We start from the raw sequence: 144,179 nt of genomic DNA, 5'->3' as shown, positions 1-144,179 counted from the left end.
AAAATTTTTTGTATTTTAAATGAGCACAACAAGAATGAAATGATTTTCCATGAATATTTATTTCCTCTTAGCTGTTTAATTTTCCACTTAGTGCATATTTTATATTTGTATATCCTAGTAAAAGAGTCCATGTTTGTACTTTATAAATAAATACAGACACATATTCTGAGAGCATGTGTTCACATCTGTTTTACGGATAAGGGTGCGTCATCCAATTATATACTGCTGGGCTAAAGGACAGAACTTTTGGAGTGAGGCAACAAAAACCAATGAAAAGGTTGGACATGGAAAAAAGTGTAACAGGTCATCAAAAAAGGGTGATCCCCAATGTAGGTCACAGGACAGTCGTGAGTTTGTCCAGATCCAAAGTCTTATACTGACTTCTGTGTAGTACTTTTGTCCTAAAGCAAAGTCCATGACATTTTTGATAAAAAGCCATAAAGGTTTCAGCAAAGTCCTTAAAGTTTTTTTTTTTTTTTTAAATTTCTACATTGTCTCCAATGCTTAGAAAATAAACTGCTACAAAGGTTATGGCAAAATAACTCTTTCCTATGACTGAGAGTTGTAAAGCATCTCAGAAACATATTCACCTCAACATTAAACTCTTGAATAATCAAATTTCATACAAAATCAATTAATTGGTAACTTCGCTGAAGCTGGCCTCTAATGAGTCCATCTCCTAACCAGTGAGTCTCCCTTCTGGACACAGTGATCTCACATTCAGCTATTCTTTTATTTACTTCTTTCAAAAAAAAGTAAAAATATGCATTTTGTAGGAAATGACTGAAGGATTTCAACTACAAAGTGCTCCGTCCTATGGCAATTGATTATTTTAAAAGTTTAGGAGATTTTTATAACTTCTGTTCCAACGTAATACAGAAGCATCCTTCAGAGGGTTATCTTTAAGATCACAGAAGCTAAGAGATTTCAATTTCAAAGTGAGTATGATCCACTTTCTGTTCATTTTTAGCACTTCCAGGCAAACTCTCTGATGGGCTCGTCATTTGTTTAATGTTTTTCATTCTTCCAGTTGCTTTGGGAATCAATTCCAGATCACAGAGGAGAGAAAACCTCTTTCCTTCCTCCCATCTCAAGCTCACCTTCCCAGACAAGATTTTTATCTGCATTAAATAGGTGCACTGACCCAGGACTAGCAAACCTACCCATTACAGTAGCCTCTGTGCTGCTCAGTGGAGCATGGGAAAGGCTCGTAATGCCTGACTAAAGCCATCAGGAAAGGCTGAGCTTATTCTAAAGGATTCAGGGGCAGAGTGACCCTACAAGCCGTTCTTGTGAGTCTGTGTCACTTTATTACCATGAATATTTTCCTTCGGCTCTTGCTCCCAATGCAGGGAATCATGGGAATTTGAACAGGGCTCACACGAAGAGTGGCACAATCTCTGTGCTGGGATGGAGAGAGAAACGTAGAAAGTGCTGCAGGTGTTTCTTCCAGGACGTATCACAGTTGTACTTGCTTTACAGATAGTGTTTTGAATTGAACCACAGAGCAAAGGATTTGGTCAGATAATCTCACAAAAGCGGTGAGAGCCAACCTGAACATTGATGGGGTTCTTCCACGTTATCTGATTTCATCCTCACAGATCAGAGAAACTCAATTAGGTAGTATTTCCCCACTTCATAGACCAGGGAAGGAAATTTCTGAAAGGTTAATTGGTGTGCTGAATGGCCACATAATAAAGTGCCAGGCTCAGTCCCACATCTGGCTCCTAACTCCTTTTTAGTTCTTCTACATTATGCGGTCCCTTCTGAATGGATTATTACATCGATAGTGTTACTGTTATTAATTCTGCCCAAGTAATGAATAAAAGACAGATCAGACATATAGGATATTGGCATTTATCTCCAGGTTATTATCATCCATAATGGAAAAATGTTCAGAAGTTTTTGCTAATCATAATTTTTGGTAAAACAACTTTGCTTCATATATTGTTTCTTCACTATATTTTTCATTAAATATTTTTCTTCTTTGGCTATGACAATCTTTAAGATTGATTTTCTCTGCCGAAGTCCTAACTCTTTCTTCTAACCGACAGTCACTATGGAAACAGTCACACAACATGTGGTACTTCTTTAAATGCAGTTACTCACAAGTTACAATAAATTGATACAGAGTTTATTTATTTACGTGAATATTTAGTTGATAAAATAACACAGTTGTGCTGGCTTTTAAAATATCTCATAGCACTGTGGTGATGGCTATAGAAAGTGCCAACCCTCCCTGCATCCTGGGATTAAGAAATGACATGTTGTGAATGTAGAGCACCTTGCTCCAAGCCAGTTGTAAATATTTATTAATTCCATAGCAAAATATTTTTAGTTGGTTTACGCACACCATGCATCAAATCATACCCCCATCCCAGTTCACGTCACACATCAAAAGCCCAATGCGATAAATACTTGCTACTTTGCAGATCTGATATAATCTCAGAATTTAATGTTTCACCTGTGTAAAAGGCACTCTTAAATCAGATTCTATGACCCAGACAACTGTCCACAACTCTGGCACCTCATCTCTAGTTTCCTGGTGGAAATGTCCAACTGGATGTCTCCCTGGCCCCTCCATTTCCACATGTCTAAAACCAAACTCATTTCTTTCCCCCTCAGTTAAAGTCCTTTGAGAATTTCCTTATTTAAATATCCAGTCTGATCATCCTTTTAGTTACTCGGGTTTTGACCTCCATCATGCTTTAGCCGTGTTTTCCTTCTTCTATAAATTAGTCTGAGTTTGTGCTACTGTTTCCATAACCAGTGCTCTCCTCAGCACCTTGCTGGGACTACACTGTAGTGCCTCAACACATCTTTCTTGTCCTCTCTCTCCTCCTTCTCCCTGACTTCCTAACTACTCCAGCATTGATCTCTCTCCATCAACATTTTGCATAGACCCCCTCACCTCAAAAATGTGCATTTTGTGTGAAACCAAACCTCGGTGGACCACCATGTAAAAGGTCTTACAGCTTTCAACTCTCACTCCTGCATCCTCATTGCTCTTCAACGTGATGGGAACTGAACCAAAACTCTTTGTCCACATACTATGCTCATTGGCATTCTGATTCTTCTTATTTATTTATTTATTTATTTGACAGAGAGAGAGAGATCACAAGTAGATGGAGAGGCAGGCAGAGAGAGAGAGAGAGAAGCAGGCTCCCCACTGAGCAGAGAGCCTGATGCGGGACTCGATCCCAGGACCCCGAGATCGTGACCCGAGCCGAAGGCAGCGGCTCAACCCACTGAGCCACCCAGGCGCCCCGGCATTCTGATTCTTATGACTTGCACATTGAGAGCACTGAACTTTTTGTTGTTTGTAATGAGTAATGACAGGCCAACCATGTGTCCCAAAGACTTCTATGGCTCTTTGGAGGGAAAATAAATAATACACAGAAATAGTCTAAAGAAAGAAAAAGAAATATTGTAAACATTAGTCTTCTTATATCTGTGTTATATCGCTATTGGAGCAGCTTTTGCTTGAAATAAGAAAGTATAGATTTTTATATTAGTTTTAATTTGTAAAGCTTGACAATCTCAAACAACTCATCTACATCTCTTTGAGTATTCTGCTTGAGTCTGTATAGATTTCCAAAATTAAAATTAAAATTCCAAAGCACATACCCTCCCCAATGTCCATAATCCTGGTGATTCACAGACCGGTACCCCTGGGGATAAAAATATATGTTTATAAAAAATAAAAAATTTTTAAAAAATTAAAATTCCATGTTTTCCCATAAAAGACCCTTTTTAGTCATGTTCAGGTCAACAATCATTTTTAAAGTTTTGATTTAGAAATTAGAGAGAGATCCAGCTAATATTGTCAATCCAACCAACAGACTGCGTGAACATACAGCTGGCCTCATGTCCATCATTTTAAGCAATTATTGGCAGGTTTATTTAAGTAGGGTTTTTTTGCCTTCAGCCATTATAAAAGTAAAACAGAGACCAATAGTCTGGCATATAAATCTTGCAAATGAAGGATTCTTAACTGAGAGTGACTCTGGAAGGTTCTCACATCTTCCGGACTATCTGCTGTCAGGGGCCCAAAGAGAAAATCTCCATGTCTCTTTGGTGACCACATACAGTCTTTTAATTAGCACAGTGTTCTTGCATTTCAGCCATCTTAAAAAACTGCATGTCCATGATTCTGAAATCATTTTGTCTTTCCCAGAGAGAGAGAAAGATGAAACAGAAATCTGTTTCATCTTTCATTCCTGAAAGATGAAACAGATCCCGGTGCTTGTGTATTATTAGGAAGCTAGTAGGAAAAATAGCCTCCTATAAGGACTGTAAACTTATTTTGGGGAAGAAAAAGCAAGTGTGTATTGAGATGAAATGATGCCTCTGACAGTTTTATCTTATGTTTCTTAAACCTAAGATATAATGAAAACTCAGGTAAACGGATTTGTAATGATGAGAGAAAATGAAACAGCAATGTAGGTGAGTAAGTATTGAGTTTCTTTTCAAGTAATTTACCTTTAGACTGTCAAAGAAAATATTAGCTAATAGACTTGGTGGCCAACCTGTGGTGTAGAAGGAGCTAAGGTCAGAGTTAGATTCTATTTGGGTCTGAAGAAAAACCTGGCAAAGATCATAGTTTCCACTCCCACAACCAGTTCGTCAACTCTTTTGTGTTACAAGGTGTATGATGAAGAAAAGACTGGTTACTTACTCCAAAAAAAAAAAAAACCCTTAAATACCAAAACACATGCCTTACAATGGTTGTTTGTTGCAAAAAACTTTCTGAAAAACAAAGCAGAATAGAAAAAAATCACAATCACACATTGAACCAACAACACATACAGACTGTTTCAGTAGAGTGACCAGAAGCCATCTTACCAAAATACCAACATTTTTAGTATTTTTTTCAACATTTTTAGTATTTTGATGATTAGTGTTAGTCAACATTCAGTCATCACACTTCACATATAAATAGCCAGTCTGGGTTACTAATATATAAAATCAACCTACATCTTTTATTTTATTTGAGGAGGTTTTGACAGTAAAAGTGGTCATGGCAAATAGGAAGAACAGAGGTCTTAGATAATCTCAGATACAGGTTTTAGTTCCAGTCCTGCCCTCCAAGTCCTATCACTTCACCTGAAAGCATAGAAAAATGGCACTTTATAAATGATCATTTTACAAATATATATTTGACATATGTAGATAATATATGTGTAATACAACAATATTTAAGATAATGAAAGTACTTATATGTTCTGTGTTAATCTAATATAATGTATTATGTACTAACATAAATACATGTATATTTAAAATTTATGTAAAATATATATATTATGTAATAGTATATGTATAATTAAAGCACTCTTCTATAACCCCATACACATTACAAACCATGTATGTATAATAGAAGAGTACTACAGTTATTATTTCTACTGAGAACTTTATGATTAAAAGCTTCTCAATCTTAATAAAAAGCAATTATTAGACTAAAGGCAACTTTAATGCTGCTTGCGAGTTATGTAATTTGCTTTAGATAAAGCCATTGATGAGATGATCTCTCTTTCTGTTCTGTTTTTGACGTTGTTTACAGTATCTGGCTTGACTTTCATGCTATTATACTAGGTAAGCATTAATTTTCCACTGAAACAGATTACCAACAAGTACACACATACAAATAGTTCACTGAGGAGGATGGAACCAGTGCTTAAGTTCTTTTTCTGGGAGTAACAGAGCTTTTCTCATTACTACAAATGCATGACTGAAAGAACAACATCGCAAGCACAGACGTTCCATACATCCTCTCATCAAACAGCCCCATCACTTCCTCAGTACGTTTTTCTGTTCAGCATTATTGATTTTTCCAACAATTGAGTTTGTTTGCAATAACCTGAACCGGGACATACCCTTCCATTAATTATAAAAAATGTATGACTATTAGCTTGTGGAAGCAATAGCACTCCCTGTGCACTTTCCAGTGCAAACTCAGGGTGATGTTTTGTTTGACTCCTATTGTTTCTTTTTTGCCTTGGAACAGCATTCCTAAGTCTGATACAAAAAAATAAAAAATCTTAAAACCTTTTAAATAGCCCATTCCAGGAAAAAAAAAAAAAGACCTACCAAGATCAGCTGTGAATGGATATGAAACTAGCATTTTAGAATAAAAATCTGTGCCATTACTCTCTCTATACTTCTAAGCCTTTTACAGTTGTTTTTTTTTCTACTCTAATCCACATGGAAAGCAAATACCTTAATTATCTTCTTTGTTGTAACTATGGAATTTAGAAAATAGTCCTTGATTCATATTTATATTCTCTAGGTAATTATCACTATGAAATCATGTTGCGCTAAGAAGCTAGAAAAAGTGTATATGTGATTTGCTGTTTAGTTTTTCACTGTTTCTGGTCAGGCTGCTTGAATTAACCAACGCAGATTTTTTTTTTAATTCAGCAAAGCTTAATCACCTATGTAATTTCAATTATATAATAATGAAAGCTGCTTTACCTCCACATGTTCACAGGGCTCTATTTTTGCTGCAGAGTGATTAAAAATGACTTACTTTTCTTAAGTTTTGAAATCTGACAGTATTCCTTGAATGAAATAACTTATGATGGAAATAAATTTGAAAATGAGGACAACAGGGTGCAAACAGATGCAAGAGAATAAATGTAAAATGCAAGTTGGGATTACCTGCTGGAAACCAGCATGCCTGTAAAAACACAGATCAGAAGGTGTTGGGGAAATCTCTCATAGGGGAAGGAAGCCAGAAATCACCACATTAGCATTACCATAAGGTATGATTCTATTTCTGTAATATCAACATGAGAGCATCACGACTCCACTACTCACCTGAAGGACACTAAACAGATAATGGTCTTGAATCCATTTCTTTTGGAAAACCTTCACAGCAGAGAGTACATATCTGACGTTGTATTCTTGGCTGAACAAAACTCCTCATGATAGAGAGGGTGCTATCATGAAGCAACAAAAAGGCTACCTGCTGAGACTAAATTAATTTCTCCAAGTTCCGTTTCCTCAGAGTCCTCTCATTCTCTCAAAATCATTGACCGAAAGGAGATTCCACAAGTGACATCTGACAGCAAGTATGTTATTAGTTGGATTATAGTGCCTCTGTGAGAATGAGTAGCAGGGACAGAAGTGAACTGTCTTTATCTTCTGGGATTTTTAAATGGTTTTGGTCTTCACTAGTGTTACCACAGGGCCATACCTAAAAGTTGACTTCTGATGAGAAATGCAAACCCTATGTAAAATGTATGCCTGTGATGGAAATGTCTCTGCTCTTTGCCATGCCACCTTGGGTTTAGGTCACCATCAGATTACTTTCGTTCTCTGGGTGTAAAGCTATCACATTCTCCATGGATTCTTCCTATGAACACACTATCATTATTATGATGCACATTATTTTTGGACATCAAAATTCCTAGTCTGTTCTTTTATATCACATTAGCTCAATGTCAAAGGACAAATTTATCTTTCTTGATTTACTTTCCCTCTTTTTATAGTGTGAGTTTCCTAGGTTAAAAAAAATAATAATGGTAGCATACTTTGGTACTTGTACAACTAAGTAGCAGTATATAAATTTCCAAATTGCATACTGTTAAAATTCTATTCTTCAAATCCTAATAATTTTCTAGGAAATTATAATAATAACATATTTTTAAGGAATTTTTGTTCAGTGCAGAGAGAACTTTGAAATATTCATGCATTAGCAAAACATTACCATTTAGAGAAATAATTTTTTATAATAATAAAAAAGAACTTAGAAATTTGATAATAAGCCTAATTTGATGAATCTTTTGTAGTGAGTCATCATTTCTTTGCAGTAAAAAGAATATTTCTCTGCACACGTGGAGCAAAAGAATCCAAAACCTGTGATGAAAAGAAGCTAATGGGTTACTAAAAATGCTCCCTGCTTCTTTGAAGTTTTATAGGATATTTGACAATACCTTGAATGCTTCTTCATGAACATTTAATAGCAGAGAGTACAAGAGAAAGCTTATTATTTATCAATCATAATACTCTTTTTCAAGTAAATAGCAATAAGTTATCAGGTTGTTTTTGTTCACAGATATAGCCAAAGCACCTTAGCACTGCATGGAACATAGTAGGCCCTCAGTAAATAATTGTTGACATAGCCATAGCATTAGACGCCATCCACAAAGGCTGAAATGAATTGAGGTGATTCAGGATGGAAGCTGCTGACTAATCAAGCACATATTGTTGGCCTTAATTATGTGGCTGTTCCAGATTTGAAAGGGGATGAAGGGACTCAAACAGCTTGATGCTCTGACCACAGAGCTCCTCGGATGGCCATGGGCTTTTTGCTCTTACTCCATTGTGGATTTTTAGAGCAGAGACCATCTAATTGGACATGGAGCAGATATTATAAATATGTTGCTTTCATGAGTGCAAACATTTTATGTAGTAATAACGTTTCATACCAATTAAGTGGAAATTTCAAATACTGTGCCAGTGAAATTTAAAGTACTGTTATTCCATTGGCTTGTCCATGAAGTCATGAGTAATGTATATTTATTTACCTAGAGAGTTCTTATTGAACACAGTGAGCTGTTTATTATTTATTTCCCCTGTGCAGTGTAAAAACTCATTAGGAAGATTCACAAACTAAGAGTGGAGTCACTCTGAAATGACTTCATTTCAACACAAATTCCATGTAAAAAGATTTTTCATAAGCCATCTTTCTCCCATGGAGTTTAGGTTATCTTTAGGAAGTGGAAATGAATAGATAAAGGGACACATGGGTGGCTCAGTCATTTAAGGATCTGCCTTCGGCTCATGCCAACTCATTCTCTCAAATAAATAAATAAAATCTTTAATAACCAAAAAAAAAAAAAGAAAAAAGAAATTAATAAATAAAAAATACAGGAACACTTTGGTTTTCCTAATAATGTCTTAAGCACTTCTACAAAGTTATTACTTTTTATATCACTTTTTGAAAGTGGAAATAGTGGCTTTAAGAAAAAGGTAGTAAATTAAATTAATTCTCAAGCTATTCTGTATGATATAGAAGACATTGAAAGAGTAAATGTGTCTAGTTACTTATTATAAGCATTCCTGTCCGTATTTGACTTCTTTGGCAAATTTGTCACCTTACAAAAGAAATGAGACCATTTCAGACTATAGTACTACAGAGCTTTTTGAGTTGGTTTTTGGGGGGTTTCTTTTGTTTGTTTGGTTGGTTGGTTGGTTTGGTTTTGGCCAATCTTAAGAGACTCCATGAATATTTTACTGTCCGATTTTACAATTTAACATATCAAGACATGATTACTAAAGACTGATGATGATCCTTGTCTCTGCTACCTTTCTGATTTTATTACTGCCACGCACTCTTGGGAAGTGCAAGAAACAAAGTGTCATTTCCTTTCAAAATTATCTTTTTTTATCTTAGAGAAGTTGTTGCTACTTTCCATCCAAGGTGAAACCCCTCTTATCCATGTTTCTGCTTTAGGAAAAGCTGTGGGGCTGGCACCTGGGTGGCTTAGTTGGTTAAATGTCTGATTCTTGATTTCAGTTCAGGTCATGATCTCAGGGTCCTGGGATCAAGCCCCATGTCTGATTGTGCTCAGCAGGGAGTCTGCTTGGGGATTTTTCTCTCTCCCTCTGCCCCTGTCTCACATGTGCTTTCTCTTTAAAAAAAAAAAAGCTGAGTAACGTAAGAATATGACACATCAAGAAGCAGATTGTGAGTGTTTTAGAGATAAGGTGTTTCATATTTGCATCATATGTCCTCCTCCCCATTTTTTTTTTTTTTTTTTTTTTTTTTGGCCAGGAAGCAAGGCTATGGCTTTATATCCAAATGTTTGGGAAACAAGTAACTGAGAATAAATAGTAATAATAATAGGTTGCATCTCAAAAGATATTTGAATTCTATATGTTAAAATACGGATGACTAGGATAAAATTTTGAGAAAAATTATTCACATCCTCATTTCTCAGTTATTACAAATAATTATCAGTGGTCACACTAAGAAATAAAAGAGTATGAGCCTCAAAACGGTTACATTTTTTGCACTAAAGACTGTACCATATTTCACTAAGTCAATTGTCTTTCTCTCATTGGGTATTGATAACAGCTAAATTTGTAATGACACGTGACACTTATATTTTTGCTACAAATAAGTGAAGTTCATTTTTTGTGAACCATTGAATTTACTTTTTTTTTTTTTTTACCAAACAGAATCTATTTAAATTTATTCCTAGAATTACATCACCCTAAAGCATTGGCAGTCTGATTATTTGTCATTTTTCGTAAGGAAGAAGGATGAAATTAGAGCCACAGACTAGCTTAGATAGTTATGGTCTTGAAACCGAAGCATATGTGAATGTCATTTATCTCATATGACTCGGCAAGAAAAAGCAAAAGAAAAGCTGTCCAGAATAGGTCACTAGCATCATAGGTATGCTTAGATTCAGTTTTCAAACTAGGACTTTGAACCAGCAGAAAGTCCTGTGTTCATTGAAAAGTAAAAGAATTGAAGTAACTACTCAACTGTAATCTCTATTTTTTGCTATATGCAAAGTCACACAATTCATTCTAAAAATCATAGTTATCTATGTGTGTGTGTGTATGTATACATATATATATTTTTAAGAAATAGAAGATAGGGCGTCTGGGAGGCTCAGTTGATTAGATGACTGCCTTCAGCTCAGGTCATGATCCCGGAATCCCGGCTCCACGGGGAGTCTGCTTCTCCCTCTGACCTTCTCTTTGTTCATGCTCTCTCTTGCTGTCTCTCTCTCAAACAAATAAATAAAAGCTTTAAAAAAAAAAAGAAATAGAAGATAAATATGTGGATCATGTCAGGGCACACAAGAATTTAAAACTAGATTCTAGTTAATATTTCAACAAACACTAATTAAAAACCTACTATGTAGTCAGAAACTCCTAAGACTGTTATAATCAAATTAGACATAATCCCCTCTAAAGTATTTCAGTCTGTTCAGGAGATAGGCATTAAATAAATTATCAGGCTTTTATTAAAATAAAATAGATGGTTATCATTACTCAATTTTTCATATTCTGTCCAAAAAAATGGAAAAACTATAAGGGTAAATATGTTCCAGAATATGTTAGGGTTTCATCCTCTGTAATGAAATTTACCATGATAACTGAGGATGAAAATATATTTCAAAATAATGTAAAAATAATACATACTTTGAAATAAAAGCCTTCTAACTAGTGATTTTATTTTTGGTCATGTAGCTTTAAAAATATGGAATATGAATCTAAATGTATGTGTATAAGCTTGTTCCATAGATCTAAAATATTTTTATGTGCTTTTATTGTAAATAAGCATTACTGGAATTGGATATCAAAAATGTTATGATATTAAAACTTGCTAAATATTAGAAGTTTACCTGAGGGAAGTCATTAAATCTGCTTCTCTAAAATAAGATTCTCATTCACTGGGGCTCCTTTGGGAATATTTGAAGGAGAGTGAATGAATGTTTATGTTTCCTTTGAATGTTAAATCAACCTTTCCCTGACTAACTTTGGTCCATTCACACTTGAGAGATTATTTTACATCTCTAGATAGTTTACATTAATTGCAGTTGCTCCACCAATTGGTTTAGCAAAATACAGAGGACACTGAATAAAATTTGCCACTCTAAATATGAAACATTGATGCCATCTTTAATCTGTTCCTATGTAAAGAAACTGAAAATCAAACAGCTTTACCTAGTGACCTGAAACACATTAGTTAGGGTATACAATCAAATCTATCAACAGGTCCAATATATTTTCCCTTAAGCAGCACTATATATTTTCCCTTAGCAGCACTGATCTAGATAGAGCCTGCAAGTTTGGGAGTTCATAAAATGAGACCCTCTAGAAAGAAAGGTACATTGTCTAAAATTGAAATGTGTGTTTTGTGACATAGTTGAGTAGATGGACGGTTAACTGAAAATCAAGTAATTTGGGGTAAATTGATTTAATCTTCCTAACACATTCAGACAAAAGTAATTCGTGAGTAAAATCATGGGGATCATGAAAGTTATTTTAATTCTCAGTCAAGAACACATAGAATCATTTTGACACCATTAATACCTCATTCAAGCAGGTGTTTCTCAGAGGCACTCACTTCATTGTTTATTTGCCATCATTCCTAATAAACATGTAGTTGAGTTTATGTCATCTGAAAATAATTAGCATGCCCTACAGAGACATGGGAAACTGATCTAGGCATGCACCCGCCCAATGTTTAATGACTTTAATCCATCTCAGTGACTTGCCTTTCTCTTCAAATAACCAGTTTGGGATATAATTTACTAAAATCAACTTTTGCAGTATTATTTCAAAAAAGGATAGCCGTTTGTGTGACAAGCTATAATATTTAGCTACCGAAAGGCCTACTACCATATTTCTCTCCCACTGAGAACTATTTGTTATCTAATGTCACTTATAGATTACATGTAAATCAAATTATTATTTCCGGCTCTACATGGTGCAATGCTGATTAAAAACTTGTCAAGCTATCAGAAGAATAAGGCCATTTCCCAGCATGGAATGATGCTATTTATTCTAGGCCCAATGATTGGTACCAGAACCAATGCCTAATAATAATATCCTTGACCAGGGGTGGAAAGAATCATTTAAAATGATCACTCTTATCACAATCCTAAGGCATGCACATTTCTCACACTGAAATAATTGTGCAACTTTAAGGAAATGTGTAAGAAGGTAGCTAAACTCGCTGAACTCACTGAAGTCAACAGACACTGTACAGTTCTCATCACTTAATGGTTTCTTGAAAGCATTTAACAGTGTTCACCACATTCTCTTAAACTGTTCTGCTTCTTGGGGTGCCTGAGTGGCTCAGTGTGTTAAGCCTCTACCTTCGGCTCAGGTCATGATCTCAGGGTCCTGGGATCGAGCCCCACATCAGGCTCTCTGCTCAGCAGGGACCTGCTTCCCCCTCTCTCTCTGCCTGCTTCTCTGCCTACTTGTGACCTCTGTCTGACAAATAAGTAAATAAAATCTTTAAAAAAAAAAACTGTTCTGCTTCTTGCCTCTCATCCTCTCTTAATTCTCCAACTTTTTCTTTATTCCTTCTTAGTCTTCTTCGGGGTCCTCTGTAATCTGCTCATCTGGTAAATGCTGTTGATTGCAGTGATTTGGGTTACATTCTCTGTCATTTCACTTACTACCCTGGAAAATTGTATGCCTTTATATGTTTACTGCTCCCCATTCATTCTCCAGGAAAGAGCTCTTTCCAGACCTCCAGGCCCATATATCAACAGACCATGAGATATCTCCCACTGATAACTCACACTCAACCTGGATAAAGTAATCTCATTATCTTCCACCCAAACTGGCTTTTCCAAATATGTGGCTCCAAAATTCATGCAGTCACATGGCACAATTCCCAGGAATCATCATAGACCATCTTGTCCTCACTCACATTCTCATTCATTAAAATCTGGCAAGCCAACCTCTCAAATACTGCTCAGTTGTCTTCTAAGTTTTTTTCCCGTGCTCAAGTTTGTGTTCCCATCAGCTGTCTATCATCACTATCCCAAAACACTCCCTGCCTGCCTTCTTTTACATCTCTAATCCTGGCTTCCACAGTATGTTTTTGAAAACACTTAACTGATTTTGTTATTTCTAGCCTTCAGTAATAATACCCTGCCTGAAGTCCAACCTCATTTGCATGGCATGAGTAGCTTCGTGGTCAGATCTTGGTCTCCCTTGCAAGCCTCACTTCTTAGCCTGAACACCTTTGTGCTCTAGGATTGAACAACTATAGTAGAGTACTAAAACATATAGCCAGATTGTTCATAGTTGTGTCTCACTGTGTGTTGTGTGTTTTACACATTTTTTTCTGCTTATAAAATTCACTATATTAGTTTTCTATCGCTACGCAGCAAATCACCATGAACTCTGTGGTTTAAAACAACATGCATTTATTTTCTCACAATTTCTGTAGATTAGGAATCCAGATGAGCCCTTGCTGGGTCCCCTGCTTCAGGGTATCTTGAAAGCTACAATCAGTCTGTCAGTCAGGAGTAGGGTCTCATCTGAAGAGTCAAGTGGGGAAGGATCTGCTTCCAAGCTCAATTGTGGTTGTAGCAGAATTTAATTCCTTGAGGCTCAGATTCTAACTGGCTGTTGCCTGGAGACCTCCCTCAGTTCCTTGGCTCATAGGCCTGCTTCTAATCTACTCCTTCAGAAATATAGCAGCTGCTTTATTCCAGCCAAGAGGAAGGGGGCCCCAATCTTATGTAACCTAGTCACAGATGTGACATCCTATCACCTTTGCCAAATCCCATTGGAAAGAAACCAGTCACTAGGTTCAGTCCACACGGAAGGGAGGAGATTACACAAAGACACAAAGATCAGGGCTTATTAGGAGCTTTAGTGTCAGATGCTGCCTACCATCTCCTCCAGCCCCAATTTCCTCCACTCCCATCCACCTAACAATACCTATGCAAATTTGTGGAGTCTCATCTCAGTTATCAAGACTTCAGTTCTTCAGTGAAGATTTCCCTGACCAACCTACCCCAAAGCTGATTACTGTCTTCTTTTTCTCCCACTGTACCAGTAACATCATTCTTCAATTATTTGTTTACATCCTTTCTCCTTCACCAGGACTTTGAGAAAAGAATGATAACTAATTTTTCCAGTGTCTGGTAGGTTGTCAGTCTAAAGAAAATGTTTATTAAATGTCAAATAATAAATATATAAAAAAATGAAACTACAAATATTAAGTACATGAAATTATCTGAAAACATAGTATCCCCTGGAGATACTTAACATCAAACAATCTAACATCTGAGCATTGCATTCACTTTAGTTAGGATACAAAAGGCAATCTTCTGTAAGTGAGAGATTTGTCTGTCTCTATTATTTTTTAGCTACTTCAAATGAGAGACAAGTATAAAATGAAATGCTATGTTGCTAATACAGTGTAGTGGTTAAGATCATAGGCTTCAGCGTCAGACTGTGCGGAATTCTAACTCTGCTATTTGCTGTCTGCATGGCCTTCGGCAAGTTACTTAACCTCTCTGTGCATTGACTTAGTACTCTGTAAAATGGGGATAGTAATCATACATAGATCATAGGACTGCTACAAATACAAAATGATCCAGGGGAAGCAATTAAGAGAAATCTGTCATATACTGGACCCTAAGTTAGTATCAGTCATTACCATTTCCTACCGTCCTAACGTGGAAAGATGTCCATGGAACATAAGTAAGTTAAAAAACCAAGTTGGAGAAAGTATGTCAGGCCTTAATTACCTTTTGTTTGTTTGTTTTTTAAAGTATATATACTTAGTTCATGTATATGTTGGTATGTAGGAAAAATTAGAAAGGATACCTATTGGATTTTTAACATGATTATTTTCAGCAGTTGGAGGAAGGGGGAAATGTGGTTACCTTTATTTGTTATTTTGTGGACTACTGTATCATTTGGATTGTGTTAAGTAAGTATATATTACTCTTATAAACTGTACAGGCTAAATTGTTTCTGCCAAAAATATATCTTGAAATCCTAGTCCTCAGTACCTCAGAGTGTGACCTTATTTAGAAATAGGGTCATTGCAGATATAATTAGTTAAGGTGAGATTACACTGGAGTGGGATGAACCCTTAACCCATTATTACTATTGTCCTTAAAATACCCAGATAAAATGCCATGTGATGATGGAGGCAGAGATTGGAGTTATGCAGGGACAAACCAACTAATGCCAGGGATTGCTGGCAAGACACCAGAAACTAGGAGGAGGTGAGAAAAACTCTCCTACAGGTTTCAGAGGGAGGATGGCTCTACCAATGCCTTGATTTTGAATGTCTAGCCTCCAGAACTCTGAGACAATACATTTCTATTATTTTAAATCACCCAGTTTGTGGTACTTTGTTATAAGCAGCCCTAGTAAATTAATATATAACTAATATAAAATAATATTTTTTAAATATAAGCAAAATGCTAAAAGACAAGCAGTGGCATAGCTGGTAAGGTTGTATTGCCTTGGTGAGGTTTAAGCTACAGGTTCATTTGACTCCAACCCTCTCCATCCATGGCAATAGAATTATTCTTCTCAGAATCACAACCAAGTCTTTGTTAAGTGGTTCATATACTGGTGGGAAGTACTAAGAAATCTGGGAGTTATTTCTTCCTGTTTTGTTCCTTCATGAGCCTTCTTCTATTCAATTCCCTATATTTCAAGTCCTATCATGAGGGCAGATCACCCAAAGGCTAAGCAACATTTGACTGGCTGCTGAGACAGCATAGACCAAATCCTAAAGAGAAATTATCAAATTATTTTCCTATATTTTGTAATTCAAATGATACATATTTTTAAAAGATGGCTTTTTTTTAAAAAGTCAATTCATTTCTAGCCAATCTTTCAACTGTTTAAAATATTACAGCAATAAAATCAATGAACAGAGATATATTTTCCTGACTACGAAGTTATTAAATGGATAGTCAATTAGAAATACACCAAAATGTATGTTCATAATTTTTAAATACCATAACTCCCATAAAATGGCCAAATTGTTCGGTATCAGTGTTTGTGGGTAAAGCTAGAGCTTCTGAAGAAATGTTTCTTTAATGATGAACTTTTCCATTTTGAAGTTGTTTTCTTATATTAGGAGGAAGAAGAGGATCAGAAATAGCTGTTTTTTCTTTTCTCAACATGAGTAATCGTGCAAGATAACAGAAAGGAATGAGAAAACAATTAATAAAATAAGTGGTAGAAGAAATGGAACTAAGAACCCCAAAGAGTGGATCACGTATTATTAGGTCTTTTCTTTGCCTATCACTTTCTCAAATATCTAGAGCTATTCATCATGTACACTTTCCCACCAAGGATGAAGGAATTGCTGAAAATTTATTTCTTTTAAGATTTTATTTATTGGGGTGCCCAGGTGGCTCAGTTGGTTGAGCAGCTGCCTTCAGCTTGGGTCATGATTCCAGGGTCCTGGGATCGAGCCCCACATCAGGCTCCCTGCTCAGCAGAGAGCCTGCTTCTCTCTCTCCCCCTCTTCCTGACACTCTGCTTACTTGTGCTCTCTCTCTAACTCTCTGTCAAATAAATAAAATATTTAAATAAAATAAAATAAAATAAAGATTTTATTTATTTATTGGTGAGAGAGAGAGAGAGAGCAAGTACAAGCAAGAGGAGCAACAGGCAGAGGGAGAAGCAGGCTCCCCACCCAGCAAGGAGCCCGATGTGTGACTCAGTCCCAGGACTCTGGGTTCAGAATCTGAGCCAAAGGCAGACACTTAACCAACCGAGCCACCCAGGCATCCCAAGTAGTTGCTGAAAATTTAAATTTAATTTCATCACTATTTCTTTTTCTCTGGTAGGATTAATTGTGTTCTTAAGACATTTCCAAATGAATGCAAGTTGTTTAAGTTTAGCACTGTCCAAAGATTTACCTGTCCTCCAGTTTAAAAAATTATAAAGAATATATGTAAATTCTGTTACAAAATATGGCTTTAAAAAAGGGAAGAGAAGGGAAGAAGAGGGAGGGAAGGAGAGAGTGAGGAAGGAAGAAACTGAAAATAGAAATATAAATCTCTCATTCATTTGCACAATGTGAAATATTCCCTATTAGATTACAGAAAAACAAACTGTCCTGAAGTAGTTATCATCACTTATATTTTTATTGAAGTGTAGTTGGCATACAGTATTATATTAGTCTCTGGTATATAACACAGTGATTTGACACTTATGTACTTTAGGAAATGCTTATCAAAATGAGTCTAGCTATCACCTGTCACCATATAAAGTTGCTATAATTTTATTGACTGTAGTTACTATTACTTATTAAAAGAGCAAACCAACAGTGTTTTCCTCTGGTGATAATGCAAAGGTTAAACTGTCTTAGAATTACCTGTGCCTTGGAAATGTATTCTGGGGTAAATAGGCACAAAGTGTCCATCTTTGAGTTATTTTAACAACTAAACCCTAGAAACCAAAGATAAACCCAAAGGACAGTAAAGAAATATAATTGCATTGGACACTAATGTCATGAAGAGTTAATTAGGCTTCAGTGGGTCATAACTTATTTTGAGAATGTGGCATTTCAGAAAACCACCTAGCTTGCTTCATATTACTTTCAGACACTAAAGGTGTAATTGTTGTCATTATCATTTTAATCAGAGCTGCAATTTAATGATAATATATGTGGTTGTTGTAAGGTCTTTTAAGCTGTTGGGGATTTCAATATATGACATATAACCTGAAAAAATAATTGTGACATTTCATAAGGTTTAATATTACCCTTCTCAGGTAATGATAATACTGCCTTTGGAAATGGTTATTATTGACAGAACATATGCTCAAATGGCTCACATAGGTGTCTTGTACTGCATCGTATTTGGGTTTTTTGGAGGTCACTTGGGATTATCTAATTAGACCAACATTGCCACTATATTGACTTGGTATGCAGTGTATGATTGGGATATTGCAAAATACTGAAAGAAGAAAAAAAAAAAAACACCGGCAGTAGTTCCTACTTGAAAAACAATATAATTACTACAAGTCATGGCAGAAATAGTATTTTATTAACTGTATGTCTTGATTTCCTTGATTGCAAATGCTGGGTACCATATTAGGCACACAGCTTGAGATATATGTAGTGCAATGAATAGAAGAGCTTATTTCCCTAAAATATAAAAGGAATGAGGAATACTTTTTTGATTATGACATTTAAATATTTTCAAAAAGGGTTATTTTCCACCCAGCAGTAGAATACTTGATATGTAATTACAAAAGAGGCTATGCCAAAATCATAGCTAGACTCTTAATATTGAGCACAATAGTCTTTATACAATGTTTGATAGGAAATCTATCATTTCCCTAGGGGTAATAGGCCAGTTCTTTTACCACTGGAACAACTTATATGCCTCTGTTTTTAGATTTCCAGTTAGCCACACTTGCTACATCTTGAAAATGGGCAAAGCATTAATTTCCCCGACAAAGACTTTCTGGACTGCCTTCACTCTTAGCACTTGGGGTGACTTGCAGCTTGCAGGCCTGGCATCCCCTCTGAAACTAGGAAGGAAGGTCCTGAGTGTCACCATGCAGTAGTGGCTCTTACCTGGGCTGCGGATTAGAATCACAGTGACGGGGTACTCACGCTGCCTTCTCGGTTCTTCTGATTCGGTTGGTCTGGATCTGGGATCAGGACATTTTTTTAAAGATTTTATTTATTTATTTGACAGAGACACAGTGAGAGAGGGAACACAAGCAGGCGGAGTGGGAGAGGGAGAAGCAGACTCCCTGCTGAGCAGGGAGCCCCATGCGGGGCCCGATCCCAGGACCCTGGGATCATGACCTGAGCCTAATGCAGACACTCAATGACAGCCACCCAGGAGCCCCATGGGACTTTTTTTTTTTTTTAAATAAAACTTCCAGGTGATTCTAACCTGCAGTCAGATCACTAGTGATTATCAGATTACTTGTCAAAATACAGTCTGCTTCATATGAGTGGATTGTGCCACTTTCAGGATGCCAGTTAGGTTCTTACAGTATGGTTTTGCAAGAAGTTACCATTGAGGGAAACTAGGTAAAAGAAACATGGAATGGAATCCCTTGTATTATTTCTTCCAACTGCTTGTGAATCTACAAGTCAAAGTAAAAAGTCTAACTCTGTAAAAGTCTACCGGGGAACTCCATTAAACTCACCTGTGACTTAAAAATGCAGAAACAGGGACCCAGCTGAGCAGAGTATCTGTCATTGGATCCTAGAATCTATATTTCACAAGCTCTCCAAGTGATTTCACAGAAATTGAGAAAACACTAATTTAGGGTCCTCCATGGTTAGAATTTGAGGCATCCTGGGCACCTGGCCAGTCCTAGGTAGGGGCAGTTAGAAAAATGCATTCCAAGTGCCTTTCCTTGTTCAGTATTCCCCTGCTATTCCTCCTTCACTTGTCCAGAAAAAGGTGCGGGCAGACTTTGTATACCAAGGTGTGATTATCATACTAAAGTCAACTAATATAAAAAAATAATACATAGTGATGATTCATCCTTTCCACAAAAGCACTTATTATGTGCCAAATAAATAGGACTTGAGGCACACTGCATTTAAGACCAAGAGTGAATTGAGGCCTGCGCAGGTCCTAACCTGTCTGTGGTTTGGGGTTGCTATCCGCCTCATAAAGTAAAGTAGAGGGTTTGTCTTCCGGGAAGGCAAGGTTGTCTTCTCCTTTGACAAAGCCTCCAACATGGTTGGTTTGGGCATCTTCCAGGAAAAGGGAGGGAGGGAGTGAGGCCTCCTGAGTCTGCGTTTCCAGCTGAGATAGATAGAGAAGACAGTGCTTATGACCAGAAAGTCGAGAGTAGGGTGTAGTTACCCCCTAGACTCAGTACTGTTAACCCAGCCTGGGCTTCATGACAGTCGTAGAAGTGGAATCCTTAACAATAAAATGACAATAATACAGTTTTTAAAAGTGAGAGTGAGAATATTTATAAACCAATGACCTCAGGTGTCATGATGAACTATACGTGTGTTTCTTTTTTTTTTTAATTTTGTTTATTTATTTGACAGACAGAGATCACAAGTAGGCAGAGAGGCAGGCAGAGAGAGAGAGAGGAGGAAGCAGGCTCCCTGCTGAGCAGAGAGCCCGATGTGGGACTCGATCCCAGGACCCCGAGATCATGACCTGAGCCGAAGGCAGAGGCTTTAACCCACCCAGGCACCACCACCCCCTTTTTTTAAAGGAGTATTTTTTTAAAGATTTTATTTATTTGACAGAGACAGACACAGCAGAGGGAGAAGGAGAAGCAGGCTTCCTGCTGAGCAGGGAACCAGATGCAGGGCTCGATCCCAGGACCCTGAGATCATGACTTGAGCCAAAGGCAGACACTTAATGTCTGAGCCACCCAGACACCCCATATACATGTGTTTCTTATTCAGTCCTTATAATAACCCTGGCGTGTAGCTGCCTTCATTCAGCGCACTCTACAGAAAATACTGAGACGAAGCTGCATATATATACATATATATGGGCATTAATATATGTGTGTGTGTGTGTGTGTGTGTGTGTGTATATATATATATGTATATATATATATATATGCATTGCTAGTGCTCGTTTCAGCAGCACATATACTATATGCATTGCTAATAAGTAATGGGTCTCGAATGAAAACTCACAGTCTGAAATTGAAATCGGTGGTTGTTCTGTGTCATAAAATATATGCAACATTGGCCATTCTAACCATTTGAAAGTACAGAGTTTGGTGGCATTAAGTGCAACTTCCCAAACTGAAACTCTGTGCCTGTTAAACAAATCAGAGGCTGTTGGTGTTAGGGTCTGTTATCAAAGGAACGAGACTGAGACAAGGCGAAAGTTATTTAAAGCTTTATTTTATGACAAGTATTAGAAGTTAGACTGATCGGCCAGGGGAATGAGACTGAGACTAGGTGAAAGCTATGCAAAGCTCTATTCTAGGCCAAGCATTAGAAGTCAGATTGACCTGCCACGGCCGCCTCCAAAGAGAGCGACCCCTCCCAGCCTCACAGACTAACTTTATAGAGTAAAAGCCTGGCCACACATAGGTGGCCAATGAGACTGTAACATTGCATAGTCATGTTAGGCCACATGCAGGTGGCCAATTGAATTACAATTTACCCTTTAGTAGCTGTTTGAACTAACCTATTACTCTGGTCAGAACTGGCGCTCAAGTTTGGCGCGCAAAAGGCAGGGTATACATTTTTTGGTGGTTAGGGAGATAGTATGTGTGCTTTACTGATTGGATGTTTCCATCTGGCCTGACTCATCCTTGTATTCTGGGCTCTGTTATTAGGAACTGGCCGACCATATTTTACTGGTTTCCCAGACTTGCTTCTAAGTAAGTTTCCCCGGGGTGGGGGAGGGGGCAGGGTCAGTTTAAGTTTTACTGCACAAACAACAAAATGGCTTTTTTAGCCAAGATGGAGTCACTCTGGCTAAATAGGCCCTTACAGTTGGTGTTAGGCAACTTTTTCCCTAAAAATCTCTCTGTAGGTAGAATTTCAGATGAAAGGTGAAGACCATTTATGTGATAAGCCCCTTGCAAGCCTTTCCCAAATCAGGCCACATAAACAAGCCTCTGTGTGTCAGGCCAGCCTTGATTTGGCTTCATTCTTATTGACTCTAAAAGAAATAATTATCAACATTATTGTGTATTGATCAAAAACCCAGCTGTAGAACCAGGCTGTCCCATTTGAAAGCCAAGAGAGCCACTTGTTAGCTGAGCAATTCTGGGTAAATCATTTAACCTCTCTGTGCTCCAGTTATGTCCCATTTGTGAAATAGGCATACTGATGGTGCCAAATGAAAATTTTATTTTGAGGATAAAATAATTAATGCATGTGAAACTCTTAGGACATGGCCCAGTACCACACAAGTCTCACTGCCTGTGCCACCTACTCCCAGCCAAAAGTTTGTTATTATTTCCCAAGATGTCAATTTTATGTATTTAATTTCATGTACATAATTTTCTCATATCTGTTTCACTGATGGCTAATCTTCTAGTTCAGTAGTAAACACAATATCTAACAACCTGAATTTATTTTTGTTATAACTGTTTCCCCCCAAATTACAGTAATACATTCTCAGATGTGGGTATCAAGTGGTTTGACTTAGGAAGTTCGTCAGGCATTCAATGTAATCCCCAGAAAAAGAGTAGCATTCCCTGTCTATAATATTTGAGCACAAAAGAAATTGCTTTCACAAAGACTTGTTTGTGTTTTTCTTCCACTTGATTAGCAAATATACTGCTGATGGGAAATCAATGAGCAATCTAAATATATAATTAATTAGAGGAACAAATTGAAATTGACCGAATCTGTTACCAAGCTTTGAAAACAATGACTTTTCAAGTGGTCAAAACAATTACTTGGAATTTAGGCTTGCATTTAAATGCAAGTCAGCATGCATTGGAGATACAAAAGGGAAACCAGGCTCCCATGATATTATAAATGCTAACCCTGCTCCTTCAAGCAAACTGAAGTCTCCTTCTATTGTCACGAGCTGTCTTCGAGGACAAATAGTTTGGTATTTTATAAAAGGAAAGAAAAACTTATCAAAAACATTTCCATGAAATGTATGTGTTTTGAAAAATTACTCCTTGAATTCGAGTAAAAAAACTCTTCAGAAGCCAAACTCTTGAGATGATTCATCTGCACAAAAGAAAAATACTATTCATAAGCATATTTGAAGATATGTCATTGAAAATCAAAGATGATTTTAAAAATAAGCCTCAAATGGCCAAAAAAAGAAGAGAAAAAAATCTATAAAGTTGGAGATGATTAAATTTGGAAATTAATATCCCTTTGTTATTATATTGTAATATAGTGGTAAACAAAACAAAGGAAGAGTTTTCTCTGATTTTCTCACTATCTAGGAAAATGAAGCGTGTATGAAGCTTAGTAACTGATAAGGATTTTGCTTTGATGGTAATTATGAAACAGAGAGAGCAGGGGTTTCACTTCCAGATAAAGATGAACAATGAAGGTCAATTTCTGACCTGCCTTTTTGGGTATTCAGTGCCAGCACAATTTAATTGAGATCAGGTAATTGCTCAGAAGGCTACGCAGAACACATTATCATCCTTCAGTGTCACTCCTGCACACCTAGTTATCCTGATGTTTGTCAAAAACTGTCACAAGGGAGTGCATCTCACTGAGAAAAATAACCTGTATGTCATTGCTCAGCTTCAAGACCAAACCCTAAAGGGATGAGAAAAAGATTCTTTGAAAAGCAAAACCCTCTTTTCTCTGAACTGCCTTAATTGGTCCATCACAGTAATGTAAGAGAACATTTTAATAAAATAAATTATTTACCAGAGGTTGGTGATCTTTGTCCTTTCAGCTTTTCTGTGGTGATTTCAAATGTCCCTCTTACCCTCTCTTGGCATTGAAGATTATATTAGTCTTGAATATCATTTGTACCATATTATGAATTATGCAAATAAAAGATGTAAATATTGTTTTAAGGACTACAGTACTCTGAATTTTATTTTTATTGCACGAATCCATCTTTTCTGTGATTTTCCCATTGAAATAGAGAAGCAGAAAATTGGAAATTAATTGTGATAGTATTTATATATTTTTAAATAAAAGATGACTGAACTTAGAATAGTCTAATGTAATCAAAATAAAAGCACTCATAATAGCAGTGATCTCTATATATAAATGAAATTCATGTGATTTATAATATCAAATGTTGCTTGAGTTGACACTGTTAAATTTTAATTGCCACTGTTAAAAAAAAATTTAAACCAAGTAAATTTGAAAACTTAATTGGCTTTATTTAATGATTCATGAATCAGGCAGCATCCCATCTAGCAAGAACAGGGGAAAGGTTTTTTTTAGGAAGGAGGGTAGGATGAGAAAAGGTTTGTTCCAGGCAAAGTCCCATTTCCTTAGGCTCAAGAGCAGGGGTTTTATCATGCAGATTACCTCATCTTCCTTTGTGGGAGGGAGAGAGTCCATGTGACAGATTAGTGATGGGAAAATTCCTGAGTCACCTGTTAAGACCTTACTGGGAGAGGTTCAAACTGTAACAGTATTCAGTGTTAAACCCAGGTTTGGGGCCTTGGCCTAAGTGACACCATTTTGGTTTTCTTTTTAACACCACCTATGATTTCTGACCTCTGTCTATTGATATGAGGACTAAAAGGACAATAGTAAGTTTCTAGTCTACTCAGCCCAGACAGAATTATACAAAAAATTAACGTGTGCTACATTGAAATCCGTCTCAGTACACGGTATCAAGAGAATTTATCATTTTGTAAAATGAAAGCAGTATCAAAAAAGCCACCATTTTCATTTCTTCAGAATAGTAGTAGATAATACTATATATTGTAAACTTGACACAAACATTGGAATAAAAATGGAGAAATAAGTTTACTACTATATAAAGCATTATTAATTCTCAATAGAAATACATACATTTATTTTTCAAGTTTTTAATTTAATTTCCAGTTAGTTACCATAGTGTAATATTAGTTTCAGGTGTACAATTTAAGGATTCAGAGGTTCCATCCATCCCCCGATGCTCATCACAAATGCACTCCTTAATCCTCATCTCCTGGTTCAGCCATCACCCCACTTCCTCCCCTCTGGTAGCCATTAGTTGGGAAATACAGAAATTTCTTAGTATGTGTCCTTAGTCAGTACATGACAAAAGGAAATAGAAAACTGAAAGTAGTCCTACTGTTAGCATCGAGTCCTGTTCCCTGGCCTCGGTTCTTTAGTTCCACCAAGAAAGAATTTAGGGCCAAATTCTTAAGCAACCATTTAATAGCGGTCAAAGCAAAAGTATACTTTCAAGGCAGGAGAGCAGGCTGGCCAAGAGGTAGCAAGTGCGCTGGGGGTCAGGGTTCCCTTGTTTTTTAGACTTGCATGGCTTCTGGGTCATAAGTAGGGCGGTCTGTGGCTGAGGTTGCCTCCAGTCATCTAAGGGGCTCTTCCTAACAGTCAGGAGGGGGAATTCTTAGCCCTACGTAGTGGAAACTGTCATGGAAGCCATCCCCCACAAGGGGGATATTAACCACTAGGTTAAATATATTACAAAGAAGCTACTGGTTACTTTAAGGCAGGGATTATAGGGAGGGGCGCCTTTGTGTTTGTTCCTTGGGGAAAACCCCGGGCTGTTTGCATTCCAGAGGTGGTTGGCAATTTCCTCTTTTTTTTTTTTTAAGATTTTATTTATTTATTTGGCAGACGGAGATCACAAGTAGGCAGAGAAGCAGGCAGAGGAAGAGGAGGAAGCAGGCTCTCCCCTGAGCAGAGAGCCCAATGTGGGGCTCGATCCCAGGACCCTGGGATCATGACCTGAGCTGAAGGCAGAGGCTTAACCCGCTGAGCCACCCAGGCGCCCCCAATTTCCTCTTTTTTAACAGTAATGTAGTCTCCTTGTTTGCTCACATCTAGCTAACTTCCCACTCTATCATTGCAATCAAAATGATTGAGTTACGTAAATTATAGCTTTAAAATATAGAGGTCCTCAATGCCTGTTATGAATGAGGTTAAAAAAAAAAGCAAATTAAAATGTAAACGTTGGTAGTATCAAAACATTCTTTGCATGATTTTTTTTCACATTTTTTTAAAAGATTTTATTTATTTGAGAGACAGAGATCACAAGAAGGCAGAGAGGCAGGCAGAGAGAGAGGGGGAAGCAGGCTCCCCTCTGAGCAGAGAGCCTGATGCGGGGCTCGATCCCAGAACCACGGAATCATGACCTGAGCTGAAGGCAGCAGCTTTACCCACTGAGCCACCCAGGGGCCCCGATTTTTTTCACATTTGAAGATTCGGGGGTTTTCACTGACATTCCCAAGTTTTGGAGAGAAACTTGTGCCTGCATGTACTGTGCCACAGACTTAAAACACCAAGGTTACTTTTAAAAGTGCTTAACAGGGATGCCTGGGTGGCTCAACTGGTTAGACGACTGCCTTAGGCTCAGGTCATGATCCCAGAGTCCCAGGATTGAGTCCTGCATCAGGCTTCCAGCTCCACGGGGAGTCTGCTTCTCCCTCTGACCTTCTCCTCGCTCATGTTCTCTCTCACTGTCTCTCTCTCAAATAAATAAATAAAATCTTTTTTTTTTTTAAGTGCTTAACATCTTCAACTGGTGCTTGCATTTTTGTATTTGGTGAATGATAAGACTTGGAGGTAGCTGGGGCAGAGAATTGGATATGCAGAGAATAGCTTCATCTTGGTCTGAGAGTAATGGGCACCCAAGTAGTTGTAAGAAGGACCCTCATGGGCCATTGTCTGCCTGTCTTCTAGGAAAGAGAATTTCCAGCTCGCAGTAAGGTGGAAATTGTAAGATTCAGTGACTCTGGTGATGTGCCACTTTTCTTGATACGAATTGTTGATATCAAGAGACCATTTTGTGGATCCCTCTAAAGGAAGAGCAGCAGTAAGGTAGAGGGTCTCCCAGTCTTCAGCATGAGCTACAGCTGGAGGACCCAAAAAGGGAGGTTGGAAGCACCAGAGCCACATTTTTGGTTTTTTTTTCTTGACTAGATTTTTTTTAATGCATTTTCTTTTTGATTTTTTCTTGACTAGATTTTTTTAATGCATTTTCTTTGTCCAAGTCACATGGTATTCCATGGCGGGGTGGGGGGACCCGGCAAGTGTATGTTGGCAGGCAGGCTCCTGCTCTGGGCTGAACCAGGTAGTAAGGGCACACAGTTATTTCGCACACAGAGGCCCACACCATGAGGGAGTCTGTTTCACAGTCTTTTTGCCATCAGTAAGTGGATTTGCTTTCCCTGCCCATGAGCTCATGCCTGTGAACAGAACTCAGAACTCACAGCCTGCTGTAGAGTGAGATACTAAAGTAGGACAAGAGCTTCTACTGGAAAGCTCACTGCACGTATCAACTGGAACCTAATGAAAATTACCATTGCCATAAATGAGGCCTCTGCTTGTTCGAGTGGCAGGGAAGAGAGAAAAAATCACCCTTTGTGTTTCCTTTGCTTCATGTAGTGGGTTCTGTGCTACATTCATTAAATTCTTTGTTCTCAAGTGGGATAAAACAGGCAAGTGAAAGAAGAGTTTTCTTCCTTGGCTTCATAGTGGTTTTCCTTTTTAAACAGGTACAACAGCTTTCAATTGCTTTTCAGTGTGAAGTCCCTAACTCCGGTTAGTGCTTGCTTATCAATAGCTCCTTAATTGTCATCCCCAGTTATTTACATGTGAATGTAGAGGCTGTATTCTCCCAGCTACTAGGCCACTAGAGCATTGCCACTACTATAATTTATAATATGACTAATCAAAATGAATTCGCTCCCCATAATATTCCATGTGCTATTTGTGGGGAAGTTATTAAAATATTCAACAGTAAACTTGAATGCAAAGTAATAACCATACCTTTTTTTTAAAGATTTTATTTATTTATTTGACAGAGAGAAATCACAAGTAGACAGAGAGGCAGGCAGAGAGAGAGAGAGGGAAGCGGGCTCCCTGCTGAGCAGAGAGCCCGATGCGGGACTCGATCCCAGGACCCTGAGATCATGACCTGAGCGGAAGGCAGCGGCCTAACCCACTGAGCCACACAGGCGCCCCATAACCATACATTTTTAATTACATGTTTAATATCCATTTGGCTAATATAGAAATATTCTGAAAATCGCTTAGGCTGAGCATAATGGGTTTTGTGTGTGTGTGTTTAGTAATACCCAGAGGCATCTTTCTGCATGGACTTAGCATATGCACTGCCCCTGAGATATAACTGTTTAATAGCAGACACATAGTGTGTTCCTGTGATACTTCACGTAGCAGCAACTATGATCAATAGGAGTGTATTTTGCTCACTGTGGGCATATTCATCTTCACATATTCATATACTATATAATTATATAATATATAATGATTATTCGTATAATGATTATTCATACAATCACATATTCATATTCATATATGATTTTTTTTAAACCAATTTGGAATCAAGTGAATGTTTCATTTTGTCTGTTATGCCTATGTGTCCCTTTTCCACTTTTCATTGCCTTCTGCCATTGATTTCTCTAGCCAGAATGTCCCTTGAGAAGAAATTAATGCAAGCTTTGAAAGAGTCCCATGTTTCCACCAACATTTTTGGGAAAATTTCAAGCTTCCAAAAGTCGAAAGACTAGTACAGTGAACATCACCCAGAATCAATTGCTAACTTTTGTGCTCTCTTTCTCTCTCTGCCCCTGCCTCTCTGTCTCACTCTCTCCCTCACTTCCTCTCTCTCTCTCTTTTAGCCATAATTCCATAGGACATTTCTTCCTACTCATTTGGAAGGTGTTTCAATTTCTATGTAGCAAGCTATTCTCTTAGCCCTTAATAATGCTGTTAATTAAGGTATCCTAGTAGGCAGGGAAGTATGAAATGTTATTAGTATTCCAAAGGAAATTATGATCTAAATGGTGAAAGGAAATGGAAACATGGGGAAAATCAATATAACAATTGAATAAAGTTTGAAGTAAAGAGGTAGCATATGTTACAAGACAGTTTAGCGTTAATTGCTAACTAAATGATATAGGAAATCAGCCATTATCTGAAATTTATATAAGTCTTGATTTTTATGAGGATAATACACTACCACTTGTCCAAAATGGACAGGACTTAATGTTGACTGTAGTAATAATCATTTACATAAGTGTATGTGTAATTTCAAGGACAATAAGATAATGATGGCTCATAAATATGCATATTTGTCATTGATCAAAACTATGCCCATAAACTTCTTGTGTCTGATCTTTTAAACTATGTGCAACATTGAAATAATTAAGAAGGGAATTGAGGCAAATAACACTGCTTTTGAAACACATCTTTGCTTGGTTCTTCAGCTTGAATTAAATCATTACAAATGTGACAAATCTCTCTGCTCAGTTTATTCTGTTTAATAGTTATAAATTTTAAAAGCCTCCATTATATTTATCAAGCCTTCCATGCTTCCATTCAGTGTTTTTAAAAATTCTATTTTTCTACTTCATGACCCCAGCTAAATAGTATACAATGTTTAACTATAACTCTTTACAAATTACACTTATTTCTTTATATTATTATGACAAGTTTTATGATAGATCTTTTAGAATTCAATAACCTAGAAATGAAAAATTACTTTTGATATGGTGATTGTAACTTCATGAATCTTCTGTTTAATAAGCTTTTCCAAATGCATTTTAAGCTGAAAGAAAATTGCTGCATATAACCTAAAACTGCTCATAGAAATACTTTTTATTTTGCCTCTTCAAACAAAACTGAACATACAATGAGCTCTGTTCTCTTTGTAGTGCACAGTGCACAGCTCCAGGCTGTAGTGTTGGCCCAGTGCCCTCCCCTTTTTAGCTACACCATTAGTATTGACTGTCTAAGAGATCGCACACTTGATGCTGGTGATCAGTGAGATGCATAAAAGTGTGTGGAAGGCCTGCTGGGCCATTGTGCATGCCTACTACCTTACCAGAGAAATGGTGATTTTTAAATCAACTATATGTAGAATATAAAATGTTCTCTGTCTTTGTATGTCTGCTTCTGTTTCATGATCATGTTTTCCTCATGACACATGTTCATTTTGTTTCCTCCTAGACCCAAGAGAAAAGTTATATTGTATTTCATTCACTCTCTTTTTTACCCTTTCTTTTTAGCGTATACTTCTTATTTGTGTTATTTTATTGACACTCATGTAGAGCACTTAGTATGGTAAAGGCGCTTTAAGTGTTTTATGAACACTGGTTACTCTGAAGGACAACATGAGCAAGATTTCATACACAGATTTCATTCAGTTGTGAATTCAGTAGTTAGTTTGAATTTTAGGAGGTGTTTCTGTTTATAGACCACTTCACAGGACCATGGCTGCGAGGACCCGCACCATCTATTGTAGTACCATGTCCAATATGGCCTCCTGCTGATCTATGTGCCAGCTCAATGAAAAGAAACCCACTCTACTTTGGCAGTCACTCACTATTCCCCCATACCTGCAGTCACTAATCTGCTTTCTGTCTCTATGGACATTTCATCTAAATGGAATCATACAATATTTGGCCTTTGGTGTTTGGCCTCCTCATTCAAAATAATATTTTCAGGGTTCATCCACCCATATGGTAGTATGTGTCAGTACTTGATCACTTCTGATCGCTGAATAATATTTCATTGTATGGCTATCCCACATTTTCTATATCTAATTGATAGACACTTGGGTTTTTTTCTTCTTTTTGGTTGCCCTGAAAAATGCTGCTATGAGCATTCATGTACATCTTTTGGTGTGGACACATGTTTTCAATTTTCTTGGTTATACACGGTGAGTGGAATTACTGGGTCATATTTTTGAGGAACTGCAAAACTATTTTTCAAAGTGGTTACACATTTTACTTTCCCAATCAAGGTACTTTCCTATTTTGACTGATAAAATTTAAATATATAAAGCACATAAAGAGATTTTTCACTTCAAGTTACAGCTATAATATTTGGCTATATTTGGAAGTGGATATTTAGTATTTAACAATAAAACTCAGTAACATGCCTCTTTGTGTGACTGACATTATTATGCTGCATGACAACCCTACAATCACTGGTGAATGACAATTTGAGGGATTCCAGAAATAAAAATGATGGAGGCCTATGGACATTCAGCCTTCCAAAACCCAATATGAAACCAAATAGTAGATTTTGGTCCACTGCTGAGGTTAAAGCTGAAATTTGGTGCATTTCCCTTTCTTCCTGCCTTTCTCCATTCCCATATCAAAATAAAACAAAATGCTTTCTTCCCATTTGTTTTTCAGTGTAAGGAACAAATGATATGAGAAAGCTAAAGTACATACCACATAAGGAAACCTTATAGGAGACACCTTTTGTCAAATATAAAACTGTATAGCAGATTACATATTGAATGCTCACTATATGCTGGACACTGTTGTAAGTGATTTACCTGATGAACCTAAGCCTATGAGATAGGTACTATTGTTCTCCACACAGCACAAATGAACAAGTGAGGGCATATAAGTGTCAGAGTTAATAAGTGACAGAACTAAAAATAAAAAACTCAAGGGGCGCTTGGATGGCTCAGTGGGTTAAAGCCTCTGCCTTTGGCTCAGGTCATGATCCCAGGGTCCTGGGATCGAGTCCTGTGTCGGGCTCCTTACTTGGCAGGGAGCCTGCTTCCCTCTCTGCCTCGGCCTGCCTCTCTGCCTGCTTGGGCTCACTCGCTCTCTCGTTCTCTCTCTCTCTCTCTCTGACAAATAAAATAAATAAATAAAATCTTAAAAAAAATAAATAAACCCTGTCATTGACAACATATCTGCACATGAAATCAGTTAAGGCTTTGCAGTAGATAAGATGCTTGGTAGGACTTCTCTGTTGTTTGAATTCCCATTACAGGAGGGAAAGTGTAAGAAAAATAAAGCAAATATCTCTTTTCACACCTGCTCTTCAGGAGTTTGGGTTCATGTTTGGAAAATCATAAGAAACTATAATGGTTTGAATAAATAGTAGAGAGCAAACCACTTTAACCTGTGCTATTTATCTCTCTGCTTCTACCATCAACTCTAACTCTATCTTTAACAGAAAAGTGCAGCACACCACTTTTGACTCAGACAGTGTCGCAGTACTGTTTTGTTCTGTCCCTGAGAAGAAATTTCAACCCTGCCTTTCAAAATGTAAAATTAATTCATTGTCAATTTGATTATGTAATTATGAAGAGATAGTTACAGTGTGACAGAATCTGATGAGACGGGATCTGTTCATTTATAAAGGGGATACATGTTCAAATTATGCGTTAATGGTTGTATCACCCTTACAAACCACTTATGACTTTTCTTTGTGTTTCTGTATGTGCCAGGGTTTCTTTCTTCTCACCTTTTAATTTGAAGTTCTGAGGTCTATGGTGAGAGTCAATGTGCAGGAAAGCCCTTAACTTCATTGCTGTGGTTTATACTGAATTCAAACAAACAGTATTGGTTTATTTGTTTTATTTGAAGTTCAGATTTGATATGGTATTTTTGTACAAGACAGTGGGTAGAAGTTAATTTCTATTGTTCATTGGAGTGAAGGGTAGAAAGAAAGAGGTTGGTACTAAAAGCAAGTGCTAATTAGTTTCCTCTCCTCTTGCTTTCGCCCTTGATAGGTAGGCACCTTCCACTTTTCGTTTCCAGCACCGTCATAGAGAGAAGGCAATACTCTTCTCCATTTGTTGGGAATCCCTGTGGATCATTGTTATTATCATTTCCTCATCGATTCCTTTAAAGGATCCTGCAGTGGGGTGCCTGGGTGGCACAATCCATTGGGCATCTGACTCTTGATTTCGACTCAGGTGATGATCTCTGAATCGTGGGATCAAGTGCATAGGCTTGTGCTGAGTGTGGAATCTGCTTGAGTTTCTCTATCCCTCTCCTTCCACACATCCCTCTGCCTGTGCTCTCTCTCTCTCTAAAAAAATATAAACTAAATAAATCTTTAAAAAGTATCTAGCTCAGCAGGGAGTCTGCTTAAAGATTCTCTCCCTCTACTCCTTCCCCCACCCTGCACTCTCTAAAAAAATAATAAATCTTTTTTTAAAAAGTAAATAAGGGAGCCTGCAGAGTAGCTTTACCCCTGATTATCCATTTAATTCCTTTTCTAGGTTTTAATCAATTGTGTAGAAAAGACAGTAGATAATATTACAAGGGGAAAACTTTTTTTTTCCAGCTCAGAATGTTGGAATTTGAAGTAATCCTAGTGGAGGAAGATGCTAGTAAATATACAATTAACTCCAAACCTGCAACTTCAATGAAATTGTGATGACATATTCCAAGGCTACTTAATGTGATGAGTTTCATCCCAAATGTTTGTCCCTAAGTAACTGTTTCCTTTCTGAGTTGGCTGTCTACATGCAGCCAGAGATGGCACTATGGACAAAGACTCTTCAACCTTGTTTTCACTGCTTTGTTTTTCTTCATTCCAAGCAGTACCCTGGCCTTTCATTACTCATTCAAGAACTGGGTTACTGAACCACCATTGCTTCTCTTTCTCTGCACCCACATATTTCTGTAGTTCAGATATTTGCCTTTGAGTTTAGTAGTGAGGATCTTTTATCTATCACTGTGTGGTAGCTTTAGCATAATTGCATTTAGATTTAGGGATTAAAGTTTATAACTTAATTAAGAAACCAACTATATAAAAAAGAGTTTAATTTAAATTTAATATTTTGATTCAGCATAGCTTGACTCATATGTGTTCTTGTTAAATTGTCTCTCATTGAATTCATCCTTGTCATTGCCTTGGACATCAGTGCTTTTTTAGAGGTGCAAGCTATAGCAAATAACAATGCAGACGTGACTTCTTTCAGAGCTAATCTACATAAAGTGTTAAAAGCTACTGATTACATAGTCATCTTGGCAGTTCATCTGGGTTAATAAATGTGTGTATGTGTGTGTGTGTGTGTGTGTGTGCCTTCCTATGTGTCTTCCTATGCTAAGGCCTGGACAAATAATGTAATTAAAAATAAGCCTATAAGGCCTGAGCTAAAATGATAAAGTAGATGAGGTAGAAGAAGACATACTTGTATCTCCTCATTTTTATAATCCATGAATACACAATACTGTGTACACATATAGAACACAATACACACACACACACATATATATATATATACATATATACATATACAGTACCTCTAACAGTCTAGTAATATGTCTTCATATTTGAGAACCCCCTGTTTATGGGAGTCCTTCGGTAGTATGTTTTTTCTTTTCATTCCTTCTGCCTTCTTCTCTCCCTCCATTTCTGCTTCTTCGCCTCTCCCTCTCTCTCCTTTCCTCCCTTCCTTTCTGTCTCTTTAAATAACAATAAAAGAATGGCTTAGTTAGGTAAATAATTGCTAATCTTTTTAGGAAAAATAGGCTTTTTAAAGGTGATTTGATCTAAGAAAGAACTGTGCTTGCAGGGCTGCTAGGGACTGATCTGTGCATATAAAATAATTATTAGCAGTGAAGATTTTCCATTTGTCAGTATGTTCACAACATCAGAAATAGGAACATATACAGTGTCTCTCTCAAAGAACAGTTTAGGGAGCTTGGTGAACTTTGTATTTAATTAGACAAAGAAGTGATTACAACTTACTGTGACAAAAGTATATCACATCAACAAGTTATACAACTTAAACTCACACAACGCTGTGTCAGATCTCAATAAAGCTGGGAATAGGAGGGCACATATTACAATGGAGCACTGAGTGTGGTGCATAAACAATGAATTTTGGAACTTTAAAAAATTTTAATTTAATTTTTTTAAAAAGAAGTGATTGGGGCACCTGGGTGGCTCAGTGGGTTAAAGCCTCTGCCTTCGGCTCAGGTCATGATCCCAGGGTCCTGGGATCGAGCCCCGCATCGGGCTCTCTGCTCAACAGGGAGCCTGCTTCCTCCTCTCTCTGCTTGCCTCTCTGCCAACTTGTGATCTCTGCCTGTCCAATAAATAATAAATAAAACCTTTAAAAAAAAAAGAAGTGATTGACACTTGAAAGACTTAAATAAGTCTCTCTCATAAACAATGTTAAATAATAATAAACAGTTAAGAATATACACAAGCATCATGGTAAGGATTCAAATGCTTATTCTTCTCTCCTTCTAGATATAATTTTAATTTATAAGGTTTTAGTGAATGTAATTTTTTATATCTAAAAATTTCCCCATATGCAAAGAATGGTTCATTGTAAATTTTGGTGTCAGTAATTTTGAACTAGAAATGCACTCCTACAGAAATAATGTGGTTGAAACTTCCCCACCAAGTACTAGTGAGGTATCTGTGTTGGGAAGACATGGAGACTGTGTTAGGAGTCAACAGTCTGACTTCACACTTTGATGTGTTTTTAAATTGGATCTTCATTAACATTTGCCTTTGAAATAACCTGTTTCCATTATTTTAAGATGTTTGAAAATTAGTATTGTAATTCATGGTTGAATTTCCAGCTAAGCATACTTTTGTTGCACTATAACAATGTGCCTTTTCAATGAAAATAATAGCCAGTCACAGAAAGACAAAGAAATGCTACATGATTCTACTCATGTGGGGTATCTCTAGTCAACATCATACAATCACAGAATAGAATGGATCCGCAATGTGATTGCACTTAGGGATAGCCTTTAAGGAAGTCAAGTTAAATAAGGTCATAAAGGCGGGGCCCTCATCAGATAGAACTAGTGTCCTTTAAGAAGAGGAAGAGACATCAGATATCTCTTCCTGCGTACACACACACAGGAAAGGCACACAAAAGGAGGGAAGGTAGCTGTCTGCAAGCCAGAAGAGGGCTCCTCACCAGAATCTCACCCTGACCCGCACCTTGATATTGGACTTCCAGCCCCCAGAACTGTAATAAAACAAATTTCTGCTGCTTAAGCAGTGGAATGTTATTTGCTAGGGACTGGGGGGAGCAGTGGGGAGTCACTAATCAAAGGGCATAAAGTTTCAGCTATGCAAGATGATTAAGTTCTGGAGATTTCCTGTACAACACTGAACCAATAGTCAACAATACAGTATTGTATGTAAGAATTTAACAAGGTAGATCTCAAATTAAGTATTTTACCACAATAAAACAAAATTTTAAAAAATAAAGTAGGGGTTCCCCAGGTGGCTCAGTTGTTTAAGTGTCTGACTCTTGATTTTGGCTCAGGTTATGATCTCAGAGTCATGAGATCAAGCCCCGTGTTAGGATCTGTGCTGGCTGTGGAGCCTGCTTGAGATTCTCTCAATCCCTCTCCCTCTCCCTCTGTCCCTGTCTCTGAATTAAGTGGGAAAAAGAAAATAATAGAGTGCTATAAAATAAAGGTAATGGAAACCAAGACAAAAATCATTGAGAAGAATTTTTATTTTATTTCTTGAACCTGATGCTTAAGGATATCAGATCTAATTAGGGAAAGACAAAAGGCAGATGAAGACTTCAGTGGGAAATGTAAAGAGAGAATTAGGGCATTTTCAAGGGCTTTGAGCTTGAGACAGTCATTACATCCTAATTCGCTTTCTATTTCTTAGTTGTTACTTTCATGATTCCTATATTTATTCATCAGCAGGGTTGTTTGGGAGTTTACAAGGCCGTTAAAGAACTGGTGAAGAGAAATTTCCTCTCATGATTAGATAAGCAGAAAGGAAAAGGAAGACAATGAGGAATGGTGTGTTTTTGTGTGCTGATGTGCTTGAGGTAGAAATCGTTACCTGTAAGAAGCAAAAGAGAATCATACCCAGGGTCATATGTCATTGCTCACCCCTTTGACAAAGACACTTGTCAAGTATTCATTCTCTTGCTGAATATTTAATGAATAAGTTTGTATGAATACAGTGTCCTAGGTGAAGAGCATTCATGACAAACAAGACCTGCCTGTAGCTTTCAGTCTACTGGGATAACAGGCATGGAATAAAGAAGCAAAGAACTGTTAAGTCCTAAAAAGTAGAGCATAAAATGAGAACCTATGATAAGGGCACTTATTACCATCTCAGTGCTGACAGAATCCTTCTCTGAGGACATAATCTTTAAGTTGAGATTTGAATGATGAGTGGGAGTTAACTTATGTGCTGAGGGAAAGGAACAGTGTCCCCAGTAGAGGGAATTGCAAGTAATAATAAGAAGAGTGGATTTTGTACTTTGCATATACCAATTAAGAGCTATTCTTCCTTTTCTCCTCACTAACTCATGGGATGAAATCAGCAGCCTCCCACTGACAAAGCCAAAAACTCTGACAGTGACTTTGAACCCTACCATCTCTACCTCCCCTACACCCCTTTTCCCCTCACTCTAATCACCATGTTCATTTAATCAACAGTTCTTTCTCTTCCTATCTTCAGATCTCATTTCCACCAGAATTGACTTTCAGTATGACTTTATTAAGGACACTCTCAGCATGAACCTACTTAATAACATAGCCCTGCCTGCAGAATAAAGAGCATCATCTCTGTACATTCTCTTCGGTAATCCAGATCCTTCCTCATCTCCTGCTACTGGCTTCACATTCTGGCCACATGAACCTCCTTGGTATTTCCAGCCTATTACCAGTCACAGTTCTGTCCTTTGCTTTCTGCTCAGCACACTTGGAATCCATCTTGCCTTCCTCCTCATAATCCTATTACTTTTAGATGCCCCGCCCCCCACTCCTCAGTGTTTCTTCACTCTGCCTTACATTGTAATGTGTCCTTTAGTTGCTCTCCAACTACCCAGATTTGGAATTCCATGAGGTCAGGGGATTTGTCTTTCTTGTTTTTATGTTCTTTTTACACCTTGTTTTTGTAATTTTCCACAGTTGGAAATGAAAGTTTACATTCCAGACTTTTAGCGACTTCCTGAAACTGAGGAAAGAGGACTGGAAAAGAGAAGATAGTTAAAGGGTACTTGGAGAAAGTAATTGAGACTGTTTTATGGTTTATAATCTCTTCTTGATCAGCTGTGGGTATCCTCAGCATATTGGTTGTTGATAATGATTTAACATATGTCATCAGATAAGGAGACTCAAACTTTATATGAGACTGAACAGCCACATTTTTAGAAAATGAACATTTTTTTTAAAGATTTTATTTATTTATTTGACAGAGAGAGACCACAAGTAGGCAGAGAGGCAGGCAGAGAGAGAGAGGAGTAAGCAGGCTCCCTGCTGAGCAGAGAGCCCGATGCGGGACTCGATCCCAGGACCCTGAGACCATGACCTGAGCTGAAGGCAGCGGCGTAACCCACTGAGCCACCCAGGCGCCCCAATAAATGAACATTTTTAGCAGCCACAGTTAAGTTCCTTGACGGCTGGTCTCTGGTGTTAGAGTAAATGTCTTTAAATGCTTGCTCTTTAAAGACTTGCTTTAGAAAAACAGCATTTATGACTTCAGACATGATGTTATTGAATATAATTCATTCATTTAACAAATACTGACTAATTACTTACTGGAGATCAGGTATAATGAAACCCAAAATTTGCTCTTGGCTTTGGTCACGATTGTTTACTCCACTGTTAATTGAGTCTTAAGACTCATACCAGGCCTATGAATTGCCTGACCTCTTACCCTGACACTAATCACACACATGAATCCAGGGATTAAGAACTACCAAGGTTTCACCTGTCATATTCAAGCTCTTATTTTTTTCCTAAACTAATTCTTTGTGCAAATCGAAAGACATGCAGGCAGAATAACAAATCAAAATCCTTTGGGGCTTTTCATCCAGCAATAAAATATTTCTGTAAAAATGGAAGCGTACAAGATGGTGGCCATCTGTTGTTTAAAAGCAACAGAACTATATTTAAACCTAATTATTGTATAAGATCTGTGCCTTGAAACCAAGGGCAAAATTGTTTATGTTCATCTAAGTGGGGGAAGCTTTTGTGTTCCAGTTTGTCTTCGTTCATCTATGCTAGTATGAGATTGTGTAACTTTTGCTGACTGATATAGATACTCATCTTTATTAATAGACAAGATTCATTTTATTATTTCTGAACTGGTGGATGTCAAATTGGACAATACTGATATTTCCCCCCTTTATTTTCAGTGACTTCAAATCCAGACATACTGCATAGTAAACCCAAAAGAAATCAGTGATAATAGAAATCACTAGCACAGCCTGAACTTTTTCTCATTTTTCCTCCAAAGGCTTGAAACATGATAGAAATAGCAATTAGAATAATTATAAAAAGCTTTCATTAAAGTATATACTAATGCAAGTTAGGCTTTTACTAAAAAGTGTTCTTCCAGATATTCAATAAAATTGATACCACCAAATTGCATTATTCATATTAATCTTTTTTTACTTTAAAGATGACTTCTGTGAAAATCCTGCACATTATTCCAATTCTTAGAATATTCCTGTACATTATTCTAATTCAATGTTTATGAGAGGAATTATATAAGGTGACCTTATGGAGGGTTTTTATTTGTACCATTATGCTTTGTGTGAAAGAAATATAAGTGAGATATGTATTTTTTTTAAAGATGTTAGTATCACTATCACAGATTTTTTTACAGAGGCTAATAAACTATGTCCTGTAAGCACATGTTGCTCAGATATATATTTTACTTAATCTGCACTATAGTTTGAAAATTTGCAAACATGGGAGTTATTTGATAATGCTTTGCCAACATAAAAAAAATCCAGATTTTTGTTTTCCTTCATAAAGTATGAGAAGCAAACACTGCACATCCAGACTACGATGTAGACCATAGTCTCAGAATACCCGAATAGGGAATGTCGGGGGGGAGGGATGGAAGTATTATTCTTTTAAGATGACTGTGCTGTCGGGACACCTGGGTGGCTCAGTGAGTTAAGTCACTGCTTTCAGCTTGGGTCATGATCCCAGGGTCCTGGGATCGAGGCCCGCGTCATGCTCTCTGCTCAGCAGGGAGCCTGCTTCTCCCTCTCTCTGCCTGCTTCTCTGCTTACTTGTGATCTCTGTCAAGCAAATAAATAAAATCTTTAAAAAAAAAAAAAGATGACTGTGCTGTCTGAGGTCATAATTCAAAAATGTCAAGTATTCGAACTGAATGAGAGCACTTCTGAGGTAATGTTTCAGATTTGGAGTCTCCCCTACTAGAATGCAAACTCCATGAGGACAGGGATCAAACACAGCTGTGTCCTCCAGTCTCCCCGAGTCCCCAGCATGTGTATGTGCTCAACAAATATTTCTTTGAGTGAATGAATACCCTTCTTCTCTTTCTTTCTCCCTCATTCAGCTATTTGTCTCTCCTACAGTTCTCTACTACCCAGAGTCACTACTCTCTTATTTAATGCCAGAAAACCCACCAATTTGAATATTCCATGCTCCTCATTTCTATGTTGTTGTTGTTGTTGTTGTTGTTTTTAGCCTCTTCACTTTCATACCTTTAGTGCTAATAGCAAAGGAATCAGAAATCCACGCACTGAGATGTGGTTCAGCCAGAAATATTTAAAGCGTAAAAGTGAGTATAGTAAGCTAAACGTAGCTGCCATAGTAAGATACAGACTATGGGATGATATTAAAAATTCGGGAGACAAACCATAAGTGACTCTTAATCTCACAAAACAAACTGAGGGTTGCTGGGGGGGAGGGGGTTTGGGAGAAGGGGGTGGGATTATGGACATTGGGGAGGGTATGTGCTTTGGTGAGTGCTGTGAAGTGTGTAAACCTGGTGATTCACAGACCTGTACCCCTGGGGATAAAAATATATGTTTATAAAAAATAAAAAAATTTAAAAAAATCAACAACAACAAAAAATAAAGTCACTGTTACAAGGAAAAAAAAAATTCCAAATTGAATAGGAGGAATAAAGGAGGAATAATTTGGGGGAAGGAGTCTAGTATTAAGCCTTGCTTTCCAATCTTGAATGTTTATATGAAACACATGGGAATCTTGTTCAAATACAAATTCTTATTGGGTAGATGGAGTGGATCTTGAGACCCTGCATCTATAAGCCCCCAAGTGATGTTGATGCTGCTGGCCCATGGACTACACTTTGAGTACGAAGATATTAAGCAAGTGCTTATTCTTTTGAAAACAGTCATGGTTTGAAGCTATACATGATAAAATTGATGGACATTTATCAACTTGGTGGAAGAACTTAGATTGCTGAAAATACCTAAATGAGGTACATACTTGGAGTAAGAACTTTATACTGGTACCTTCAATGGAACCTCATATATAATATGTTGCCTCATTTTTCACACAATGAAACTCTGAAGCCCAAAGATATTCAGTGACTTACATAGATCACACAACCACTTTGATGCTGCACCAGCTGGGACCCAGATTTTTTTATTCCCAGATCCATGCTCTTTAAAATAGATCATGTTCCCTCTTAGCTATTGAAATTATAGTAGCATTCCTTATATAAAACATTAAAAATTTACTGAACTTTAAAATATATTTAATTTCACTTAATGAAATTTCACTTAGTGTTTCATTAAAGTCAGTCAAAATGAAAGGAAATAGTGCAGCTGTTTCATAGTGATCTTTATTTCCTGTGGGCAAATTTATTCAATTTGTAAGTATTAAATTTTGAAAATAATACTGAAAACATTGAGAATGTCTTTTATTGAACATCACTGAATATCAGATGATGAACAACTCTGGTGAATTAGTGTGTTTCTTCCCTAAGTTTAATTTTATGACTAAAAATATAAAGATGTAGAAAAAGAAAGCAAGAAAAAAAAACAAAAATCAATATTACTACTTTAATAATGACAGATATATTTTTAGCTAGGTTGAATTTTTTTAAATTTTTAAACATCTGCACACATCCCCTCAACTCCAATGCCAAATAGAAATAGCAATTAGAATCTGTTTTATTTTGTCATCTTTCACATCTAATCAGAAACTTTCTTTTACCGTGTGCATGTGTGTGTGTGTATGTTCATATGCACATGTGTAAGTTGCACAAATTTTTAAAAGTAAGTAGAAGAGAATAGTTTTTCCCCAGTGTGGTATAAAATAGTATGAAAAAAAGAAATGATCTAATCTGCATAAATTAGATACTTAAAATTCATTGGAGGTTTTATCATACTACTTAACATTCACTGGAAGTTTTATTATACTTGAAACATTTAGTTGGTCTAAAGATTTAATTAGATTATGTTGTCAAATCAGAGGCCACATGTATCTGTGGGGATTTACTAGAACTTCTTGGGTTTTCAGGGCAATAAGGAGATATTTTCATGAGGAGTAGAACTCCTCACTGGCCCTTCTCCTCCTTCTACTCTCAACCTTTTACTTCCCTGACACATATTAGCATTATGAGAGCAACAAATGGAAGCTTTTCCTGACACAGGTTGTAAGAGCATGTTACTATGATGTGGAGAGCATAAAGGGAAAATCAGGTAACATAATTGCTGTCCTAATTAGGCTCAGACCATTAAAGATTCTACAACATCCATATTATTGTTGTTGTTTTTAATACCACCTAAATATTCTCTCACAGACTGCAGAGCACTTCCTTATCTATTAGTTTCATATCATAGATTATGAAGTGTTAGCATTATAAATCATAATATTAAAGAATATTACTTGACATGATCCCTCAATTTTCAGTGGTGCCATCTTGTTTCCATAGTGACTGTGAGGAACTAATTGCTATAGATTCTCAAACAGCATTTTCTTTTGAGAGTTGACAACAGGTGCTGACATTTTAACAAAGGGTAAATTAAATAATCCATGGCATGTTCAAAAAATTGAAATGGTTACTAGGCATTTTTTAAAAGAATTGTAATGAAGCTCTGGTGATGCCTAGAATTTTCTGGAACCTGTAAATTTTGTAAAGAGCCAAACAGACCTCTTTTCTAGTTCTTTACCTGGCAATCATGCTGATAACTTCCAGCTGTTGGGTGCTTATGCCTGTGACCTAACAGCAATCTTTAAAAAATGCATAAAGGTTCCAACAGGCAAGAAAATAACAATTCATTGAGACATTTTCTTTGCAGTTCTCATTTTGTTGTCACTGGTTTACTTTGTTTGCTTTGGTCCAAAGTATGAGCCAAAGTTAGTCCATGGAAAATAGGCATCTTCTTAATTGGAAAAGAGAATGATGCTGCAGAAAAGTGATGAGTGCCTGGGTGCAAAAGGGAGAACATCAAGGTGTATCAAGAAATGCAATGTTAACCCCCAAACCAGATCGTATGGGCCTCCCCTTCCCTTTTGCCTGAATAAAACCTGTAATTTGTGACAAAGTATAGTATTACTTTAGTAATTATAGTATTAATAATTAATATATAATGTACATTATATATAATATTATATATAATTATTATATTAAATTATTATATTAAATATAATTATTATATTATAATATTGTATATAATATAATAATATATAATTATATATAATTATTAAATTATATTATATGATTATTATATATAATATTAATTATATATAATTATTATAATTATATTATATATAATAATTATATATAATTAATATTATATATAATATAATATAGTATTAATGATTTAGTATTATAGTTGAAGAGTAGTAACATTTTTTTGTGTAGTATCCTGAACTTCTGAAGTTATTATGCTCCTTGTCAAATGTACTTTAAAATGAAATAGCTGGGGACACCTGGGTGGCTCAGTCAGTTAAGCAGCTGCCTTCTGCTCAAGTCATGATCTGGGATCCAGCTCTATGTTGCCTTTCCCTTCTTGTTGGGGCTCCATGCTCAGTGGGGATTTTGTTTCTCCTCCTCCCCCTGCTCCCCTGCTCATGTGTGCTCACCCTCTCTCTCTCAAGTAAATAAACAGAAGCTTTAAAAAAATTAAGTTTCATGTCTTATAGGTAGGAAAGTAGAAAGAAAAGAAGACGTAGACACAGCTCTTGGATCTCCCAGTGGTTTTAGATGTGTACTTATTACATGTTGAAGTGAAGAGTCATTTGAGAATCTACTCTGTGGCAGAAGTATAGAGCTCCCCTTTTCTAATTCGTGCTAGTGAGATAAACAGGACAAGTTCCCTAGTCCTCTATCCATTGCAGAGTCTGGTGGATACAGAATAAAAATATAGCAATAGTTAAAATCAAATGTGATTAGAGCTATAGTACAGGCAAGAACACACTATATGGAAAAATTGGGCAGAAGTAATTCTACATGAGATGATCTGTGAAGATTCCACAGAAGCAGTCATTGAGTTGATTCTTAGAAAATAAGTATGGTTTCATCTGGCAGTGGAAATAGGGAAGGACATTCTAAGGAGGGAAAATGCAAAAGCAGAGACCTGGACACGTGAATGTTGATTTTATATCTATAAATCTTCTGACTGTTGGAAATGGGGTATAGTGAAGAAAGACATGGAAGATAGATGGGTTGAGAGTGATATTTGAAAAGACTTTTTTTTTTAGAGGGAGAAAGAGAGCACACACTTGCAAGCAGTGGCCAAGAGACAGAGGGAGAGAGAATCTTAAGCAGGCTCCACAGCCAGCACAGAGCTCAATGTGGGGCTTAATCTCACAACCGTGAGATGATGACATGAGCCAAAATCACGTCAAGAGGGGCGCCTGGGTGGCTCAGTGGGTTAAGCCTCTGCCTTCGGCTCAGGTCATGATCCCAGGGTCCTGGGATCGAGCCCCACATCAGGCTTTCTGTTAAGTGGGGAGCCTGCTTCCTCCTCTCTCTCTGCCTGCCTCTCTGCCTACTTGTGATCTGTCTGTCAAGTGAATAATAAAATCTTTAAAAAAAAAAAATCACGTCAAGAGTCAGATGCTTAACTGACTGAGGTACCCAGGTGTCCCCTGAAAAAGCTTTTTATTCCTTCTTAAAGAGCTGGAGATTTTTATGATAGACAACAGGAAGTAGTAATGTTTTTAAAGGAGGGTCGCTGTAATTAGAAAGGCAACTCCGAATGCAGTGTGGTGTTGAGATTAGCTGTGGGAACAAAGCAATGGGAACAGACAGGTCAAGGAGCTCCTTAGGAAGCTTTAAGGATTGGCCGAGGAGAGAGGCTGTGAGCAAGATCTGAAGCAAGTGGCAGTAGGGAGGCATCTGAGGAGAAATAACTGAAAGCTATCTTTGAAGAAATCTTTCCAATTGGCAAGATGAGTTGGAGGTATGTAGCTTGAACAAGAGTAAAGAATTCATACCAAATGCAAAATCATAGTCACTAGGAAGGGAAGTATTTTTCCTGGCACGAATAACAGTTCCTGAGAAATGTAGAAACTCTGTCATAAGATTCTGTTCCTCACAAATATTAATTGGGTATTTAAACCAAATATTATTTGGTGTTCAGTGTTGTTATTGTTGTTGTTAGAAGTAATATGTTGAAAGTGTGAGTGACCGTATGCTGTCATGCACACTAGGAATAACGCTGAAGTAAAAACACCAACCTTGATTCAATGCAAGAAAAAAAAGGACATTTATTTAGGCCTCCTCTTTCTGAGTTACTTTAAAGAATCGTGAACCAGGGACATCTGGGTGTCTCAGTTGGTTAAATGGTCAGCTCTTGATTTTGGCTCAGGTCATGATGTCAAGGCCCTGGAATCAAGCAGTAATCTGCTTCAGGATTCTCTCTCCCTCTGCCCTTCCCTACTACTTGCTCTCTCTCTCTCTCTCTCTCTCTCTCTAAAATCAATAACTCTTGGGACGCCTGGGTGGCTCAGTTGGTTAAGCAGCTGCCTTCAGCTCAGGTCATGATCCCAGCGTCCTGGGATCGAGTCCCACATCGGGCTCCTTGCTCCGCAGGGAGCCTGCTTCTCCCTCTGACTCTGCCTGCCTCTCTGTCTGCCTGTGCTCGCTCTCGCTCGCTCTCGCTTGCTCTCTGACAAATAAATAAATAAAATCCTTAAAAAAAAAAAAAAAAAAAAAAAAAAAAAATAAAATAAAATCAATAACTCTTTTTAAGAAATCATAAACCAGTATCTGTTTTAAAATTCTAAGTTGTTGCCATCCTGGTGCACATATTAACTCCACAGTTACCCTGTGCAGAATACAGTTGAAGTCTGCAGGGGCTCAGGAGGGTAACAGCCTATTTCTTTTAAATGCTGCCTAAGGCCCTTCCAAAGTGTATATATCACATGTATTGTATTTTAAGTCATACCATCCCAAATGTAGCATCCAAATTTGGTTAAAATCTATGTAATCATTTCATATAACGTAGAAACTGGATTTTATTTACATGTCCTTTTTTTTCTTACCACACTGTTACCATTTGTCTTCCTGCTTCGTGATTTTAGTTTTCCTGTAATTCTGCTTTTACATGGATAAACACTCCAAGTGTCTAATCTCACAAGATATCCCATCCCTGAAATGGAAGCATACCTTGGGCTCTTTTAGTTCTTTGGTTCCCCACTGCACTTCCCATTATGTAAGTCCCTAATGCAGTATCTGAGTATAGTGTAATCTGATGCATACCCACCTTGCATCGGCTCCTCAGACACAGGCATATATCCTGTATTCAAAGTAAGATAGCATTTTGGGGGTGTTAAAAAGATCCAGGTGTCTTTTCATTTTAGGATGCACAAAAAATCAGATTGTATTTTTGAAAACTATATGCAGGTATGAAGTATTATGAGTAGCTATTCTACTTTATAAAATTCAGAATTAAAATAGGATTTAAGTGATTAAAAACAGAGGCATTTTCAGTTTATGGACTTTCTTATTATCTTAAAAAAAAGAAAAGTGATAGTGGGGTTTCCAGCTGAGAAGAATGGTTGTGAAAAACATTTTGTTCCAGTTAGTTAATTTTTCCCTACATGTGCTATATTCATCGTATCCATTTTAAAAGCAAATGAGCCATCTCTATCTCCTCTTGCATTTGAGGCAAACTCTTGCTGTGCCAATTTCAAATTACATGTATCTTAGGGAGAATAAAATGTTCTAATCTTGATTATAATTTTAAATTAAAAGAACGAAAATAGTTCAATATGAGGATATTGATAGGTTGTGCTAGTCAGACTGCCTTTGTTCCTTTCAAAAAAAAAACTGGAAAAAAGCCTATAAACAGGATAAAATGTGCAATAGAATACATTATACTATGAATGCTACTATATTTCAATTCAATCAAGTAATCAGTTCATCAAAGCTAAAATTTGTTGATAAATATGCTGTATACTTGAGAGCTCAGCCATTTTGCAGATAATTGCAGCAAAGTTTCAATGAAATTATTTTCAGTATAAAAACAGATATTTCCCAAATGAAGATACAAAAATGGGTAATAAACACATGAAAAGATAGTCAGCATCATTAATCAGCAGGGAATTTTAAATTAAAAACACAATGAGATACCCATACACACCCATTAGAAAGACTAAAATCTAAAAGACTGATCATACGAAGTGTTGTTAGGATGTGGAGCAAGAGGAGTACTTAAACAGTGCTGTTGGAAATGAAAAATACAGAAAACTTCAAAAATTCAGTAGTTTCTTATAAAGCTAAACCTACATCTATGTGCCTATGACTGCACATTCTTCTAAGTATTTACCCAAGAGAAATGAAAATATGTTATTACTTATTCACAAAATTTCATTCATAGTGTCCCCAAATTGGACACAAACCTAATGCCTATCAACAAACACACAGTGATACAACCATGCAATGGAAAACAGCTCAGCAATAAGGAACAAATAAACAATAAACTACTCAGCAATAAACTACTGATACACATGAGAACATGGATGAATCTCAAACCATTATGCTGAGCAAAGAAGCCAGACATCAAAGAGTGCATGGGCCTTTATATGAAAACTAAGCTGTAGTGATAGAAATTAGCTCACTGATTGCCTGATCATGGGGGGAAACAGCTGACGTAATGAGGATACTCTATACTTTGTGTCCTAGAACAAATGTCATCAACCCCAACCGAGCATTGTGAAGATCTTTAATTTTGAATTGCTTTAAGATGATCTAAGTACTCAGACCACAGAGCTAGAGAAGAAAGGCACAGTGGGAACATCATGCGCTTAGAACTAAAAGTCCCTTGTGGAAATGGAAGCAGGATTGAATGATGAGGCATTCATTCATTCAGTCAAGAACCAAGTAGTTATTAATGTGTGAATGATGAGCCAGACCATTCTAGGCACTGGGGATAGAGATGAAGTCTCTGGCTTCATCTAATTTATGCCTCAGCAGGCTGAGACATACCGTAAACATGGAACAAATTGACAGAATGATTACAGATTACTGCTGTAAGGGAAATAAGAGCTTGCCAAACAGGAAGATGGCACATATCTGTTTCTGGAGAATCCCTGGAGAAGAGTGTATCAGGTAGGAGCAAAGTCCCCAAGGTGAAGAAGAGCTCAGTTTGAGGAGCAAGAAGGAGGACAGACAGTGTGTCTAAAATGTGGGCAGACTTGCGTGCTGTGTGTGTAGAGCCGGGTAGAGGGCTCTTTTTGTTGGGCCTTGCAAGCATTGTAAGGTATTTGCATTTTAACCAAAGTAAAATGGGAAGCCATTGTGGAGTTTTGAGTTAGAGTTACATTACCTATTTGTGTTTCTAAAAGATGTTTTTGTTTAATATTAATATGTGGGTTGAAGTAAGAGTAAAGCAAGAAGTAGGGAATAAGCTCATAAGGAGCTATTGCCATAAAAAGAAAGCAGGCAGACTAGTTAGGAGCTTATTGTAATACCCCCAGAGACAAAATGAGAGGATCCTGAATTAGGGGGGTGGCAACAGAGATAATGAGGAGAGGACAATTTCATAATACATTTTAGAGGATGACCTGACAGGACTCACTAAGGAATAGGACGTGGGATAATGAGCGAATTGGAGAAACCAAGGCAATTCATCAGTCTTTGCTTGAGTTCCATGCCATTTACAGAGATGTAGAAGTCTAGGTGTAAAAGGCAGGGTGTCATTGGGAGAAAGCATGAGAGATACATGTGTATGTAATCAGAGGTTCAGAAGGAAAGAGATGGTACTCCCAAACCAGTTAAGAGAAAGAGAGAGAGATGAGTTACAAAGTTGTGGGAAATGAGTTAAGAACAATAAGGGTGGTATCGGACCCTAGGGCCAGTACCATTAGGGAGTCATTACTATCCCTAGAGTACACGGGACAAGGGGAACAAGCAGTTAGGATGGCTTTGTGGAGAGGCCTCCCAACAGGAGATAGGGTCCTCAGTAGAGGAATCCAGCAAACCCACAGAAAGCTGGCAGGAGGACCTTTTGTTATTCTGGTGGCTGGAGAGTATTCTCACCCACCAAACCCAACCTGGACCTGAAGGAGTAGGAGGCTGGGAGGTGGGGAGTGGGGGGTCGCAATCACCTAGTACTCAGAGCATGGAGAGTGAATCTGGAAGGACACAGTAAGATACCTAGCATAATGCCCATATACTGAATTCCATATCATTTAAAAGCACACTAAACTTTCCCAAAGTTAATTAGATTTCCCAAATCTAAACTATCTATCTAAATATGTAAAGCCAACATATTTTGCAATATCATGGACATTTTTGTCAACTGAGAAGGCTTTTGTAGTTCTCTATTCGCCGTGTATTATTGTTGTCATACCGATTAGAGGAAGCCAGTCCCTTACCCATTTTAGAAGTAGTTATTACTTAGTTAAGAAGGAACAAAGTATATTAGGAATTATGGGATGATCAAACCTGAAGACAACTTTAGCATTATACAGGATCTTGAGCATAATAGACAGATGGAAGTAAAGAATGCATCCGTTTCTTTACCATTAAGACCTTGCATAGGTGTTTGTGACATTTGGAGCTAAGATAAGAAAATCAGGTTTTATTCCATATGCTCAAAGTTTTTATTATGTTTTTCAGTATAAGTTAATCTTTTTAGTTATCACATGTAATTCTATTTCTGCATTTTGCTGGAATTGTCTAAAAAGACAGCATCTTTATGTTTTATAATACAAGTAATCCAAGGGTCACATTGACTATTAAAAACTGTTTTTGAAATCTATTTAGTCAAGAAGGCATGATTGCCAAAGCAGTGATATCAATTTTTAATGAAGCCTTCATTTAAAACAGATAAGTAAAGCTTCCCCAATATTTGTCACTCTGTGATATTTTATTAAATGTATCATCATGCACTGATTGATCAATACAAATTATTCAGTGAAGCAGTGGTTTTGGATTTATTCAGAACTGAAGAACATTTATTCATTCCACAAGTATTTATTGAGTGCCTACTATATGCCAGGCACTCTTCTAGGCACTTGGGCTACATCAGTTAACAAAGCAGATGAAGATTCCTATTTCTGTAGATATGATATACTAGTGGGGGGACACAGAAAAAAAAATACATATAATAATAAAAAAAAACTATGTAGTATGCTAGAAGGAGATACATTCTATGGGGAAAAATAGAGCATGTACAAAATAAAGCAACATTTAGCCAAACCAATGAGAGTTCATCTGCCTAATGAACATCAAGCCAATAAAAACTAACACTGAGCTTTTGCTGTGAAGAAAGAAAGGCTGTTTACTGGTGTGGCACCACCTAGGAGAAAGGTGCTCAAGAGTTCCAAACTCTCCAGTGGCTGGCAAGTAAGGATTTTAAAGGCAAAATTTGGGGCAGGCCTCTCCTGAGAAGGTGGACACCACTGATTGGACACCCATGAAGTCTTGTTAGCAGCTACTCTGGTGCTGCTTCGTTTAGTCCTCTGGAGGCCTTTTCCATGTCAAGAGACTTAGAATCTGGAAAAAAAATCTTTATTTGTAAACTAGTGGGGTTGCATTTCTACCAGTTGCTTGACCTGTCCAGCCATGCCTGGGGTTGATAAAGCCTCTAGTGTTCGTTCTTTCATCTGGACTGACAAGATGGATGCCTGGGTTCTGGCTTCAGTATTTATCAGGGTCATAAAACAACCTTAGCCCTACTCTAATCCAAAACTCCTGATCTTAAATTCGGAACTGAAGCTTTCGTGGACATCAATTCCTAAACGGTCAAGCCAAAATCTTTGTGAGAAATCCCTGATACATTCATGCTTAGTATGTTAACATTTTGGCTCCCTAAATTAACTTAAAATAATGACCAGTCTTTACATTTTCCTTCATCAACTTGCTATAACTGTGTTTATGGTGTTAAGGAGAAGAAGTTTTCTCTGCCTTTCAAGATTCTTCTGGCTGGACTAAGAATCAAACTGACATGAGTCAGACTAACAAGAGAAAATCAAATTTAGTTTTATGCTTATGGGGAATCCAAACAGACAGGAAATTGCAAAAACAGGCAGGCAACATGAGGTTTATTGACCTCCTGAGCTAAGAGTAGGTAGAGGGATCTGAGAATAAAAAGGGGAGGAAGGGGCGCCTGGGTGGCTCAGTCGGTGAAGCCACTGCCTTTGGCTCAGGTCATGATTCCAGGGTCCTGGGATTGAGTCCAGGATCAGGCTCCTTGCTCAGCAGGGAGCCTGCTTCTCTCTCTGTCTCTGCCTGCTTGTGTGCTCACTCTCTCTCTCTGATAAATTAATTAATTAATTAATTAATTTTAAAAATCAATCTTAAAAAAAAAAAAGAGGGAGGAAGACCATTAGCTGAAAGGTGAGAGTTGTTTAGAAAATAAAGGTTGCCCTGTTAAGGAAATAAATTTCTTAGGTAAAGAGGAATTTCTTTTAATAGCTCCCTTTTTGTACAGGCAGGCTGTTAAGGGAGAGATAAAGACCTTCTCCTGAAACAGCTGGGTTTGGATTGCTTTTAACTCAAAATAGTGTTCTTGCCAAAGTGGCCTATCTTGGGGTGGCTTGCCTTTGGTGCATACAATGACAAAGAAAACAAAATAGAAAATAATTTAGATAATTTCATTTTGTAATCAATCAATTCAGAATATGTTTACTGTAGCTTTTTATTGGTATATCATTTATCTTTTAATGCATGTGCTTAGAGCAGTGAATCAGGAACGCTGTTATGCTTTGTTTTGAAAGGGGTTTTTTTCACAGGAGTTTTGATCTAATTGATGTCTCTTTCTAGTATTGAATGCAAAGGAGAAATTATCTTGTGTGTGTCTGTAGGTGCTGGTTTTAAAGAAATTCTATTCTCATGAGGTTTAATCCACCTTAAAGTTTCCTTTTTATTAAAGCTTATGGGAAATTGCTGAAGTAAAGTTTCATAAAGCTAAGTCACTTAGTAAAATTCCCCCAAATGACAAGAGTTAGAAAGTAAGCTGAGGGCAATCATCCCTTTAGGCAATGGGCAAACTTCCCAGTTATGAACCCTGAATTCATTCAAGTAAGCAATCTATGTATGATACCAGTGTCTATTAGAGTTGACTGCCTTTTAATCAACTTTATCTTGTGTTTAGACTCCCTCTTTTTATTTCAAGCTACAATGGAAAATAGAAGAAAAGGATAATCTCACTTTGGGTGATTGGTAACTTTGGAATAATTGGATTTCTTTGGTACCTTTCTGGCAATAGTTTGAGGTGAAACAAACTTCTTTTTCAACAACTTGAAACAACTTATTTCCTCCAGAGTAATAGAGTTTGCATTTGACATCAGATAAGTGATTCTTCTAATTTGTCTAGGCTTTCAGCAAACTATTGAAAAAAATTCCCTTTCATTTATTTTCCATCTCCCTTCATGAGATTTTTTTAATATCTCAAGGTGTTCTTGAAGATTGGGGGTTGGCTATCTAGCTCCGGGTAAGAATCTAAAAGAAAACATACCATTAAGCATTTGAGCTTTTCAGATCAAAATCAGTATTGAAGACCAAAATAACATTATGCAAGGTTTTCTGATCATAAAAAGAGAGATAGTTAGTGACTTGGGGAGAGTGATTGTATCTGTGAGCCATTGAATTAACATTTGTAAGTCTCATACTCCTGATGACTTTCCCTCCGTCTGGTATTTTTCTCTCTGGTATATAGCTCATGAGGCTAAAGCAGTATCCAATCAGCATAAACATTTTATTACTGCCATATATTTGGTATCTTTCTGTTTCTTTAAAGGAAATAAAGTTGTTTTTTAATGTTTTAGTGAATTTATATGACTTCTTTGGAAAAGTTACCACTAGGATTCACCATGAATTACAGCAGTATACTTAGTGATATTCAGAAAACATTTCAGCCCTTTCCCTGTTTTTCTTTTTGAAGGTTTATTTCCTTTTAACGTCTCTTTGATTCTCCTTATTTAAAGTCTAGGCCTCAAACATTCATGGTTCTTATTACAAACTATAAAATATGTGCTTAATGCCATTATCCTTTCTAAAAATTGTCTTGAAACTTTATAGTTTAATCATACATCTTGCCTGTAACTAAATTTATCAATATATGTAAATTGTCAGAACTCTGGTAAGACAAAATAACTAAAAATGTAATGTAATGATATAGCTTTTTAGCAATGGCTACATCACTTGTTTAGTAAGATTGTTTTTTTTTAATTTTTTATTTTTTATAAACATATAATATATTTTTATCCCCAGGGGTACAGGTCTGTGAATCGCCAGGTTTACACACTTCACAGCACTCACCATAGCACATACCCTCCCCAATGTCCATAACCCCACCCCCCTTCTCCAAACCCCCCTCCCCCCAGCAACCCTCAGTTTGTTTTGTGAGATTAAGAGTCACTTATGGTTTGTTAAGATAGTTTTGTGTAGCTTTTTAAGTTCTATTTGTCCATTATGTGTACCTAATAACATCAAACCAGAATTTAGATAGTGAATATGTTTAAAATCAACAACTTTGGTGCCATCCTTCATTTTTCCTTTTCTCTCACCTGTGACATCTAAGCCATCAAGTCCTATTGGTTATATTTCAGAATTGGTGCTGTACCTGTCCATAGTCTTTTGTCATCCTCCAATTTCAACCTTCTTTCCTGGACTCTCAATATTCTATTCTCCACACAACAGTAAAAGCCACTTCTTAAAGGTAAATCAGACTGAACCACTCTTGTACTTAGAAGTACTCACTGACTTCCTGTAATCAAACGTCAACTCCTTATCATGGCCACCTTGTCCCTGTATCAACTGACTCCTGCCTCCTTCTCTGATCTTGTCTCCTATCACGGCCCTTTCTAGTCACATACGGAGCTCATTTACACCTTAAACAGCTCTTGCTGTTTCTTTAATTGCCCCAAAACACCTTTGCCTCATGGTTTCTCCCTTATTGTCCCTCAGGTCTAAATTCAGATATCACCTCTCCAAAGAAGCCTCTAGTCATCCTGCCCAAAGTAGCTCCAAGGTGTTCTCTAGCATATCTGCCTGTGTGGTTATTTCATTGCAGTTAGCACCATCCAAATTTATTTATTAAGCTATTTGGTTGCTTCTTTGTTGTCTAAATCTCAATCTTCCCCAATCCCCTTGTAAGTTTAAAGAGAGGAAGACCCTTATCTTACTCAGTGTCATAGCCCAGATCCTAGGTCAGAATCTGGCATTATAGTTCATGCTCCCTAGAGATGTGCTGAATGGACTGTGTATCAGTGTATCAAAATCCAGGGGATATATTGAACAGTGATTTTTTAGAAGCATTGATTCTCATACATTGTCATCTGGTATAACTGCTAAGTTACTTGACTCTACATGAATTGGCTCCCCTAAAACTGACTCCATGTTCTCAGGCTTCTCTGCTTGTTAGAAACACTTGTCCTACCAGTAGAATTTAATTTTGGTAAAATATTCAACAGATCTTGAGTTACATAAATCATGCTGGGACTGCCTTTCAAATAAGGAAACCAGCCAACCGAGTGATCATGTACTGTGATATCAAGGGTTTTGGAAAGCACTGATTCACTTCCTTCTACCTCCACCTCCTTTATGCCTGAAATCTTATGTGTAGAGTTTTATTTCCTTAGTTTACATTTGACCCATGTTAAGATAGAAATGCTCCTGGAGAGATAATACTAAAACTCATTTAGCGGCTAAAGTTCTGAATCAGATCTAAAAGAATGTTTTGAGAAGGAAAAAGGGCAAACATTAAAATGCCAGGAATCTAAGATAGAGTCAGAAAGAAGCACCTAGAGCATGAGAACTCTTCAGGATCTTGATCTGCTTATAAGGCAGGTAGGAATGTAATGGAGTGTTATGGTCCTCTTCCTGGGTCTGCCACTAACTGTAAATTTAGACACAGTCTTCAGTCTTTATGTGAATAATTAAGAGATTGAATTCAATTTTTATTATATGTATTTCATCCCACTCATATTTATAGTATTTCACTACACATATATTCACAGACATGAATGTGTGTACATATGCATACTCATATGCACATTGCCTCCTTCAATGAGAAATTACACACCATCATCCATTCAGGGGCACTGACTCAAAGAAGAGTGAAACAGAAGGTACTGCTGTCTTATACAGTGTCCAATAAGCCAGTCCATGTTCTGAGTTTCTTCAATATATTGTGTTTATTTATCAGTATTAGGTTGAGCCAGAATGCACAAAGCCATAGCAGGTTGAGAATGTTAGAAGGAGATCATCTATTTCTTTCTTCAACTCAGCCTCTTTTCAGAGAATTCATTCTCAGTGGTTCTCTTTTTTACTTAATTTCTTTCCTTTCACCTACTCCCCTGATTAATTTGTTAACATGGTATCAATCGCAGGGATCCTGGCAACACAATAACAATTAATAACTGCTGTGGCACTAACAAAAGACCTAGTATTTTGTTAATATTTTTAAATTCTCAGTCAGGATCACAATTATACTTATTACATTATTACACTTACTATACTTATCATTTATTATATTTATTACAATAGTCATGACCAAAAGAATTATACACAGATTCTGACTCTCAGGAGGCACTCAATAAATATTTGGTGATTGAATGAATAAATACAATGTTGGAATTAAAATGCACCCTCAACATTTCCACAAAACACTTCATTAAAAAGCATGGGGGGGTGGGCGGAGCAGGGCATCAGAGTCTGTGCCCTGGACCGGTTATGTATTTTCCCATAGCATGAGATCCTATCCTCATTAAAATGCGTATAATGTGAAACTACTGCTCCAGGAGGACCTGCTGTGTCCTATTGAAATTCTCCTCACCAATCTGTGGATTAGCTAGCAGTAGGAGAGGATAGGGCTAATGTTTGTCTGTGCCTGTGTATTTAAATGACTAAAGAAAAGAAGTAATAGGGATTAACATTCTGCTTTTACAAATGTAATTATAAGTTTAGCACCCGGTCTTTATTTTTAGTGCATTCATCTGTGCATTATGAATGATATCTTCAGGTCATGTCGTTTTCAAACAACATTTTTCAATGCTTTTTTATATTCCTTTTCCCTTTTTGTGGAATTGGATTAACTTCATCCAATTTATATATGAAATTCAAAACGTCACATCAAACTAAAAGAAGATATTTTTCAAGGTGAGTATATAAATAAATCATCAAAACTTTAATATGAAGTGTTCAAAAAATAGTTTAAAAGCATACTTCAGGGCACCTGGGTGGCTCAGTGGGTTAAAGCCTCTGTCTGTCTTCAGCTCAGGTCATGATCTCAGGGTCCTGGGATCGAGCCTGCATCGGGCTCTCTGCTCAGCAGGGAGCCTGCTTCTCTCTCTCTCTCTCTCTCTCTCTCTCTCTCTGCCTGCCTCTCTGCCTACTTGTGATCTCTGTCTGTCAAATAAATAAATAAATAAATTTTTTTAAAAAGCATACTTCACTCAATCTGTTATTTCTCCCAGTAAATGCTTTAAATGTTTTAAACTTCTCATGTAAAACTCTTAATCTCACAAAACAAACTGAGGGTTGCTGGGGGGAGGGGGTTTGGGAGAAGGGGGTGGGATTATGGACATTGGGGAGGGTATGTGCTTTGGTGAGTGCTGTGAAGTGTGTAAACCTGGCGATTCACAGACCTATACCCCTGGGAATAAAAATATATGTTTATAAAAAATAAAAAATTTAAAAAAAAATTTTAAAAACCTAACCTAGGCCAGTTTGGCCATTTAGAGTTTTCAGATTCTTAGAGCCAACTTAGAATCCTACAGTTAGAGACAGATAGAATGATCCATGGCAACCTACCAGGTGGTATGCTAAAATTAAAACAAGTCTTAGACCAAATAGGCCAAATTCTGTGAGATGTACCAAATTTAGTAGCATATAAGCACAAAAATTTTAAAAAAAAAGTTATCAAGCTTAGGCATTTAAATTATCACTCTCAATCCATAGGAACTTCTACAAAATCTCCTTGCAAGATAGGTTCATTCTGAGAACATTAGCCAGACTTCTGGTCAGATCAGAGGACAGAATCTTCCATGGAATAGAATAGAGGACAAGCCAAAGGGAGTTTAGACCTAGTTTTAATGCATTTATCTCCTGGCTTTGCTGAGCCTATACGATTCATTCATGGTTAAGACCCATGAAATCTATCTGGCCAACTGAATATCTTGAGCCCCACTCATCTCATCAATGAATGATTATTTTGAAAGCTCCTTTTGGAATTCATAAAACCTCTACTATAGATTTTGGTAATGATACTTGAAATTCTTACATCACCAGTTTTGAACTGTGGATTTTTAATTGGGGGACTTAAAATGCTAACCATCTTAGGTATAAATCAAAGTAAATTTACAAATACATAATTCCTCATGAAATACTTTAAGGTATTTCACCACACCTATAGCATAATAGCTTTTTAAATTGATTTTTAAATATTATAACGTAATAGCGTTTTAATTAGATTTACACTGTAATGTTGTATCTACCCTAAGAAGATGCTGATTAAAATGTGTAACGTTTTGGGACGCCTGGGTGGCTCAGTTGGTTGGGCATCTGCCTTTGGCTCAGGTCATGATCCCAGGGTCCTGGGGTCAAGTCCCACATCGGGAATCCCTGCTCAGCGGGGAGCCTGCTTCTCCCTCTCCTTGTGTTCTCTATCTCTGACAAATAATTAAATAAATAAAATCTTTTAAAAATAAAATAAAATATGTAACATTTTATAGACTTGTACACATATTATTTCATATATATTTCTACTCATACCTATCATTGTAGGAGTAGTGATCACAGAAAATGAAGTCACTGAGCCAATTCCCTTGTTTGTCTCATTTAAATTATATTAAACTTCAACCATGTAAATTCTTTGATACTCAAGTAATGTAAATTCTATAGGTATCTGGAATGATCACTTCCAAATATTAACTCTATTGACTGAACATAATTTTCTCATATTTAAGAAAAGTCTTGGCTGGTGAAAGAGACCAAGTCTGAACACAACTGATTTCTTAAAAAGCTTTGAAAGTTAAATGTCTGCCTTTTCCCACAGAGGAACTCCCTGGATGAGACTGAGAGTTCTCATATTTCTTTCCCAAAGGAAAGTTCAAAGACAGAGAACAGTGCCGTTGGGAAAATTCTGGTGCTTGCCTAAAAAGCTAGGTCTAGAAGAAGACTAAGAAGTAAAGCTTTAGGGACCCTTTTCTATCCTGCTGGAGAGATACCTTAATAATAATAGTTTGCTTTCTATCTTTCAGTTAACCCTTTGTTGAATGAGTCAAGTGGTTTGCTTTACATGGGTATATCAGCTCCTTTACAACCTTGGGAAGAGGATTTCCATTCACATTCCTATATCTCCTGTTTTCCTATAATCAGTTTTATACAAGAGCTTTGGAAATCAACAGAACTTTCCATTAAACCTTTTTGCAGGTAGAAAGTTCAGAATAAATCTGAGATTGAGTGCTTCCCAGGTGGAATCACTGAGTCTCCCACTACCTACATACCTATGACTAACAAATTTTTATTTCTTACTCAAAGTCTGCCAAACAAAGACTCTTGAAAGTGAGACTCATATGAGCAAAGACTCATATGAAACAAAGACTACTAGAAAAAAACTCCTCCTAAAAATCTGGCAGGCAACTCAACCATAATATTCAAAGCACAAATAATGGTTTCTTGCTCAACACCCCAAATGGCTTCCCATTCATTCCTCCCTATCACAATTAATGATTACAACACAAACACCTGTGAGGCATTATCCCTTATGCCCCACAGCTGATGCATTAGTCAGCATTTTCTGTGAGCCTCTGCTGCTATTCTTCCAGTCTAAGCCTCCATCAACTTTCACCCAAAGTTCATCATCTTCCACCTATTAGCTCGCCTTTCTTCTGCTCTGACACTGCTTCTCTGGTCAACATAGCAACTGAACAATAATGAAGGGGGGGCAGATCATATCACTCCCTTTATTAAAACCCTCTTATGGCTTATCTGCACTTGTGGAATTAATCCAGACCCCTAACAGTGGCCTATGGATACCCCGCACATTCTCTGGCCTCTCAGATCTTCCCAGTTTCCTCCTCATTCTGGCCACATAGACATTTCTTCTGTTCCAAACGGAAAGCCAGCATAGTCCAGCCTTACAGCCTTTGTACTTACTGCCCGCTCTGCCTAGAAAGCTCTGACCCCTTGATATTCACATGTCTTGATTTTTTGATATCCAAGTCTCAGGTCAGATGTCACACCATTGCAAGGACATCCTTACCACCTCATCTCAAGGAGCTCAGCAACACCCCTGGTCAGACAGTCTCTACATCCTGACCTGCCTTCTATTCTCTAGAGCTTTTTTCATGAGCTAAAAAATTCTTGCTTGGTTAGTTAGTTGCTTATTGTCCCTCTTTTCTGAATTAATGTAAATTCCATAAAATCGAGCATCTCCCCTCTCCTCAGGTCTACTCTATATGCCTTAGCATAGAGAGGAAGTGCAATTTGTTGCATCAGAATTATCAGGACCACCTAGGAAACTGTTAGAGATGCAAATTCTCACTGCTGGCTTGTAGAATCAGAAACTGAATCTGTTTGATCAAGCTTTGTGCTAGAACATAAGTAGTACTGTGTCAATGTGACGATGCCTAACCTTGATTGTGCTTGAAAATCACCGGCTGAGCTTTTTGTTTTTTTTTTTTTTTTAAGATTTTATTTGTTTGACAGAGAGAGAGAGAGGTCACAAGTAGGCAGAGAAGCAGGCAGAGAGAGGGTGGGGTAGGGGGACAGGCTCCCTGCTGAGCAGAGAGCGCATGTGGGGCTCGATCCCAGGATACTGAGATCATGATCTGAGCCAAAAGTAGAGGCTTAACCCACTGAGCCACCCAGGCACCCACCAGCTGATGAATCTCCGAAGTTTAGAACAACTGCCCTAGCATGCGAGCAGGGTAATTGCATATCTAGATACTTGGCAGAGATTCTTCCTGAAAAGGAAATAAAACATGGAATTCAAGAATTGTTCACTTCACAATTTTACAGTAGGGGAGAGAGGAAATGACTTGGCCTAAAACACAGCATATGGTTATAAATGCTAGTGTTGTATAGCCTCCTCCAAAGCATCAATTCATAGGGAAGCACATTAAAGCAGTATAATGTTCAAAACCAAGTTCCGTGGTAAGCATCTACTATAATAGAATGACTTATTCCAGAAGGGAAGTTTCATTTCAGGAGAGCTTATCATGATATCAAATATGTTTTGAGTTAATGAAAATGCAGGAAGCACCAAGTTAATAGGGCAATTTTAAACCATAAAACCTAATTTAACTGCACTAAAATGACAATGCTCCACACAAAAGGAAGTCTCACAACCTGATTGATCAAATAGAGAATAACTAGGATGCTGTATGACATCTCCTTTGAAAAAGCTAAGTGGACCGGGAGAGGAAGGCTTCTTTAGAATATGATTATTTACTTCTTAATTAAACTCAGAATGATTAAAAAGAGATTTCCCTTTATAAGACCACAGAAATTGTTTGATAAAACTGTTGTAGGCCTCCAGACTCCCATTTCCATTGTTGTAATGATTCCTTATAATTGTTGTCAGGATGATTTACATAGGGGTTCTTCTGGTCATTTATATATTTGCTTTTTTAGACATTGTTTGTAGGAAGATCAAGTTTCAGTGACAGCAGAAAAGGTGTTTATTTTCACCATAAAAAACTCAATTGGGGGAGGGTGCCTGGGTGGCTCAGTCAGTTAAGCCTCTGCCTTCAACTCAGGTCATGATCTCAGGGTCCTTGGATGGAGCCCCACATTGGATTCTCTGCTCAGCGGGGAACCTGTTCCCCCTCTCTCTGCCTCCCTCTCTGCCTACTTGTGATCTCTCTCTCTGTCAAATAAATAAATAAAAATCTTTTTAAAAAGTTAGCTCTTTGTAGTATTTTCTTTACAGATAAAAATTAATTGCTACTGTTGTATGCTAAGAAATTTTGTTAGGTCCCCTTAATTCATTAGGATGTCTTACTGTGATTAGCTAAACCAATTAATCTATTTACTAAACAGAGAATATGGGAAACATGTTACATAGAGAGCATTGTGTTGCAAGCAGTTCAACTTTCTAATTTTAAAATTAGACTGGGAGCATAATACATTTAGAAAATGTGTCTAGTTAAATTTACATTTTAGAGAGTCAAAATTAAATAATATTAGTTCCTCAGTCATACTAGCTACATTTCCAATGCTCGATAGCCATATGTGGCTAGTAGCTACTATATTGAACATTGAAGATATAGAACATTTCCATCATCACTGAAGTTTCTCTTGGGCAATGCTGTATAGGCTAATTTGTGAGGAAAGATTTTTAGAACACATTGTTTTCTGGGATATTAGAAGAACACTTTAAGAATTCTTAAATAGAATTAAATTAAATATTAAACAAGGAAAAATAATGCCTCATATAGGATATTACTTAAAATAATTGACCTTCTAGAAGAGGAACCTAAATACACAATACATACCTTTCCCATCAGAGTTGGTTGCCTAGACCTATTGTACATCTCAACTTCATAATCAGTTCATAAGGGTTTTAAAGGTCATATCCTAAGTTCTATCCAGGATCCTCAAAGAACCATGAAGGACTGATATGCAGAAAGAGGGCATTTACTGAATTTTTATCAAAAGCACCAAAGCAATCTGAAGCTAGAAGAAATTCCATAAATATCAGCCTTGACCTTGAACAATAGTTTGTTGTTCTCTATAGCGTCATTCTGAACAGCAGTAGGTCATGACCTCCATCTAGGTCAAATACTTCATGGTACAGTCACCAGACCAAGTGTCCTCTCAACCACTCCCTAAACTAGATGCTACCTGTACTAACACAGAGCTCTTATTCCTCATCAGACCCTCTTTATACCTGATCTAGGACTAGCCAGCATGAACATAGACTGCCCCTCCAGGATTTTCATGATTTAATTATTCAGCCTGAATTATCATATGACTTCTTCCAACGAAGTTAACCCATCTTTAATTGTGTTTCTTTCCTTCTTATAGGAGACTGATACTCCAAATGCATGTACACACACACACACACACGCAAACATGCATAAAAGTCACACATATGTGCAAAAGCAGCAATGAAATTCATCCTGCCAAATCAGTAATACATTTTTTCTTAATATTTGTCATGCTTAAATGTCGTAAGATACTCTGACCTTTAATTTAAAATTTAATTTGAAAAAGTTTATTTGGGAAAAAAAGTCTCTGAATATTAGTTTAAAACTTAGAGAAGCACACATAAACTGCTTTATTTTTAGATTTGAGCAAGGCAAATATTTCCAAGTATTTTCTAATCTCTCCATGATTCTTTAACCCAAAATGCTGTATCTCTCTTTTCCCACTAGACTGTGTGTATCTAAAAGGTACAGATTGTTGAAAAAGAAGGCAGGATAGGAAATATTGACACAACTTTGGTCTGAAAATCTTCCTTAATATATTGCATGTGTTTTGAGACAGATGTTTGGAGGACATGTTTTTTAGGGCAGAACCAGCACAAGTGTAAAGCTATGTCTGGACACCTGTTAAGCCCTTCTGTGCCATCTGCTTACGGGAATGTACACATGACCTTAAAATAGTTGATGCTTTTGGAGGTCATTTCACCAGGGTTGAGACTACAACTCCCACAACCATAAGACTTAAAAAGAGATTTATCTCAAAAGGCAGTGTTGTCTCCAAGCATGAGCTTCATTTTTATGAGCTAAGCTTGAAGTCCCTGACATTTAGAAATGACAGTGTGTCAGTGTGAGGTTCTTTCAAATAATCCTTCTAAGTTTTATCAGCTTTTCAAAATGTTACTAAGTGCCAGTATTCCATTTATGAAATGTTTTAACTGTTGAGAGTGTGATGTTGGCCAGAAATGGTAGACTCCTTAGCTAAGATTGATCAAAAATATTTCAGTGACTGACTGTTATTATAAGTAGGATAGTGATGTTGTTCACTGGTTTTGGAGAGAAGTCAAAGGATTTCCTAGTTATTGTTTTAAGATACATACTCAGTTTGGTATCTTTTCAGTTTTTATGTCATAACATGTTTAAATTACTATTTGGAATTAAAATGCATCAAGGAGGTATTTAGAAAATTCAACTATTAAAAAGGGAATTTAATTATTTTTTCTTTTATTTATTGTTCTTTTTGTGTTCTTTTTTTAAATTTAATTTTTATTTATTTTCAGAATAACAGTATTCATTATTTTTGCACCACACTCAGTGCTCCATACAATCCGTGCCCTCTATAATACCCACTACCTGGTACCCCAACCTCCCCCCCCCCCGCCACTTCAAAACCTTCAGATTGTTTTTCAGAGTCCATAGTCTCTCATGGTTCACCTCCCCTTCCAATTTCCCCCAACTCCCTTCTCCTCTCTAACTCCCCATGTCCTCCATGCTATTTGTTATGCTCCACAAATAAGTGAAGCCATATGATAATTCACTCTCTCTGCTTGACTTATTTTACTCAGCATAATCTCTTCCAGTCCCATCCATGTTGCTACAGAAGTTGGGTATTCATCCTTTCTGATGGAGGCGTAATACTCCATAATGTATATGGACCACATCTTCCTTATCCATTCGTCCGTTGAAGGGCATCTTGGTTCTTTCCACAGTTTGGCGACCATGGCCATTGCTGCTATAAACACTGGGGTACAGATGGACCTTCTTTTCACTACATCTGTATCTTTGGGGTAAATACCCAGTAGTGCAATTGCAGGGTCATAGGGAAGTTTGCAAATGACAGTACAGACAAAAGGTTGATATCCAGGATCTATAAAGAACTCCTCAAACTCAACACACACAAAAAACAGACAATCATATCAAAAAATGGGCAGAAGATATGAACAGACACTTCTCCAATGAAGACATACAAATGGCTATCAGACACACGAAAAAATTTTCATCATCACTAGCCCTCAGGGAGATTCAAATTAAAACCACATTGAGATATCACCTTACACCAGTTAGAATGGCCAAAATTAGCAAGACAGGACACAACATGTGTTGGAGGGGATGTGGAGAAAGGGGAACCCTCTAACACTGTTGGTGAGAATGCAAGTTGTTGCAGCCTCTTTGGAGAACAGTGTGGAGATTCCTCAAGAATTTAATGACTTTTAATACATCTTAATATTAAAAATTTATATAATCATGAATACTGTTTAGAGATGTTATGAATGAATATCCCAAAAATGTGCATATTCTTTTGTATATGGATTTGTATGTCTGTGTTTGATTTAATGCGGACCAATGGCCATATTTAGGTGTCATTCCTTTGAATAGCTTGCTTAATATATGCTTCATTGAAAGAAAATAGGCCTGGAAATGTCTAGTAATGAGCTTCTAATAAACTCATCAGAGAAAAACTGTGATGGAGAAACAGATTAAGAAACCAAGCTTGATGATGTCCCAGCTTGATTCTTAGATAAGAATGAAAAAATATTTTAATTTAGCTTTTAAAGTTATAATAACATTAATAGCAATAAAATACATGAATGCTTCTGAAACTGCCTGAGGTTAAGTACCAGGTGTTTTATTCTGTTTGCTCTAATTTCCAGTCCCTCGGGGACTAAAACTTTGGCAAAATATCATAAGAATGAATAACTGCAAATAATAATTTTTTAAAACAATAGCATACACAAATATAAGCCATTTTTTGTTATTTCCTTCAAATAAGATTTATCAAATTTCTACAAAAGTTACTAAATATATACCCTCACTTTATGTAACATGTTATATTGAACAACAATAAAAACAATTTGAAGACTGTTCTGCTCTTTGGGCCACATTTTTTAAAAAGATTTAGTTATTTATTTTAGAAATAGAGAGTGAGCAAGGGGAGGGGCTGAGGGAGAGGGTGAGAGAGAATCTCAAGCAGACTCCCCACTGAGTGCAGAGCCTGACATAGGGCTTGATCCCAGAACCCTGAGATCATTGACCTGAGCCAAAACCAAGAGTTGTTTGCTAAACCAACTGAGTCACCCAGGTGCCCCAGCGCCACATGTAAAATAGATTTACTCAACCTCACTGTGTATTAAACTTGGTACACAGGTGTAGTTTCAGGGAATTATGACATATCTACAGAAAAAAATAATATATTTCTGTATATATACACAGGCATGTATACAAATTTAGTTTTAATTTTAATGATAATTTTTGAAATAATTCAACTTTTTTCTGTATCGTCTGGCTGACCAGAAAGTATAGGCACAGACACATAAGTTCCCATGTCTGTGTTTATGTTTACATAGTCATGTCAGCAATAAGTATTACTCTAAATGTCAAGATCTGATGAATAAAGACAAGAGGAGGCTAAAAAATTTAATACTTTAAACAGTGACCTCTAATAAATAGGAAAGCTTGGCCTTGAATCCAAGTCTTTTAATTCCTACTTTAATGTGCTTTATTTTAGTTTTAGGACAAATGCACACCAAAAATGAATTGGTTTATATGAATCTTTTATTTGAAGTATATTTTATTTCTTAAAATATGTGAGAGAATAAGAAAACCTGACTTTCATTTCCACTATTTTTTCAGTCACGACTTATATAACATTTTCCCCAAAGTATACTACTTTTACTTTTATAATTACATATTTTAATGCAAAATTAGAAACCAATAACAGAAGGTTTGTGAAATTTACCTTGGATTCACTGTTTGTTTTGTTTTGTTTTGTTTTTGAACTCACTGGTTTTTAGAACCCTGAGATGAGCCTTCAGGGGAATGCATTATTTAATGTATTTAAATGCATTAAAAGCCTGAATTGTATTCTCAAGGTTTTAAATGTGCATTCTGGGTTTCTTTTTGTGGGGAAGAAGAGTTACAAACATATAAAATGCAGAATAAGACCATATAAGTCAATGGGCCAACTTGTGTGTCATAATTAAATGTATTAGGGGTGGGACACCTGGGTGGCTCAGTCGTTAAGCGTGGGCCTTCAGTTCTGGTCATGATCCCAGCATCCTGGGATCAAGCCCCATATCAGGCTCCCTGTGAGCAGGGAGCCTGCTTCTCCCTCTCCAGCTTCCCTGTGCTTATGTTCCCTCTCTTGCTATCTCTGTCATAAATAAATTTTAAAAATCTTTAAAAATAAAAAATAAATAAATGTATTAGGGGTTCACCAAAGAGGAAGCTCAAGCTCAGCATGAAATACCTTCATCAATGGTTACCTCACCAAAGAGCTTGACCAAACTTCAGTGTGAATTGTCTGTCTTTTCTCAAAAAAAATTAATATTTACTATTATTGTTTGAATAACTCTCTTATGCTAACTTTCTAAACATTATTGTGATATAAAAGATTAAATAGAAATTTTTTTGTCTCATTAACTTGGTAAGATTCTGGCAATTATTTTCCTTAACCATTGTAGTAAACTGAAGATTATTTAAATAGATGATCTTTTATTTGGAGATTTGAGTTTTGAATATTCCTACTTATATATATATTGTCATTCTCCAAATGACAAAATATTACTTAGTGAAGGATTTGGGAACAGATTAAATTATTTAACATTCATTGCATTATTACACAGTGAAACATGCACTTCCATTTGTGTAACATGTCAGTCACCATTCTGCTTTGACAAAGCGAATATGTTAAAACATTTTATCAGTGGAGAATTCCCAAGGTCACATTCTAGGAGGTGAGTTGGGACTGGTATAAATCTTACAGGCTTTCCATTAAAATAGTTACACACAAATATATGTGTGGGCACACATGTACACACACATACATGCACATACTAGCTTGGAAATTGTCAAGCCAAGAGTGCAGTGCATGATGCTAAAAACATTCCACTTACTTTGGGCACATGTCAAGCATGCATAAGTCTCTTCCCATTGGAAAAAGAATCTATATATAAATTTTCTAAATGGTATCTTTTTAATAAGAACCATATGATCCTCTCAATATATGCAGAAAAAAATTGACAAAATACAACATCCTTTCATAATAAAAACTCTCAAGAAAGTAGGCATAGAAGGAACATACCTCAGTGTCCAAAAGGCCATATACAAAAGACCCACAGCTAATATCACCCTCAATGGGGAAAAACTGAGAGTTTTCCTCCTAATGTCAGGAACACAACAAGGATGTCCACTTTCACCACTGTTCTTCAACATAGTACTGGAAGTCCTACCCTGAGCAATCAGAAAACTAAAAGAAACAAAGGCATCCAAATCAGCAAAGAAAAAGTCAAACTTTCACTTTTCAGAGATGACATGATACTCTATACAGAAAATCCGAAAGGCTCCACCAAAAAATTACTAGAACTGATTCATGAATTCAGCAAAGTCACAGGATATAAAATCAATGTACGGAAGTCTGTTGCATTTCTATATACCAATAATGAAGCAGCAGAAAGAGAAATCAAGGAATCAGTCCCATTTACATTTGCACCAAAACCCCTAAGATCCCTAGGAATAAACCTAACCAAAGAGGTAAAAGATCTGTACACTGAAGACTATAGAACACTTATGAAAGAAATTAAAGATGACAAAAAGAAATGAAAAAACATTCCATGCTTATGAATTAGAAGAACAAATATTGTTAAAATGTATATACTCTCTAAAGCAATTTACCCATTCCCTATCAAAATGACACCAACATTTTTCATAGAACTAGAACAAACAGTCCTAAAGTTTGTATGGAACCAGAAAAGATCCTACATAGCCAAAGTAACGTTGAGAAAGAAAAGCATCACAATCCCAGACTTCAAGCTCTATTACAAATCTGTAATCATCAAGACAGTATGGTACTGGCACAAAAACAGACACATAGATCAATGGAACAGAATATAGAACCCAGAAATAGATCCACAGCTATAGGGTCAACTAATCTTTAACAAAGCAAGCAAGAATGTCCAATAGAAAAAAAGACGTTCTCTTCAACAATTGGTGTTGGGAGAACTGGACAGCAACATGCAGAAGAATGAAACTGGACCACTTTCTTACACCACACACAAAAAATAAAATCAAATTGGATGAAAGACCTAAATGTGAGACAGGAAACTATCAAAATCCCAGAGAAGAACACAGGCAGCAACCTCTTTGACCTCAGCAACTTTGACCAGCAACTTCTTACTAGATACGTCTCTGGAGGCAAGGGAAGCAAGGGCAAAAATGAACTATTGGGACTTCATGAAGATAAAAAGCTTTTGCACAGCAAAGGAAACAGTTGATAAAACCAAAAGACAGCTGAGAATGGAAAAAGATATTTGCAAATTACATATTGGATAAAGGGCTAATATCCAGAATCTATAAAGAACTTATCAAATTCAACACCCAAAAAATAAATGATCCAGTTAAGAAATGTGCAGAAGACATGAATAGATAATTTTCCAAAGAAGACATACAAATGGCTAACAGACATGAAAAATTGCTCAACATCACCCATCATCAGGGAAATACAAATCAAAACCATGATGAGATGCCACCTTACACCTGTGAGAATGACTAAAATTAACAACACAGGAAATAACAAATGCTGCCAAGGATGCAGAGAAAGGGGAGCCTTTGTGCACTGTTGGTGGAAATACAAACTGGTGCAGCCACTCTGGAAAATAGTATGGAGGTTCCTTAAAAATAGAGCTACCCTACAGCCCTGCAATTGCACTACTAGGTATTTATCCAAAGGATACAAACATACTGATTTGAAGGGACACATGCACCCAATGTTTATGGCAATTATCAATGATAGCCAAACTTTGGAAAGAGCCTAAATGACCATTGACTGTTAAGTGGATAAAGATGCAGTGTGTGTGTGTGTGTGTGTGTGTGTGTGTGTGTGTGTGTGTGTGTTTTCAAGGGATTTAATTTCTAATATAAAAATTGTTTTTCAAATCCATTTTTTAAGAGAAGTTAAGCACATGATTGAATGATTAAAGAAATAATAACTAAAATGGCTAAGATATAGAAACATATTCAACATCACAAATAACTGGTAATCAAAGAAATACCAATTAAAATAAGATTATATATTTTCTCCTTAGAGTTTTGTCAAGAATGTAAAGTAGACACCCTCATACCCCGCTGGTCAGAATAAGATTAGTAAAACTTTTTTTTATAGGACAGGTTAGCAATAGCTATGGCGAATTTTAGGTCTAATAATGCATAAGATTGATCTAACAAATCAAATTCTGGGAATATATCCTCAAGAAAATAATTAGGCTCTTAACAAAGACTCATGTGATAGCTTTGAGACAGTGGTATTTATAGTAGCAAAAAAATGTAAATTACCCAAATCATAAACAATAGTTATGCCATGACCATTCAATGAGAAATTCAGACACCTTAACAATATACAACATGGCAATTTACTCTTTTCCAGTAACCAGACAATCCCTTTTTTGGATTAGGATTTTTTAAAAAATATCTCACATACAATATTAATATAACACATAAAAGAAATATTAGGATAAAAAGATACCAAATTTTTATATTTGTAGAGCTTCAATAAGGCCCAGTATGTTATTAATTTCCATTAATGCTCCATGTGTGTTTGAAAAGCTTTTGTATTGCAAAATTATTTGGTGCATTAGATCAAGCATGTTCATTGTATATCTCAAATTTTATATATTGTACTGATTTTTCTTTTCTTTTCGTTCTTTTGGCCTGCTTTATCAGCTGGTAGGAGGAATTCACTGAGGTGCTCTATCTATATATTTCTCTTCACAATCTGTCAAATTTTACTTTATATATTTTGACACTATGTTTTTAGATACATAATTATATAATTTCAGTATTTACCTTAGGAATATCTTCCTGATAAAGTGAAATTTACCAAAATTATATGTTGGCCCTATCTCTAATAATACCTGTTCTTTAAAGTCTATTTCATATATTATCAGTAGAGTTAAGCCAACTTGATTTTGTTCGTATTTGGTGTTTATAAATATTTTTTATCCCATTCTATATACTTTTAATTTAAATGTTCCTTTTATGAACACATTTAGTTGCATTTTATTTTTCCATGTCAGGCAATCTTTATTAACTAGGATTTTAGTTCATCTTTAATTGTAATAAGTAGTATTTGGAATCATCTCTACGATATTTGGTGCTTTCTGTTTGCCTGACTTTTTTCATGCAGCATGTTCTCTAATTTTTTTGCCTTTTTTCACACTAATTGAGTGTAGAGGTTTTATACTTGCTATGTAATTTTTTTCATTATACCCTAGAAAATTCACATATGTGCTTAATTTATCAAGGTTCCCTTTTAGCTATATTTTTATTTTCCTTCAGAACAACGGAAGAACCTTAGAAGACTTTATTTCTGCCATTCCTGTAAACTTATATCATTGCTGCCCAGTATTTTAATCATCTTTTTTTTTAATTCACATAAGGTACATTGTTCAGTGCTGTTATGTCAAGCACTTAAAGCAGGGCCTTCCAAATCATCATCATTCATAAATAATTATTGAATCCGTTAGTTGAATATACCCAAGTACTTAATACTTTTTTCTCCCTTACCTTCTGGTATTCATCTGCCTTCATTTTCTTTCTGCATGAAGATTAAATCTTTATAGTTTCCTTCAGTGAGGGTCTATCGGTACCAAACACAATCTGTTTGTTGTCTGAAATATTTGTATTTTGCTTTCACTCATTAATGGTACTTTGATGAGTATTTAATTCTGAATTCTTTTCAAAACAGTGAAATGTTTTGACTTTTGACTTCCACTACTGCCTCTAAAACTTTGGTTGTCAAAATGTTGGGGCCCCTAGGTGGCTCAGTCAGTTAAGTGTCCCACTCTTGATTTCAGCTCAGGTCATGATCTAGGGTAAGATGGAGTCCTGCATCAGGTTCCGTGCTCAGTGGGAAGTCTGCTGGAGATTCTCTTTCTCCCTCTCCCTCTCCCTCTGCCCCTGCCCTTCCTTAAGTACGCTTTTGCACTCTCTTTCTCTCTCTAAGATAAATAAATAAATCTTTAAACAATTAATAAATCTTTTTTTAAAAAAAAAACTTTCTTTCTCTAAGATAAATAAATCTTTAAAGGAGATAAATAAAAAAAATTTAAAAAAAAATCTTTATGCTGTTTATCAGTATAATTGTTATTCTCCTGAAGGTGCTCTGTCTTTTATTTTAAAAGTTTTCCCTTTGGGGGCACCTGAGTGGCTCAGTGGGTTAAAGCCTCTGCCTTCGGCTCAGGTCATGATCCTGGGGTCCTGGGATCAGGTTTTGGGATCGGGTCCTGGGATCAAGCCCTGCATTATGCTCTCTGCTCAGCGGGGAGCCTGCTTTCCCCTCTGTCTCTGCCTGCCTCTCTGGCTACTTGTAATCTCTGTCTGTCAAATAAATAAATAAAATGAAAAGTTTTCTCTTTGTCTTTAATTCCATATACTTTCATTATATACCCCAGAGTAGATTTCCTTTTGTTTATCCTTTTTGAGAGTCATTAGTGTTCATAAATGTGGGAATTGGTATCTTTCACCAATTATGGAAAATTCTCAGGATTTTCAAGATACATCAGCCACATTCTTTCATTCTTCTCCCCCTTTGAAACTCGTTCACTTAGAATAAGATACCTTTTTACTCTATTCTCCCTATCTCAAACCCTGTTTTATACTTTCCATCTCTTTGGTTTTCTCCTGCATTGTGGATAAGACCTTCAGATCTAAACTCAAATCACTGATTTTTTTTTAGGTGTATCTAATTAGTCATCAATCTAAATGTTTAATTATAACCATTATTATGTTCACTCATTATATTTTATTTCTAAAAGTTATAGTTTTTAAAGTTTTGAATATGCTTAGTCATTTTCTTGGGCTCTTGTTTCTTATTCATATATTACCCCTTCTTTTTCTTTTTATAACATACTGAACATACTTTATGTTTAATTTGGGGTTTTTTTCTTTTTTTAATTTTTATCTTTTTTTTTTATTTCTTTTCAGTGTTCCAGAATTCATTGTTTATGCACCACACCCAATGTTCCATGCAATACTTGCCCTCCACAATACCCACCACCAGGCTCACCCAACCTCCCACCCCCAAAACACACAGATTGTTTTTCAGAGTCCACAGTCTCTCATGGTTCATCTCTTTATGTTTAATTTTTAATGATTAAAATATCCCAAGAGTTTCTAGAATCTGCTACCTATATTTTCTGCTGATTTTCACTTACGATATCTACTGCCTGTCTTTTTTCTACATGAGTGTGCCACACTTCTCGGAAATGTAGTCTAACATACAATGAGTGACAAGAGATCCATCAGTGATTTTCTCAGTATATGGGATATGGGAATGCGAGGAAAGAATGGGAAGGAGGGCAACATTACTGAGAGACACAAGAAAACTTTTGGAAGTGATGTCTATGTTCCTTATTTTGACTGTGGAACTGGTTACAGAGGTGTATCCATATATTAAAACTTGTCAAATTGTTTGCTTTATGTAGTTACTTGTATGTTAATTATACTTCACTAAAGTGGTTTTCAAAAAGTTGGTTACATAGATACCAGAATCTTAATGACCGGTCCTCTATATGGTAAATTCAGTGTTGAATTTAGTTGTATTTTCTCACCTTTTTTATGTTGAAAAAAAATAATGCTTTGACATAAGGAATTCATGATTCTGAATCTGTTCTAAGCAAGTCCCCAGATGAACAAAAGATTACACACGGTCTTGTGAATTACAATGTCACTGATAAGAAGAAAAGTTTAGAAGCAGCTTAACTACTGAACAGTAGATGTTAGGTTCATAGAGGATGAAATAGACATGATGGAATATACATTCATATGGGGAGGGCTTCATGATATAATGTTCAGTAAACAAGATAGCATTAAATCAACCTGGTTACACATTAATTTCATAAAGATTCAAGGATAGAAGAAAAGCCAAAAGATTAACAGTTGTTATGTTGGGGATTGGAATTGTGGGTAATTATTCTTTTTCTTTTTATGCTTTTCTTCATATTCTGAATTCTCTATGAATATGCATTATTTCTCTCAGAAAAAAATATTTTAGAAAATGAATAAAAGGAACTTTCCCAAATAATTGTTCTTCTATCTTTCAATGAGAAAGCTTTTAAAAGAATCCTCTCATAGAGGATTTCAAGCACGTCAAGAAAATTGTTCAAAACTGCTAAGAGTTTTATGGTGAATGTGACAAGGTTATATTCCAACTTTTGACATGTTCATCATTAATGTTTTCCTGGTCCCTAGTCTGTCTGAACAGAGAGATGAATACATTAGAGATGGGTAAATAAAAAAGTGATTTTCTTTCTAAATTAATATAATGACACACTTTCATGATGAATTTTCTAAATCATTTCAGGTTACACCTTCCTCTTTGTAAGTTCAATTATCTTTGTCATAAAAAGCGTTTTTTTTCTATAGACAACCTTTATCCATTTTTCATTGCCTAATTTAACTATAAAGCTGTTAACATCCCGTTTTAAAGGTGATGATAAATTGCCTTTTAACCTATTAGAAATTTTTGAAATTAGGTGATGTAATATTCACAGATATAACCTTACCAATTATAAGGAGAAAAAAAACCCCAAAACATAAATATGGCTTTAACCTTGAAACCTGACAGGCTTTTGAATAAGAAAGAGATGAACCATTTCATGTATTTAAATTCCTCTAGACTCCTAGCTGTCTGTGTGTCATTGTTATGATTAGTCCTTCTTAATACTTACCTTCTACTAAATGTGTGAAAAACATGTTCCCTATTGTTAATGACTCAATAATGTTTTACTCAAGAACTGCATAATCGGAGAAAGTTTCAATTAAAAAGGAAATTCACATTAGCATTAAATGGTTATTTATAGGCATATGTCTTTCATACCTTCTCTTTGTAGATAATCAAAATAGTGTGAAAATTCAGACTGAGGCTTGAAATGACAGTATCTTTTACTATAAATTTCTTAGAAAAGGTCCCTCAAATTAGTTATAAGTGGACAGTATAATATACATTTCAAACAAATACCTACTAACACCTTGTTTGTTTCACCCTCCCATCTACTAACCAAATGCCAAGATTGTGACGTAGGATGGTAAATAATACCTAAAACCAAAACAAGAAAATCTTTAAAAATCTATTTGTTTTGAAAAATATCAGTCTGTTTGGAACTCTATTTATATGAGCTATTATTTTCTAGCATTTTGCTAACTCATATGTATTCCAGTTATTAATGACGCATTTTCTTAAACTTACCATTTTTAAATGGCATTTAATTTCCTCTGACATTTGCTTCTTCTCCATGATTTTTGCTGTGTCTAACACTAAGCAGGTGTCTTAGGATATAATCAAATATCATTTTGTAAAAGTTCTACAGTAGCCTTATGTTAATATCATTTATTCTTCTTGTTACCGTGATAACATGAATGTTGTATTCGCTCAATATAGATATCTAGTGACTATATGTGTGTGTGTGTGTGTGTGTGTGTGTGTGTATAGAGAGAGAGATAACATATATAGAGAAATATCTATATCTATCTCTATCTCTATATCTGCCTGTCTATCTATCTATATACAGAGATAGAAAATACATAGAGAGGAGAATCTCAGAAGAGGCGAATTTTAGTTGGAGAAAATTAAAGCCCTGATCAAGCATTCCAATTCCTACATGCTACCTCAAGTATAGTTTGGGAAATGTGGGAGGTAATAACGTGTTGTCTATTTCTTCCTCTTTGCCTTTGCACAATAGCTTTTAACTTGGAGGGAGGGTTTTTGTTTGTTTTGTCTTGTTTTGTTTTTCTGTTTGCTGCACAATTAGCCCAACATCGAGTTCAGTTACAAGGGTCGCTTTGGCTGTTTTGGTGGTATGTTTTCACAGCCTGTTAGCCTTGGAGATTGCAATGCATTTCACATTACTTATCTCTCAGTTGTCCCACTATAATGTGGCTGGTGAATTTCTGCTTGTTCACTAGTTTGGTAGAAATGTTTCCCAATTGATCTACATTGCACCTGTGGTTTATTTCCCCATGTTGGCAAAACCCAGAACTGGAAGGAGCATGAAGTACAGTGCTATTTCTTAGCTTACTCTTAGTACTAAGTTGGTGCTAAATGCACTGATGCGTGTAGTGTTTTTCTGCAATGATATGTCTCTGGGAAATCCCATTTAACTTGAATTACAAGCAGCAAAGATAACAGCAATAGAGTAAGCCCAAACTCCTCAGAACATTTGAGGACAACCAGCTCAAACAATTCATAAGAATTAAGATGTTTTTCACTACAAGTAACATAAGTCCAGGCTCCAACTGATTAAAATAGTAAAGAATGAATGATCTCACTTGACTGGAAGTTTAAAGATGGGGTGTGCTTCATGGCACATGGATTCAGCAATGTTATCAAGGGCCCGAGTGTCCTTCCTGTGTCCTATAATCCTAAGTGACTTCCTCCTCAGTATAGTAGCAAGAGAGCCCAGCAGTCCCATGTATTGTATCTATACCCAGTACTGCCCAGGGGACAAAGAGAATCTATCTCTTCCTATGGCTATCTCATAGAAACAAGGAAGAAAATGTCCGCTTAGACTCTGGCAGAGTTCTTATTATGCTTTAGGTCAAAATGGGATCATCTGCTGGTTCTAGACCAGTCCTAGACAAGATTACTCTTGAAGCAATTTCTTCCTGAAATTGGAATGATTTCAGTTTCCCCTGAGACCTATGGCTACCTGGATTTGGGGAGATACAAGATCACAATTTGGGTGCAAATAGTTTTAAAAAGTGGAGAAATGAATTCTGTGTAGGTAACAGATAATCTCTACTACCTGGTTGTATCATCATAATTGGACCTTGAAAAGATACAGAGGGAAATAAGAGACCCTATAGCCAACTCACTATGACCAACGTGGGTTTCTTTTCTTTTCTTTTCTTTTCTTTTCCTTTTTTCTTTTTAAAGATTTTATTTACTTACTTGACACAGAGAGAGAGATCCCAAGTAGGCAGAGAGGCAGGCAAAGAGAAAGGGAGAGGCAGGCTCCCCGCTGAGCAGAGAGCCCGACGCGGGACTCACTCCCAGGACCCTGGGATCGTGACCTGAGCCGAAGGCAGAGGCCTTAACCCACTGAGCCACCCAGGTGCCCCGGGTTTCTTTTCTTTTCTTAGATTTTATTTATTTATTTGCCAGAGGGGGACAGAGAAAGAGAAAGAGAGAGCACAAGCAGGGGGAGCAGAAGGCAGAGGGAGAAGCATGTTCCCTGCCAAGCAAGGAGTCCAATTTGGGACTCAACTGGACTCAGGACCAATTGGGACTCAGGACCTTGAGATCATGATATGAGCCGAAGGCATCCTCTTAACCAACTGAGCCACCCAGGCATCCCCCAACATGTGTTTCTGGTTTTTTTCCAAGATTTTTAAAATTTATTTGGCAAACAGAGATCACAAGTAGGCAAAGAGGCAGACAGAGAGAGAGGGGAGCAGGCTCCCTGCTGAGCAGAGAGCCTGATGGGGGGCTGGATCCCAGGACCCTGAGATCATGACCTGAGCCCAAGGCAGAGGCTTAACCCACTGAGCCACCCAGGCAGCCCCCAGCATGTGTTTCTAAAGCATAGCTTGAGGAAAAAAGAAGAAAACAATGAAATTGCCCATCTTTTGACCTCAGGCTAAAATAATTAATATAATTCCTTAGTGAGCAGGTAGCATAGTTTGGTTCACTAAACCGCTGAACATCCTTTCAAACCCCTTTTTTCCTATTCTATAGAGATTGGAAAGTAAAGTCCTTGATTTCAGAGTCCCTGTAGCAGCTTGGATTGGCCATGAGAAGAGTTCTGGCCAATGAGACTTGGAAAGAAGTCACTAAAGCCTGCTTCCTTTCCTGAATAAATGTCAAATTTGGATATGGTGTTTGGAAGTTGAGTATCTGCCTGGAAACCAGGAAAATAAAAGTATCTTGTCAAGGATGGTAGAACAAGGAGGCTAGGCTCTCAGTGGCATCATTCGAACTCTGAACTATCTACCCCCAAAACTTTGATTGTGTGAAAAAACATAAACCACAATAGTAGCTGAAGGCAGCAAAATAAAATATATAGAATATCAAAATTCATTATATGAATTTACTCATATTTTATCCACCTAACCTTTGGTTGTTTCCCAAAGACCAAATTAGAAAAATGCTCAAATTGTAAGCATCACAAATATTTGAACTAGTATCAACCCTGGAGACCAACGAATCACACTCTGAGTGTTTAAGCAGAGACAGCTGCACCTAAATCTGCACAGCATCATTTATAGAAATCAAATGTTGGATATACAACTAGCACCTGAACTACTCCAAGTTTCACAGATCAGCAGTCCATTTTGAGCCCACCTGTCAGTCTCATTAAAACACTGAATGCAACTTAATGGAACAAAGAACAGTTAATTATGTCTTATGTAAAGTGAACCTGAAATCAGTCTGAAAATATTAACATGCATGAATAGGGTTGTATTACAGCAAAGAAGTGAAAATTTAAATTAAAGATACTTTGTTTAGCAATAACAGTTGAACTGCTAATGGTCAAATAGTAAACAGACAGTACTTCTTTTATTTGATTTTTTTAAAGAAAACACAGATTTCTTAGAAAATATAACTTCTGACTACAAGAACCAGATGACAAAAGAGGTTAGCTGGAGGGAAATTTATTCCCTACCAGCAAATAAAGGATAAATTATTTTTAGTTTAGAATTACTCCTCAACTGCTTTAATACCACAGCTTTATTCCATTTGCCTCTCATCTACTCCTGCTGGGGTTTCTGCTGCAGTCTATTGACATATATAAGGGTTTCCATTACTTTAAAAAAACAAAACCAGCAATCATTTTTCAAAAGACACTTATTTTGCTAATATTAAGCATCCAATAACATTGTATGTCAACTATACTTCAATTAAAAAAGGTATTGGGGGTCGGCGCCTGGGTGGCTCAGTTGGTTAAGCATCTGATTTCAGCTCAGGTCATGATCCCAGGCTCCTGGGATGGAGCTCCAAGTCTGGCTCCCTGCTCAGCGGGGAGTCTGCTTCTCCCTCTCCCTCTGCCCCTCTTCCCACTCGTGTGTTCACTCACTCTTAAGTAAATAAACAAACTAATAAATAAAATTTAAAAAGGTATTAAGGGGCGCCTGGGTGGCTCTGCTCAGTTGGTTAAACCAATGATTCTTATGTATGTATGTATGTATGTTATGCTAGTCACCATACAGTACATCATTAGTTTTTGATGTAGTGTTCCATGATTCACTGTTTGCATATAACACCCAGTGCTCCATGCAATCCGTGCCCTCCTTAATACCCATCACCAGGCTGACCCATTCCCCCACTACTCCCCTCTGAAACCCTCAGTGTGTTTCTCAGAGTCCATAGTCTCTCATAGTTCATCTCCTCCTCTGATTCCCCCTCACCTTCATTTTTCCCTTCCTTCTGCTAATATCCTCCATGCTATTCCTTAGGTTCCACATATGAGTGAATCCATGTGATAACTGACTTTCTCTGCTTGACTTCTTTCACTTGGTATAATCTCCCCAGTTCCATCGATGCTGATGCAAATATTGGGTATATTCAACCTTTCTGATGGCTGAGTAATATTCCATAGTATATATGGACCACATCTTCTTTATCCATTCATCTGCTAAAGGACATTTTGGCTCTTTCCACAGTTTGGCTATTGTATGCCAATGACTCTTGATTTCAACTCAGGTCATGATCTCAGGGTAATGACATTGAGCCCCACATTGGACTCTGTGCTCAGAAGGGAGATTTTTTCCTTCTACCTTTCCCTCTGCCTCTCCCCTGCTTGCTTACTCGCACCCAAGCTCTCTCTCTCTCTCTCTCTCAAATAAATAAATAAAATCTTTTGAAAAATTAAAAAGGTATTAAAATTAAAACTTAAAAAAATGTTCTCCAGCACACATGTGATTTTATTTTTTGGTTAGTTAATATATTTTTTTTAACAAATGTGATCTTAATCAAATTTGGGCCAAAGATCCCTGTAAAATACTATTAAAGATATGATTCTGTTATATTTGGGGTCTGGTTTCTATCAAAATGCCTCATCATCATTTAATTGCCTTCAGGCAAAACAGGAAAATGAGGACTATCTAGACAAATATGAAGGGGCTGTTATACATACCCATCCATACAGTTAAAATATTAATACAAGCTGTTACTTGCTATGTGGATAATTTATTCATTTAAGTATCACCATTAATGTTGTGTCTCATAAGAAAGAAGTGAAATGGTTAGGATTTGGTATTATACTGGAACATTTGCCTCTAGTAGATGCATGTAGAACCGGGGACAGTGACTTTGAAATTTTTTTATGTTCCTATTTTTAGCAAGTGTAATCCTTTCTTTAAACCAGAGCTTACAAGGAAGCCCCATGCAGAGCCACAGATAAATACAGAGCTCTTGAATGAAGCAAAGCTGGCATGTTTAAAAACTGGTCTTCTTAGCTCACCCATACCTCCTGAGTGGCCCCTGAGGCACATCTGCCAAACTATTAGAATCTTTCATAAGGTTCCAGAGAACCTGGGACCCTTATGTTTCCTCCTATGTCATCATAATTGTACCAATTTTAGCTTCCCTGTGAGGACAATTTGGGTGGCCAAGAACTGGAATGAAGGACCCTTCTTCTGAGTAATGGGAAGTGTCCTGAGTTCCAAACTGTATTTCGGGCTGTCCCTGTAGTCCTTTTAGGACATCTGATTATTGTATAGAAGGGATGTTGTAGGGTCCTTGGGATTTCCTAATGGGAAGTTCCCACTCCTGTTTTACTGCTCCCATAGCTGTATAAAGTTAACACTGCTGTTAGAGTACAGACATTAGAGATCTTTTCCTCTCATTTTTGTGGGAGGAAAAGTGCGTGTGTGCACACATGTGTGTATGTGCTCCATGACCTGAGGTTTAAAACCATACAGTTAGCTTTAAGTCAGTTCTGAGAAGTCCACAGAGGTTATATTAATGTCACTCTAAAACACTGCTGATGAAGCCTATAAAAACAGAGTAGAGTTCAGAAATGGAGTGATTGTGCTATTTGTTCTATTAAGCTAAATTTCTTTAAGCAGAGAAACTAGCCTCCATGGTATACATAAGAAACCACATAAGAGGTGACACAGCCACAGATGCTGCTTTGGCAAACCAGCTACAAACTGTCTGAAACCCATTCCTCGTATTTCTAGCCACCTAGAGTTGCATTTTATGCCTTTACTTCAGGTTGTACACACTCCTTCACTTTTCCTGGTTTACACCTGGGCTTCTCTAGGATACACTAGGCTTTCTGTACCAACTATATACACCTAGCTTCTCATGTATGAGGGAATATTCAGATAGGAAATAGGTGACAGACTCACCAGGACCACCAAGAGGGAGAACATCAGGGAGTTGTAAGAGGATTCTGCCCAACTTGACCTGTTGCCTTTGACAGAAGGACATAACCAATTAGAGGGCACTCAACAAGGAGGTGGGAGAATAAATATCTTGAACTCACTTTTATCCCACTCTTCTGCTTGTGTCTTCCATTGGCCATTCCCAGACTAGAGACTCTCAGGCCACAGAGGAGAATAAAGGAGGATTGGAAAGTACAGGAGAAAATAGAAGAGAAATCTGGTACTCTTGAAAATGCCTTTCTTATCTCAACCTTTTTATCTGGAACTAGCAAATATCAATAACAAAAATCTATCATTTACTACATTCCAATCTCTGTACTAAGCATTCTCTAGGCATTATTTCCATGTACACATTCTAACTTGTTCTGAAATAGAAGTACTATTATTCATTCTGTTTTACCCACAGAGAGAGTGAGGATGAGAGTTTCTATAATTTTCCAAGGTCTTAGAGGCAAGTAAGTATTAGAGTCAAGGCTTGAGCCTAAGTATGACTTAGAAACTCATGCTTTGAATCAGTTCTTATGTAATCTTCCACTGATACCCCAGTATCATTTCTAGCCAACTCATTTGGTTTGCTCTGCTGAAATTCTTAAATTTTTAGACTGCTTTGGAAACCTGTTCCTTTATTTTTTTTTATTCTATTATGCTAGTCACCATACACTGCATCATTAGTTTTTGATGTAGTGTTCCATGATTGAGTGTTTGCGTATAACACCCAGTGCTCCATGCAATACATGCCTTCCTTAATACCCACTCCTGGGCTAACCCATCCCCCCACCCTCCCTCCCCTCTAAAACCCTCAGTTTGTTTCTCAGAGTACATAGTCTCTCATGGTTCATCTCCCCATTCAATTTCCGCTCCCCCTTCATTTTTCCATTCCTTCTTCTAATGTCCTCCATGCTATTCCTTATGTTCCATGTATGAGTGAATCCATATGATAATTGACTTTCTCTGCTTGACTTATTTCACTCAGCCTAATCTCTTCCAGTCCCATCCATGTTGATACAAAAGTTGAGTATTCATCCCTTCTGATGAAGGCATAATATTTTATTGTATATATAGACCATATCTTCTTTATCCATTTGTCTGTTGAAGGACATCTTGGCTCTTTCCACAGTTTGGCGACTGTGGCCATTGCTGCTATGAACATTGGGGTACATATGGCCCTTCTTTTCACTACATCTGTATCTTTGGGGTAAATACCCAGGAATGCAATTGCTGGGTCATAGGGAAGCTCTATTTTTAATTTTTTGAGGAATGTCCACAGATTTCCAGAGTACCTGTGCCAACTTACATTCCTACCAACAGTGTAAGAGGGTTCCCTTTTCTCCACAACCTCTCCGACATTTGTTGTTTCTTGTCATGTCAATTTTAGCCATTCTAACTGGCAACCTCGTCCTTTAAAATATAACTTTGAACCTATGGAGCTCCATACTGTCACTTAATTGTGACATTGATGAGAAGACCACAAAGCTTTTGTTTGTCTTTGGTGGGAAGATGATATAAAATATAGAATTTTGGGGAGAGGACTAAAAAAGTCTAGTGATACCTGCAGACCTAAGCATTTAGCAGTTAAAATGGTGAATCGGTGACCTTCCAGAAACTGAAAAAAAAAATCTTAATTCTTACTCATGCAGGCAAATAATGTGACCAACCTGATATTGCCCCATTAGTAACCAATCATTTCTCTCTGACTCAAGTACCACAGAAAATGGATTTTGAAGTTACATCCTTACTTTGAACATTAGTTTATTTTCCCCAGGTCACTCGAAAAATACCATTTATTTATGAAAATTTCTATCATAACATGACCCATGTCATCAGGCTCACATTTGAGAGTCTTGATTCAGGCTTTTCCTATTCAAATGGCCAGGAATAGACCTATTTAGAAAATTAATATTACTTTTAAATGTGTGTAACTCTTTTCACACAGTTATGAAGACTTTCTATTTCAAATGGGAAACTTTTATTATCTGAAGCTACTCATTCTTCCACACCAGAGCAGACATAATCCTATACCTTAAGCATTTTATTCTTAGTGCTCCAGCTTTCTTTTGAATTACAATGAAAGATAGGATGGCTCTGGACAGGACTTCATTTTCTGGAGAGAGTATGTTGACATTGATCTGAATTATTTTGTGGGCCTGGTGAATATGCCATCCAATCTTCCAGCAATATAAGTGTGCAACATATAAGTATCCAAGTGAAACAAAGTTATCTTAGTTACCTCCTAACTCCTGCCTTGTAATCACTCATCTGGAAGCCAGAAAATACAATCTAGCATTTCAGTTTCTTGTATTGATTGGTCTTATATTTGGCATCATTTAGAATAACAATCTGAATACTTAATCTAGTGTTCTACTTCTCAGTGAATTTATTTGACAATCATGTGCACATGATTGTCAAAAAAATACATTTAATTATAAATGCCTCTAAAATTTTCAGATTAAAATGCATGTGATAAATATTTGTGGAAAATATTGCATGTAGCCAGAATGTGAATATTTTAATGACAAAGAACTATAGAATTAATTAACAGTGGAGGTTTACCAGATGTGCATCATAGGAGACCATGAAATTATTAACATTAAAAATATATATATCTGCAATTTATATATAGTAGACTAAAAGTTTTCAAATTTCTTTTGTCTTTGGGTTTAAAATATTTTGTTTTCATTGTTATAATTGCATATGTAACATTTAGATATTCTAAAAGTTAACTTGGTAAAGTCTTCTTTCTGAATAGAATTTCCTATTAATTTAGTTTATGATGATACAAACCAGAATTTTTGTTATCATAAGTGAGATGAGGTACTCACTTATGTATTCTGCATATATTTTTTCAGTACTGACAGCATACTTGTCATTGTATCAAAAGTGGGAAGGCAAAGATTGGATTTTTTCAACTTGGCAGTTTCCATAATGTCTAAAACATTGTTTTAATAGCTATTGGTGTTCTCTAAATATTTGTTGAAAGAGTGAAGGCAGTCTCCTTGGCTTTGGGGAACTACACATACAGATAATGACAATGTTGTACTATAGGAGGAGAATTGTTCTGATAACTATAGAGCTCAGAAGAACTTTGGGTGGAAGGAACAGGAAGTTCCATGGCGGGGCAGATATTATGACTTGGTGACCCACTTTAAAAGGTGGGTAAGAATTTGATAGATGGATATGGTGATGGGAAGTGGTATGGCCAAAGGCACAGCCTCAGAAAAGAATGAAGTATCCATATCTGAAGAATGAACTATACACCAGTTTGGCCGGACATAGTCTCTGTGTAAAGGAAACAAACTCAGTAAGGTTGTGCATGTTCATGTGAATGCAGGCTGAAAAGTTTGAACTTTATTTGGGAGTTACTGGAGGCTTCTGAGCATAAGCATGGTAAGACTGAAGCATGCTTCATGAAGATTAATCTAGCTGCAATGTACAGGATGGGTTGTCCCAGTGGAAGATGAAAATCGGGAAATCCCCTGAAAGATTAATGTTCATGTGGAAGGTAATAATAGCCTGAATAGCCAAATGGCAACCCTACATCTGAGGCTATTACTCCAAAATGCTTCCAACTCTTATATGAGATTTGAAGAAGTTTCAAGTTTGCAGCAATCATTCTTACTCTAAAATAGCAACTTTTGGGGCGCCTGGGTGGCTCAGTGAGTTAAAGCCTCTGCCTTCGGCTCTGGTCATGATCCCAGGGTCCTGGGATTGAGCCCTGCATCCGGCTCTCTGCTCAGCAGGGAGCCTGCTTCCCCCTTCTCTCTCTGCCTGCCTCTCTGCCTACTTGTGATCTCTGTCTGTTAAATAAAGAAAAGCTTTAAAAAAATAAAAATAAAATATCAACTTTTATGTGAAGCTACCTCACTCCCTCACTTCTTAAGGATATTAGGCTTCCTAAAATATGGGAAACACTGGAATACAGTTGTAAATATGAACTTCTGCTAATGTCGAGTGGAGACCATCTTGGGCCCTCACTGAAAGTCTATTTAAACTTTTGAGCACAATTTAATGAAACCTACTGTTTTGATTTCTGTACCACATAGGAGTAAAGAAAGCTCATCAGATGGTGACAACAAGCTCAAAATGTATAGGCCATTCTTGTAGGCACAGCAACACCTGAATAAATTCTGACACTGATAGTGTACTTTGGCAAATGATATTCAGAATGATGGTAGTTATCACAAAAAGTTGAAGCTTTCTCAATTTCTGTTAAAGGAAGCTAAAATATTCACTTTGGGGCTACCAAAACCATATACCTTATTTTCATTTCATAGCCCACACCAGTGCCTGAAGGAGTGAAAATTGGAATGGGAGAGGCAAATAAGACTTTCTCTGAAATCATCACTTTTTTAAAGGTCCACGTCTTAAAAGTTCATTCCAGCTTCCTAGGAAACGTTATTTCCACAGCTGAATTTAATATCAGATAATGATACAAATGTTGTGTCTCCAAAGCTTTAACATAAAATTTGAGATTTAAAAATTAAGGGACTTGGGGCACCTGGGTGGCTCAGTGGGTTAAACCTCTGTCTTCGGCTCAGGTCATGATCTCAGGGTCCTGGAATCGAGCCCCGAGTCAGGCTCTCTGCTCAGTGGGGAGCCTGCTTCTCTCTCTGCCTGCTGTTCTGCCTTCTCTTTCTGCCTGCTGCTCTGCCTACTTATGATCTCTCTCTCTCTCTCTCTGTGTCTCTCTCTGTCAAATAAATAAATTAAATCTTTAAAAGAAATAAAGAAAATAAAAATTAAGGGACTTGATTTCATTCATTGTCATTTAAGTTCCATATATGTGTTTGCATTTTTTCGGAAGAGCACTTGCTCTGAAGTATAGCAAACATATCTTCCATTGTGATAGCTAGTTCCACTCACACTTTTCATGTCAGCAAAATGTGTTGCATTCATGTGTGTGTGCATCCAGCCTTCCTTCTCTTCCTCACTTCCCAGGCTCCTGTTCTTCTTATTCTTCTCACTCGTTCTTTAACTTTAAAGTGCATATCACCAGCCAGGATGTTTTCAAATATGTTTTCCTGCTCCTGCACTCACTGGAGATTCCAATTCCATAGTATGGGAAGCCTGAGCCTCTGCATTTTGATAAGCCCCACTAAGTGCTTCTGAGGGAAGGGCTCCAGGGATCCTACTTGGAGTGACCAGAATTTAAGCCCTCACTCTTTACTTGTGTTAGAGGTCAGGGTCCTGACTTAAATAGGTGCTATTAATTGTTTTATTGATTGTCTATTGATGAGTAAAGACAAGCAGTATGGATAGCCAGGAAAATATTTCCCGTAAGTCAAAGAAACGGCATACCCAACTAGAGACTTAGTAGTGTCATCCCACACTGAGAAGTGCAGCTTTACACTGTCAGTCCTGAGCTGTTGTATTGTAAGTTAAATGACCTAATTTATACTGTGTGCTGAGATATTTCCGAAGACAAATCACTTCCAAGGGTAGTACCTTTTATGCACTTAATTACACTTGGGTTCCCATCCAATTCAAAACCATGTCTACAAATGTTGGCATTTAGTCAGCTAAACATTTGAATACTTCTTTGTTCCGACAGAGGAAAGCACAAGACTAATTTCTGTACAAGTAATTGCAGGTGCAGGTTATGTTTGCAGTCTTAAAAAAGGAAGTGTCTCAGTGAATGGGGAAATTAAATGAGAGGGTTAAGTGCATGACCTGGAAAGGATATTTGCATCACCTGTGATTTTCCATTCTGTTTTAGAATTCCTCTTTCTTACAAGGTGGGGCCATATTACCAGCTGTATTCTTCTTAATAGGAGGAAGTGAGGGAATGGAGGGGGAGAGAAAAATAGATAGAAAAATGAGCCAAACACAATCACCAGGACATAGAAATTATTTTTAAAGCTAGCAGGAAGTAGGTGGAGATCTATACATTAAAGGGGTAAATAAAAACATATTGAGAAAAAAGTACTGGAGTCGGGATTCGTGACAATCCTGTTTGCTCAGTCCACTTGGGAAAGAGCTTTCTCAGCTAAAATTACAACTGTCAGTTTTGTTCGCAGAAAATATTTCCAAGTTCTACAATGTGATAAATAAGTGTGTTTCTGAGGACTACCAACATTAAAAAGGTAACTTGACGCCCTTTTTCCTCCAATGTGGATTCCTTGGACACCTTTGTCCTTCTAACAGGCTCTCAGGAAATGCTGATGCTGCCTGTCCATGGCCACATTTTGAGACCACTGATCTAAAATGTACTGCTTACTCCTAGTAAATATTGTCTGCTGTGCATAATTCATTTTTGTACTCTTAGTCATTGAGCTGTACTTTAGACACCAAATACAAAGGAAGAATTATCCCACAAAATTTTATTGAGAACCTGCTTAAGTGTCAGCACTCTTCTAGACCTTGTCAAATCTGTCTCTTAACAACAGAGACAAAGTAGAGTTTACATCCCAATGGGAAAAGATAGACAGTAGAAAATAAATAGGCATCTAACATATCAGGTGGTGATATGTGCTATGAACAAAATCAAGAGAGGTTACATAGCTTAAAGAGAGGACAATAGGGAAGGATGAAAGTGGCCAGAGAAGGCCTCTCTGAAGAGATGACATTCAATCAGGGCTTTGGAGGCAATGAAATAGCAGGAAATGCAGATTAAAACACTGTTTGTGGTAAAAAGCATGGAGTCAGGCCAGAGTTCAAAACTTACCACTGGCACTCTTCTACTTATTTGACATGGGACAAATTACTTAACCATTCTGTGCCTCAGATTCCCAGTCTATAAAATGGAGATAATAACATCTCCCCTGAAGTATTATTATGACAATTAAATTAGGTAGTATAGTAGGGGCACCTGGGTGGCTCAGTTGTTTAGGCCTCTGCCTTCAGCTCAGGTCATGTTCTCGGGGTCCTGGAATCGAGTCCCACATCAGGCTCTCTGCTCAGCAGGGAGTCTGCTTCTCTCTCTCCCCCTCTTTGTTCTATCTCTCTCCCTCTTTCTCTTTCTCAAATAAATAAATGAAATCCTTAAAAAAAATTAGGTAGTATATTAAAGCATTTAGAGCAGTGCATGGCATATAGTGTCACATAAGAAGTGGATTTATTATGAGGATAATGAAGCTAAAAGTTCAGTCCCTCATATATATGGACCTTCCTGAGGCCCTCTATTGAATTTTGTACACAAAGTGCCATATTCTTATTTTTAATAGATCCCCCAAATTGTATAAATCTCTGGCCACATATACCCTGGACCTGCCACTGATCTTAGCTACCATTTATTAGTCTCTGGAATAAATGATGCCAGACAAAGACAAAAAAAAAATGCAAAGGCCCACGGAGGATACTGTGACCAGAGGAAAGCGAATGAGATACAAAGAGACTGAGGATCAGGGGTGAGATCAGAGGGAACAAAGGGGAAGATCGTAGGCCTAGAGTAGGCCTTGGTCAAGTACTTTGTTTTTCTGAGTGAGATAGGGAGACACTGAAAGATTTGAGAAGAGGAGGCACGTGACTTGGTTCACATATTGATAGAGACACTCTGATAACTAGAGAAAAGACAGTTGGGGAGGAAAATATTAGAAGCTGAAAGACACTTGAAGCAAACCAGGGAGGAGATAATAGTGCCGAGGACTAAAGTGAGGTGGTAGATGTTGATAGTTTCTGAACATATTTCAGTGATGGGACAAACACAATTTTCTGACAGATGGGATTCGTGACAGAAAGAGCTATTCCAGATGATTGGAAGGTTCAGGTCTGAGTAACTGACTAATGAGGATCAGGATTGGACATGCATATGAAGTGGAAACCAAGAATTTCATTTTGGACATGTTAGTTTGGAGGTACCTGTTTGACACGTAGGATTCTGTGTTAGTTTGTTTGTTTTTTTCCCTAAATCCCAGGATATATAGCCTCAATGGACACTTTCCAGGCTTGCTACAATTAAATTGCTTTATAGTCATATGCTTATTATTAAATTCTATACAAATATACCATATAGACTCTTTGGAGTTATAACAGAGATGACTTCTATGGCAAATTTGTTTTTGAAATAGGATGGAAGTAGGTTTCCCCTGATAAAACCTTTACTATGTTTATCATTATCCCTTGACTACCTAACACAATGTTCCAAGTCTATGGTCTAGTGAGCTTCAACACATCCTATTTCATTTGGATAGAGTTTTCCTACCTTTCACAGGCTTTAGGTTTACCATGGGAATGGGACTTTTCAGGATGCTGTGATACTTGAAGGTTTGCTACATCTGAAAAAGCTGTGTTTATCATTAGTATTTATGAAAATTTTATCAAATGATACCATCATTAATCCCAGAGTTTCAAATGTTAGCTATTCTGTTCTCAGAGAAATAGCCGTTGAGTTTCTTTTATTTGTTCTTTAATTTAAAAAATATTAAATATGTCAAATTTGTAAAAGTTGGAAAGAGTGGTTTAAATATGCCTGTATTTTCTTGTTCCTCTGGCCTTTATCAGTTTACCCTCCATGGCACTATCATAAGTTTGTCCCTTTTATGTCACATAATGTGCAAGGTTTCAATTTAAACTCTCTCTTCTAACTAGATAACATGTTCCATATTATTAAAAATATCTTGTTCTCTTATACTGTAAGGGCCTGGGGAGAAGGGCCATGTTTATTCATCTCCATAACCCACTACCTACCCCTGTGCTCGACCACAGGAGGTGCTAAACATGCTACCTGAATAAGAGTTACAATGATGTGCAGGATGATGAAATCTTTTGGGTATTTTCTTTTTGTCTAGAAAAGACTTAATATCCATAAGGCACCATCGGTAACAGTTTAAGAATGGATAGTGTGGGAAAAGCATATGACTTCAAATTCCAAGTCCATCAATTTGAGGCTTCATTAATTTGGCAAGTCACTAATATATCTGAGTATATTTATAAAATGGAATTAGTAGTATTTGTCCTGTTTCATAGGGTCATAGTTAGAACTGAATAAAACAACATGGTTATGGCAAAATTAAATGCCATATGGGGATGAAACCCAGAGGCATTGACAGTAGGCTACACAAAAGAGTCAAGGGCCAGATCTTGATGCCCAATACTGGTTACAGGAGCAACAAGAAAACAAAGCACATGCTGCCCAGTGGCTTCCAGAAGTTTCTCATCCACATCAAGGAGCTTGAAGTGCCACTGATGTGCAGCAAAACTTACCGTGCAAAGATTACTCGTAATGGCTCCTCCAAGAATCACAAAGCCATTGTGGAACGAGCAGCCCAGCTGGCTGTCAAGAGTCATCAAACTCAATGCCTGGCTGCACGAATAGACTGTTAATGTGCCCATCATATCTGTGTTAATAAAACCATAAAACTACCAAAAATATAAATGGAAAAACACGATCTGGAAAGTATCAAAAATTATATATGCATATATCTAATCTGGAATAATTTTTATTGATCATGTCTAATCCTTATTCTGAGAATAATGTACTTTGCTACAGTTCCCAAACATGTTGCATAGAATTAGTGAAATGGACTTTCAAAAACTTTACCTCCCTCAATACAAATTACAAAGGTTTAGTCACTTAACTTCAACTCCCATTAAAAGGTGAAGTTCTTTTTAAGCTAAATTGGCTCTCTTTTGAGATTCATGTGTGGAAAATAATCTGGTACAGGAATGCTTACTGCAGAAGTCCTCTGACATTTCATTTTGAATTTGACATTTCAATTCATTATTCTGAATTTAAAGTTTGTTAAATCAGTGAATAAATTTTGGGGATTAAAAGTCCCTGTACCTTTGCATATCTTTCATAACCTCTTACACATTAGCCAGAATTAGAAGAAGAAATAATGATCTTTCCTGCTTTAAGCTAAAATAGAATAGTTGGCACATTTAAATAATAAATGAGAATAAACCACAATGATAAAGTTTCACTAAGTCATTATGAGGTCCATCATAGCTCCATTAGCTGATCATATACAAATTTCCATAAAATTCAACACTTTATCCCAATCGTACTAATATTTCAAATAATATTTTTTCTTGAATATATTTCTGTGTTTTCCCATCCTTCAATAAACATTGACTCACCATTTACCATGTTGCAGATCCTTTGAAGGTATAGCTGAATGGGGCTGACCCAATCAACACAGGTCTCAAAGAGCAGGAGTTGGGAGTACATTTTGCCCATATCTCTAGTCCCATGGTGGCAGAGAGAAAAAAATCATGTTTAAAAGAGTTTTAGGCCACAAGGCTAGAAGAGCTGGCTCTACCCAAATGGATCCTCAAAACAAGGACAGTATGAAACAGGACTTACAAGATGTGTCTTGGAAATGGGCCTGAGAGCCAGGGAAGAGTAAAATACAAGGGTTCTAAATTAGAAATCAAGGGGCATCTGGGTGGCTCAGTTGGTTAAGCGGATGCCTTCAGCTCAGGTCATGATTCCAGGGTCCTGGGATCGAGCCCCGCATCGGGCTCCCTGCTTAGCAAAGAGTCTGCTTCTCTCTCTCCCTCTGCCTGCTGCTCTGCTTACTTGTTCTCTCTATCTCTCTGTCAAATAAATAAATAAATCATAAATAAAAAGGACAAGTAGAGACAATATCCCTAGAGACCAATGACCCTGTTTGTCCTCTTCACTACTGTATTCTCCGTGCATAATGCTTGGAACACAAATATCTGTTGGCTGGAAAAATGCTATTGATCATTTGTGTTTGTATGTGTCCCTGTCAAGGGCTCATGTGAGAAAACCAGACACCAGGATAGACTAAGTAGGGAAGAATAAGGTGTTGGTAACACAAAGGTGAATAAGGTGTGGTCCTTGCCTTCCAACACTAGGCTATTAAGTCTCCCATGGAATTCTGCTTACAGGAAACGATACTTAATGTTATTTGGGAGAGAGTCTCAAACGATTATTAGAAACTGACCAGCAAAAAAAAAAAAAAAAAAAGAAAGAAAGAAAAAGAAAAGAAAAAGAGGAAGGAAGGAATGGAGTGAGGAAGTGAGGAAGGAAGGAAGGAAGGAAGAAAAGAAAGAAAGAGAAAGAGAGAAAGAGAAAGATTCTAGGTACATTTGGTGTGAATGATTTCATGAATCAGTGCCATTGAGAAGGCTAGGATCAACAGGGGATGAAATTAAAGCCAGGCTCTATCAGACATGGCCTATATTACGCATGCCTATATTATCTCTCCATTCCAAAATACCTGGCATCTTTATATAAAGAAAAACAATTCCCACATGATTATTTTTCTCCTACCCATCACATCCAGACCATAAAATACAAGCTCTATTTTCAGTGTGAAGAAAGAAGGAATAGTCACCAGCAAAATTTGGGGTGTCTGTAGGGAATTCGAGGCAGAAAGAGCAAGAGATGGGAAGAGAAAGCTTTATGAACATCCCTGACTTTGTAGTACAAAGGAAATTGAATATTTCATGCATAAAACAAAATATCACTTGTTAGGCAGCATACTATCATATCAAAGGAGTAGCAAATATCACCTGCCACTTACTGACTGCTAAAAGAGAAATGTGCTTAAGTGGGCCAAGATTCACTTCTCAATATCCCACAAGCTTTGTCCTCTCTTATTTCTTCAGTAAAAACTCACTGTCATTTTTTTTTTTTTGGCATGCAAGTGCACGTACACACAATACACACACTCACACACATTTACACACACATTGTTGTATAGAGTTTCCTCCTAGATCCATTCATTGTTTAAAGTCCTCCCTTGCTCCTCCTGTAATGAGTATCTGTTGGCTTTGATGTTCACTGTCAGGGATAAAGAAATCTCGCAAATGTTTGCCGCATGCTGCTCAAACCTGTGACATTGAACAAGATGTTACTCATTAATAAATGGCGGGGGAGAAACTCAAAGATGAATACGTGTTGTCATGGTTGCTGATGAAATGGGATACAAAAAGAAAAATACCCACAATTGCCCTGTTACTGGTTTAAAGTATAGATACTGAAAAATAATGTATATTTACGGTATTTGGCCTATTAAAATTCTCTTCAGATATAAAATAACCATTAGACTGTTATAGTTTAAAATATTTCAAGCCCATAAATTCTTCCAGAATTACCTTTTATGATAAGAAAAAAACCCATAATCTTCAGATTATATAGATGTGTGCATGTACACATATATATATATATGTGGTCTAAATCAGGAAAAAATGATGGGTGGATGGATGGATGGATGATAGGTAGATATTCTCTCTTGCTGTGTTTAAAGAGGCAGGAAAAATGCTAATTCCATTTAACTGGTTGTCAGATTTTAATCATATTTACAATGGGTTCCGGTTTCTAATTTTATTTTTAGGTTCTGTATATTTTGGCCCACACTTGTGTTCTCGGCCATCAAGTTGCTAGTACTCGAAGTGGCCTTAGAGTTTCACTCCTTCTTACCTGAATCCCTTCTAGAACACTTTCTCAGGGTGTCCCTGAATACTGCCCAGAGACTTTTAGGGAGAACATACTACTCTGAACACATTTAAAACTTAGAAATTTATTTGTAAAATAAAGACTTTGTATAAAGTCTGCTTCTAGGAAGCTTGGGTTTATTCTACCTAGAACTCACCTCAGAAATTGTACATATTTCTGAGATAACAAATAGGTTTCATCTTTTGAGAAAATTCTGATTAGTATAGCTGGCTGAAGTGTTAGGAATGATTCTAAGGTGTTTTCAGTCTCATTACGAAAGAGCACAGTGATTTATAAGAGATGCCTGCCATGGGTAGCACATAGGACTGGCCAATTGGGATTGAGTCTAATTCTTCCCCATGAAATTCCCTCAAATATATGAATATAGCAATCATGTCCCTTTTAAGGAATATTTTCTAAATATCTGCCTAAATCTGAAATCATCCAGCTGTGGCATCCTCTCTAGCCTCCAGCACAGTGTAGCTTGGTCTATGACTATCGTTCTACCCATCACCTTGACCATAAAGCACAGAGATGTTCTGTGCTTAAAGAAATTCCATAGGAAAATCCTTCTTTTGGGGTCACAAATGAAGCTTGAACACTTCATAAAAGTTTCTCTGAATTCATGTCTATATGCAATTCCATGTGCTAAAAGCAAATCATCTTGTCATTTGACTACTAAGATTGTTTGCCATAGCCATCAAAAATTTGCTTAAAATTGCATTTTTATTTCTTACTCTGTTTTTAAAGGGCATTGCTGATCAACCACATATTGTTTCTACCTTGAAGATTTTGTGTTCTCACATGTCTGGATAGACATGGCTTAGGGCATCTTGATGACTCCAGTTGGGAGTACAGCAGTGCAGTGGACACAAAAACTGCTTACATTTGTTAAATGGAAACCCACTTCTGGAAATATCACAGCACAGCGCCTAACCCCTGCCCCTGCCAAGAGGCTGTGAAACAAGCATGAATTTGTTTCTTTGTATTTCTTTAGGTGATGTTCTAGTGAGACAAAGTGGAATGTTATCACTTTTAGTTCTACTCAAGTCCAGATTCCATGTGCCCTCAGAGGATGGACTTCCAGAATAGCCCTGCACCAATCAATAGAACATTATATAATATTCCTTGAGTTACAGATCTATCGATGTGAAATGATTTCAGTTGTGAATAACCACCCTTCAGGCTACATAACTAGTTAAGTAAAACTATGTTGACATTATGATGAACAATTTCACTCATATTTTATTTTTGATGTACCAGTATATTGGGGATTTTATGTTTCCATTTTATATGCTGGGTTATCTTGTGTCAACAATGTACATAAAGCTATTCACGTTTCCTATTATGACAGCTGCACAAAGTCCATGTCTCAGAGCTTTATATCAAAGTGGCAAACGTAATAACACGACACAGATCTATTTTGACAGTAATATGGATTTCGTGCTTGTTTTACAGCCCCTTAGCCAAACATTCAGAAACATTGTAGTACCCGGTAAATAACAGGCCAGAAGCAAAATCCAGAGGCTGTATCTATTATTTCAAAGCAAAAATTATAAAACACAAGAATGCACAATCCTTTTCCAAACCTTTTGCATTTTATTTTGTGTCCTGTGTTTTTAGGATTAAAGTCGTTCAGTCCCCAAACTATAACTGCAAGTGAAATAGGGGGCTTCTTGAGAGGTTTCTCTTACTTTTAAAATAAAAATATCACTGTTTTGGTATTGATTGTCTTGATTGCTTTTCGACTTGATATGCCAGGCACCTAGTTCTGCGTTTTTATAAGAATTAGTTTGTTGAGGTCTTAAAATGACCCTGGTCAGGCAGATTCTATTATTACTCTGTGTCACAGGTAAGGAAACTGAGGCCCAGAGTGATTCCAAAATGGTAGTAATATGGTCAGAATTTGGACCCAGAAAGTCTGGCTCCAGATCCCATGTTTTTATCAGAGTAACTTGCCATCCCGGTCTGTAAGAATTACAATGAAGGCGAAGGTTTGAGTAAAGTACTTAAGTTTTTTGAGCCCCTGCTATGTGTCAGGAATTATGACAGATAACACCAACAACTGTCCTTAGCCCTCCTCACAACAGTCCTATTAATTAGCAACTGACATTACTCCATGTTGTAAGTACAACTGGAAAGGTTAAGCAAATGGGCAATAAAATCAGAGAAAGTAAGAAGACCTTAGTTACACAGAGGGTAAGGGAGAGAAGGTGGACGTGAACTCCCATTTGCCAACATCTGGACTAGACACTCTTTCTACTTTTATATCATCTCTATCCTAAAACAAAATCTAACCTTAATACAGTGGTTGACTAAACTTTTTTCCTACCTATTTCTTACCTCCTTTCCTCAATCCTTCTATATGGAAAGTCCAAGAAAGTGAAGGGCTTTGGGCAAAACAGAACATACTACTGTGTTTCACATCTTCAAGCCAATTGAAATCCTATCAGTGCCATCTTGTGTTAATTTTTCCTTGGAAATTGTGTGGCACTGTTGGTGTTCTAAAAGGCAGCAAATCTAACTGCATATTATATCATAAGAATAGACAATTATGAAAAGAGTATAAGATGAAGTACCTTTACACGGGCTATAATTGCAGCTGGTGATTAAACTGAAGTATTTCATTTTCCCAGTCAGCTCATCAGTGACACCAGAAAATAAACAACGTGGAAGTGAAATCCTTATGGGCAAACAATGGTAATTAATTGCATTTTCCAAGGGAAAAAGTATTCCTAAAGCCTGTTTGGGGTGACTTCTTGAGTAACATGCACAGTGATTTACACTGTGAGCAGAAGTGTGAGGTTCAGAACCAGATCTGATTTAATCTGAATATTCATGAAGTCTCTAGGATGATTTATACTTCAAATCCATCTCCATTGTTAAATTTATTGTCTCTTAGGCAAAAAAAGAAAGCAGATTGATATTCTGAATAATTCACATTGCACAATGAGATGATCAGCATGGAAAAAACTTCACCATGGTAGAAACACATAAAATGGGACTGCTATTAATTTTCTACCAACTTGGATTCTCCTCAAGTATCAAAAGTATTTTTTTAGAGATGCTTGGGAGCCAAAATGAAAATATTTATGCATATAAATTTGGGTCCCTATTTCATAAGCCCATTGGAAGAGAATAATAAAATCTTTGCCATTGTTCATTTGCACAGAACTGCATTTGGGATTTGTGCACATCTATTTGGCAATTCAGATCACATGGAACACACTGCTGTGACTTTAACTCTGATTTGTGCCACTTGCTCTGGGACCTGACCTGAAGGGGGCTAACTTCACATAATTTAATCAAGAACTCTAATACTGATTTCTCTTCTCTTCTTTCTTTTTACTTAGAAAATGAACATGGCCTTTGAATTCAGATAGGCATGGCTACAGAGTCTGGCCCCACAGTTACTAATACCCTGTATGGGTTAGCTTTTATCGTGTCATAAAGAACCCCAGAACAGTGGCTTAAAATAGTAACTACTTATTTACCTCATAATTCTGCAGGAAGGCAATTTGGCCTGGGCTCACCCAGGTGGTTTTTCTAGTCTAGGCCAGGCTCACCTGATCTCAGCTGGGGTTCACATATGCATCTGCAAGGAACTGCCAGGTTGGGTGGGGTAGGGAAGGTGGTCTAGGGGAGTCACAGCTGGCATGGCTTGTCTCTGTGTCATGTTATCTTCCATTGTCTAGCAGACTAAGCTGAACTTTGTCAAACGATGGTGCTACAGGGATTCCTAGATTAGTATGAGAGGGTGAGTCCAAACATGCAAGCATTTTTCAAGTCTCTGCTGTTGGTCCACAGGACTAATGACCAGGCACAGACAGAGTGAAGGGTACTACCAAAAACTGAAAATACAAAGGGGTGTGAACAAATTGGGTGACATTACTGGAGAAATTCAGCACGTATACATGTAAGAAACTATGGGCTAGCTTCTTAATCCCTCAGTCCCAGCTTCAGCATCATCTCCTAGGGTTTGGGAGGGATTCACATTAACTATTGCATATACATTAATGGGTAAATTGCATGCCATATGGAAGGCACTTAATAAATATGAGCTCCTTTTCTCTTTTAGATGTCTATGTAGACTCGTTTATTGGTTGTACAAAACAGGTATTTTTAAATGGGAAAGCAGACTGTTAACAACATGTCATCCCACTGACCTCTAGAATGGTTCAGTATTCAGCTGGCAAGGCTAGTGCCTCCTTCTTCTTAACAAATTCATGTCAATCTCTGCTGAAGCTATGTGTTAACGTAGAGGATAAACTTCTGCAAAGAAGTATATTCCTAAAATTCTGTATGAATGAATGCATGTATGTAAATATGTTTCCATAAAAATTAAAAATTTATTGAGCCATTTATTCAGTTCCTCTTGTTTCCTTATAGCTACTAGTCAGAGACAAAACTAGGCCAGTGCAGTCAGTGCATTGCATTGGGGGTCATAGGCTAGAAGAGGTCATAAATTTTCAGAGTTTTCCAAGTATTGATCATGGCCATTGAAGCAGTTAAAGCATTATAAAGTCAGGTTGACATTATAAGCAAATAATCAAAAGAGCCCTTAAATTGAACAAAACTTCGGCCTGATTGTCTTTAAAATCTGGCTCCAATATTAATGCATGGATGTTCACAACTTTAATTTGGAACTAGGCCACCGACACAATAGAGTAGATGAGCTTCCATAATTTTTAAGTGCACCCATGCTTTTTCCTATTGATCTGCAGATAATAGATCATTCTATTGGCTTCCTTGGAACATTCAAATACAGTCTGCATAATTAAAAACTGGTCAGTAAACATAACACTAAAGTACCTTGACCTGAAGATCATATAAATGAAAATCCATTAAAAAAATCACAATAACTCACTGTACTAGTCATATTTACTCTGTGAAATATGCAACTTGTGTATTTCACCAAAATATACTTATCATATACATATTGTTTTATAGATCATTAAAATAATGCACCACATTATAATCTGCAAAGAGATCTTATATGTACATTTCTTGGATCTTTCAGTACTATTAGAAATTCTCTGATCTTAGATGACTTTTTAGCCAAAAAGATAAAAACATTTATTTATTCAGCATGTACTGAAACAAAGAACTATTGTTGCACTTGACAATCCTTTGATATTGTTTGTTTTGAGGATAGGGGAGGAAAAGAATTCAAAGGTTTAGTGGAATCATATGTTAATAGCAGACAAAACAACGTTTTAAAATGTAATAGTACATGTGCCAAAATAGTCTCTTTTTTATTATCCCAATGATAATCTAATATTTTTTAAAATTTTTGATCAATCTATTTTAGTTAGTCTGTCTGCTGGAAACCAAAGTGATTGGCTCTCAGAGCTTTCTGAGATGAAAAGATTATAATTTTATTTTTGTGTTAAATTAGTCACACATACAGGATTTCAGGTGTTAACCACCTTTGTTGACATACATATGTATTTCTTACTCCAACCTGATTAACTCAAATGGATGAAAAATCTGTGAAAAATGAGCATCAGTTGTAAAATCTTTTCAAGGGGACCAACAGAAACACTACCAGCTCAACTGAACCAGTATTTACTGAGCAATTATTTAGTTGATCTTCACTGTGCTAGAATATAGTGCTACAAAGATGAACAAAGCATGACCCCTATCCCTAGAGGAAACCAACACATACACAGAAACTGTAATACATCCTGTATGAGCTTAACAAGTGGTATTAATTGGATTGCTTAAAAGAATCAAGGGAGTGAGTCTTCTGCGGGGAGAGAAATGAAAGAGCTTCACAGAGAAGGTGATGTTGGAGCTGAAAAGGCAGAGAGATGTATCTGAGGTCTCTGAGGCTATCCCCAGTTTCAATGATTTTCCAGAAGAATTCCTAGGACCCAGCATATAGTTGTACTGATGGCTATGATTTATTATAGCAAGGGGCTACAAAACAAAATCAGCAAAAGGAGAAGGAGAAGGAGGTGAATTCCAGATGAAACAAGGCATAAGGTTCCAAGAATCCCTTCCCAGAAAAGTGACACAGGTTACACTTAATCCTTTCCATGAGGAGTTGTGATGGCACATGTGAAATGTCTACCAGGGAAGTTCTTTTGAGACTCTGCACCCAGGGATTTTACTGGGGACTGGCCACAGAAGTACCCTCTGTGTAGCACAAACCAAAATCCCAGATTCCCAGAAGGAAAGCAGATGTTCAGCATTACCATGTTGCTTGCACAAGGCATTTAGGTGCCCAGTGAGCCACTCTTATCATAGGAAATCTAAGTTAACAGAGGCCAGCTAAAAGAAGATCCTGTCATCAGACCTTTCTAAGAAGAGCAGTGTCAGGATTGGTAGGTTAACTCTTCTCTGCACAGGTGAACAGGGTCTGTCCAGATAGAGTTGGCAGAGAAATGAATTCAGGGTGAGGAAATATCAAGAAAGAGCTTAGAAGTATGAAAAAAATAACCCAAAAGATTTAATTCCATGAGATAGGAAGCCCAAATGCTACTGAAACTACTCAGGGTGTCAAATCCACATTCCTGAGGCCCTGAGATGATTCTGGCATCCTTGAACAGGCATCATCTTCTAAAGAGGATTAAAGCAGTGATTGTGTTAATTCAAAACATTTTGCATCAATTGTCTACTTCGTTTATGTTAAGATGTAGTTCTAGCTTGATTGACACAAGACGTCATTTTTATCACCAGTACTTACTGCACTAACTATAAACTGTGGGATTATACTCTTTCTTTTTCCCAAACAGATCAAGACATGCTTCAGTGTCTATCAGATTTTATACCTGTACAATCTAAAGTAGAACCATCCCTCTATTTCACTAGGAGAGAAATGAAAACTGTTAAGCTTATAAATACTTCACTACAGATTGCTGTGTATTAGCTGCTCACTGTTGAATTCAGCTGCTGTGAAATACTGATAATTCTCTACTGAGGGCTTGAGGACAACCTCTATTTCAATAAATATTATGGCTTGTACTGATTTATGAGCTCTGTGCATTCACTGACAGACAAGATGGAATATGTTAGCCTTATTAATGCTCTTGGTGCAATGTACTCCAAGCACCAGGCCTCAACTTGAGAGATTCAGCTGCTCGGGTGTACTCCCACTATAATATGTGTGGGCCTCAGTGTGGTAGAAATCCACTTCTTATAAAATATTGTACAGATGATGTTTCTGCTTTAGGTTAGAAATATATCAGAAGATAGGCACATTTTGCTGATCTTCCACTGTGTTGGTACTATTAGTACAGTTTAAGTGAGTTTCAAAACTGGGAAAAAAAAAAACAGCATAAAAGCAGAGGATTATCTTTTTTTTTTTTTAAGGTTTTATTTATTTATTTGACAAACAGAGATCACAAGTAGGCAGAGAGAGAGAGAGAGGAGGAAGCAGGCTCCCGCTGAGCAGAGAGCCCGATGCGGGGCTCGATCCCAGAACCCTGGGATCATGACCAGAGCCGAAGGCAGAGGCTTTAACCCACTGAACCACCCAGGCACCCCGAGGATTATCTTTTTTTATTATTTTCTTTGTTGAGGATAGTATAGGACTTGGAGAGGGGGAAAAAAAATTACTCCCCTGTATTTGTATTCTGCTGGTGGTATAACAAATGTTCACAAACTTAGTGGCTTACAACAAAACGAATATATTATCTTAAGAGTTGTGGAGGTTGGAAGTCCAAATGGGCTTTACAGATTTAAAATCAAGGTGTGGGCAAGATTGCTCCTTTCTGGAGGCTCTAGGGGAGAATCCGTTTCCTTGCCTTTTCCAGCTTCTGGAAGCTGCCTGTATTCCTTGGCTTGTGACCACTTCCTCCAGCCTAGGAGTCTACAGCAAAGCACCTTCCAATCTCCTCATACTCTCTTTCTCCCTCCCTCTAACCTCTGATGCCATCATCACACCTCTTTCTTTGACTCTGACCCTACTGCCTCCCATAAGAAAGGTCCTTGTGGACCACACTGGGCCCACCCAGATAAATCCAAGATTATCTCTCCACTTCAAGATCCCCAATTTAATGACATCTGCAAAGTTGTTTTGCTGTGTAAGGTAACATAGTCATAGGTTCTGTAGATTGAGATATGGCATCTCTGGAGGGCCATTATTCTGTCTATCACAACCCCGATATCTTTGTTTTATACAATCATAAATACTATAAATTACTCAATACCAATCAGTAGTATTTAACCAAATTTTGGCCATTTAGTTAATATTGTTGAGCACCTACTATATAACTTATAATGTTCTAGATGCTGAGGAATAGCAGTTAGCCAAAGTCTTTGCCATCATGGAGATTATATTCTAGAAGGAGAAACAGACAAATTAATATTTGACTCATTTGGGCTATTTGATACTATGAAGAAAAAGAATGTAGGGTTAGATGGGAGAGTGTGATAGTATATGTACTACGAGTATTACTATTTTAATCACTGAATGTGGTCCGTGATGACCTCATTGAAGATGTAATATAGTGGGTTGAATGGTGGCCTACAAAAAATCTGTCCAAATCCAAACTCCTGGTGCTTGTGAATGTGACCTTGTATGGAAATATCTTCTTTCTAGATGTACTTAGGTCAAAGATCTTGAGACAGGATCATCCTGGATTTAGAGGGGGCCAAAATGCAATGATAAGTTTCCTTATAAATGCAGAACGGGAGTGGATATACCAAGGAGGACCATGTGAATACAGGTAAAGACTGCAGTGATGCCTCTGTAAGCCAAGGAGGACCAACAATTGCCAACAACAGCCAGAGGCCAGGAGTCAGACATAGATGAGATTCTTCCTGTGAGCCTGCAGAAGAAACTAACCCTGCTGATACCTTGATTCTGGATTGCTGGCCTCTAGAACTGTGAAAGAGTACAGTTTGTTTGAGCCATCCAGTTTGTGATAATTTGTTATAGCAGCCTTAGGAAACTAATACAGGCAATGTTTGAGCAGAGACCTGTTTGAAATGAGATAGCAAGCCATGCAGATACTGAAGGAAAAGCAGTATAGGGAGAGTGTATAATAAATTGTGGCCACTGTATCCAAATAACAAAAAGGGGTGGAGGACAGTGTGACTAAAACCAGAAAGCAAGAAAGAAGTGTGTTGGAATATGATTTCACAACTATCATATGGACCAGATGTGGTAGGGCCATGTTAAAGATTTGAGATTTTATTTTGTTCTTTTTTTTTTAATTTATTTTTTATTTATTTTCAGCATAACAGTATTCATTATTTTTGCACCACACCTAGTGCTCCATGCAATCCATGCCCTCTATAATACCCACCACCTGGTACCCCGACCTCCCCCCCCCCCCCCCCGCCCCTTCAAAACCCTCAGATTGTTTCTCAGAGTCCATAGTAAGGAAGATGTGGTCCATATACACTATGGAGTATTATGCCTCCATCAGAAAGGACAAATACCCAACTTTTGTAGCAACATAGACAGGACTGGAAGAGATTATGCTGAGTGAAATAAGTCAAGCAGAGAGAGTCAATTATCATATGGTTTCACTTATTTATTTTGTTCTTTTAAGATTTTACTTACTTATTTGTCAGAGAGACAGAGCACAAGCAGCAGGAGTCACTGGCAGAGGGAGAGGAAGTAGCAGGCTCCCCATTGAGCAGGGAGCCCAATGTGGGGCTCGATCCCAGGACCCTGGGATCATGACCCGAGCTGAAGGCAGACACTTCACCGACTGAGCCACCCAGGTGTCCTGAGATTTTGGATTTTATTCATCAGTACCTTAGTATAATTGTGACCTATACAACATAGAATTCTGTATTGAATACTTAATATTTTTCTTGTGCATGACAGTTTTTAACTGCCAGAAGGAAGTAATTGTGACATGACTCACTATAATCGCAAAACAAGAGGGTTACATTCTAGAAGATTCTAGCATATTCCAATAACTTAACCATCAAATTTCTAAGTGATGTTAACTGTGGCCTGAACTAAGAAGATACATTGGTCCCTCCACACCCACCACACATGCACTTATTTCCTTCTTTGTCTGCATATAAAAAACCTGTTGTGTTCAGCTTCTGGAGCAGCACTGTTCTGTGTATCAGTAGTACCGCTGATATAGTCTGAGGCAAACATGAGATAACCCTGCCCTGCCCAGCAGTGAGAACAGAGGCCAAAAACTGCAGAATGGGAATCCTGTGCCAACTCTAAAAGCCAAGTAAGCTCCCCAGAGCTGTGAACTAGTAATAAAATGAGTGAATTCAAGTTTCATCTCCCCTGCTGGCCCCTGCTTTCTCTGACTCCAGATAGCCATAAAATATTATCAAGGGGTGGCAGAAGAAATAGACTCAAAAAGTAATTAATGCCTTATTAAAACTTGCAATAGGGGGGTGCCTGAGTAGCTCAGTTGTTGGACGTCTGCCTTCAGCTCAGGTCATGATATTCCTGGGATCAAGCCCTGCATCGGGCTCCCTGCTGAGTGGGAAGCCTGCTTCTCCCTTTCCCCTTATTCCCTCTCTTGCTGTGTCTCTCTCTCTCTGTCAAATAAATAAATAAATAAATTCTTTTTTTTTTTTTTAACTTGCAATAGGGGCGCCTGGGTGTTGCAGTCAGTTAAGCGTCGACCTGTCAGTACTGGCTCAGATCATGATCTCAGGGTCATGAGATCGAGCCCTGTGTTGGGCTCCGGGCTCAGCACAGAGTCTGCTTAAGGTTCTCTCTGCCACTCCTGCCCCTAGTAAATAAAAGCTTTAAAAAAAAACTTGCAGTACATGTGCTGATAGTTGTTAGAACTATGCTAGAAGTAAGAAAATTATAATGGGATAGAAAGTTCTATTTCTTGGCAGATATCTGTATGTTAAGGAATAAAGGTCAAGTCTTGGAAAATGAGAGAAAATATTTTAATGGCTTTGAAACTATGTAAGATCCTCTCAAGGAAATCAGTAATGCACAGAAACAACCAATGCAAATTTATTAGGAGATGCCTTGTTTATTTAATGTTTATCTCTCCCTCTACTATGTACAATTTAAATATTTACGTTGTATATCCATCAATGAAAGTAAAATTAACCATCCTCTTCCATATATGTGTTATATACTTTTTATAGTTATGTATATAGTGAATCTTAGCTTACATCCCTCTGGGCAGGAAAAAGAACAAAAGACGCATATAGATTTCATCTCCTCATTCTCCCATACTCCTTCGTTTTGTTTTTCATCTCACATGCAAATTAAAATGTTTCTAAATGACAAAAGAAAATTTCAGTTGTGAGAAATTAAACATCAAATGTGAATTGAATCTTGATTTGGGAATCTCAACTGTTAACTTAAAATAGAACATTTCACACCTCTTTCAAGGAAGCCCCTGCTAAATTCATTTGACTCCAATGTAGAATCTCTGTAATACTTAGAGTAGACCACAATAATCTAGAAATAGGAACATAAGCAGAGGAATGATCCACGTTCTTTGGACTCAATAAGTTTGAAATATGCTTATAGGAAACATTGCTTTAATACGGGCTATTGTAATCCAGAACAAATATATCCACAGCCCACTAAATTTTCCTCGGAAAGGTGGTCACCATAGTATGGTTGCAGTGACAAAGAATGCCAGGGCTGGCGTCAGAAGGCCAGGACCCTGGTTCTGCCTTTGTTAGTATTGAGATGAATGACTTCATACAAGTCACTTAGCCTCACTGTAATTCAGGGTCCTCAAATTTAAATGGAGGTGTGTGAACATAGGCAGTATAACCACGTTGTCATTTTAGGCTGTATAAAATGTGGAAAATGTTTAATTTTAAAATAGCATCAATTTTTTTAAAGATTTTATTTATTTCATAGAGAGAGACACAGTGAGAGAGGGAACACAAGCAGGGGGAGTGGGAGAGGGAGAAACAGGCTTCCTGCTGAGCAGGGAGCCTGATGTGGGGCTCAATCCCAGGACCCTGGGATCATGACCTGAGCCAAAGGCAGACGCTTAACAATTGAGCCACCCAGGCACCCCAAATATCATCAATGTTACCCGAACCATATATCTAGATACCTACAGGTGATCAAAACTTAACTTATTCATATAGAAGTTCATACGTAGAATTCATACATGGACTACATAGACTATTTATGTTCTTTATTTTGAATGTGAATGTCTGAGTTGTAAATTCTGTCACTGAAAAAAGTTAAATACCTTGAAAGAAAATATAATTCAGTCTTTTCACTTATAATTTGATATCTAAATAGGCTTTATCTTTGGTTTGACATAGTTAACCGTTTTATCCCATACATAGAAATAGAACCCTTATGATGTACAGACATTTTTGGTTTCTTCCTCCCTGCTTTTTCATTTTATGGTTTACTATACAAATAAAATGTTTTAGAAAATGTTTTAGAAAAATTGCCAAATTCATATATTTTGAAGTGTTAGGATGCAAATATGATCCATTCTACTCATTCTTTTCAAATACTACATATTTGTATTTAAAATAATCTAGGGGGCATGTGGGTAGCTCAGTTGTTTAGCATCTGCCTTCGGCTCAGGTCATGATCCCAGGGTCCTGGGATCCAGCCCCACGTTGTTCTACTTGTTCAGTGGGGAGCCTGCTTCTCCCTCTCCCTCTGCCCCCTCCCCTGCTTGTGTGCTCTCTCTTGCTTGCTCTCTGGATCTCTCTTTCTCACTCCCTCTCTGTCAAATAAATAAATAAAATCTCTTAAGTAAATAAATAAGACTGATAAATCACAGACCTGTACCCCTGAAACAAATAATACATTATATGTTAATAATATAAAGAAACAAACAAAATAATCTAATATAATGGAAAGGAAGAGCAGATGCATGTTCTTACCCAGTAGACACAATTCTTCCATGGAAGAATTCAGACTTTCATGCGTGTTTCACTGAAAAAATGTGAAACTTAAAATGTCACAATAACAGCAACAGAGACTCTTGTAGGAGAATGTACGCCTCTATGAGGTAGGTTGTAGGAGAATGACACCTAATATCACTCTCGTAAATGAAAATTGTGGACTCAGCCTGGTAATTTATAAGATCTATGTAGGCTAATTTTTTTCCCCTCTTGGGTTATCTCCAGTTTAATTACTTTCTGTCATGAATTTTCACTGGGATTAATATATGCTACTGATTCCTTCCTACTCTTCTATGGCTAAACTTGCTATGCACTATGTGGGAAAATACGCATCACCTCATCTGTGAGTTTGAGACTTCTTTTTCCTTTTCCAAAACAGAGCAAGAATGTAGTCCATTATTTCAGTCGAAAAGGAATAACCCTTTTGAGACATGTGCAGACTTAATTCTCTCAGGGGTTTCAAATAGTGACACATAGGATGTAGGTGATACAGACTTTACATAAAAGTAAAAGCAGCTAGGTCATTCTGTTCCTGTTTATATTTAATATTATTTTGTTTTTGATGGTTTAGCCCATTTTTTCAAAGGGAAGCAATAAAGTCTGATAGAAGTTTGGATGGAATGTAGACAGGGCCAATGTGAAAAGAGCTGTGCTCTGATCTGAAATACACTGCTGACTTATCATGCACCTGTAGTTTTCCTATCTTAAAACTAAGAAACAATGAAACTTGTTTTTATCAACCTCATGGGGATAAGTGCAAGGAAAAAAAAAAAACGAGGTAAGCTGCTGGAAGAGCTTTTATTGTTGTAAGAAATGCAATTTGAAATTCTCCTCTCATGTTTTGACTTGAACTTTGAAAAATGTAAATGAATATTCCTAGTTTGCCTTGAGGCCTGTCTCTGATACCAGAAAGTTGAAAGATTGCCTTGACTATACAATCTCTATTTTCTGGGATGTCATATGAGGCAGGAACTCTTTGAGATGCTGAGATACCTGGTGACCAAGACAAACCAGTACCCCTCAACGTTTGTGTTTCATGGAGTAGATAGACTCTATACAGTGTTTTAAGCAAATATTTTCTCAGGTCTTGATAAATGTTACAAAGAAAAGAAACCTAAATATGGAATACAAAGTGATAGGTGAAGGGGACACTTCCATACAGAGTGATGAGAGAGAAGACCTCGCTGAAGTGGTGACATGTGAGTTGAGGACAACCAAGCAATCTAAAGCTCTTGGAGATAAACATTCCAGGCAGAGTTGGGGGGGTGGGAGGCAGGGGCCAGAAGGAGCTTGGCAAGATGGAGGAATTTGAGGAATTTGAGGGTACTGGACTGGACAGAAGTGAAATGAGGAGGGAGCAGACAATCAGGTTGAAGCAGCAGATTGGACAAGCCTTGCAAGCCAGGCCAAGGAGTTAGCATTTTTATTCTCAGGACAAAGGGAAGACACTGGGAAAATAAGCAGATTGTTTAAAAACAAAACAAAACAAAAAAAACATTTCCTCAACATGACAGAATTGGGGCATGGAGTGTTTACTCACCATATTACCCAGAAAACTTTGCCCCAATTCCTCTGTAGATTTCTCGTCATCTCCTCAAAGTTTTCTACTCTTGAGTAGTTAATCTCTCTCTCTCTTTCTCTCTCCCAACAAGAGGAAAACTGTTCTAGTACTTGCCCTTTTAATACCTTCCACTTTGACATTGAGAGCCCCTGCCCTCAGCCCGCCTTGCTGAGTGTAGTCCCTTGGGAATACAGTTTTTCTTCTTTACTCCTCCTCTTCCAATGAGAACCCTCACACTCTTTAAATAAACAAAAATTCAGGGACACCTGGGTGTCTCAGTCAGTTAAGCATCTGCCTTTGGCTCAGGTCATGATCCCAGGGCCCCTTAAATGGAGCCCTGCATCAGGCTCCCTGCTCAGTGGGAGCCTGCTTCTCCCTCTCCCTCTGCCTGCTGCTTCCCCTGCTTGTATTCTCTCTCTCCCTCTCTCTCTCTCTCTTTCTGTCTCTCATTCTCTCTCTCTCTGTCAAAGAAAGAAAGAGAAAAAGAAAAAGAAAGAAAGAAATATCTTAAAAAGAAATAAAAATTCAGGCAAGTAAAATTATTCTGCACACTCTCTATCTAAACATTTATATTCATCTGCCCAGGGGGCACGATATTTATCTGTACATCCAGGAGTACTTGTTATTCACAGCCATGTGGCCCTCCTCCTTTGGATTTTTCAAGGGCTTCTAGAGACGCTTCCAGATGAGGCATGACCATGTACTTCAAAATTCAGCCCATCAGTCCTAGGACCTAGCACATAAAAAATTATCTGTGCCTAATCTCATTCGGGTTTAATCAGCGCCCCTCAAAGGTCTTTTCAAAGAGCAAGAAAATGTGATTAATGGATAAGGATTCACTGTGTAAGAGTGACACAAATAAGGTGATGGGGACCATCTTCTGCCTTGCTGGAGTCTGTACAGTGGCCCGGGATGGATGGCCACTGAGCGGGGCAGGGCAGGAATACATATACCTTCCAGAGAGAATGCACATGATCACTGCTTATGGGAGCTGTGCTGGTTTGAGGTCCTCGGGCTTCAAGCAGCTGAGGCCCAGCTGCTTTTCTACAGGGTTGGCAGTCAAATCCGCAGCCTCTTTCTCTTTCTCAGTCTTTGCCATCAATGAGAATGCAGCCCTCTTCCTTCATTCAATGAAGGCTAAGATTGTTTGGTAATTCTTAGTCATTGCTCCCATAAAAACTTAATCTGGAACTTCTGGCCCTCCAAACTCAGTGTACTATGCCATCCTGGGTAGCCCTTCATGAGCGTTTTCCAATTATTTACAACTCTAGCACAACTTTCCTCTTCTTTTCCTTCTCTCTGAGATAAGGTTTGGAATTTTATATCTGAGTCCCAATATCTATGACCATTGCTACACTTTCCTGCTTTAAGTCAGTAAGAAAATGGGCCACCAAATCTTGTGGATTTGTTTCTTGTGGAAAAGGTGGGAAGGTTGCCTGAAGAAAAATCTCGAACAATTTCACCTAGTCATTTCTCAGTAGTTCTCCCTTTAAAATAATCTTGAACCATATTTCTGTATCTGTCTGGTTGTGTTTTCAAAACCATCAGGACCCACCTCTGATTTATTGTGTCTTTTTATATCTTAGCTCCATGAGTTAAGTCAGCCATGATGCAAATACACAAGTAGCTCTGTTGTTTATCCAAGTGGTGACTGGGTACCTTCGCTACTCCATCCTGAACAAGTAGTCCTAGAGATCACCTATTTTGATAGTACTACCCCTAAAAAGTCTGTTCATGCACCCACAAAAACAAAAGGCCATAATTGCAATTCCAGAAAGCCAATGAAATATTATAGACTCTTAAGAAGAGAACTTATGGAGCATTTTGATTATTGTATCATACCAAATTTCTCTTAAGAATCCTTCTTTAGATCATTCATTACTCTCCCCATAGCTTCCTGTTTAAGGAAGTCATAAGATTCCTTGCCTTCTCTGTCATCCTTACCCCTCCAGATTTCCCCCACCTTGTCTCCACCCAGTCAAGCTCAGTCATACCTTGATCTGCACATAGATCGCCCTCTGACACCCATCTACCTATGGGAACTGAGTCCTTTTCTCTTCTCATTGCTTTTCTTGTGAATTCAGCCTCCTTTTCTCTTGCCCCACCCCAACCCCACAATTCTGGTAAAGAAAATAATAATAATAATAATAATATGAAGCCATTGTTGGCTGTGGCTTGTGGCTAGCAAAAGATTCCATTTAATTCAACAAATATGTATAGACTGCCTACTGGATATTATGGACTGCAATAATCAGAATTACAAGTTATTCTTTTTTTTAATTTTTATTTATTTTTTATTTATTTTCAGCATAACAGTATTCATTATTTTTGCACCACACCCAGTGCTCCATGCAATCCGTGCCCTCTCTAATACCCACCACCTGGTTCCCCCAACCCCCCACCCCCCGCCCCTTCAAAACCCTCAGATTGTTTTTCAGAGTCCATAGTTATTCTTAAAACAGAGCCAGGCTCTTGAAATATTTTAGCATAAGCAGTGTGCCTCAACTCATAAACACACAAGGACTGCTCTTGAAATTTTTCTCATAGGTTCAGGGTCCAGTCCTCAGATTCACAGCAATGAAAACATAAATGAATCTGCTTACTTAGGAGTGACCAAGCTGTAAAGAAGTGAAGAATGCCAAGCCAGCTTGCCAGAAACTGATTTATAAAGCAGAAGGCTGATTCATTAAATGAAACGGGAGATGAGTCTAGTAGGATAACTGACATCAATCATTTGAAGAGGGCACTCCCTCTTAATGAATAAGTTCATCGAGGAGGACAAAATTGCACATCAGAAGGATCCTTGGTACAAGGAAGTGGAGGGAAGAAAGATCATTAAAGGGCATTCCTTCAAATTTAGGATGCTCCAGCAACTTGTTCCTCACCACTCTGGGGGTCTTATCGTCAGAGAGTCCAGCAGCTGACACTGCCAGTTCTTATCTGTCAACGGGCTCTTTTCCCTTCTCCATTCACACCACCATCCTTGTCTTGGGGCAGCAGAGCCCCAACATTGGGAAAAAGATTTAGGTCAGAGTTTATTTTGCATTCACACCATTTAGCCTGTTGTGGTTTTAAGAAAGAAACTAGAGAGAATTCAGTAGAGATATTTGAGAAGCACCTTTAACTTATCAGCCACCTTTTTAAGTCATTTTTTATAATGAGTTATTTCAACAGATGAATAACCATGTCAGTTTCAGCCTAATGCTGATTAGCTGTAATTTTCAGGAGGTGACAGTTTTTCCCAATCAATTTGCAACTACTTTCTGAGTTCTTCAAGAGCAAGAAAACTCTCCAAAGGAAACAGAAATGAGCAAGACAGTCTTCTGCAGAAGCTTACAGGAAGGTTCAAGCAACAAGAACAAATGGTACAAATACCGATGGCAGAGAATTAGAAAATCACATAAGAGAGTCAGTTCCAGAAAATGAGGCAATCACACGCCTGAGTGTAAGAATTAAGTAGCTTTCAGGCTGGACCTGGATCTTCTAGGGCACACGGGGTTTTGCCAAGAGAGATGGGGAAAAGTCTGCTCGTCACCACTGAAGAGGTCTTGGGAAGCTGCAGTAAGAACAGCCCCAGGCATGTTCAGAGAAAATGATGGCTGGACCCTAACTGAAGACGGCAAGCAGCACACATAAAAGACCTAAGAACAAGCAAACAAATGAAACAAATGAAAAACATACACGAAAATCCTGTCCCTATGTAACCACAGCTGATCAAGGTAGCTGCTGTATTTTGCTTTATTTTTCTGGGTAACACTCAAATTTGAAAAGCCAAGACAATTAAAAGGCAGTAGGCATCACGTTCAGTGATTAAATATGTTTGGAGCAACTGGATCATATTCGGTCGTCAATTGCTGGTCCAAAGTTAACCGTATGTTCCTGACAGTGCATTCTTAGTAAAAGGAACCATGCAGAAATAGTATACAACCTTCAATTCCTGAACTTTTGGCAATCCATTTTTAGCTCTAGAGTGCTTGGCTGTATATCTTTTTCTATTATCTGATTTTACTCAGAAGTGCTATCATTTTTGGTATTTTAATTACTGAGAAGTCAACAGTTAATAAGAAGATAGTTTGAACCCAATGATGAAATTATTTTTACTCTTCATCTGTCCCATGTAAATACTGGAAAGAAATCTTGCTATATCTAATGTGACTTTTTTTTTAATCTTTTCTCATCCTCCTTCCAAATTTTTGAGGTATAAAAAATGAATTTCTGGCTTCACAGAAATTGCCCTGCATCGTTTCTATAGTTAGTGACAGCAGTCTCTTCCACTTACTTCCAGGAGAAAGATTCTATTCACACACTCTTCAGTCTTTCAGTGGCTTGAGCATCTTACAACAGGGAGAAGAATGTGGCATTATCAAAGACTTCCTTCTGGCTTTTACTTTATGCTGTCTTTGAATAGCACATACTAACACCTAAGTGCCAAGGGGCATGGAGGTGGAGTGAACAGATGTGAGGGAATTTAACCCTAGAGACAGGGCTTTCTGAGATGAAATAGGAAAGGTATTGATGAGTGAAGAGCCACTTTAGGGAAAAGTGTTTCAGAGGATTTTTTTTTTTTATTTTAACTCAGTCTTGGGTCAGCTCAAAGTACAGAAATATTGGAACAATATTATGCCACCTGGTCATTAGAATTGGCAAGCCACCCAGGAGCAGGATTGTGGGCTGGTCAGGTTCTGAAATCAGATGGCCCCCTTTGAGCACCCCCTCCTCCTTTTTACTAAACTTAGCTTTGGGTGAATGACTTAATTCTGTGCCATTAGATTAATTTTCTCCCATATCCAGTGGAAATATACTTTCCTGGTATTACAGTAATGATTAAATTAATGCTGTGTGTAAAATGCTAACACAGTCCCTGGCACAAAGTAATCAAGCAATAAGTGGCAACTATTAGATAAAATGAGAAGCCCTGTTTCTTTATTGTACCTCCTTATTTGGTGTGGATATTTGTATGTCTCTTTTTTTAAAAATCCATCTGCATAGAAACGTGGAAGACACTCATGGCTACTACTGAGACACAATTTAAATATACCTTTCACCATGCCCAGTGAAGAAATAGAAGAGTTTTGGGTCTGGTATATCCAAACCAGTGAATCCTGAAGACAGGATTGGTATAGAGATTTCCATCCAGTGCATTTCTCCCTCTAAGAAGAGTGTCCTTCCATGTCAGTGTAGGAGGCTGTTTATTACCCAGTAATTGTTTAATGAGACAAGCAGTAAGCATCTGCTAGAATTCACCTATGGAAATCCAGTTAGTGTGTTTGTGTACATGCACAAAAATATAGCACCTAAATGTACATTCATACACACGCAAGATAGAAGAAGGTTTAATTGATTAATTCTTCTATCTTTAAATATACTCCTTTTTTCCCTCAGGCCACACTTTTCTAGTGGGAATTTGAGAGTTATTTTTGGCGTGTTTAGAGTATCTATATTGGCTAAAGACTGTGTAATGTTGCGGGGCTGCAAGCCAACTCAACTTTCTCATACGAATTGGTTATTTATACCAGGACATTAGAGAGAAGGCAAAGTCCTAAGATTTAAGTTTTTAAAGCCCCTTTTCGCAAGGGTAATTCATGCTGGAACTGTATGGGGATGGAGGTAGGGCAGGAGATGAGCTCTTAAAGCAGTTATATCTTCTTAGCCCAGATTTCTGTTTTCAGCACACATTTGAATACCCAAGTGTTAAAATACTAAATTATTTCCACAGCCACTGTATTATTCATTTAGGCCCCTTGTGAATTGGAAGATCATAGCACATAGTACTATGCCCTATAGAATTGTTCAGGAAGTGATAACTATTATTATTTTAACTGCCTTAGACAATACCTGGGTCCCTCAGTTTCCCACTATCAGTATTATTTTCTTCCTGCCACTATCTCATGAGGCAGTTTTCAATCATTTCTGGGTCATTTCTTGGGGAATTTGGTGCAAGTGACCGACATGGGTAAAACAGGCATAATTTCCATTCATGTGTTAACATGCATGGAGAGTTTCACTATACCGGATTAAGAATTCTGGTGCTGGTTTGGAAACACTTCTTTCCTCTTTTAAAAAACTATATTCTGGGGGCGCCTGGGTGGCTCAGTGGGTTAAAGCCTCTGCCTTCGGCTCAGGTCATGATCTCAGGGTCCTGGGATCGAGTCCCACATCGGGCTCTCTGCTCGGCAGGGAGCCTGCTTCCCTCTCTCTCTCCCTGCCTGCCTCTCCATCTACTTGTGATTTCTCTCTGTCAAATAAATAAATAAAATCTTTAAAAAAAAAACACTATATTCTGTTAGCAAAGCTGTGGAAAAAAGGTAACCCTTGGTGCTGTTGGTGGGGATGTAAACTGGAGTGGCCACTGTGGAAAACAGTATGAAGTTTCCTCAAAAAACTAAAAATAGAACTATGAGATGATCCAGCAATCCTATTTCCAGGTATGTATCTGAAAGAAATGAAGTCGCTATCTCAAAGAACGTTCTGCACCTCCATGTTCATTGCAGCATTATTCACAATAGCCAAGACAGGAAAACAACCTAACTGTCCCTCCGTGGATGAATGGATAAAGAAAATATGGTATATACACATAGTGGAATACGGTCCGGCCACAAAATTAAGGAGACCCTGCCTTTTGTGACAACATGATGGATCTTGAAGGCATCAAGTCAAATAAAATAGAGAAAAACAAATACTGTATGTTCTCACTTATATGTGGAATCAAAAAGGCTGACCTCATATAAACTGATTTCTACTGGATGGTAGAAATGGGGAGATGTTGCTCCGAGGGTGCACACTTCTAGCTATTAGGTGAATACATTCTGGAAATCTAATGCCATAGTCTCTATAACTAACAATATTACATAATATATTTCAAAGTTTTTAGGAGAGTAGATTTTAAAAGTTATCACCACAAAAGATGGTAATTATGTGAGGGGATGGAAGGGTTAACTACCCTTATTGTGGTAATCACCTCACAATATTTACGTGTATCCTGTCATCCCATGATATACCTTTAACGTATGTTGTATGTCAATAATATCTCAATAAAGCTGGGAAAAAAGATGACAACAACAATTATACTTTTTTTCACATGCCCTCGATTTGATTTTAGAGAATACTGGTCAACACACTCTAATCTACTCCCTTAAATCCTTTCACTTGGCTCTTGAGGTAAAGCCCAGAGTCCTTGATCCTCTAGTATCTTGTCAGATATCCTGAGAGCACTTTGCTGAGGGAAGGAGACAGGGTGAAGTCCATCAGCTCCTTCTAAGGGTGTGGTTCTGACTTCAAAATTATTCAGAATGTGGTAATATCATATGGTATATCTATACCATGTATATCACCTACCATCTCAAGAGAGTTCAGGGGCAGTAACTCATAACGAGAGTAATATCTGCAACAAAACATATGAATACTCACACTAAGCAATAAATAATGACTATAAACTGCCTTTTACCAGCTTCAAGGAAAGTTTTGCCACCAAATGAGTTACATTACCGAAAAACTTCCCATTTTCAGAGCTTTTAGAAATTTCAAATTGTAAATAAGGAATTGTATATCTAAGGCGGAATTTGGGTATCCAGGAAATTGGTAAAAGATTCACATTCTTCTTTCTACACTGCACTTAAGGGATAGAAACAGCCCTAGATACCATTTCATTTATCAAGATGCATAATCTGTGAATTTGCGAATTACATAATCACAGACAAAGCACAAATAAATTCATATATATGTACATATATTACATCGCATTTATTATTCTATATAATTCTTCTTTTAGCAGCATTTAGCAGTGCATCCCAATAGCTCCACTTGAACTAATATAAATTGCTTGCCTGGCCCAATACGAACATAGAAATCATTGAAAAAAGACTTGAAAACCACAGCTGGAAATTAGAAACCTATCTCTGCAATGAGATATTTTTATGCAAAGAGAAAATGAATTGAATACTTGAATCCGGAGCCCCTCTCAGCTTCACTTGAAATAATTTTGCCCAAAAATTGCATGGCATGAGTTCACTGATAAGAAAAGCAATGAGTTTTAATAAAATAAGTATGTCTAAATTTAAACTACCTTTCACATTTCAAATGGCACAAGGGAAAAACTTCCTCAAAGGTTTAAAACCTACTGAAAGCATGAAAGGCAATGCATAATAAAAATAGCAAAAGTAAGCCAAATCTCTGTGTCTATATCCTCATATTTATCCATCCACCTATCTATTTATCTGTCTGGCTAGCTATCTAGCTATCATATTGTATCCAAGCCATTACTAAAAGTATTACCAATGTAAAGATGCTAAAAGCTATTGCTCTCTTTCAAGGAAAATCTAACTTTCATGTATGGAGAACATCTTGTAATGCCTCCTTCATCTTCCATCTATCGAGAATCGATTGTATACCTACTGGTGCTCCAAATGTGGCTTTTTAAAGCTTTGAATCTACGAGTGCCAAAAATACCCTTCTACTAGAGGAATTTACAGTCTAGTTAGAAAAAAATGCTACTGGGATCCTGTGGATAAAAATGACAAAATATGCCAAAAAGTGTTTTGCGCATGATAAGGGTCACTTGATTATCATACATTCGCATTCACAGCTAGTACCTCTAAACACTTACTTTTCAATTTGGACTCCATTCAGGTCCCAGCACCACATGTGTGTTGGTGGAAAAAAGAAGTTATTATGCTGAAACATATGAAATTGCCATTCTGTAGATATGAAATGGCCAAATGTCAGAAATTTCATGTGGTTCACTGTAATGTAAGATGACTTGATCTAGGATCTACTGCCCTAGGTCAGTGACTCATTTGCTCCCCCTGCTAACCTTGACCTTGGACATTTTGTCCTAGAGCAGCAGCCATTCCCCACCATGAATTTGTCTCTAAGGTCTATGTGCCTCCAGACCTCCCTAGGGCTAACTACTTAACCTGGAGCTTGGACATTGCCTGGGTATTTGGCTAATGGGTTTATATCTACCTCTTCTCTCCAGAACATGAAGGATCATAAGAATGAGGGCTTCCTTAAATTTTGTTCCCAAAGCGCCTTGTTTGCCTCATCCTAGTTCCACTCCTGCATGACATCACACTTGGTCATCAGCCCACAGCTGTCTGAATTCAACCATCAAAATTCAGTTGAAATGTTCTCACTCCCAAGGAGATATTTTTCACCCTATTCACATTGTCCTCTCTGTTGCATTTGACACTATGTCTTTACCCTTCCCCAAAGCTCTTTCCTTTTATAAGCTATCATGAAGTAGCTGCCTTGGTTCTGTGCTACTCAAACCAAGCAATGGCCACTCACCTCTTAGAGCTCCCCAAGGCTTGGTCTCCTGCCTTCTCATTTTCAATTCTCTCAAAGCCGTCTCATTCCAGAATGGCTCTCACCACCGACTATGTGCTCTTGGCTCTCTAAATTTCTCATCTAGCTCAGATTTTACTCTCTACTTCCATCTCAACTGGGAGGTACGACAGGGTCACAGACTCAACTGTTTCTCCTCTTCTGATATTTTCTTTTTCACTTGGTGACATCATACAGTCACCCAAGTTAGAACTTTGGAATTCATTTCTGATCCCTCTCTTTCTCTTGCTTCCCCATGGTCAATCCACCACCCTGTCCTTTCTTTCTCTTTTAGCTAGAGGCTTTAAAAAAAAAACTATTTATTTAATAACAAGAGTGTGAGAGAGAGAGATCAGGAGGAGATCAGAGGGGTAGAGGGAGAAGCAGACTCTCCGCTGAGCAGGAAGCCGGATGTGGAGCTCAATCCCAGGACCCTGGGATGGCGACCTTAAGCAGAAGCTTAATCGACTGAGCCACCCAGGTACCCTAGCTAGAGGCTTCTTAAAACTATTTCTTCCTACGCATTTTTTCTGCACTTGCCGTGGAGATCACCAAGGCTAACCAGAGTCCTCCTACTATAATACTGCTGAATGCAGAGGTGCCTGGTTGGCTCAGTCAGTTAAGCGTTCAACTCTCAATTTTGGCTCAGGTCATCCTCTCAGGGTCATGAGATCCAGTCCCACGTCAGGCTCCGTGGAACCTACCTAAGATTCCCTCTCCTTCTCCCTCTGCCCTCCCCCACAGCTTGCACACAATCTCACACTCTTTCTTCTTCTCTCTCAGAAAAAAAAAAAAAAAGCACATACCTCTAAATGCAGTCCTTTCCCCTTTATCTGAGACTGGCAAGAGAAACACCTAGAAACTAATGCTGTGATAGCATGAATGACTTCTGTACAGCTTTATCATAAATAATTTCCATGTAAGAAAAGATTTCCTATATTGGTATTTATTACACATGTTAAAAGTTGAGATAAAATATTTGTGCTTAAAAAAATTTTGAAGTGTTTCTAAAAGAGCTAAAACTATGCCATATGCAATGAGCACAATTGCCATTTGTTTTTACTGTAAAACACTACTAATGAAATGAATGCTAATGCTGGAATCAAATGTTTATATAGAAAAGGTCTTCAAAAAGATATTTAAGTGTCATTTAATATCTTCTAAAATTTATATTTAAAAGTGAGATACATTTGATGCACTTTTTAAATTGACTTAACTTTTTTAGAAAAGATTTTATTTTTATTTATTTGACAGAGATGGAGAGACCGCGAGAGAGGGAACACAAGCAGGGGGACTGGGAGAGGGAGAGAAGCAGACTTTCCACTGAGCAGGGAGACTGATGTGTGGGTCAATCCCAGTGCCCCATGATCATGACCTGAGTCAAAGGCAGACGCCCAGAAACTGAGCCACCCAAGCTACCCTAAACTTTACTTTTTGATCAGTTTTAGAATTATGGAAAATTGGGCAGCAAATACAGAGAGTTCATATATGCTCTCAGCCCAAACCAGAGCCATAGCCTCCCCTCTCCCCATTATTAAGATCACCCACTAGGGTGATAGACTTGTAACAGTTGATGAACTTACAGTGGCACATAATTACCCAAGTCCATAGTTTACATCAGGGTTCATTTTTGGTGTACATTCTGTGGGTTTGGAGAAATGTATAATAACATCTGTCAACATTATATTACCATACAGAATAGTTCCACTGCCCTAAAAATCCTCTATGACCTGCCAGTTCATCCGTCCTCGCCCCCCCAGTCCCTGGCAACCACTAATCTTGTTACTGTCTACATAGTTTTGCCTTTTCCATAATGTCATATAGTTAGAGTTGTGCAATATATAGCCCTTACTAATTAGCTGCTTTCACTTAGTAGTATGCATTTAAGTTCCCTCCAAATGTTTTTATGGCTTGATAGCACAATTTTTTTTAATGATGAATAATATTCTATTGTCTGGGTGTACCACTATCTATCTATTCACCTACTGAATGACATCTTGGTGGCTTCCAAGTTTGAGCAATTGTGAATAAAGCTGTAATAAACATTCATGTGCAGTTTTTTGGATTTACATCTCCTTCGTGTAAATGCCAAAGAAAATAACTGCTGGATTATATGGTAAGAGTATATTTAGTTTTGTATGAAACTGTTTTCCAAAGTGGCTGTACCATTTTGTATTTCCACCATCAATGAACGAGAGTTCCTATACCTCCATATCCTCAACATTTGGTGTTGTCACTGCTCTGGAATTTGGCCATTCCCATAGATGTGTAGCACATCTAATTTTTGTTCAATTTGTGTTTCCCTGATGACGTATGATGTGGAACATCTTTTCATACACTTATTTGCCACCTGTGTATCTTTCTTGGTGTGGTGTCGTCAAGGTCTTTGGCCCATTTTTTAGTTGAGTTGTTTTGTTTTCTTATTGTTGAGCTTTAAGAGTTTTTTATCAGATGTATCATCTGTAAATACGTCCTGCCTATTTTTGGCTTGTCTTTTTATTCTCTTGACAGTTTTTAATTTTTAATTTTAACTTTTATTTTTATTTTTAATTTTAATGAATTATAATTTTTAATTTCAATGAATTCTAGCTCATCAATTCTTTTTTTCATGGATTGTGCCTCTGATACTGTACCTAAAAAGTCATTGCTGGAGCATCTGGGTGGCTCAGTCAGATAGGCATTGGATTTTTCAATTTCAGCTTGGGTCGTGATTTCAGGGTCGTGAAATTGAGGCTTGGTGCTCAGCACAGAGTCTGCTTGAGATTCTGTCTCCCTCTGCCCCTCCCCCTGCTCGTGCTCTTAATTAATTAATTAAAAATAAAAAATTTAAAAACTCATAGCCAAGTCCAAATCATCTAAATTTTTTCATGTATTATCTTCTAGGAGTTTTATAGTTCTGTGTTTTACATTTAGGTCTATGATCCATTTTGAGTTAATTTTTGAGACTAGTTTAAGCTCTGTGTCTAGAATTAATTTTTTTGTATATCAGTGTCCAGTTGTTACAGTGCTATTTGTTGCAAAGACTATATTAGCGCCATTGTATTACCTTTTCTCCTTTGTCAAAGATCAGTTGACTATGCCTATGTGGATCTCTTTCCAGGTCCTCTGTTCTACTATTTCAACCTATTTGTCTATTATTTTTCCAGTGCTATACTCTCTTAATTACTGTAGCTTTATAGTAAATCTTTATATCAGGCAGTATTAATCCTCCAACTTTGTTCTTCTCCTTCTGTATTTTGTTGGCTAATCTAGGTCTTTTGCAGCTACATGTATAAACGTTATAAACACTTTGTTGATAGCTATGCAATAACTTGCTGGAATTCTCACTGGGATTATATTGAATCAATAGATCAAGTTGTGAAGAACTGACATGTTGACTATAGTTGGAATGGAATATCTATTTATTTAGCCCTTTGATTTCTTTCATCAAAGTTTTGTAATTTTTTCCTATGGGGCCTTATACATATTTTGTTACACTTATACCTAAGCATTTCATTTTTGGTGGTTCTGATATAAATGCTAAATTTCAGATTCCGCATGGTCACACTGGTATATAGGAAATAGATTGGCTTCTGTTTACTACCCTTGCATCCTGCAAACTTGCTATAATCACTTACTAGTTCCAGGGGCTTGGGGTCAATTCTTTCAGATTTTCTATATAAGTAAAATGTCATCTGTGAACAAGAACAGCTTTATTTCTTTTTTCCAGATATGTACATCATTTATTTCCTTTTCTTGACTTACTGCATTAGCTAAGATTTCAACTACCATGTTGAAAAGCAGTGGCAACAGGAGACATACTTCTCCTGTTCCTGATCTTATTAGGATAGCTTTGAGTTTCATACCATCAAGTGTAATGTTAACTGTAGGTCTTTGTAGCTGATCTTTATCAAACCAAGGCAGCTCCCTTTAATTCCTAGCTTACTGAGTGTTTTTATCACAAATGAGCATTAAATTTTGTCGAGCGCTTTTTCTGCATCTATTGACATAATCATGTAGATTTTTTTAGACTAATGAGGTGATGGATTACATCAGGTGATTTTCAATATTGAACCAGCTTTGCATACCTGGTATAAATCCACTTGGTCATGGTATATAATTCTTTTTATTGTTTAGTGCACTTTTAATAGCTTTAGGAGTAAAATAAAAGATCTTTTGTAAAAATGAACAAAAGCTGGGGTGCCTGGGTGACTTAGTTGCTTAAGCATCCAACTCTTGATTTTGGCTCAGGTCCTAATTTCAGGATCATGAGACTGAGCCCTGTGTGGGGCTCTATGCTGGGTGGGGAACCTGCTAAAGGTTCTCTCTCTCCTTCTCCTTCTACTCCACCCCCTTGCCCTGCACTCTTTCACTTTCTCTCTCTCTCTAAAAAATTAAAAATAAAAATAAATAAAAAATATAAATGGACAAAAACAACAGTATGAGTATGTGAGTGATGAGGACTGAAAAATGGTACAAGGTTAAATGCAAACCTCAGTGTTGGTGCTAAATTTTGAACCTACTAGAAAGAGTGCTGTATAAAGTAACCCAAGGAACAATGCATTGTTCTTATTCCAAAAGAGTTTATAATATGCCAGTGTAAATAAAACGTGTAAATAACTATGATAGTCTGGTTGCATAGTTTATGGATTGTACAAAGCAGTCACAGAGAATTAAGTGACATGACTTGCAGAAAATCAGAGTCTCATTTTAACACTTCTTTTTTTTTTTTTTACTTGCTTTTGGAAATCTCTTTTTAAAACTCTTTCTAAATTCCTGTCCAAAAAAAATATTGTAGTTAAAAGCAGTACAAAGAAGAGGACTAGGAAGAGAAGCAAGTAATGAACTGTGATTAAAGATTAAAGCTTTTTTGTGGGGATGAGAGGTACATGGGAAATCTCTGTACCTTCCTCTCAATTTTCCTGTGAATCTAAAACTGCTCTAAAAAAATAAAGTCAAAAAAAGATTAGAGCTTTTTCAGAATAACATTCTATTAAAGGTTTCTAGAGATCTCAGGGGTTACTGTGGACCCAGTGCTGTATTTTTAAGGTGACAATGGTTGGAAATGATCTCTCAAAAGTACTTTTTTTTTCCTTAAGAGTGGAAAAGATTATTCCTCTAAGTGAATAAAAAAAGAGTATTATACTCATACATTGAGGATATAAGGCAAAAACAAGGACAAGAAATACTGTAGACTTAAGGGACTTGTTTCCATTTTCCTTTGCTCGCTCTTTATTCTAGGAAGATGTTCTCAATTTTCAAATCATCTGTGGGAACTTTTTAAAAATCACAATTCTTGAGCTTCTCCCAGAGAAATTAAATCTGAATCGCTGGAGGTAGAACTCAGGTATCTGTCTTTTAGTAAACTCCCCAGGCAGTTCTAATACGCCATCACAATTGTGAACCATGCACCCAACACATCTGGAAATGAGGAGCCAATGAAGAGTTTAACAAAGAATTTGAGAGGAGGTATATATACCACCTTCAGCTAATGTCACCTAACCAGCTGATCCTGGTAAGATTTGCAGGAATATAAAAGCCTAAATAAGCAAGGAGGACCTCATATCTTTACCATTAAAAATGAGACTGATGTAGGGCACCTGGGTGGCTCAGTCAGTTAAGCATCTATGTTCAGCTGGGGTCATGATCTTGGGGTCCTCAGATCAAGTCCCAATCCGGACTCTCTGTTCAGTGGGGAGTCTGCCTCTCCTCTTCCTCTTACCTTCCCCCTGCTCGTGCTCTCTCTGTCTCTCTCTCTCAAATAAATAAAATCTTTTAACAAAGAAGAGGTTGGATTTGATAATATTAAAAATGACCATTTGCCAAAGCATCTTGAACTAACTAAAGCTAGAGAAGTATGCTGAGGGAGGAAGAAAGTCTTCCCTAGCTATTAAATCCCTGACAGGAGATTCCATCTTCTGGTCTGCATCTAAAATATTCAGTCTACGGGCGCCTGGGTGGCTCGGTGGGTTAAGCCACTGCCTTCAGCTCAGGTCATGATCTCAGGGTCCTGGGATCGAGTCCCGCATCGGGCCCTCTGCTCAGCAGGGAGCCTGCTTCCCTCTCTCTCTCTCTCTGGCTGCCTCTCCATCTACTTGTGATTTCTCTCTGTCAAATTAATAAATAAAAAATCTTTAAATAAAATAAAATATTCAGTCTTTTTTTTAAATGTTCTTAATTTTAAAAAAATTTTTTAAAAATTTTTTAAAAATTAAATGTTCAGTCTTGGTCCACTAATAAGCATACACTCATGGAAATGCACATTAAATGATCTAAGCATTGGGGAAGATGACTGTATGGAAAACCAGGTATGAGGTTGGTATGTGAGTGGATGATTTCAAAAGCTCTTAGCTCTTGATATCAGTGAATGTACTATATTTTCCTCCCTTATAAAATTCATGTATTGTTTATTGCTTGCATGGTACTTTTGGGTGTGTAAAGTCACCTCTCACTTATTCTCATTCTGAAAATGTGCCAATTCCTTGGTGTATAAGAAGGAAAGCTACAGTTGGTTATAAAAACGTGATAGATGACTTAGGTGACTATATTCAGCTGTAAGCAATAAACGCTGAGCTTGGCAGAAAGTACTATAGGCAAAACACAGTGATTTACTAGCTATCCAAACCACATGAGATTTGTAATGCATGAGACCCTCAGGCCCATCACTTCTCTTCAGCAATGGGAAACAATATTTTGGTGAACAATGACATGTTTAATTTCAGCTTTGTGTTGTAAAACAAAAAGGCGCCTGATTTTCATTTTATTATGCTTTTTCTTTCATAAAGTGTCTTTGTATCTTATTGGAGGTACACATGGTTTCTTATGAAGCAGAAAGAGTAGAGCATGTTAGAAACAATATCTGTTGGTCGACATTTATTATTGGCTCTGTGTTTGCACAGGTTGGTTGGTGAGATCAAAATGAGAAACCCAGAGTGCTGGGATGGATGCATTGCATTCTGATAGCCTCTCCAGAGAGCTGATTCTAATAGCTGAGTGCTTTTTATGGCAGATGTGCAGCCAGTTGCTTGCTATGGCTACATATGGATACTAAAAACAGTCTTGGCATCCTCCGAAAGAGCCAGAGAGAGAGAGAGAGAGTAAGAGAAGAAATGTCATCCACGGAACTGAGTGTAAAAAATGTAGTTACCAAAGACCATGAACTCAAATCCCAACTCTGTTAATGATATATGGTGTGAATGCCATAAACTTTCTGCATCTCATTGTTTCAGCCTGTGAAATACTGACCTATTTTGCAATTTCAATGTGAGAGATAAATAAAACCTCTTCGAAGACACTTTGAAAATAGATTGTGCATTTCAGAATAAATGTTAAGCAATAATAATGATGATGGAATAGCTGACACAGTGCAAATTTTAAATAGAGCAGAGTAACTTTCTAATTACGGGCTAAGTTTTATTCTTTGTAAGTGTAATTAGAAAGCGACCATGTTCCTTTAATTAGAAAGTTAATTAGATTGTGACCTCTTTTCCTGTCTTATTGTATTGGACTGCAGGCCAGAAGTAAATTACAAATCCCACTACTTACGTGGCATTAGCCCCCCAAAATAAGACTGGTGAAACATGAATGTGATTTTAAGGACTAACAGTCGGATTAAAGTCAGGTAGGACCTTCTATAAACTATGGAATGGATCTCGCGTTAGAAAAAAGTTTAGCTGAATAAGTGAAGAAGATACTCCTCTAAATAGAGTTTATATAGTGAAGTCCTAAATCGTATCCTTCAGAATGCTGGTACTTTTACTTTAGTATGCATCCATGAGAATTACCTGAAGGACTTGTTAAAACACAGATTGGTGTTCTTTACACTCAGAGCTTCTACTTCAGCAAATCTGGGGTTAGACTTAAGAATTTACATTTCAGGGGTGCGTGGGTGGCTCAGTTGTTTGGGCATCTGCTTTCAGCACAGGTCATGATCCCAGAGTCCTGGAATCGAGTCCCGTATCGGGCTCCTTGCTTGGTGCCCTCTCCCTCTGCCCCTCTTTCCCTACTCATGCTCTGTCTCAAATAAATAAAATAAAATAATCTTTTTAAAAAACAAAGAATTTATGTTTCTAATGGGTTTACAGTGGATGCCGATGTTCCTGGTTTAAGGACCACTCTTTGAAAACCACTGCCTTAAAATATGAATAGCACTAGATTTAGGAATTGTCTAGTATCAAATAAGTTTGAGAGTTCTTAAAGTCGAACAAAATTAAGCTAGTTTCTTTACTGTGTGATATCTCAGAGGCTTTTATATGTTAGTTGGCTTTGTGAATCTTCAAGAAGGATAAAGTATGCATTGCTACTCAGATGTATTTGCTCTGCCCACCTGTTGGAATGCCTATAATTTATTTTCAAGTACTTCAGCATTAACAACATGACAGGCTTTGCGTACTAATTAGTGTAAGCTGAAGGATAGAGATGGTGAGTTCCCCTCATAGTACTCATTTCCAAAGGTGGAGCCCATGAACACTTTTGCTCTCCTTCCTCAGAGCTACCCCAGAGGTTTTACTGTTTCACATACTGCTATTTAAATGGGTTGTTAGAATGGTTTGTTAATTAGCATTAACAGCAGAATGTAAGAGTTTTCATTGGTGTAATTAGTGATTTCCCCATGTGAGTACTGGTTAAAGGATTGTAGAGACAGCCCCTTGTATGAACAGGGTATACAAATCTAGTAAGGCTTTGTCCTTTAATGTGAGAAATGATGTTCTAAATTTGATTCCTAATTCTGGAAACTTCTTGATTGCCTGGCTCCTACCAGCCCAATTAGCTGAATTCTTTCTCTAATATTATCATATTTGCCTTTGGGTGAAGTTTTCATGCAAAATTATGTTGGTTCACTTTAAGACATTTGTGGCTTCATAGAGTTGACTGGCTGTTTTGTGCTTGCTTGTTAATAAATGCCTAAAGGAGATTTTGCTCCTAGGTGGTTCAAATTACAATCAAGGAGCAGAGCTCCTAAAGGAAGAGGCTCACCCCTTCTCCAAATCCAGCCAGTGGCAGCCATGGATATCTGCAGAAAAGGATATAATAGCTGTGTGCAATGAGATTGCCTTAGGTCAGATCACAACACTACCCCTGTTCCCCCTTCTAGTCTTGAGTCTTTGTGAAGCATTTCATACCACTGGTGCTGTTCAAAAACTCATGGGAGAAAGGCTGTGTGATTATTTTCAACCTTTTAGAACAAAGGAGCCCTATGTCACAGGAAACCAAACAGCATTAGTAAACTGGTTTATAGAGCCTCTATTGTGTTCTATGTGAAAATTCCATGCAGAACAAAACAGAAGCACAAGAATCACAATGAAGCAAACAAACAGAAAAGAGGTAATGATTTCGTGTTTACATTCTTAGTGGCAGTTTCCTAGGGAAATAATAACTTAGGATAAATAGTCAATTTTCCTGACTTGGTGGTATAAATTGTATTTTCTTTAGAAAAGGAGTGCTCTGGAGCAGCAGGGTTTTAGCTAAAAAATTGTGTGCATGAACGATACTGGCAAATTCAGATATATCCTTTGGTCTGTTCTTTACTGAAAGCAAGATACTCGTATGGACATAATGTCAATATTGAGTGTAATTAAGAAATCTCATGCTCAGTATAATGTTGCATATAAAATAAATGCTCAGTAGATGTCTCTGTTTGCTTTGAGGTCACTTCTGTTCATGCACTGTTGTCATTTCAATTTTAAGTAATTATATGGGCTTAGAATATATAGAAATTGCAGGTGTCTTTTAAAGGTATTTATTTAATTATTTGTCAGAGAGAGAGAGAGAGACCACACAGGGGAAGAGCAAAGGGAAGGGAGAAGCAGGTTCCCCACTTAGCATGGAGCCCGATGTGGGGTTCAATCCCAGAACCCCAGGATCATAACCTGAGCTGACCTGAGCCAAAGGCAGACACTTACCCAACTGAGCCACCCAGGCACCCCAAAATAGCAGGTATTTTGATGACACAGTGACCCTGATCTGCACTGGACCTTGTATGAGTGTCTTTTTAGGCCAGAATTAATAGAAAGCACTCTACTTTGGAGTTTGATTCAAGTTCATTTGTTGGCCATATCACTTACCAGCTCATTTGGGGGGAAGATACTCTGGAAAATTCTGATTTGTTTGAGTTGCAATTCAAAATTCCCAAAACGTGAGTAATAAAACCTTACCTCACAGGATGACTCATTCATTCATTCCACAAACATTTATTGACTGTCTCCATGTGAGTGGCACTGCTGCAAAACCAGGGGGACAGCACTAAACAAGCTTATTCATTGCTGTCATGGAGCCCTCAGCTAGTCACACAGGACAGCAAGGACCACCAGCAAATATGCACTATAATATCTGGAGATTATGAGTTTTACAAATAAAGTAAGTCAGGATAAGAGGGCAAGAGAGAATTAGAAGAATGGTATTTGGGGGCACCTGGCTGCCTCTGTCAGTTAAGCATCCAACTATTCATTTCCATTCACATTATGATCTCAGGATCATGGGATTGAGCCCAGTGTCAGGCTCCACACTCAGCAAGGCATCTGCTTCTCTCCCGCTGCCCCTCCCCCCGATCTCTCTCTCTCTCTCTCAAAATAAATAAATAAATAAGTCTTTAAAATGAATGCTAATTTATTATGAATCAAACAGCCTTTATGATAAATTGGCATTTGAGCAGACTTGGAGGAAGTGAATGAGATCTTCTGTGCTGCGAGATAAAGCAAGGCAGAGCGTATGTAAAGTACATTGTGAAATATCTGACACAGAGTAGGAATGTAGCAAATGGTATATTCTACTCTATTATGATTACCATTGACAACATTATCACTGATGTTGATTCATTTTTGTAAACACTTAACCCATGCACATGTTTGGCAGACAAACTTGAGGAAATAATTCCTACTAATTGAAGGCTCTCACAAATGAACAATCACTTATGAAAGGGACCAGACTTCTTGATATCTCTGCAACAGAAGTCTGAAATCTGATCAGTGCTTTTGGCAAGAGCCTTATTATAATCATTGCTATAGTCTGTACTCTTGGGATATTGATAAGGGAAAGTGTATGGGATAGTGGCTATTAAAAATAACATCAGCCACTGCTGTCAATTACTGATTATTTTTCATTCATCATGCAATCTGCTAAGTGTCTTACACTCACTGTTGCTTTGAATTCTCTCAGCAATTCTATAAGGATGTTTTAAAGTTCCCTGACTAGTATCCCAGGATTGGAGCCTGGAATGCTGTGAAAACAAGGCCGATGCCCTTATTCACCATATTCACAATTGTAAAATATATTGGCAAAAAAAAAGAAAATTATAACACTCTTGAAATTGTACCCATTTCAGTTAATAAGGTGGAATATTCAACTAAACTTTTGCTCCTGACTTTGGAACCTGGACTTCTGTGTGCTTTTTCTTTTTAAATGGAAACTATATTTTATAATACCAAATAACATGGACATAAGCTTTTGGAGAACATATTTGTGCACAGAGAACTTTCTAGAAATAACAATTCTTGGAATTTTAAGCACTGAGAGAGCAAATGGTGCATTTTGACTTCTTAAAATAGTGCACCCTCCCCTCAATTTCAGATGTATCCAGCATCTCTCTACAGTGTTGTAAGATCACAATCAAGTGCCTGAATAGAATCATTCATGCAATTGTAAATCACTACTAAGGCGTATTTAAGACATGGAGTTTTTATAATTTAGGTGTTATTTAAGAAACCAAATACCTGACTAAGATAGCTTATTAGGTTTTTGAACTTTATTTAGTAGAATGACCTCTGCTGCAACAAATGCTGTGAACTGGTTTTGAATTATTATTCAGAGGAGCTTGTGGCTGGCCATGAATAGACAGACAATTAGGAAGTGAATTTACTACAAAATAAATCCCTGGTGACCTACTGTTTTTTCTTTTCTAGTGAAGTTCCTCAAAGTACAATCCTATCACTTTTGAACTGAATGAACTAGTCACTGTCTCTCAAGTTGAACTATAGTGTCACATGGAAGCTTAATTTTCATCTTATTTAATTTGACCTTGAGAAAGCTGGATCATAAAAAAGGCAATATGATCTCCAGTTCTCCACACTTTAAGCATCTTGTAATTTCTCCACCCAGAATGATTCCCAAGAGACCTTCTAAAATTTAAAAAAGAAATTGGTCAAATTTGCCATCCCTAATTTGTCCTCCACGATCTTTTGGCATCTCTCTCTCTCACTCTCTCTCTCGCATCTCTTTCTTTTTATCAGTGCCTCTCACACTTCCATGCACACAGGGGACAACCCTGTGCAGGGGGCAGAAACAGGCGATAGTAAATCCCAAACATCATCCTCTCTGGCTGGGCCCCCTGCTCTGATGCTTGGCCCAATGCCTGACACATAGTTGGCACACATGCAGTGTTAGTTTTTTGAACCACTAACTCAGTGAATTGATGAATAGATCACCCATCCAATGAACAGACAACAGAAAGCTCACCTTCGACTTCCATTTGTTTAGAGTTCAATTCAGGGCCATGAAACCAACTGGAAAGAGTATTGTCTGTGTGTGTGTGTGTGTGTGTGTGTATACCAAATGACTGATGATTTACATTTCCTGGAAACATACTGATATCTTACTTTGACTTTCTGAAAACATCAAACTAAAGGAATGCTTAACTGGAAATTTTAAATTCTCATGGGAGAACACCATGAGGGAGACACTGTAGGGGTGTGACTACATACATTTTTGGTATCTTTCTCAACATCCAACATCCCAAGAGTGCAAAATATGGGCTAGATTTCTACTCAATCTGCTGGAATTTCAAATTACCCAAACCATGTCCCCTTTATTTCCTCTCTAGACTTTCATCTATAGATACATAATTCATTTGGAAAGCATAAAACAAGCACCACTTTAAGTAAAGGATGGACAGGACAAGGGAAGTTTTGAAAACCATCTTTTGAAATGGTAATTCCTTAGTCTGTGCACCAGCACCCAGGAGTTTATCTGACCTAAAATTTTAAAGCAGTAATTATAGTGTGACAAAACAATATTGAGTACTAAGATACATTTCAGAATTCTAAAGCGCACTTCAAACACATCAAGGGACATTATTTGATAACTGTGAGATTAATGTGCAACCAGAAATGTCCCTGACATTTTAGAGTTATGGAATATCAACTACTTACTACAGATTTGAACATCAATAGCCCCACATTCCAACCTCTTATTGTAGGGAGACGTCAAGAAGGGCAGGCACTGCCCTTAAGCTTCTTGGAAGAAGGTCTGGTGATGGTAAATGCTTCCGTAAACAGCAAAATAAAAAAGTCACCAGATGCAGCTTCATAAGCTGTGGTGAGACATGGAACCCTGGGCCAAGACTTGTGAGCTATGAGCCTCCAGCAGAAGCTGTGAGTCTCATCACAGAACTCTTACACAGAACTGGACTACCTCAAGCAAGAATCAGGGTAGTAACATGAGCTTGTTATAGTCCACTCCCTTCTGTAAAATGTGTTTGACGTCAAGGAGGGGTACAATAGCAACTGCTCTTCTCTGGATAACCAGGGTGAGAACTCTATTTTATCTGCCAATTACTATGAACTATTTGAGAATTGTTGCATTAGTTGAAGTTGGGGGAAAGAAATAGAACAGGAGGGTCTCCTTGGCATAGTCTTGAAGAAGCTGCATTGGCAGAAATGAGCTATCCTAAATGCAATTGAGGGTAGTAGCGAAAGAGTTGGAGAATTATGAATAGGGTCATAGTAGACTAGCGTGGCTTCTTTGGCTTGATTATGGAAATGTGATAGAAAACTACTGTGGGAATAAAACACAGTAGTGACATAAAGAAGGAGTGAATGACAAGATGACAGCTACTCGGAGAATCTGCCTTTGAAAGTAGCCAGTCAGGAACAATTCTGGAAAAGGACTGGTAGAAGATATCTGGCATGTTTAATGGACACAGCATGGTGGTAGATTGGATAACAAGAGCAAAAGAAACAGGGGTGTAAAACATCATTCAAAGTCAAGTAACCTGACTATTGCCAGTGACAGAGAGACAGAAGAATAAGGCAAAGTATGAGAGAGAGGCAAAGAAGAATTTTTAAATGATTACTTTCAGTGTCTGCATTATTTTTTACTTGCAATCCTCATAATGTTCTTCAGACAGAGCCTCTCCTCCTTGTGTTCTGATGGTGGCGCTACTTGCTAAATTGCTCTTCTAATGACCACCTTCTCCTTGCCTGGTTCTCCAGAAATCATAGCAAGGATTTTTCCAGCACTCTGTCTCACTCACCTGGTCAGAACCCACTACCTCACTTTGGACTCTGCCCATTGATCAGTGGCAAACCTAGGACCAAGTTATGGTTTTGTGTGAGTGTGCTTCTTAGAAACTGTGCGTCTCCTTCTGTCTGTATCTCTACAATTCTGCCTCAGTCTCCAAGCCATTTTCCCCAGTGTCTGCCTCATCCTTGAGAGCTGCCATTGTTTCAAAATAGTTACAAACCATTATGCATAAAACACAGATACAGGATCCCCCGCTATGTGCTTGGCATATGTTGTCTCATTTAGTCTTTTTCTTTTAAGATTTTTTTTTTACTTATTTGAGAGAGAAAGAGAGAGCTCAAGCCATGGGGGAAGGGGATGGGCCAAGAGAGGGACAATCAGACTCCCTTCTGATATGTAGCCTGATGGGGGGGCTCAATCCCAGGATTCTGACTGAGCCACGTAGGTGCCCCTATCTCAGAGTTCTTAGTTATTCATTATGGTTAGAACTTAATCATAAAGAAGATCCTAAAGAGAAGATATTACTGATTTTTGCAGACAACAAAACTGAGTTTCACAGATATTGTAACTCATACAATACAGGAGATATGTAATAGAGAGGACTGAAAGTGGGCTGTTTGAATTTAAAACTTGCCTTTTTCTGGTGTTCTACAGCAAAATATGGATAGGGACATGTGTTAGAGAAGACAGCTTTCTGCCTGTCACCACCTGTCCTGTTAACCGCACTGAACCATGAGAACTCATAGCTCACACTCAGGATGGCTGTGATATACTTTTTTTTTTTAAGACTTTATTTTTTTTTATTTGACAGAGAGAGATAGAGAGCACAAGTAGGCAGAGTGGCAGGCAGAGGGAGAGGAAGGAGCAGGCTCTCCGCCGAGCAGGGATCCCGATATGGGGCTCGATCCCAGGACCCTGAGATCATGACCCAAGCCAAAGGCAGAGGCTTAACTGATTGAGCCACCCAGGTGTCCCTATATTATCCTTTTTAACTGAGAAGTTACTAACATATCTCTGTAGCTTGATATTCTCTAATTAAGATGAAAGTGCAAACAGAAAATTAGAAATCTGGACTGAAGATTTGTCATCACGCAGATTGTATTGGATTCCTCTTGCTGCTGTAACAAATGACCACAAGCTTAGTGGCTTAAAACAACACCAATTTATCATCTTACAGTTCAGTAGTTCAGAAGCATGACACAGAATAAAATCTAAGTGTCAGCAGAGCTGAATTCTCTTCCAGAAACTCTAGGAGAGACTCTGTTTCCTTGCCTTTCCCAGCTTCTGGAGGTTGCCCACATTCCTTGGCTGGTGGCCCACTTTATCTATATTCAAAGCCAGCAAGGTATTATTTCACTAACCCTTCACCCATCATGGCATCTCTCTGTGACCTCAGCAAAAAAGACTCCCTGCTGGGACTAGGTACTCACGTGATTAAAAAGGGCACACTGAGATAATCTCCCATTGCAAGGCCCATGACCTTCACTACATCTGCAAAGTCTCCTTTCCCGTGTGAGGTAACACAAATACTGGGGGTTAAGAGGTAAGCATCTTTAAGAGGGTCACGATCTGTTTTCCTCAAAGATGTTTTCTGAGCCAGTGAGAACAGATGACAGTCTCATATTCACTATCAACTAGAGCCATTTTGATACACAACGGAGCCACCCAAATGACAAGGAAATCCTCTGAAGCAGGGTAGACAGTGATACACTATCTTTTTAATTCTACAGCACTATAGATTTTTCCTGTGTGGTGGCAATGGTTTCTTGCCTTAAGTGACAGTGATGCCCACACCTTGCAAGATAATGCCACATATTCCCACATAGTCCAGTTCAGCCCACCTAACCAGAGAAGGGAAACCTTTTTGCTTAACCAGAGCAAAGGGATTTCTTTCATTTTCTGTTGTCCTTTCCATAGATACCTGATTTAGTGATAATTTAAAATCTAGATCTTTTTCTAAGTTATTCAAGTTGACATTTCTTCTTCCTTGCCAATTTCTTCCTATCTGGGCAAGAAAGGCTAGAAGAAGGATCCATGCCGTGTACTGAATCTTTTACTAGTTGGGTCTGTCAGCAAAAGAGTGTCAGTAGTGTGTTCTCTCCTCTTCTCAGATCATGGGTTATCCACTCAACCCAGTTATCCATGACATCAATTTACTCATCCTAGGTAGCTTTTAAGCACAAAACCTAGAGATATCCTGCATTATATAAGGAACTCTGTAACAAGTGTTGGTTTATCAGTCCTCAGCAAGCACCAAGCATGTATGGCCTGCCAATTATCTTTCACCATTTCTTTTTCTGACTGAGTAACTAACTGTCAGATCCAGCTAACAATCATCTCACCTTTTTGCCTCAATGAGCTTCTTTCCTAGGATTGATTCCTATGTGCCTCCACAGAGCACAGTCCAGCATTATTTCAGACCTTCAAATTAGGTTAGAATAGATTCAGGGCCTTAATCACAAAATACTCATCTCAGATGGATGTCACTATCAAAATCAGAATTCTTGTTCTACCTCATATTGGCCAGAGAATAGAGTTTCTAATTTAAATAGTGGGAGAAGGAATGGAAAAGTAACAACATGGAACATGAGCAGGATATTCACTTACTTTGCATCCTATCTTTTTCTCACTAATTTAGGTAACACCAGAGCCCTTTGGTCAAAAACCCCACAATTGCACGTGGTTACTTTCAATGATGAAGTATCACTAGAAGGGATTTGAACAGTAATGGGCTGGGAGACTAGGAAGATAAAAGTAACCCAATCCATATGACTGAACCTTAGTGGCTCCTCTGATCTGTGCCACTAACTGACAAAGCACCAAAGAGTGCCCTTCAGATCAGCTGTGTCTTTTTTTTTTTTTTTTGCAGTATGTAGATAAATACCAGGTAATTCTACTTCAGCATATGTGGCTACCGATGAGTGTGTACTGTCTTTTCACTGGGGTGGTTCAATTTGGTCCTCAGGTGGTCTGCCTGAAAATCCATCACTGGTAGACTGTGGTGGTGATGTTTCTAGAGTCTGTGTTGTTTTATTGTCAACTTAGCATTAATCAGGATAGCTGCCTCTCCTGTTATACAGATCTCCTTTACACAAGTCAATATGGATATAGGGAGATACAGATATTGAGAGCTTACCTCAGCACCTGTCCAGTCTGCCCTTCACTTTAGGGTAGTCTTTTATGTTAAGGCCATCTCCCTGTATACTATGACCCAAACATCTCATAAAAGTGAGGCACAAATTCCAGCCCTAAAAGGTCATTGTTCTGAACCACTGTTTCCTTCCACTCATTAATTTGCTCCCAGTTGAGTGTGTTTGGTCTCATCTCCATGTTGGAGGTTCCTGATACTCATATTCCCCTTTGGATTTCCTCACTTGAGTGGATTCTTTAGAATTAGTTACCCCTTGGCTGGTAAACCCTTGGTTACTTTTGTCTTAGTCTTCTACTGCCTAGATGACAGTTCCCTATTCTAAATCCTGAGCCAGAAAGAATCCACTCCTACCCAGGCCACCAGCAGACCTTCCCTCTCTCTGCCATTTTCAAAAGGCATTGAAGTATTTCATCAATGTTTGTTTTTTTATGGGAAAGGGTATGTTTTAAAGTGGTTTAAATCTCTTCTTTGAAATAAGAAAAGCATTCTTCATGGTATATATAGTCTAAGACTTTCCCCATTCTTCCCCTCTTCTCCAGCTGCCTAACATGAATAATGTGGAATTTCCAAATTTTCTTCCAAAGTTCATGCTTTATTTATTCCATTATCAAGAACACATCAAACTACTTTATCATTCTTGAGATCCTTGAAGTAAGATCTTTGTAAAATCACAGTGCCAACAGAAGTTTTAAAATGAAGGTACTTAGGTAAAAGGAATGATTGCTTGCCAGGCATTTATAGATTCGGATTGAAAACCGATGATCACACATTTCACCTGTAGCTTCTATTAAACAGTAAGTTCTGTTGCTTCATTCACAATATGCTATTGATATACTTTGACAAAAGCATTTACAAAGACTCTTCCAACAATGTGAACAGCAAAAGAGATCCCGAGATAGGTGCTATGAGTATCTTGTGGATACAAATTTTCACCCTCCAAAAAAATCTCACTTACGCATTTATCTTTGACATAAGGTGGTGAATTTTAAATATAACAGGATCTTCTGATAAAATAAATTCTTCTCAGTTTTTTTTTTCATTCTCTTAAAGAGAACACAATTTTAAGGGTTTTTTATTTGTTTTCACCAGTTGACACAATGGCTACAACACTCACCACACCCTTCTTCCCTAACACATACATACTCACAGCTCTGAAATTCCCATTTAAAAAAAAAATTGCCTGCTCAAATGCTTGTTTGCATGGTATGAATGCCTTGGACATACTGCCTTCTGATGCTATGGATCAGTTCTTTTCTATTATTTGTTGCTCCTCTCAGTGATTTCTAGAAACCCATTTATGATAGAATCATTATTTCACAATGGTTAGATATTCAGAAAACTGGAGATTTCAGAAATGTGGGCAAAGTACCTCATGAAGCATGCATTTAAGGAAACCTTACAGACTTTAAGACAGTACAACCTCAAGTATCACGTGATCTGAGAACCTTCTTCATCAGCTTCTCTGAGATGCTTGTTACCAACATTCATTCCCTAGCATGCTACAGATTTATTAAGCCAGAGTCTCTGAGGATGAAGCCGGGAATGGGAGTCTGTCCTGGTGATTTACATGCACACTAAAACTGGAGAATCGTTGTCCCTCACAGCCATTAGGAATCCAGTTTGGTGTCTATATGAGGCAATCACAACGTGCCATCTAAATATCCCTGTATTTCCATTCGTGACCTCAAGTCTGTACATTTCATTGTTTAGCTCCCCCTAAATCCCTTCTCCCTGGAAAAGGGCCAGAAGGGGTTGTTGTGAAAGCACTGAAGGAAATGTGGTCAGATAGTAAGAATATGAGTATGATCTGACACTTTTATTAGCTCGAGAAAGAGGGAAAAGATGGAGGAAGCAGACACTGACCAAATCCAATACAGAGCTGTTCTGCCCACTTTGGCTATGCAACTCTATGACTTGGACAAGTTATGTAACTTTGCTGGTCAAAATGTCAATATGTACATATATGGTGCATTGTGGACTATTATATATGGATCATGGGGGTTTTGTGAAGACTAAGTGACTGGTGTAATTCCCAGCACAGTACTAGACATGGAGTGGACCCCCACATATTACTTTTATATTTCTTCTTGTTGGCTATCACTACTACTCAAAAGGGAGACTTAAAACTTTGAGGGATGTCTTTTGGCAGTCTGAAGTTTCTTTAGGGCATGTCTCATGTCTCTAGGTCATTTGGATATACTGTGTGTTTGCCAAAAGAAAATGTTGTCTTTTGCACAATTCAAGAAATGAACACCAATATGCCTTATCAAATAGTAACAATGATAGTCTAATATTTGCAGACCTCAGGATGGGGCTCCTCTTAAAGGTTCCCAAGGGTCCTTCACATAAATGAAGAAGTGTGTGCTCTGCATCTGAGAAGATTGCACGTAAGGAGTAAACTCCACAGGGAACACTCTTTGAGAAGGAGAAATAGGGTTGTGGTCTCCTAGAGTCCCCACTGTAGGAGAAAAAGAGTAAGAGAGAGAGGAGTGAACAGGCCTGGAAACTGGCAGTTAAAGGAGAGAAAATAGGGTAAAAGAGACATAAAATAAATAGAGCACAGAGAAGCTGAGTAGGCTGACAACTCATGATAAATGGTCCTTATATTTCGACTCCTGATTCCTGAGTCAGAATCCTGCACTAACAAACTACTAAACAGATCAGCCCAGATATGTTTTAGCACCTCCTAGAAACAGCGCCGTGTACTGGACAGAATGACCTAGAAGTAAATAAGGCCCAACTCTGCCTTCCAGTATTTTGGAGAATAATAGCAGGAAACCTCAACACATTTGACACAGGGAATGGGTAGCTAATCAGAAAAAAAAAAAAAAAATGAAGCTTATTTCAATGTGGTTAAGCTAAGAAGAAAAAGCCCCATACTTCTTGTTAAAAATAAATGGGGTTTAATTGCTCAAAGTGATCCCAGTCCACAGATTATCACAGTAAATAATTGCACACCCATATCTTTGGCAAATCACAAAGCAACCTGTTCCATGCACCTCAGATGCCTTTCCAAATCACCACAGAGGGAGATTTTTAATCGTTTCAACAACCAGAGCACCAGCTTTGTTCTCAAATAATGCCGGAAGGTTTCTAACATCTGTGCTATCCATAGCACTATACTTTTCTGACTTAATATAGACAGGGGTTTGGTTTTGTTTGTTTGTTGTTCAGTTGGTGTTGTCATATTCCAGAAACAGAACAGGCTGGGAGGTCAATGCAACTGCACGGGTGCTAGAGGTATGGCCTGCGTCTGCCTTGCATTCTTAATTTGGGTGAAATGAGTGGAGACTGACTCTAACACATGGTTTTTAAAACCAAGTATCTAAAAATGAGTCCCAGCTGTACCACTAACAGCATGGAACCGCTTGGTGAGCATATCCTGAAGGGTCAGAATCCCATCTCATTTATCCCTGGGAGAGATGACAAATTATGAACAAATTAGCACCAAGACAGACTATTCTGTAGAATGTTCAAAATAGAAATACAAAACACAAGAACCACAGAAGTGTGTCTTTTTAATCACTGCATTTTCAACAATAGTCTAGTGAAAAAAATAAATTATGACATTAAGCCAGAAAAAGGACATAATCACTTTCATCACTAAGAAGACATTAGATACAAGTAAATAAGCAGGTGTTTGCCTGTTGACACACATTCTCTTATCTCAGGAATCTGATTCATTAACCCAGAAAGTACGTAAGACATAAGCTAATTGGAGAGTTCTTGCAGTAATAAATGTGAGTCCAGGTTAGCTCTGATTTTTGAAATTATTTAAACAGATGGCAAAACTGTTTTTAATAATTTGTGAATAAAGTTCTATACCTTAGAGTTTTGGTTTAAGGCTTAGACCAGACTGCCATGGAAAACACACAAGTGCCTAACACTGAATCACTTTGACTTACATGGGAATGTCAGATCCAAGAGAACAGGCATTTTTTGTCTATTTTTGATCACCACTGTAGACACAGTGCCTAGAAGAATGCCTAGCACACTGTGGACTATTAGCAAATTGTCAAAACAAAACAAAACAAACAGTAATACTTAACCATTTCATTACAGTTTCTCGGTCAGAATTACCATCATTGGCCAAGCCTGGTAATAGGCATCAACATCTTTCTTGGGGAATAATATCCACAGGAAGATATGGGACTGAGTACTAGCTCACAGAAGGTATAGAGCAAGGTGTCTCATGGATGTTCTGTCTAATAATGGGCTCTACACAGCTTGAAGCTGAAACTAACCAGCAAATCCAGAAAGTCATTCCCCCCGCCCCCCTCTCTAGCAGCTTTCATCCTCTGTTACCTTCCAGGCACAACTCAAGAAGCTGTCCTTATTTTTCCTGCCTTTTACTTTCTGCGCTCGTGAACTATTTGCCCTTCAGTTCTCCCCCATTGTGTTTATATGCATTTAGGAGGATTATTTTTGTTGTACTTGTGACCTCATTTTGCCACTGATGCAAGACTAGAATTGGAGGCATTGACATGAAGAAAAATGTGACCAGTTGTCTGAATTCACTCCCTCTTTACCAGTTCATTCTTTGGCTTTTCACATTGCTAATGAGGACATAAGAGATTCCAGATGTCTTTCTTTCTTTTTCTTTTTTTTTAAGATTTTATTTATTTATTTGACAGAGAGAGATCACAAGTAGGCAGAGAGGCAGGCAGGGGTGGAGGGGGGGAGCAGGCTCCACAGTGAGCAGAGAGCCTGATGCGGAACTCGATCCCAGGACCCCAAGATCATGACCTGAGCCGAAGGCAGAGGCTTTAACCCACTGAGCCACCCAGGCGCCCCAGATGTCTTTCTAACCATGAGGAAAACTCTGAAATAACCATCTGTGGTTTTGTATTACCTACAATTAATCATAATCCTTTGTATTAGCTAAATAATGAGGGGAAATATTTTTCTCTTTTCTCTGAATGAAAGGTAAATAAGTTGTTCTCTGTCAGTTTCTAGAATTTTACTTCTAAGAAATGGCTTTAAGATGTATGAGTTACAGACGAGAAGTTTTGATTGTCCTTTCGGTATTTTACCAGTGTTTTGATCTAATATTTAAAATATCATATAGTGTCTCTTATAGAGTTAAACGTACACTTATCATTTGACCCAGCAATCCTGCTCTGGAGTATTTACCATGGAAAAGTGAAACCTTGTGTTCACACAAAAACCTAGAAATATACACAAATATTTCTAGCAGCATTCTTTATAATAGCTCCAAACTGGAAGCAGCCAAAAATGGCCTTCCTTGAGTGATCAGATAAATCAACTGTGGTACATCCATACCATAGAATACTATACAATAGTAAAAAGGAATAAACTACAAAATAACTTGGATGAGTGTCAAAGACATTATACTGTGGTGCCTGGGTGGCTCAGTCAGTAAAGCCTTTGGCTCGGGTTATAATCCCAGGTCCTGGGATCGAGTCCCGAATTGGAATCCCTCCTCGGCAGGAAGCCTGCTTCTGCCTCTCCTCCCCACTGTGCTCTGTCTCCCTGTCTCTGTCACTATCTCTCTCTCTCAAATAAATAAATAAAATGGTTTTTAAAAATTTTTAAACACATTATACTAAGTGAAAGAATCCTGTCTCAAATGGTCTCATACTATTTCATTCGATTTATATGACATTCTGGAAAAGCTAAAACTTTAGTGATGAGGACAGAACAGAGGTTGCCTGGAATTAGGAAAAGAGGAAGAATGACACTCCAAAAGAATAGTACAAGGGAGATTGGAGGAGTAAGGAAACTGTTCCGTAACCTAACTGTGGAGGTGGTTACATGTATCTCTGTATGTGCTGACACATATAACGCTGTACACCAAGAGAAAACAGGTCAGTTTCACCGTGTGAGAACGTAAAAAGTAAAACTGTAAAAATAAAAAAAAAAACTCTCATAATATTCCATATGAATAAAGAGATGCATGCATGGGTATTTTCTGAAATGGTATCATTTGTGTGGAGAGTGAGAAGACATTTACTTGAAAACAGCTATTTCCCTTTTTGAAATACTGTGAAGTAGGTTTATTTTTATTTAGAAATGATCAAGTTTCTTTTTTTTGTTTAACTCATTCTCTTATAGCTTGTAGTTACTACAAAGACCCAAGCCATTAATGACTAATTTTGTGCAGTATTTTTCTGGCAAGATTAATACTATTTGTGTATGATGAGTGTTACTATATTGCTTCGTGCCAAGCTTGGAATCCAAGATGACAAGTGCCATAAGAGTTTTAAAAAAATGTAAAATTAATAGTTTCATGCCCAAGAGCTTCTCTTTGCACATGAGATTAGTACACCATTCTTAGTTTCATTCTGTAGTGTAATTTGCCTCTTCAAAGAGCTTACTTTATTCCTTTCAATTGCAAAGCTGGAATGGTCGATATGCCTATAATAAGTTTAGAGAATTAAGTTTTACTACAATGAAGTTTTCAAAACTCCGTCGACTCACCAGTATTTTACCCATATGCTTCATAATAGAGCAGATGGAAAGACAGGTATTCTCCCCACTTCTCTTCCTTTCCTGAACTCATCCTCTAAAGCCTTAAAAAGGAAAGCCTGGTATGATACAGCATACGCACACAGATGTTCATGTGAAAGAAAAGTGAACTATTGCATCCCTTTGTAGCCATATCTTTTTGCTCTACACTTTCATTTCAGAATATAGCTACCTTTTCCTATGGTAGCATTTCAGAAAAAGAAAAATTAAATAGCCTGTATAATTAATGTTTCCCTTTTATCCCAGGATAGGTTCCTTTCTGTGTTTCGCATATAATGTGACACAAGGCTATTGGGGGTTTTTGTGTTGAGATATTTGAAAAGAAATCCTTGAAATGGCCATGAAGCATGGTCTCTAGAAGAACTATGTGCAATATGCCAGTCAAACTAAACAAGAATAATAAAATGAGACATTCAAGCAAATAGCTAGAGGTGAATGAATCATTATGTTCATTTTATGACAACATCTAAATATTTCATATTTTCATTTTATGTCAAAGGTTAAGCTTTAACTGGAATAAAAAAAATTTCCTTTCTTGGTAAAATCAGTTGATTTAGCAGTTTTATGCGTGAATTGAAGCTTTCAATCAACATTTTCTTCTGTCAAATTTCCCTTTTTATGGGAAATTCTGTGCCTGATTCTTTTCTTTAAACTTCACTGAAAAGAATCATAAAAGAGCACCAAATGTCTCTTTTTGTTGAAAGAGGTTTGGGTTTTTTTTTTTTTTAAAGAGATACCCCCCCCCAAAACCTTTTATTGTCTTGTTTGGAAACTAGCTTTATAAAAAGGCTAATTTTACCCTGGAAACTACTATTAAAACTGTGTGACTAACATTTCATATGAATTATGGTTACAAACAGGGTCATTGTGAATGGCAGAGCTGAGTGCTTGTCAGCAACCATTCAAAACCAGATACTTGCATGAGTTCCATTTTAAAGTCTTTTTTTTTTATTTTTTAAAGATTTTTATTTATTTATTTGACAGAGAGAAATCACAAGTAGTCGGAGAGGCAGGCAGAGAGAGAGAGAGAGGGAAGTAGGCTCCCCGCTGAGCAGAGAGCCCGATGCGGGACTCGATCCCAGGACCCTGAGATCATGACCTGAGCCGAAGGCAGTGCCTTAACCCACTGAGCCATCCAGGCGCCCCATGAGTTCCATTTTAATTTCCTCCACTTTCCTGTGAAAGATAACCTTCCTTCCTTTCTTCTCCAGGCATTCTCTTGCACCTTCTTTTGGCTCTTCTCACATCTGAGCTCCCCACTCTTTTCACAGACTGTAACACTCTCCAGGGTCAATGACCTGTGAATCTGGAGCGTTTCTCGAGGTGCTGCCAAAATTCCAGTTGTTGGATACTTGTGACAGTCCACAACCTAAGGCAGAACAAAGTGAGAGTTAACTGCTCATCGGCTAGGCACAGACCACTCAGAGAAGCTGTCAGGGGTCAGGCCACTGACTTGATGGAATTCCACAAAGAAGTCATAGGGGATGTGTGGAGCCACAGGGAGCCTGCCTTATTTTGGAGTCATGAGCGGAGGGCTGAGAAAAGAATTTTCTGGGAATTCCGCTCTATCGTGACAGAGTTTGGACTTTCAGAAGAAAAAAAGAACACTGATTTTACCATGACAAGACTTTCAGCAGTTGCTTTTGCCTTTGGCTAAAACTCTTGCCATGCTTCCTTCTCTTCAATTTTGTTCCAGTCTCATTCTTGACCTTCCGAAATTGCTGGTCCATGTTATTAAAGACTTAGTAATATTTATTGATCAGAATTTCACATTCGAATAACTTTATCTTTTTTATATATACAAAACAGTGATTGGGTAGGAAGAGATCTGGGTCCAAATATTTACAGTGGCACCTGTTGCTGGGTGACTCAGTAAAGTAATCTGAACATCAGGGATTCCAGGTCTGAAATACCTCCATACTGTACGGTGACAGATGAGTGATTCCATAGAGGGGAACCCTTGCAAAAGTTACCTGTGCTCTACTAATACATCACATGTGTAGCAGAACTGATGTTAGATTGTTCCATTTACATAGCATTGATGGCAGGTGGACTTAATTTTTCTATGAGCAGCTGAAGTTGCTTACCAAGAAATAGTCTGACTGTATCCTTCACATTTCCTTGAAGCTGAAGAGTGAAACATTGCTAAGTATATCTACAATCATTCTGTTTTTCTGAACACAAGTTTTCTCTACACTGTGACACTCACATTACTTCTGCTAACATGATGACTTTCAGACATTTCTGGGAGACACTGCATGCTATGGTTAGGATCATAAGTTTGGGAACTAGTCCTGGATTCAAATGTCGGGTCTGTTATTTTCTAGCTTGTAATCTCAGGCCATTTATTTAATTCTCCCAAACTTCAGTTACCCTTCTTCCACAAACTAAGGCTAGTACGAACATCAAGGGTTGGGAAGAGAATAATCTACAGTAAGTATCAACAAGCACTTTCTGTAAAAACCAGAGAGCAAATATTGGAGACTGTACAGCCCGTATCACACAGTGTCTCCACAACCTCTCAGGTCTGTCTTTGTGTTGCAAAAGCAGGCCTAGATGTATGTAAATGAATGGGTGTGGTTCCAGTAAAATTTTGTTTACCAAAATAAACAGCAAACTGCATGTAGCTCCCTGACCCTAGTTTGCTAACCACTGATCTACACGAATGCTTAGCACAGTTCTAAACATTAATTTTTAATGTAAATTAAATTATATTAATCCTGTGACATAAATGTAAACTTATACCATGATTCAAGAATATGATACAATCAGGGACGCCTGGGTGGCTCAGTTGGTTAAGCAGCTGCCTTCGGCTCAGGTCATGATCCCAGCGTCCTGGGATTGAGTCCCCCATCGGGCTCCTTGCTCGGCAGGGAGCCTGCTTCTCCCTCTGCCTCTACCTGCCATTCTGTCTGCCTGTGCTCACTCTCTCTTCTTCTCTCTCTCTGATAAATAAATTTTTAAAAAATCTTTTAAAAAAAAGAATATGATACAATCATATGGGACTATCCTACATTACCTCAGAAACTGAAATCACTAGATCCTGAAGGAAACTACCATGGTATGAAGATTTGTGTATGAGAAATTGGGCAATAGAATCTGCTGATCTGATGAGAGAGAAATAATAATCATGAAACATTTTGTAGTACTTTCAAATCAACTACATCCACGGATGATGCTAAAATATTGGAACAAAAGTCAGATGAAATTTTCAGTAAGGTAGGGCCCCATATTTATTCATGTTTCAAAGTATTTCTTTTCTGTCATCTCCTTCCTAAATGTTGCTAAACACACGCACCTTGTAGAAGCCTAATGTGCTGAACTTGTAACGTTACATTCCTGTTCCTTGTCTTCCTAATATAATGAAGCTGATTATGGTCCTTGTTTTAGAATGTTCATCCTATTAGGACAGACGAATTCATTGGCTACCGAGCACAGCCTTCTGTTCATGTTCTTATCATTAGCACTCCTCTAGCTGTGGAGCTGTCAGCATTTTCTGCCGAAATGCTTGCTTTCAGGGCTTTGCAATTCAGTCATAAAAATTAGCTACAGGCAGAAACTTGACATATAAAGTCCAGACCCAAGAGAAAAATTTTATTACATTTTTAACAAGGAGAGGGAAGTACATTTGGCCATTAGAAAAAAGCATAAAAGTCATTGTAGTGGACTTGCTCTCCATCCCTTTTTGTCCTGCCATCATTTAAGATTGCACTTGTTCCCTGCCTCGTTCGCTCTCCATATACTCATGGAGGAGCCCTATGGACTCCCCTTGTTCGAAAACTTTCAAGTTCCCGTAAGACTACTGTTCGAGAGGCACCTGGGTGGCTCAGTGGTCATGGTCCCAGAGTCCTGGGATCAGGCCCCACATCCGGCTCTCTGCTCGGTGGGATGTCTGCTTCCTCATCTCTCTCTCTCTCTCTCTCTCTCTCTCTGCCTGCCTCTCCACCTACTTGAGATCTCTGTCTGTCAATAAATAAATAAAATCTTAAACAAAAAAGGCTACTGTTCTAGCTCATATTGGACCAAAGCAGCTTTTTTAATGCCATTTGTCAATGGAAATTTCAGCC

This window comes from Mustela nigripes, chromosome X, assembly GCF_022355385.1.
Source record: "Mustela nigripes isolate SB6536 chromosome X, MUSNIG.SB6536, whole genome shotgun sequence".
NCBI classification, from domain to species: Eukaryota; Metazoa; Chordata; class Mammalia; order Carnivora; family Mustelidae; genus Mustela; species Mustela nigripes.
The sequence above is the reverse complement of the archived record's forward strand: the minus strand, read 5'-3'. Positions refer to the sequence as shown.